The following is a 124654-nucleotide window of genomic DNA, read 5'->3' on the forward strand; positions in this document are numbered from 1 at the left end:
ATCGGTGCTAGCAGGGATTCGGACACTTTGAGGGTTGTAATCTATTGCTACAAGTTTGGCTGCTTGAACACTTCCAGAAGGAAGAGTACCGTTAAAAGCTTATGCGGAGGCCACAGAATGACTACATAGCCAACCATCACCCAAAGAAAATGATGTTTATTCCAGACATGTTTGCAAAGCTTGGAAATGTTGTAGGTTGGGTGTGTTTCTTCAGCAATCTGATAGACGAGCAGGTGCATTGGATGTTTGAATGGTTTCCTAGTAGTGGGTTCATCATCAGATAAAAAGGGACTACTCACTAGGTCCTGATCGGGCTGCGAGGCATCTTTCCTTTTGCTCCTATAAGGATAATGAGGCAAGCAGGAAGAAAACAAGTCATACCTCGGGTTTCCAATATGGTTCAGTACAAGGCAAATTTAAAGGGAAATGTCTTCCCATTTAAGTTCGAAGCACAACACATGTGGAACTAAAAGATTATCATGGAAGGCGAAACCATTGAGCTAGACAGGTATCACGCCGGCCATATGTACTACTATCTATCATGGTTAGAAGATGATGTAGCTGGGGACGTCAAATCAGAAGTCAATCTGAAGGATAAGATCATAGATGAAGTAGCTGAGGCACAGGTGAAGTAAAAAAGGCTACCCAAAAAGGTGTTCGAGTCCGAAGTTAAGAATCTGGAGCAACACAAAGTAAACATGGAGGCGATAAGGTAATGAAAAGAGATCGCCACTAAGTCAACAGAGAGGTTAGAATACTTGGAGCAAGGGCTAATAGAGCTAGAAGGGAAGATGAGAAAGAAACTTTGTATTGTCAAGGCATGAACGACGATGAAGGAGGAAAGCTGGCAAAAGCTTACTTATTGCTGGACATGCGCGACCTGGGGAACATGATTGATGGGGTCAAGAGAGCCAATCATGGAGAAGGTCCTTCAGGAACTAAGTATATTAGGAGATGATGTTCTTTACTGCTTTCTAGCTTAGATTAGATTTCAATATAATAAGGACTAATGCCATTAGTGACTTCATTACTATTGTCGATTTAGTGAAAGTTTGTTTTGGCTTATTTTCGCATTAATGAAATGAAGCAATGTTGGCATCAATTTTCTCCAAGTCTATGTGTCTCTTAGGCTTACCTAAAGCACAATGAGGTCCCCCATATTAGGACGCGAATTAATACATGACTTTGTGGAATGTGTTTAAATATTGTGAACACTTTTTTATTTCACCTTACTGACTAGGTTACCTTTTGCTTTCTCTTTCTTTTGATTATTCCCATTCCCAAAGGTTGGTTCATAAATACTGGCATCATCAGCATATCACACTAGATCTATAGGTCCTCCACCTCCTCTTCCACCTAGCAACCCGAAAAGCAAAAGCAAGGGCAAAGGGAAAATGGATGATTTAAGTATCCGGAAAGAAAATGATGTAGTGGAGAAAAATGTTGAAACTTCAGATGGTAGAAGCACTCCGAGGTAGAATAAGTTGGTCTTACGAGTAGAGCAGAAAATCCTGGAACTACAATCTTACGAGTAGAGCAGAAAATCCTGGAACTACAAGGCGAGCTTGAGCAGGTCCGAAATCTGGCAAACCTTTCCCTTACTCTCAATGTTCTCGACATCAAACAGCAAAACCTGACTACCCAGAACCGGACACCGCCACAAAACACACAAAACCAGGATCTACCACCCATAACTCCAAATCCCCCCGCACTACACCAGTATCATAATCCCGCACCTCCCCAGAACTTTAACCCACCACCAGTGCAAACCCCTCAACAACATCACCATCATCCAACTCAATACCCGCAAACCACTACTTATCACACTCCCCAAAATGCACCACAACCTACTCCCGATCCCCAAAACTCAACCAATGACCACCCATATACCCAAGTTCTAAGAACTCATCAAAGCAATCCGATCTATGTAGAAACCTTAACCCATACCCCGTAGCAAACCATATACATACCTGAACCGACTAAGAAGGACCTGCTCATTCAAAACATGGCATAAGAACTCAAGAAACTTACGGGAAGAGTCCAGAGTGTTGAAGGCGGGAAAGGTGTTGAAGGTCTGAATTATGAAGATCTGTGAATTCAGCCAGATTTAGATTTGCCGGAGGGTTACAAACCTCCTAAGTTTGAAATGTTCGATGGCACTGGTGATCCAAAGGTGTATCTGAGAACCTATTGCAAAAAACTTATGGGAGTATGTAAGAATGTGCATCTAAGAACATACTGCGACAAGCTTGTAGGAGTAGGTAAGAATGAACAAATACGCATGAAGTTGTTCATACAAAGCATCACAGGAGACGCCTTGTCTTGGTAGATTAGTCAAAACCCAAGGAAGTGGGCAAATTAGGTAAGTATGGCATCGGCCTTCGTGGACATATTTAGGTTCAACACAGAAAATGTGCCAGACATTTTCTATATTCAAAACCTCAAGAAGAAGCCGACAGAAACCTTCCGCGAGTATGCTACTTGTTGGAGATCAGAGGCCACAAAGGTAACGCATGCACTCGGAGAAGAACAAATGAACAAGTTCTTTGTTAGAGCTCAAGATCCGTAGTATTATGAAAGATTGATGGTCATCGAGAATCACAAATTCTCAGACATCAGCAAGTTGGGAGAGAGAATAGAAGAAGGAATCAAGAGAGGGATTGTGACTAATTTCGAGGAGTTGGAAGCCACAAATAAAGCCTTACAATCAGAAGGTATTTCAAGGAAGAAAGAACTGGGTACTCTGATGGTAGCCCAGGGCCCTAAGTCTCCATTCACGTACCAAACACCTCCACCCACATATCAACTCTCACCCCCAAAATAACAATACCCTGCCACCACATACCATACCTACAACACTCAACCTGCACATTACCATTCACCTCCACCCACCCGCCACAACTACCCAAAGTCACGTCCAAATTTAGACCGCAGAACTCCTAGACAATATACCCCAATTGCTGAACCCATACCCCAATGTCCGCAATAATCCTCTCCCGTATCACACTAGTGAGGGAGTGAACGTGATAAAAACTGACAAGGAATAGGATCATGAAGGGTCCATCGGACTCATTCGAGAGGGGGACACTCCTAAAACATCTCTGGTCACCCTGACGCTAGTTGTGGTACAAACCCAGACGCCATTTGAAGTTGAGGTAGCTACATACTTCACTGTAATGGTAGCACCCTCACCATTATACAAGCCTGATGCCATCACATGGGATTATGTTGCAGAAGCAAGAAGAAACGAAAAAGCTAAAATGGAAAAAACAGGTGTCGCGCAAGGTATGACTAGAACTGGCATAGTTTACATACCCGAGAATCTGGGAGGAACAAGCAAAGAAGCTGCACCTAAACTGCATGTTGTTGAGACTGGCATTGACGACCTTTGGATAAAGATACAAGGAAGGGAATACTACGTTGTTGACCACTTGAATAAGACTCCTGCTCAGATATCCATTTTATCATTGTTACAAAATTCATACGCACACAATAATACCTTGATAAAAGTGTTGAATGAAGCTTATGTAACCACCGATATCACTAGTGGAGAGATGGCTAACATGGTCGGGCAGGTACTGGAGAGTCACAAAATCACTTTCCACGAAGATGAATTACCGCTAGAAGGATTGAGTCACAATAAGGCATTGCATATCACAGTGCAATTCGAGGACAAGTTCATTGCCAGGGGACTGAAAGATGGAGGTTCGAGTCTGAACATATGTCCACTGACCACTCTGAAAAGATTAGGTAAGGGTCTGCACGAGATACGAATGGGAAGCATGAATGTGAAGGCATTTGACGGATCTCAGAGAGCCACTATCGGAGCAATCAACCTTGATCTACAGATGGGTCCGACTTGGAATGATGTTTAGTTCCAAGTGGTAGATATATCTGCTACTTACAACCTATTGTTGGGATGACCATGGATACATGTAGCTGGGGTAGTGGTTTCTACTTTGCACCAAGCCATGAAGTTCGAATGGAATCATCAGGAGGTGATCATTCATGGAGACGGTAGCAACCCTATCTACACCAACCAGAACGTTCCAGTCATAGAAAATAGGAGGAAGTTGGGTGGAGAAACATATCACCGCATTGAGCTGGTGAACACAATGGAAAAGGATCGATGGTGGAGCAAAAAGACAGAAAATATATTGCCGTGGACGGGATATGAACCAGGCAAGGGTCTTGGCAAAAAGCTTCAGTGGATCACTAAACCCGTATAACCACAGTATCATGGCACGACCTTTGGACTCGGATATGAATATACCGTGCAAGAGTATCAGAATTGGAAACAGCCATGGCGTGCCCCTTGTTATCCGTTGGACTAACCCATACCACCTCTGCACCAGACAGGCTGACATAATGTGGGGATTTGTGGAAGATGAGATTTTGGCTGGCATGAGAAAGTTGTTTCTGGATGAAGAAGACATGGACTGCAGTGCAATTGTTGAGGAAGAAGAAGATCTTACCATTTTGACAATGGAAGAGGGAGTTGTTCTCAAGAACTGGATCGTTGCACCATCTCGGGCAAGTTCCTGGGTAGACTGGAAAATTAGCATGATTTATTTTCAAATTGGTTTGAGCATTTAAGACATTTTCAGTATTTTGTTTTGAAATAATTACTTTAGTCATCGAGTCGTACTTGTTGACAATTTAAAGTTTTATTAATGCATTATTGCTTTTCATATTTATTATTATCTTTCTACATTCTTTTCGGCATAATTATTACATATCCTGATGAACCTACGACTGTGACATGTAATGAGACAATGCGACATAAGGACAGTGATTCGGAAGATCTAGAAGATGATGTAATACCTAAGGAAATTGTCAAAGAAGTAGAGAATTTTGAAAATAAACCGAAGTCTAATTTGGAGGAAACAGAGGGCCTTAACTTAGGGGATTCCGAAACAGTCAAGGAGACTCGTATAAGCATTCATCTATCACTGTAAGAGAAAAAAGAGTATATCAGGTTCCTAAAGAAATATGAGGACATCTTCGCATGGTCATACGACGATATGACTGGGTTAAGCACATTCATAGTAGGTCACAAGCTACCCACCAATCTCATGTGTCCACCGGTAAAGCAGAAGCTTAGAAAGTTCAAGCAACATATGAGCTTGAAGATAAAACAGGAGGTCATCGAGCAAATCAAAGCCAAGGTTTTCCGAGTGGTCGAATACCCGACCTGGTTAGCAAACGTAGTGCCGGTTCCCAAGAAAGATGGGAAAGTTAGAGTGTGTGTCGATTACCAAGATCAGAACAGAGCAAGTCCTAAGGATGATTTCCCATTGCCTAACATACACATACTGATTGACAAATGTGCTAAGTATGAACTCCAATCCTTTATGGATTGCTTCACAAGATACCATCAGATTTGGATGGATGAAGAGGATGCTTAAAAGACCGCCTTTATCACACCATGTGGAGTATATTATTACAAAATGATGTCGTTTGGTTTGAAGAATGCTGGGGGCACCTACATGAGAGCCATGACGACTATCTTCCATGACATGATACACAAGGAAATAAAAGTATACGTGGATGATGTTATCATCAAATCTAGAAGGAGGTCGAATCACATAGCAGACCTAAAGAAATTTTTTGATCGACTTCGAAAATACAACTTGAAGTTGAACCCTTCAAAATGTGCCTTCAGAGTCCCAGCTGGAAAATTGTTAGGTTTTATCATCAGCCGCCGAGGTATTGAGCTAGACCCATCAAAAATCAAAGTTATCCAATATTTACCACCGCCAAGGAATAAAAGAGATGTGATGAGTTTTCTAGGACGCCTCAATTATATCAGTCATTTCATTGCATAATTAATGGTGATATGTGAGCTAATCTTCAAGATGCTGAGGAAAAATGCTGCAACAAGCTGGACTAGAGAATGCTAGAAAGTCTTCGACAAAATAAAGGAGTATTTATCTAAACCACCCGTGTTGGTCCCGCCAGAACCAAGAAGACCTCTGATGCTTTATTTGTCTTTGATGGATGGGGCCTTTGGCTACATTCTAGGATAACATGATGAAACTGGAAGGAAGAAACAAGCGATATATTATCTGAGCAAGCAGTTCACGCCTTATGAAGCCCGATACTCTTTGTTGGAACGCACCTGCTGTGGTTTGACATGGATAGCCCAGAAGTTGAGACATTATTTATGTGCATACATTACATATCTCATAACAATGATGGATCCGGTAAAATATATATTTCAGAAATCCATGCCTACGGGTAAGTTAGCAAAGTGGCAGATATTGCTGAGTGAGTTTGACATCATCTATGTAACTCAGAAGCCAGTCAAAGGTCAAGCATTGGCTTATCACTTAGCAGAAAATCCCATAGACGGAGAATACAAATAACTGAAGACGTATTTTTCCGATGAAGAGGTATCATTTATAGGAGAAGATATTACCTGAACTATGCTTGACTTGATTCCCGTTTAAAAGGAGATACGTAGACAGCCCTGTGGGTTCGGTCGCATCATAATAAGATCTTTATTTCCCCCTATGATCAGAAACTGGGGCAAGATCTCGAGTTGGCCTGATTTCATCGTATTTAGAATTGTCACAGAATGTATCATCAGAAGTATGCATTTAAACTGGAGCAGAATTTTGAGGAGGATCCTCAAAATTCCGAGTTAAAGGAGGTTGCAATGTCTCAAAAGCATGTCACAGTCATCAATTCAACAAAATTATTTGCTCTCATACATTATCACATATTTCAAACAACTACATTTTTTATATAAACAATTTATCACAAATGCATGTTTTTCGAAAATTTCATTTTTCGTGGTAGCCAGACGTTACCCGAGGTGACTCAAACAGGACCTTGAAACATGAACAAAGGCAAAGCAAGGAATCGAGAGCACGAACTAAACTTTCCCCCTCCAAACTCATAATTTTCTTTGGATACAAGCACAGGGAATATAACAAGGACGTCCGCAAATATATGCACACAACAAGATCACTATCTTCATACCGACAAAAGTCACCAAGCACAAACGCGCCAAGCTAAGAAATACTATGTCCTCTCGCATTTAATCATTGCACTTCTTGCATAGGGCTAAGCACTTCCCTCATTTCTCGCATAAGGCTAAGTACTGCCTTTCTTTGCATGAGACCAAGCATTGTCTCCATTCTTCATATGAGGCTAAGCACTGCCTCCATACTGCATGAGGCTAAGCACTACCTTTCTTGCGTGAGACTAAGCATTGTATCCATTCTTTGCATGAAGCTAAGCAGTGCCTCCATTATTGCATAAGGCTAAGCACTGCCTTTTCTTACATGAGACTAAGCAGTGTCTCTATTCCTTGCATGAGGCTAAGCGCTGCCTCCATAACGCATAAGGCCAAGCACTACCTTTCCTTGCACGAGACTAAGCATTGTATACACTCTTTGCATGAGGCTAAGCTCTTCATCCAATATTGTATAAGGCTAAGCACTACCTTTCTTTGCATGACACTAAGCACCGTCTCCATTCTCCGCATGAGGCTAAGCACTGCCTCCATAATGCACAAGGCTAAACATTACCTTTCCTTACATGAGACTAAGCATTGTCTCCATTCCTTTCATGAGGCTAAACACTGCCTCCATACTGTATAAGGCCAAGCACTACCTTTCCTTGCATGAGAATAAGCATTGTCTCCACTCTTTGCACCAGGCTAAGTATTGCCCTCATTTCATACAAGACTAAGCCTTGTCTCGTCTCGTTCTCATATATGACTAAGCATTACTTGTTTCCTCTATCAAACGATCAATATCACTGCATCTTTGCATTTCATGGGCTGAAATATCGCCACGTTGTCCGAATGCCCATAGTATGAAGGCATCATCCTCATAGCCCAAAGACATCATGCCATGGCCAAAGGATCTCTCGAACTGCATATCATTATTCAAGGGCATCATAGTCCAGAGGCACTATCCTCATGGACCAAGAACACCATTTCATGGCCTGCGAATCCCTTACTATACGCTTCATGGCCCAGAACGTCATAGTCTAAGGACATCATCCTCATCGTCCAAAGACAACTCTCATGGTCCGAAGGGAATTTGCATCATGTTTAAAGTTTTCGCAATAACCCTTATATATTCATGTGCATCGTGTTTTTAAGTTTTGTAGGTAACTCGGGAGGTAACCGCTCAACAGACAAGAGTAATTCTTGTTCCGGTTTCTGTTTACAACGTTCACATCCTTCGATCACCTCAAACATAATCGATAATCAACAATTGATTACCCCTTGTTCTACAACCGTTCAAATCATCCAAGTTTGTTATTTGCATCCACATATATGTTGCATAATATTTTATTTTATTTTATATAATTATTTTTGCATTTTAAGCTATTTTACATAATTTTGCAGTAATAGCCTAAATTCTGCGCATAATTACATTTTATTATATTATTTGTGCCAAGTAGCATTTTATATTTGTATAATGTTAAACTGTTATTTTAAAGGCATATTAATACATAAATAATATTTTTATTATTTGTCAATTACCTTTTATAAATTATTATTTTCGTGTCTTTAATTTGTAGCCTAATTTGGAGCCAATTTCGGACTCAATCTATTAGACCACACGCCAAGCCAGCTCAATAACCCCAAAACCCAATCCAAAAGACCCTTGTGACTGCCCCGATCACGACCCACTTCAAACGACCCCTGTGACTGCCCCGGTCGCGACCCACTTCAAACGACCTGCCATGCCTATTCTTTAATCTAGACCGTTAATCTATCAAGATCAACAGTCCACGATAATCCCTCCTTTTTAATTATATCCACCCAAACCCTAGCCCTATTATTCAGAGACAGCTGCCTTTGAACCCTCTCTACTCTTCTCTTCTCTTCTGAAGAACACTAGCCACATCTTCCTTAATTCTCTCTCCTAATCCCGTTGATAATGGGATTCTACCATTATTTGCTTATCATATCTATGTTTCTCTGCTACTGGTCACACGTTTATGGTATTACTTAGGTATTTGCCCAATTTAGGCAAATACCATCTCTATATCGGACTGGAGTCAACCTCAATCTTGGATATTTGGACAATATTCCGTCCGTATACATGAAAAAGGGCCTGATTCTTCATAGTCGTTGGTCAATTTTCGAGTATTAAACCCTAACTAGGGTTTAGAGTTTGATTTCTTTCCTTTACAGATACTTACTAATTGCATGTGATATTTTACTCTTTTTGTTCATATTTACTTGATTTCTTTCCTTGTTTACTTGCCTGATTCAACACTATATAAACCTCATTCCCGTCTCTCATAAAAGGGGATTTTTTTTATAAATTAACTACTATTACTACCACTATTCTTACTCATTCTACACTATTCTAAGACTTCGATTTTGGCCAGCTTAAAGTCAAGGCCATCGGAATCTGTTCATTAGCCTCCTTCAGTGCAAGTACTGCTCGGAGCCCACTTCGAGGCTCTTGTGAACTCTAAAGCACTGAGATTTGAGGTTTCATTATTCTCCTACAATTGCTACTATTCCTGAGATTTTGAGTTTCTCATTATTTATTCGCTTTGTTTGAAACAGGTTAATACCTTATTCTCCCGCAATTCTACTTCTTTCTGTTTGTGTTTATGTTATGTGCACTAGTGGTACTTTGATTACCCTGAGTTAATTTTAATATTATGCCACTTATTCTGCTTATTTAGTACTATTCCGTAGTTCCACTAGCTTCAATTCTATTCAAGTCTTGATTTTAACTAATGTGTGGCTAGCTAAGTTGATTCATGATGCATACCTGATTCGTAATTAAAACCTGATTGATGCTTGTTGCATTGTGTTTTGATTTCCTGTCTAAAACCCTTAGGAAACTATGTCCTTACTCAAAATTACTCGAGGTAGATCTGTTGGCGTCCGCAGACCTTGAAGTCCCCTTCCTCTTTCCTTATTTACTGTTAATCTCATTCGAGACAGTTGTATTTATTTAAGACTCTGTATGTAGAACCTATAGAAGCTCGTGTACTTGTGACTACAGATCCGGGTTGTACCAGATATTGAATTATTATGCTATTTCATACTTCATTTTAGCTTCATTTATGTCTGATTGGTTAAATTGTTCCAAGTGTTTAAAATTGGTACAAGAATTACTCTGACGTTGGCTTGCCTAATAAGTGAAATGTTAGGCACCATCACGGTCCCGAAGGTGGAAATTCCGAGTCGTGACAATATTTTTATAATTCCCAGGCAGACTTGTTTCTTAGCTCTGATGTTGTGTTCTCACTGACTGCTTAAGACTCCTAAGGTGAATTCCAATATATGTCTAGCCTATCCCCCCTATGTCAACTAGAATAAGTCCTAGCCCTTTTCATGTGAAGTATATTTGCCTTACTAATCTAAAGATTAGATTATTCTCATTTGTCATGGATGCTTACCTGTTGATTTAGAACCTTTGTGTTATTTTCCTGAACATTTCACATGTTAAGTTTTACAAGTTAGTTGTGATCATTAGGCTTTCTTGTCAAAGTTTTTCTTGTGAGACTGTTTCCCCTTTGTTTAATCTGATTATGACTCTTGGACTCCATGTGAAGAATCATACGTCTAGAGTCCTACAGATATTAGTTTGGAATCATGCCTTCCTTGAATTTCTGCTTTTGTTGTCCTATGTTGTTAAAACCTGTTGTTGAGAGCTTGTTTCTATCTACGCCATATGTGCCTGTAAGGAATTTTGTGTAGCCTCATTTGTGTGTATTGGTATGGAAACCTCTACTCCCTATCATCTATAGTATTAAGGGATAAAGTCCCTAAGTCTTAAAGTTTGTTTACCTAGCCTGGTACTTAGCTTGTCACTTGTGTTGTTATGGCTATTTAAGTATTCCATGGGAAAACAAGGCATCAGTCTCATGATTTGGACCTAGTTGTTGGGCTAGTTGGATACTCAGAGCTGAAGCATGTTAATAACCATCTGGAGTGTGGGTTTGTTCATCACCTAAGGCTCTAGGCTTAGTTGAAGGCCCAGAAGCAGCCTCTGGGTATTCTGTATTTACGTTGGGCATGCGGTGCTTCTAGTTGGGCTTGTGATCATTCTTTTGAGCTTGTAATTATTTAATCTAGGATTGTAATAATTTGTAAACAAACAACTGGGGTGTTAATAAAATTGGAAGGAAATGGGTATATTCTAATGCTCGCATAAACGGGTAGAGAGCATGCCTATAGGATCTACCTACTTTGTTTGCTACCTTGTTCGACGTGCTTTATTTATGGACACACATAGAAACCATTCCTATAGAAAATAACACACTTCACTTAACTTGTCTAATACGTGTACACTATGCAGCGCATGCTAGTGTGAGTAAGTGTTGTACATGTTTCCATGCCTATTGTTGTGCACTATTAGACCGCATGTCTATAGGAACCAAACATCCATAACTACTTGTTTAGTTATTAGACAACATGCCTATAAGGTTCAATAATACACGCTTCGATTGCACTCATATGGATACCATGACTATAGGGTTAATTAATCAATCTGCTGCTTATGCTATTTTAATTGTAGCGCCCCACTTAGACGACATGCCTATAGGGATAAGAGTTATAAAATCAAGTCCAATTGTTAGATGTTAAAAGTACTACATATAGGATACTCTCACTCGCCTAGAAGTAACGTTTTATCAACACTTGGTTGTCGAGTTGTTTCACTGCCTTACATTTAGATTTCATGCCTATAAGGCTTATAATACATATGGTATGCGAATTTAGAAATAACAACGATGTTGCAAATGTTGGAAATCGTCATCACCTAGAAATTATGCATATAGGACTTAACAGCTATAATGTCTCTTAATTCTAAAATTGTCCAGTTCTGCCTGCGTGCATTCCTTGCTTATGCGTGGAGGTGAACTTGACTTGTTTATTGTCTTTATGTGAAGTCATATATGTTTTGAATGCGCGATTAGTTTTATCATTTTGAGCAACCTAGGTAAAGTCTAGAACCACCCAAATAGAGGTCCAAAGCCTCTTGAACCGCAGGTATGGGACGGGTAGTGCACGCATAGGGTACAGTTTAGAATTAAATTAGAGCGCCTTTAAGTAACAACTTAACATAGTAATTTGGTAGCATGAGATGATATTCTGTGCCCGCTGAATAATATGAGCAACACCCTACCTTAAGGGAGTTGCGAAGTATTATTTATGTTGCACGGGGTGATCCTTTAGGCTAAAAAATTTAGGATCCTCCCCCCTCCCTCTTTTCCTTATATACTTGTTATTGACGTCCAGTTACCTAGCATATATCAATGTAGTTGTATCCTTACAATTATTAAAGATTTATACTGATTCTCATGTGTTATGATAAGACTCTTCGACTTCTATATTTTCCTTTGTTTATTCGATCACCTAGTTTAATTACATAATCCGCATAGTTTGAAATTCGGCTGGGCCCCACAGTTGTGAACCTCGAAGAGTGCCTAACACCTTCTTTTTGAGGTAATTTGAGCTCTTACCCGATCTTTGGTGACACGAACTGTTCAAATAGAGTTATTTGCAAATAGGTGCCCTAACGCACCTTAAAAATCGTTAGGTGACGACTCTTCTCTTTTAATTCCTCCTTTAAAAGAGTTGTCACACGTCAAAGCCCGCTTTCGCAAGAAAACAGGGCGCGACTGTAATTAAAGTATTTTTTTAATTGCTTAACACCTTTAAATATATTGCAATATCTTTTATATTAATATTTAATCGATATTTTTACTATATTATTACTAAGGTTGATATATTTTTTATATTATTATTTTATATGTTAGTTTATTACATTATTTAATATGTTAGTTTATTATTTTATATGTTTGTTTCTTACTCAGCTATTTTTGGGTATACTTAGTTTGACAAATTTTCTATATTATTGTTTTTTATGTTAATTTCTTAAAATTGTTGACTAAAATTCGAGAGATTTTGTGTTTGAACTATCATTATTTTTTCATATATTTTTGGGGTTAACAAATAATTAAATAATTAATTTTAATAACTACTAAGATAATTTAGTAATTATTCAATAATTAATCATATCAAAAATACAACAAACTTAATAGTAAGTTCTATTGAATTTATTTCTTTCGTAACGATTTGTTTGTTAAGTTTCATATTTGCTCAAATTTTCCGGCAAATGATTATTTTATGATTCCTATGTAATATTTGATAATTATCTGCTGATACATTAAATCCATAATTGAGTTCTCTATCCGAGTTTGTTAAGGAGAGTACCTAATTTTTATTCTACACAACAGAATCTTAAAAAGCACTACAATAACACGACTATAACTGGCCATGAACAAAATCAACCACCATTAGCTAAAATTTATTATCAATTTTAATACGTTAAAGGACACTACATAACAATTAAGGGCACGATATAATATTAAAGGGCACTAAACAATAATAAAGTCATATATTAATATACGTACAACAATAAAATCACATATAACAATAATTATTCATAAAATAACAATATATCTTTTTTACTAATTTTTTAGCACATAAATAATCTAATCCCGATAAAAAATAATAAATTAATTAAATCACAAAACGATCACAAAAAAATATGGACCACAGTAAAAAATAACTAATAAGCATTTTATATACCAAAAAGTAAGTCGGAATACCTCGATTTAAAATTTTTTGAAATCATAAAATTTGATGATTTGGGGGCCGAAACGAGCAATCGACGGAATTCACTACACGACAACGCCTTGAATCTGGTGTTAACTTGCTACAATACGGAGAAAATATATTTTTTGTGGGACGAGTGGACTACAATAGAGTTTTTTGCCTTAAAAATTGGGGGGGGGGGGGTTTTTTAGGGTCTGGTAGTTCGCGTTCTGGTGGGGGAAGGAGATGACACGTTTTTTTATATAGGTATGGCGCATATATAGAAGGCGTTATAATATAGCACCTTCTATGTGTGCGTTATACCTCCCGCCAATTTTTAGTTCTAATATAGTGCAGTTATTCACTGCGTTATATCTTAACGAACAAACGTGTCGTTAAGGTATAGTGCGGTGAATAATTGCGCCATATATAAAATTGTATGCATTTATTTTTATTTTTTTTTTACGTATTTGTGTTGTTTGAATCCAAAAATACAAAAATTATGTTTTGGACTCGGCAGGGAGGAAGTGGCTAGATACAAGAAATTCTCAAGCCAATAGATTCACTTGCACAGAATCCTGAATCCCTGCAGTGGTTTACACTTCTACTAGTCTTTTCCCCTTCCATCCCCCCCACCCACAAAATCTTCCCCCTACCCCTCCCACCTCCTACCCCCACCCAACCTTAGACCCCAACAACTTCTTTTATAACCTTACCTATTCTCTACCTCAATTACTCCAAATCCCACTTCTCCCCACAAATCTCCCCTCTTCTCTTCTCTCAAATAATGGACTCACCATCAACAAGAAGAAGGCCATGTTTCATCGAAGAAGATGATGGCCTAGTCTCATTAGCTGAAACAGAAGCTGGATTTTCGGGAATCAACAATAATCAGATCAATCTCAATAATAAGAATTATAACCAATACCCTTTGATTTCAAGACCACTTTATTATACAGTTTCACCTAGAAGAAGAAACAGCTCAAGGAATATCTCTTCTTTTTCTTCTTCTTCTTCATCTTCTTCTTCTAATTCCATGTCCTCTCCAAGATCTGTTGTTACTTCTGCTGGAAAGTACTATGATGGTAGATTTGATGAACCCCAACAACAATATTTTTTGGATGCTTGTTTCCTTTGTAAGAAACGCCTTGCAGTTAACTGTGACATCTTCATGTACAGGTTTGTTTTTTTTTTTTCAAACTTTTAATACAAAATCTTGTTTATTCTTTATATTGGAAAATGGGCCACCTTAAATTTATGTTTTCTTTTATTTTTGCTTTAAAGATTCGATTTTTACTCTAGAAATGGTAATAATAGATGCTAAATTTTTGTGTTCTCTTTATATATGAATATGGGGTTCCTTTACAAATATGTTTTGTTTTATTCCAGCTTTAAAGGTTCGATTTTTACTCGAGAAATGATAGTAATATATGCTAAATTTTTGTTCTCTTTATATATGAATATGAGGTTCCTTTAAATTCATGTTTTCTTTTATTTCAGCTTTATCCCATTTTTACCCAAAAAAAAAGGTATTGTAATATATGCTAATCCTACTAAAACAACAGCTTTAATCATGCCTCTCAGTCCCTAACAAGTTGAGTCAGCTATATGAATCCTAACTAATCATGCTACTTCTACCTGTTTCCACTAAAAAGGAAGATTGTTTTTTTTGGGTTCCCTTTTTTGGGTGAAAAGGGGCTGCTTTAAATATAAATAATTTCTTCATATTCTAATATGCAAGATCTAACTATTTATTTAAGAAATAGGGCATTGACTGTTTTACCAGATTGATATATATGTGTGTATATGTATGTATGTATTGTATGTATTACTCTTAAGAGCAGAGTATTGGTTGCTGGGATTTGATTGCTATATATAAAAGTTGATGGGGTGTCAGAATTCTGATTGTGCTTGTGATTTGTGTATTGCAGAGGGGACACTCCATTTTGTAGTGAAGAGTGTAGACAACAACAGATAGAGATGGATGAAGCTAAAGAGAAAAAATGGAACATTTCTTCCATTAAAGCCATGAGAAAAAAGGACCAGAGTAAATCCACTTCCCCCAACAAAACTTCAGAAGATTACCCTTTCAGACCTGGAACTGTTGCTGCTGCTTGAGCTAATGAAAATGAATCTATAACAATTATCTATAAATAGCAAAGAAATATTAATATTAAAAAAAAAAAAAAAAAGGAGTCCATATGAGGAAGGAGATGGAGAAGAAAGAATATACAGAAGAGTTTTCTTTTTTATTTTATTTTATTAAGTTTTGGTTTATGAAAAGTAAATGTTGAAAGTGGAGAGGAGGCTTTGTTTTGGCTAGTAATGCTCTCTGAAAAAGTGGAAAAGTGTGATGACTCTTTTTTTGGGTTTTTTGGTGCCCCTTTTGGGGTTTCTCTTGGGTTTTTCATTGTGGAATGAGAAGCAATAACAAGGAAAGTTCTCCTTTCACTATTGGTTGTGTCTACTTCTCCATTTTTTCTTCAATCTTTTTTGGTTGATATATTATTTGTGTTTCTGTTTTGAAACTGATGTGTGCATCCTTTTGAACATGGGTAGAAATTTTGCAAAGGCAAAAAAAAGCCTTCCTGCTAAGCTTGCATTATATGATGCTTTTAGCTTTGAAGTTTAACCAAAAGAGAGGATCTATTCAATATGTTGAATGATTTGAACTAGTATCTAAAAAATAAATGGATCTTGTAAATATAGTGGGTAAATTGTTATAATAGATCAAACTTTATGTGCTGTTCATTGTCAAGAGTTCCAAGTATGTGCAAGTCAAATTTATACCATAGATCATTAGTCTTTGGTCTACCATGTGAATGTGAGCTGATTCAAATCCGGATAGAGGAAGTTGTTAATGGGTAGGAGAAATTATTGGAGAAAGTGAGGGAGTTTTGAATTTAGTTCTTATTTTCTTGTTTGATTACGTACCAGATATCTTTACTTTGGTGTAAGAATATATATGATAGAAGTTGCACACATGAAATTGATTGCATGTCTCATTCTACCCAATATCACCAAGCTCCGGATGTTACGACTCAAAATCTAGGCGAACCAATAGTCACAATCTCTACTTAAACCATAAGCATGGATATAACAAGTCTAAACAAGCAATATTATAGATTTATAGATAAATTTGGATCTAACAAAGAAGTACATAACTATACAACATCTCTGTAATTGGTGTCACTGAGTACATAATTTTTTAAAAGTAGCAAAATACAAGATACTATGAAATAAGTACAATAATATTTGAATTAAATAACAAGACGATGTGGTGCTCTCTGAAAAGTGAGAGAGTGATGGCTCTTTTTTTGGCGTTTGCCCAAGTATTTGGGTGCTCCTTTTTGGGTGTTATTTTTTACTGGGAAGTTCTCGTTCACAAATTGAACGCCTCCACTTTTTCTTTCTTTTCCATAGATGTAGAAATGCCTTCTGTTCTGAAACTGAAGTGTGTGTCATTTCTTGAATGAGAAGTGTGAAAAGTAATAACAATTTCGTAAGATGGACCATAGGAGACCAGCAAGTGTAAGAAAACAATATCATTTAATTAAATTGATTTCAACATAAAATTAATAAATTAGAGTTATTAATCCTTTTTACTTTGTGTTTATTGTGAGATGCTTTAACTAGATGAAACCCAAAATAACTTAATCATTTGTTTCATTATGTAGATTATGAGAAGATGCTTGGTCGACCTGAATAGAAATTAGAAGACCTTATTTGGTATGTTAATAATATCTACTTTATATTTTTCTGTTGCTTATTCTTTGTAAAATCACCGTCAACAGAAAAAGTTATAACCAAAGTCACCAAATAAAGGGGGACCGCAAATTGGCAAAAGTAAAAGTTATTGGGCTGAATTCAATTTTTGAGGACTTTTGAGAGTGAAGCGTAATAATAATTGCCTAATGGACCAGTGTAACACTGACCTGAACGATGATGACAGAATTGGGCAGCACTGACTTCTTCTGAAAATGATTTAGTAAAGTGGTAAATATTCTTTACTTTTAATCAAAACTCAAAAATTTTGGATTTGAGTTTTAGGTGTGAATATGTCTTTGTTAGATAGTACTAGTCTTTTACAACTTAATACGAGACTTTTCGGCATGAATTCCAAGTTAATTAACCCCGATGCCAGTATCGAATAACGAATGAGATATTCCAAAAAAGTGCACCAGTGGTGACTAGTGAGTACTTTTGAACACAAATAAAAATAAAAATAGTGGGATATTTGCAAGCCAACATAACTTAATAATTAAGGCATGCTCTTATTGTGTGTCACTTTCCTTTTCAGAAGGTATTTTGTGTGCTTTTGATTTGTCTGTTATGTGCTTATTTCCATGAGCTAGCTGTTCATCATATTTTCTCAGTTTACTCCAGTTGTTGCAGTTTTGCGTTATTATTTTTTATCACGACGTGAATTTGGAGTTTTCTTTGCCAACTTTACTATTTCTACTGCGTTTTTCTAACACTACCGAAGGACTTTATGAATAGAGTCAGTTTCGATATTTAAAAGTTCTCTTTGATATCTCTTTGTAATAATTAATGAGGGATACAAACTTAGCATTCTATGTGTTTTAAATTAACAAAATTATATGTATATATAACGATTCCGACGAAATAAGTCAAAATCCAAGACATGTTAATACCAGTATTTTAAAAGGCGTGGGCGTAAGGCGAGGCGTTTTACATATGCCTCAGCGAGGTGTAAGCCCCGAGACACGGGGCGTAAGCCCCATAGGTATTTAATTTTTAATATTTTATAAAATAATATAATTACAATAAATATTCATAAACACGTAAAATTGCATAAAAATTAAAGAAAACTATAAATATGTGAAAAATATATATATAGATGTGCTCCGTCCCCACAAAAAAACTAGTCAAAACAATCTATTATATGCTTCTTAGAAGCACAAGTAACTTGAGTCGAAAAGAATAAAGTTTTCTACGTGGAAGAACAGAAAGGATGACTAACCTACAATTTGAACTTTGAGCTAGCTGTTACGAAGGAGAATTGAATTCTTTTTGTATTTGTAAAAAAGAAATTGAATATTCGTTGCATTTGGGAGATATTAGCAGACTAGAGGACAAGATAAAAAATTAGAAAACATCATGAATTAGGGATTCAATCAATAAAAAATGGTCTTGACTTTTTAATTTAATATATTTCAGATCCTTTTTAAAACTTTTGAGTAATTACCAAGCTGAATTTTGAGAATTTGGGTACTATATGAACGACTTATTAAATAAATTTTGTTTTAATTTGAAAAAGTCTTTTGGGCTTACGCCTCACTAAAAAAACGCGCCTCAAACGCCCGGACGTACGCCTCGAATTGCTGGGCATTTTTGATACGCCTCGCCCCAGGGCTCGCCACGAAAACGCTTTTTAAAACACTTGTTAATACTAATTTCTTTCGGGTAATGTGATTTTTATTTTGGTTCGACGATCAAATTATTAAAGTTTGTTTCGAGTTATCATCACACTTGCAAAACCTCCTGCTAGAGTGATCTAAGTGACTCTCGTTAACCACTTTTAGGTACACAAATTTCAGTAGGCTATCAACTATTGAACATGGCTATAATAACATGAAAAGGAAGAGAAAATAAAAGAAATAACTTAACTTAACAAGAGACACCCATGACTAAATGGTTTGGGTTAAAATGGACCTTGTCATACAAAACACGCAATTTTGACTGGACATGTCATCCTCAATTAAATTTGCTCTGTGACAAATTTGGGCCTAAGCAAAAGCCCAATCTACAACTTGCTTTAATGGTAGAAATGACACCAAGTAAAAACTTTAAAGGGTTGCTATTTAAAAATTAGTCAGTTTATCTTTAATTTCAGTTTTTTAGTTTATTTTTTCGGACAAATTAAGTATTGGCTAATCACTAAATCGCATCCATGAGAATAGCTATATGTGCACTTGCCTCGCTTTAACATATGAAAAAAAAATGAAAAAAAAAAACATGCTTTAATGTTGTTGAAAAACTGGTTTTCTTATGCTACGTGAAAGCATCTTAGAGAGTTAAGAGTAATAACTATATTGAGTTGAATAACCTTGGGAATATTATACCTTGGTAATGGAAACGAATATTTAACAGTTAATAGTTTGATAAGATCATAATGCATAACAATTTTTAGTACTGAGTTTTATCATATTGTTAAATAACTATTTTCTAAAGCATATGACTGTTATCAAACTGTATTAACTACAAAATTATGAAACAGTAAATTTTATGTAACAAAAAACAGAAATAGAAAATCAGAGTAAAGCAGAATCTTGAAATAGTCAAAACAGAATCTAAAAAATAAATTTCGTAATGAAATCGAGTCCACTGAATGTTTCCTTAAGGAAATTATTTTCCTCAAGTATACGAGGTGTTAGAATATTATCATCCCAGGATAGTACGATTTAACTCACCAGAGTAGCGGTACCTAAAATGCTGGTGAACTGCGAACTACTAAATGATTGTAAATCACACTAGAATTTATTTGTGGAGAAGAAGAAAAAGTTCAGAAAATTTCGTAAGGAAAAAATCTAGGATCAAAGCGAATTTATAGCTATTTTCTGGTACTGTTTCTAAATATTTGCAACCTTTCGGAAACAGCCATGACTATTGGAACAGTCACGCGCGCGGGTCCTGGGTTATTCCGGGTTGACTTTTCGATAATTAATTAAATAATTGAAAGAAATTTTATTCAAAAAGATTAATAAGTCAATTAATCTTTGATCTTTGACCGAAGTCAAGCGACGACGACGGCGCGAGGCTTACCTTTTTTTCAACCCATTTACCACCAAAAAAAGTGCTTTCTTAATATAAGTACATTCCTTTTTCTTTTCACTACCAATGAGAGACACTTGCTCTATCCAAAGCATAAGGGAACAATTCACTTTCCCTTCACATTTCTTCCTTCCATTTCCTATTCACCAACTTCTAATCCCAACAATCCCCCACATGATGGGGAATGGCTATAAGACAAAGGAATGGGCGGACGAGTGTGTGATTTACAAGCAATGATTAATTGCATCTGGTTAAGTAGGGTTTTTTTTGAACTTTTCGAAGTGAACTTATATCGGATGTACTCGGTCAATCGGTAGATTCGATATCTTTGAATCGCCGAGCTTTGTTGTATACCTAGACAATATAGGTCACACAATCAACCCTTAACCATTTATGGTTCTCACTATTGTGTTCTTTTCAGCCATGAATACCGCTTGGTTTCATGAGTGCTTAGGGAATGGGCCTTTACTTTCATTCCCCTTGAAGCGGCTTACACTTCACACCCACATAGGTGATTTCTAAATGTGTAGTACTAAATACACACTGTCTGGTCATTTCATACTAGATTTAGCAAATCATTAAAAAGATTTAAGCTTTATTGACTCATCAAAAAGCCTTAACGCTTTACTTTGATTTATGAACATTGTCTTCATCATGAGAATTTGTTGAGGTATTTGACAATGTTGAATCGTCATACATAACTTTGTTTGATCTCTGTGATCCTAACTCTTGGCATCTCCAGTCTGCTAGGTAGAGTTACCGCCATGATGTTTTGTCCTGGGCCTCAACCCCATTCCCTTCGATGATCTTTCAACTGCCTCTCTAGATAGGCCTTTTGTAAGTGGATCTGACGTGTTATCTCTTGAATTCTTATAGTCAATTGTGATAACACCATGAGAAAGTAGTTGTCTAAAGGTATTGTGTCTCCGTCGTATGTGATGAGATTTTTCGTTATACATAACACTCCTTGCCCTACCTATTGCCATTTTGACTATCACAATGTATACATATAGGTGCCAAAATAGATTATCTTCCAAAAAATTTCAGAGCCATTCACCTTCTTCACCGGCCTTGTTTAAAGTTATGAATTCATATTCCATGGTAGAATGGGAGATGCACTTGTTTTTGGATAATTTCCAATACACTGCTCCACCCCCAATTGTGAAAATATATCCACTCGTGGATTTAACTTCAGATGATCTGGTGATCCAATTTGCATAACTATATCCCTCAATCACTGAGGGATATTTGTTATAATGCAGAGCATAGTATTGAGTATGTTTTAGATACCCCAAAACTCGTTTCATTGCCATCCAATGTATTTGATTGGGATTACTTGTAAACCGACTCAGTTTGCTAATAGCACATGCTATATATGGTCGCGTATAATTTATGATATACATCAAATTTTCCAATACTCTTGCATAGTCCGGTTATGAGTCACTTTCACCTTCATTCTTTTGAGGTGCACAACTCACGTCAATTGGAGTCTTGGCAATCTTGAAATCCAAATACTTGAACTTGTCAAGTACGTTTTCAATGTAGTAAGAGTGTAATAATGCTAGACCTTGTGGAGTCTTGTGAATTCTGATTCCTAAGATCAAATTAGCAATTCCTAAGTCTTTCATGTCGAATTTACTAGCCAGCATGCGCTTAGTAGCATTTATATCTGCCATATCTTTGCTCATTATCAACATGTCATCAACATATAAACAAACAATGACTTCATGACCTAGAGTGTTTTTAATATTAACACATTTGTCACACTCGTTGATTTTAAAACCATTTGCCAACATTATTTGGTAAAATTTAGCATGTCATTATTTGGGTGCTTGTTTAAGTCCATAAAGCGACTTAACTAGTTTGCACACTTTATTTTCTTTACCAAGAACCACAAAACCCTCAGGTTGTTCCATGTAAATTCCTTCCTCCAATTCTCTATTTAAGAAAGTTATTTTAACATTCATTTGATGGGTTTAAAAATCATACACGACCGTCTATGCCACTAACACCCTAATAGATGTTATCCTCATTATTGGCGAGTAATTATCAAAGTAATCAAGACCTTCCTTTTGCCTATAAATTTTGACAATAAGTCTTGCCTTATATTTGTCAATAGTGCCATCAGCCTTCATTTTCTTCTTAAAGATCAATTTCGAACCTAAAGGCTTATTTCCTGGAAGAAGATCAACCAATTCCCATGCATGGTTATCCAAAATTAATTAAATCTCACTATTGGATGTCACTTTCCAAAATGTTAAATCAGAAGATGACATAGTTGATTCGAAAGTTTGAGGTTCATTTTCAAGCAAGAATGTCACAAAGTCTGGTCCAAAGGAAGTAGACGTTCTTTGATGTTTGCTACGGCTTGGATCCTCTTCAATTGGAGTATTTTCCTTTGGTTCTTCCTATGGCCGTTTAGATATTTTACTTGACGACTCGCATTCCATTTTATACGGATAAATATTTTTAAAGAATTCAGTATTATCTAATTAAATTACCGTATTAACATGATTTTTGGGATTATCATATGTATGAATCAAAAACCGACATACTTTACTGTTTATAGCATATTCACTAAAAATACAATCCACAATCTTTGCTCCGATTTTTATCTTTTTGGGTAAAAGTACTTGTACCTTTGCTGAACACCCCCACACTTTGAAATATTTCAAGTTAGGTTTTTTTCCTTTCCATTTTTTCATATTGAATAGACTGCGTATTGTTGTGTGGTATTTTGTTGAGTATTCGGTTAGCTATAAGGATAATAGCTTTTTCCACTAGCTCTGCGGTAAGGCGCAACTTATTAATAAAGTATTCATCATTTTCTTTAATGTCTGATTTTTTCTTTCAACAATTCCATTAGATTGAGGTGTGTAAGGGCAGTAGTTTGAGGGATAATTCTATATTCCGAACATATCTCTGCAAAAGGAGATTCGTATTCTCCACCCCTATCACTTCTAATCATTTTAATCTTTTTATTTAATTGATTCTCCATTTTATTCTTGTATTGCTTAAATATTTCAATTGTTTCATCCTTGCTATTAAGCAAATAAATATAACAATATCGAGTACAATCGTCTATAAAAGTTATAAAATACTATTTTTCACCACGAGATGGTATTAACTTCATATCATAAATGTAAGTATGAATTAAGTCTAAAGAATTTGAATTTCTTTCAACAGACTTATAAGGATGTTTGATAAACTTAGATTCAACACATATTTGACATTTTGATTTATTACACTCGAATTTAGGCAATACATCTAAATTAATTAACTTCCGCAAGATTTTGTAATTGACATATCCTAACGAATATTCCATAAATCATTTGACTCCAATAAATAAGACGAAGATAAAATTTTATTAATACTCTCAACAACCATTACATTGAGTTTGAAAAGGCCCTCTATGAGGTAGCCCTTTCCAAAATACATATCATTTTTCTTACAACAACTTTGTGAGATACAAATACACATTTGAATCCATTCTTAACAAGTAGAGAAGTTGAGACTAAATTTTTCCTAATAGTAGGAACATGAAGAACGTTGTTGAGCAATTGACTTTACTTCTTTCCCAAGCATCTGGTAATTCTGGCTGCCTTTCCACTCCTCACTTTGGTTTCCACCAAGCCAATCAAATCTGCTACGAGAGGAGCTGATAGATGAGTAGGCTTCCCCTTTCGATTCACGGAATGGTTAACACCTTGCCGGAAGTCATATTCAGGAATATCTTCCCATAACCCTCAATCTTGGTTGTTGCAGTATTTCTCATGGAAAGCTCTTCTTCGGGACCATCAGTAGAGAAGTCGCAAATGCCTCTTTTCATAGCTCAAACATGTCGAGTGGCTCTAGGGTCAATCTATCACTTCTTCAGATTTCCAACTAAGTTATATTCCGAAAGCATTGCACACAGGTCATCAATGTCATCATTCTTCTCCACTATGTTGGCCTCTCCCTTTTTCTTTTCCTTTTTTGGGAGACGACGGTAAGGGGCTTTGTGACCAGATTTTTCACAATTATAGTAGTTGCCCTTTTCTCGTTCTACTCTTTAGTCTATCCAGAAGACTTCGTCCTCTTCTTACTTTTTGGAGCAACCTCTTCACCGATATTCGCTCCCATAATCGTTGAATTTTCACGCGACTTCTTCTCGGCTGTTTTGTTATCTTCCTTAATCTTGAGACGAATCACAAGATCTTCCAACTTCATTTCTTTGCACTTGTGCTTTAGATAGTTTTTGAAATCTCTCCACGAAGGAGGAAACTTTTCAATCATTGCAGCCACTTGAAATGCTTCATTCACTACCATACCTTAAGCAATAAGGTCATGAAAAATAAGTTGAATCTCTTGAACGTGGGTTCCAATAGTTTTGTTGCCTATCATTTTATAGTCCAGAAATTTGGCAACCACAAATTCTTTCAAGCACGCATCTTCAGTATTGTACTTTTTCTCAAGTGCATCCCACAATTCTTTCGAAGTATTCATAGCACCGTACACATTGTACAAATCATCCTCCAAAGCACTTAGGATGTAGCCTTTGCAAAGAAAATTTGCATGTTTCCATGCCTCAACAATCATAAACTTTTCATTGTCTGGCATGTCGGCAGCAGGCACTGGAGGGTCTTGACTGGTGAATTTCTGCATACCAAGCGTAGTAAGCCAAAAGAACACCCTTTGCTGCCATCCTTTGAAGTTGACTCCAAAAAATTTCCTCGATTGTTTGGCTGGTGGCACAGCAGTTCGGCTTGATGAGCCTATTGTCGTTGCCGCAAAAGTTGCAGAAGGATTTCCATTTTTCACTGTCAACAACAGAACAGTTCAATTAATGGTAGAAAATAAAATAGTAACAATATTGTAAATAATAATAAACAGTACGTTTAATAAACAAAAACCGGAGTTTTTATAAAATGTTTCACAAGAAAACGATGAAGTTTTTATTTTCTTCAAATCGTTTCAGAATTTTAATAATCTGACGAAGCTTTTATAACTTCAAATTAGAAATAGAAAAATTCAGAAGGAGTAGAAACCACAAATGTTTTAATCTCCAGAGAACAGAATACATATTAAAGCATAAATATAATTTTCTTAAGATTGTTATCAACCTGTATTAACTACAGAATTATGAAACATTAAATTTTCTGTAACAGAAAACAGAAACAGAAAATAAGAAGTAAAGCAGAATCTCGAAATGATCAAAACGGAATCTGAAAAATAAATTTCGGAATGAAATCGAGCCCATTGAATGCATAGTGAGTCATTAAGGAAATTATTTCCCTCAAGTACCCGAGGCATTGGAATATTATCCTCCATAGAACAATTTAACTCACCAGAGTATCAATAACTAAAATGTTGGTGAACGGCGAACCACTTAATGGATGTAAATCACATCAGAATTTATTTGTGCACAAGAAGAAGAAGTTCAGAAAATTTTATAAGGAAATATTCCGGGATCAAAGCGAATTTGTAGCCATTTTCTGGCACTATTTCTGAAAATTTGCAACCTTTTAGAAATAACCATGGTTGTTGGAATATGCGGGAACGTTTAAATATTCCGAAAAAAGGGATTTAAAATTAGCCGAAAAAGGACACGGACCGGGTAGCGTCACGCGCGCGGAGCCCGGGTTATTCCGAGTTGACTTTTCATCCGTAGCCGAACCCGAGCGAACGACGTCGACTACGACGATGTCGACGACGACGACACGATACTTACCTTCTTACCAACCCATTTAACTCCAAGAGAAGTGCTTTCTTAAAATAAGCACATTTCCTTTTCTTTCCACTATCAATGAGGGATAATTGCTCTTTCCAAAGCATAAGATAAGGGTGGCAAGTGGGTCGGGCCCTAAACGGGCCTAACAGACCAGTCTAGTGGGTCGTTGTTCTGGGCCATTCCTAGTCCTTAAATAAACGGGCTAAACGGTCCCGGGCTAAACGTGCTTTTTGGTGCAATCGGCCCGAGACGGGGAGCACGAACTCATGGTCCCTGGCTAAATGGGCCCAATGGCTAAGCAGTAATTTTTTTCAAAAATTAAATACAAATTAGAGACAAAAAAATATTTAAAAAATATCTAAGCAAATGCATTGTAAATTTATTATAGAATTGTGACCTAATTTTTTAGTTCAAATTTAAAGACAAAAATATTGTAAAATGATATTCAAAGCAATGCTTCATAATTTTATTATCTATACTATATTAAAAGCACGAAGGCTCTTAACGAAATACCGTTTGCCTTTTTTACCCTTTAAAACTAGAGTTCAGACTAAACAAAATAGTCTTTTAATTATTATCCTAATATTTATGAATATTTATTTAATTATCTCCCTAATACTTAGGAATAGACATTTAATTGTTTTCCTTATATTTAGGAATAATCATTTAATTATTTTTCTAATATTTAGGGCTTCGAAATTAATTAAAATTTTAAATATTAAATCATTCCTTATTCGAACTATATACAAACTTCTATATCGAAGAATTTAAAATAAAGAAAGATATTAGCCATATAAATTCTTTCCTTATAAAATTCATACTTCTAACACCAATGATTTAAGCAATAACTCTAAGCTAAATATTAAAAACGATTTGACTTAAATATTCTCTTACCAAATATTAGGAGGTTTGACCCTATATGTCGTATCAATCTAAAATCTAAGAACTAAAATAAATTTAAAATAAATTCAATTTAAGGAATTTACTTAATGACAACTAAAAGAAGGGTGGACAATACTTTTAATTAATTAAAATTCATGCATTATATCCTTCACTATTTGAATTATATATAATTTTTTAATATTATATATATCATACGAATTCTTTTCTTATTTAAATTATGTAAATTTTTATTTTATAACTCAAATATAATTTTAATATAATATTTATATAATTATTTTAAATATATTACTCATTGAGATAGGGTACACGTGCAAAGCACGTATCCTAAGACTAGTAGCAATAAAAAATATGACAATATCTTTCTTAGTATTCCTCCCCCCTATGAAATGAACACAACAAGGTGCTAATACTACCATTGAGAAGAAAAATGAACTAATCAATATGTACCAAAATACAAGTTACATAATACATACAAATTTTTGGTCATACAAGTTACATGCTATCTCTTACAAACTTCATAAATCCTTTGAGGTTCGGAGGAAGTTCCGTTGGTGGTGGCGAAGAAGTAGCTTCGTTATCGCCGCTTCCATTGTTGGGCGAAGCAACATCTCACCAAGTTCAGTTAGTATTTCTTCGCAAGTTTCGTCTACCTCTGGTTGTGATTCAGCAAGTCCAGAATTTCTTCTTTCCGAACTGATCCAATCGCTAAAAAGTACTGATTTTTCCAAGCTCTCCTTCATAGACGCTCTATAATCACCGATTTGAAGTCTTGCTTGACTGAAAGCGATATCTGATGCCACATTTGAAGCTTGAATAGTTAAAATGTCTCGGGCCATCCTTGAAAGAATCGAAAAGTATTATTTTTTGTCCTTCCATTATTGCAAAATATTAAATGTGCCGTCGGAATTCACTTCCTCAAGTTGCTGCGATAAATAAACTTCAAGCTCATTTAGTTGTGAAAATTCATTATTACTAGAACCAAAAGAACCCCTAAACCCCGCCCAAACACTAAGTCCTCTTACTCTCGTAGTTTTTTTAGAAGATTGATAATCAAAAAAAGAAGAAGAAGTTGGAACATTTGATCTAGCATGATTTAATGTAACTTGATAAGCATTATAAATAGTTTCAGCATTTGTTCTAATTGAGGCTATTACTTCCGGAAGTTTAGGCAACTCATCATCTTTAAGTGCTAAACTATTATAAATAGTTTCATACCAAGAATACCAGGTGTAGGACGGGTATGGGGTCTGGTTCGGGGAGCCGAGTCAGGGGGGAGGAACAACAGTACCACTAGATTTGACAGTCTTGGATTTTTTCATATTCTTATTTTTACCAAAAATATTTCTTATGAAAGATATCGTAATGAATCAAGTAATAGCAAATAAATAAAACAAACAAAACTATAATATTTAGACTTAAGAGTTGGAACGAGTTTACCGAATTGAGTTGAAAATTGATTATCGTCGAAGACTTCAATTCACCAACTTTATAATTTTTTCACAAATTGTAACAACCTTAATATTTTTTAACTATTTTTTTGGAATAAAGTAATAATAGCAATTTCATAATTTTTTCACTATTTTTTGATAAAGTAAATAATTGTAGCAAGTATAGAAGAAAATTAGAGAGAGATTTTGATAGATTGATATTGATTTTGTAAGAAAATGAAAGAATGAGTGGGTATTTATAGTAGCAAATAGAAAAAAGTATAATAATAAAATATTTGGGGTTAAAACTAAGTTGGAGGGGTTAAATGGCTGTTTTTAAAATAGCCAACAACTCTTTTTTTCAAAAGCCAAACGAATATATTTTTTTAAAAAATATTTGTTGGGCTCGTTTGGCCCGCCAAGTGACCGGTCTGGTCCTGGTCTCTTGGCGGGCCAAACGGGCCCGATCCTAACGGTTCCTAGCTAAGAACCGGCCCACGAGACCGGCACGAGCCCATCTCTAGCGGACCTAAAGGTCCCAACCCAGTTGCCACCCTTTGCATAAGGGAAAAATTTACATTTCTTCCCTACATTTTCCATTCACCAACTTCCAATCCCAACCATGGCTTGAACTCGAGTTTGAAGTCTTTAAATATGAGTTCATGTTTGAGCTATAAATGTATATTTAACATTCAAGTTGAGTTAGCTTACTAAACTCAATTGCATCTACATTGAACTTAAGAGAACGTCTCATTCATTAGAAAACTCAGGGGAAATATATTTTTATTAGTAGATATTTGGTTTACTAGAGTAATAACGAGTAAAATATAAAATATGTGTTTGTTCTCGTTAGAAAGTTGGGATAAACTTTTATTTTTAAATTTAACCTTTATTTTATTTTTTAAAGGATTTTGATAGAAGAGCCTTGGATAAGGGCATGTATGTCGTTTTAGTATTTTATCCCGAGATTAGTAATTTTCGAAATTGTTATCCCACCAGTGCCACCAATTTAATGACGAACCACATAACTAATTGTTGACGAACCATAAATAATCGAGTTCTTTGGCAATTTATTACAGATTGAATTTCTTGCGGTCAAAATGTCAATATCCCTATGACTTTTTGAAGATTTTTGTCGTAAAACTTCTTGTAATTTTGGTAGTTTTGTTGTTGGAATTTTTGTAATCTAAAGTAGCCATGTAAGGTGAAAGTGAACTAGTTTATGAAAAAAAGTATGATAATGATGTATAAAGAATAAGGTTTGAAAAACACGATTACTTAAACAATATGATATTAAGGTATAAGCTTTGTCTATAATTTTGGGGCTATGAGTTTGAAGCATAAACAAATGATGTTTTTAGTTGATCAATTTACTCAGCTTAGTTGTGTTAATTTACTTGCAATTATATACCTCTCATCAATAACCTTTTTGCCTTGCAACTGAATGTCCGCTATAAATTATTTGAAATGTAATTTAATAAATGTCCTAATATGATAAGCCATTTGGCACATTACATCTCACGCTTGCTTATAGAAAGTAGTAAGAGTTCAATTTTGATAAAGTTCTTTGAAATATTCATATAAAGTCTTTATATGTTAGAGAACTGGTCATGATGATGTCATATGCCATACTAACAAATACTCATTCGGTCCACTTAATTGACTTTTTGGTTATTTTCACAAATATTAAAAAATCAGCCTTTTAGCATTAATTAATAATAAATTTGACTATATTAACCTTAATTTATTAATTAAAAATATTAAAAATACTCCTATACTCTTTACTCCAAGGGCATCTTTGAAAAAAGAGACTAATTCTTTCTTGATATCTGAAAAAATTAACTATTGTGGACCACAAAAAAAAGACCAAAAAATTAATTAAAGTGTACGAGCGGGAGTAAGATAGTATTTATTGGTATAAATGCACACTCTAATTTTGAAGCCAAAATCTATGGTTGTCCAACGGGTCGGACCGGGCCGGGACGAAACGGGACGGTAGAACCATTCCGTCCCGCTAACAAACGGGATGGGACAGGACGGGTTCGCTGGCCTTAAATGCCGTTTTTTAAAAAAATAAAAAAATTATTTAAGCATTAAGTTTGGCAACGACTATTTTTTTGACAATGACTAAGTTTTTAAAGTTTGCAACGGATAGTTTTTTGACTTATTTAATAAACTTAAAAGTTAAACGGAAATTAGGAAACTAAGTAAAGAATTATAAAATATTAAAACAAATGACTTGTAATGAAATATTATAGAAATTATAAATTTATAATAGAGTTATAATTTATTTAATATAATTTTAAGCCATTAAGTAACTAAGTAAGAGTGTAAGACAATTCATTAAAAAAAAAAAACGCTTAGAGCCTTTTATTTTATTAATAGAACTTTCAAATCTCACATACAAATATATTTTTTTTGAAGAGCACCTAATCTACGCAGCCACCTTTTAGGAAGGGTTCTGTTTGAACTAGGCCTTTCAGTAGCCAATTACAAATTATCATACTAATATTTGTAAGCTCCTATATAACTTCGTTGTAACTTATCTATAATTTCTCTCGGACATTGTTCTAGTATTGGCAATGTTGATTGATGTTCCATGAGTTTCATGTCGTCATCGCTCCCAGTACTAGGTATCTCATTGTATTCTTCTTCTTACCTAGTGGTTAATTTTTCAAAACCAAGATTTCTTTTTCCTGAATTAATCTAATCTCTGAATAATACGGAAATCTCTAGGTTGTCCTTTGCTAATGAATGTCTATGATCTCCGATTTAAAATCTTGCCGCGTTAAAAGCACTCTCCGATGCTACTGATGATGCTTGAATAGCCAGGATATCTCGGACCATTATTGAAAGTGTTGGAAAAGCCTTGGCACGCTCCCTCCACCATGCCAAAAATTGTTCGTTGCTTTCTCCATCTTTAATACTTTCCAATCATTTATTAAGATAAGAATCAAGTTCATCATCAATAGAGGAATCAAAACCTGTTATATCATCCATATCTTCCCATAAAACTTCTACTCTAGACTTATAAGTAGAATGGGCAGTTTCATCACATGTTGTTTTCATAGATTTATATTTATCAAACATTGATCTAGCATAAGAATATATGTTAGCTTGGCAGTCTTCGAGAGATGGTTGTTAATTTTCTTGAATTGCTAAATTCTCATAAATTTTACGAACAAGTATCTTTGCACTTCTTAATTTTAAAGATGAGTTAAGTATAGTAGAAATTTTCGATGATGATATTCTAGGCAACCTACTTAGTCGTCAAAAGTAAATGTCAAGTCGCCATAATAAGTGATAATTTTAGTGGAAAACTATATATTGCTCTTTTGAGTAGCGACCTATCTTAAATTTATCTTCTAGCACATTTGCATACTTTTCTGGCGAATTTAGTAGCTATAAACTTTTAAAACATGCAAGCTTTTGTGGCGATGAAACTCGCCACAGAAAGTAAAAAAGCGCCACAATATCAGTAGGTCGCTTGACGTACATGTCGGTTCCTACCTTTAGTGGCGACCTTGGAAGGCGCCACAGAATCGTCACTGAAAACCTTCCTTAATACAAACAATTAATGCAAATACGTGAGTAGCACGTGATGATCCCCTCCCTTCATCGTTGGCTTTAAATTACTCGGCAAGATATTAGCTGCTCCACGTGTAGATATAAAAAAGACGAAAAATGTCAAAAATGGCCTTGAACTATTTAAAATAGCTAAAAAATACCCTCTATTGTTTTTTGGTACCAAAAATATCCCTACCGTCTATATTTTGGATCAGAAATACCCTTAATTCATTAGTCTTGCCATTGAAGGTGACATGACAGTTCAACTGGATTAGATTTGCTTACATGATCATCCACCTAAGCAATCCAGCATGACAAAATTATTTTTCCAGAAAATTATTTTTACGGAAATATTTTTAAAATACAAAATCAACACTTATTCCGAAAAAGAAAAAAAAATTCTGAAAAAATTATTTATTTCGAAAATTTTAATTAAAATACAAAATCAACACTTATTTCGAAAAAAGTAAAAATTTCAGGAAAAATTATTTTTTTCGAAATTTTTTATTAAAATGCAAAATCAACACTTATTCCGAAAAAAATAAAAATTTATGAGAAAATTATTTTTTTTGGATTTTTTTAATTAAAACAAAAAATCAACACTCCGAAAAAAATAAAAAAATTTTGGAAAAATTATTTATTTCGGAATTTTTTATTAAAATATAAAATCAACACTTATTCCGAAAAAAATAAAAAAAATCGAAAAATAATAATTTTTCGGGAATTTTTTTTACTTTTTTTGGAATAAGTGTTGAATTTGTATTTTAAAAAAATTTCTGGAAAAATAATTTTTTTGAAAAAATAATTTTGTCATGCTGGATTACTTAAGTGGATGGTCATGTAAGTAAATTTAACCCAGTTGGATTACCATATCACATTTAATAGCAAGACTAACGGATTAAAGATATTTGTGGTCTAAAATATAGACACACTCACGACAGAGATATTTTTGGTACAAAAAACAAAGAAAAGAATATTTTTGAGTTATTTCAAATAGTTCAAGGGCATTTTTGGTATTTTTCGTTAAAAGAAATATCTCCAACCCCTCCTCGTCATTCTGCATTTAGATTTTATTTTAGCTTACAAGAACTGGAAAACCCCTCCGTACTAAACTTTTTAGACATTTTTATATCTTTAAAATACAATCAGAAACAAAGAAAATTAGAATTAAAAGAAAATAGATCGTACGAGTCCAAATTTCCAATTCTAAAATTCTCTCTTTCTTCGTTTCTTCTTCGCCATGGGAAACTTGTGGAACACTTCACTTTTTGACATTCAAAGTTGTATATAGAAACTTGTAGACACAGTTACAGTGTTATTAGATATTTGAATTGAAGAATTGATCAGTAGAAAGTTCGCGAAGATGTTGGAAGATCAGGTAGCGTACTTGTTGCAGAGGTATTTGGGGAACTATGTTAGAGGACTCAACAAAGAAGCTCTCAAAATCAGTGTTTGGCAAGGTAAATTCCTAATTCTCTGAGTGTATAATTGATTTTCTATTTAGGCATTAGCTTTTATGGTAGTCGATTTCAAATTGTGATGAATTTGTGCAATAAAGTGCTTTCAACGGTATAATTTGGATTTGTAGTACTTTGTTATCCGGCGTTTCACATCATATATAGGTTTATTGAATGTTAAATAGTATAGGCTGAAGTAGGCATGTGTGTGAAGGAAGTGTTGAAGCAAAAGCGCATAAATGTTTGAGTGATTAGGACAAAAGTATCTTTAGTTAATTTGCTGTGTGTTCTATGCACAAATGGCTATCTATTTATAGCTGTAGGGTTGGTCATTCTTGTGGTGCATTGTTTAGAGCTACATCGGCTAACTGTCTTCTCCCACTTTCAGTCGACGTTCCTCTATTCCATATTTTCTGGAGAAGTGGTTATTTGACTGAGTCTTCTGGCTGTAAAATTTTTCCTTGACTCGGTTAAAAACTGTAATCCTTCTTGCACCATTGTAATTTAGGTGTTATCCAGCTCTTTGAAGGCGAATCATGGACTTACCCCATCTCCCTGGTTGTATACTGGTTCTACAACCTTGCTTAGCCCGTGTGCTTGAATCTTCTTTTGGGCTTAACCCATGTTCATTATTCTTTTGTTCTGCTAGGCGTGGTCCCTTTGACTCCTACTTGTCAAATTTTCTTGTTAGCTAGCTGTATTCCAGTTATACTGTCTGAGGGAAACAACATTGTTTCATAAATCTTGTACAACCTATTCCATGTATAGTTTCTTTGTTCAATTACAATGAAGTACATTAGTCTACTATTTGGAAGTGGATAACAAAACAGTCTGGTCCAACTTTCATGTTGCCAAGTGGTTGGTTTATTTTTTCCACAGCAGTTTTATAGTTCATCTGGATTAGTTTTTCCTCCATTCAGTAAACAAAATTTCTCGGAAACACATCCAAGGGGATGTGAATCTTCATAGAATCAAGATAACATGATGTAAGAAAGAGGAACCCGCAAAAAGCCCCAATGAAACCCCATCAGAAAGTAATAGATACTTCTAGTTCGTACAACATACAATTTAAGTGGTCCTACGGGAATCGTAAGTCATTATGTGATGATGACTTTGATCTTTACATCTGCACCAGTGTCAGATATCTGCACCGTGTTCGAGCAACTGAGGTTTTTATAAGGACCTAGCAACATGGATCCCAGTGATTAAGAGAGTTGAGAAAAGACTGGCAGCATGGTAAAAGAGGTACATATCGAGCATCTCTGTGTAGTTCATGTCATTGTTTCAGGCACCTGACGATGTCACAACTCACTGGTAAATTGGAAAGACTCCAAAGGAGCATCCTACGTGACTCGACAAATGGGGTTAGGAAGCTCTACTTAGTCAGCTGGGAGAATGTTGCGTGAGAGATCTTGGGGTGAAAGGTCTTCGAGTTTTCAACAAGGCCCTATTAAGAAAATGGTTATGGAGACTTTGGGTGAGCAACACGCTCTATCAGGGGAGGTGGAACTTCCTATGGGATTCGACAAATGGGGCTAGGAAGCTCAACTCAGTTAATTGGGAGGACGTTAAGTGAAGGCTCTTGGGATGAAAAGTCTTCCAGTTTTCAACAAGGCCCTACGAAGAAAATTGTTATGGAGACTTTGGATGAGCAACACACTCTATAGAGGAAGGTTATACTTCCAATGGGATTCGGAAATATAGGGTTTTGAAGCTTCACTTAATCAGCGGGCTCTTCAATGAAATCAGAGGTCTTGAGGTAAAAGGTTGAGTATTCAACAAGGCTCTATTAGGCTAATGGTTATGGAGATTCGTGATTGAGAAGTACGCTTTTTGTAGGGAGATGGTAGTGGAGAAGTATAGGAATGTGGAAGGGCAATGGAGGACTATATACATCATACTTGCATTTGTGTGCGGACTTTGAAAGAGTATTATGAAAGATTCACATTCCCGAGCATTTACAGGATCCCAAGTCAGATAGTGATTACAATACGACAAATTTGAATGATACAAGAGGAGGAAGTATTGGAACGTAAAGAAAATTAACAATTAACAGAATGGATCAACAAAGAATTAATTGAGTTACTCAAGATTATGTGAATGGAAGCGAATCTAAAGACATTTGACACTAAAGTGGGCAAGAAACACATGGAGAGGGAAGAAAATAAAAAAGAAACAACAAACAATAGATTTCACATTTGCCAAGCACATAAGCATATGATTAAGTCATATGAATTATATGAATCAGGACCAAGAAGTTGCATGTCCAATGAAAGAGCACCACAAGATCCTTGCCAAAAAGGGCCACTTTAGCTCCTACTTTTTACCCCGATAGATGATATCACTTCAGATATGGGGTTGGTTTTTTGAATGAGTGAATTCCACACAATATTTATATACAAATTTTGATGATTTATAATTAGTTATGTATATAGTCGGTTTTGTTCGATTTCTTTTTTGTATAATAACAAATCAAGTCACATAGTTTTTGTTTTTTCCAAATGTAATTCCAAACCAAACCTACCCAAAGTATATGTTGGTTTCTTTTGTAGATTTGTTAGATTTTTAGTTATTTTTCCTCGTTTTTTTCTTGAACACCCATAGCCGAGACTTTAAGGTGTGAAGGAATGAGACATCTCTTTTAGGAAGCCCCTACATGCTTCGGAGTTGAATCGTTCTTATATACGGCTTTACACAGTTTGGGTAGATAGTATTGATTTGGAAAGGTTCTCATCGAAACACTTAAGTCAGGTCCTATTATAGATGTTTGTTTATTGGTGGGGAGTGGGGCCTCATGTGGAAGGATATATTGAATTGTTGGAAACTTAAAACACTTAGTTTTTTATTTGTTTGTTTGCCGCTTGGGGAGCTATTCCGATTGTAGACAGTTTGATAAAAATAGGATATATCATGGTGAGCTGGTGTTGCATGTGCAAAAAGCATGCGAGGGGGTGGATTACATTCTATTGAATTGCGTGATGCTTAACTTTAGACCTCGATATTTACAACCTTCAAGATCTATTGGGTTTGTCCTAAATAGTAGCAGGGTGGAGCTCGAGTTTCATTGTAAGGAAGAAAAAGTAGCTATGGAGGACAACAACGCTTTTCATCTTTTGGGTTTTGGGGAGGATTAGAAATAAGAGAACTTTTGATGGACTAGAGGGTTCATTGTTGAAGGTTAAGAGTTCTCTTCTATTGCTTTTAACTTCCGCTGCAAGATGGAAATATCTATTTGTGTAGATGGTTAATGTTTTGGAAGACCTGACACATAAGGTTTATGTTGACTTAGTTGGTGAGCCACTTACCGTTGCTGTAAATAGTTTGACACCAGATTGGTATGATATCTATGAAATACCACCCAATTTATGGCCAAAAAGAAAAAAACTTGTTTGTTTGAATATCTCTGTTTTGCATGTACTGGTCATAGTAAAGAGTTCATTCGTAATGAAAATAGCATCTTTAAAGCTGATAATAGATGTTCAAACTCCAATAAGGGAAGCACCCAATAAGTAGCCCTTCTTCTTTAAAATCTTGTTCAAGTAACTTGCCCCTGCCTTTATTATTTTTCCCTTCTTGATAATTGTTTTTTAATGCCTTCAATGATGTCGAAAGACAGCATTTTAAGCGCAATTCAGTTCAAAATTTTTCTTTTTGACATATTGATTTGGCAAGTTAGATGTATATTCAGAATTTTAGGTGCGGAGTCACCGACTACTTCTTTGTGGCAACGGGTTCAGATTTATTTTAAAACTTTTTTGACTCTATATATATGGCTCGAGCAAAAGCAGTGATGCAGGTGCACTCGCTGCCTTGAACATACATCTATCCACGGAAGCGGAAGTTTTAGGTCTTCTTTTTTTTGGGGTGGGGTGAGTGTGGGGGTGGGGGATGCCACTGTATATAATACAGTTCTTAAGTGTTTTCCTTGACAATATCTGTTGCAGTCAAACAATGCAGGTATGGATTGAAAATTTGCTTGGTTACTAACACATTGTGGCATATGTGACAGGTGACGTAGAGCTAGTAAATATGCAATTAAAACCAGAGGCTCTCAATGCATTGAAGTTACCTGTAAAAGTCAAGGCAGGGTTTCTTGGATCTGTGAGACTCAAGGTTCTACCCCTAACATCTGACTTCTGAATGAGTTATTTTGAAGTTTTGAATACCTGAAAGTGAACTGAGTATATTGGTTGTTCTTGGCTGTGGATGCTTTTGCTTATGACTTTAGTATCTTGAACTTGAGGGCATATTTATAATATTTTGAATCCGTTTCAGTTGTAATTTTATGCCACTGTTGTGTGATTTTGGAAATTAAGTGCACACATCACAGTGATTAATATAATGATGAGTCACTATTGTTTCTACAAGGAGGATTGATTGATCACTGGGTACTGAAATTATCTCAACCCTTGAGTTAAATGAAATTTGAGTTGAATAAACCTAATAACATCAATAAAGCAAGCTAAATTTAGAATTAGGTCATCCTTGAAGGAACCTGGTTCATAACTTCGCATGCTATTTATTTAAAGTGCTTTATTATCTAAATTCATATTAAAAACATATATTCCTACGGATATTGAAGTAACTTTAGGAACTATCCCTAATAAGAGCACCCGTGGTTTTGTAAGTATATTTCCTATTTTACAAACAAATCAAATCAATCTTTTCAAGTAGTAGTTGATATTGAACATAACTAACTCTCAATTCAAAGTCTTTTTTCTGGGTTTCCTTAGAATTACTCAAATCAATCCAATTGATAGCTAAAACATTAGAAGTATTAAATGAAGTTGATCTTTCGGCCAAAGAAAAAAAGGTTATTACATCTTTTTGATCAACAAACCTGGAGGTTAAGCTTTGGTCCACATAAACCACAAACAAGTTTTTTTGCTTAGCATGTTAAGAGTTCCGATGCTCTCTAAGAAATAAGCACATACTTCCCACAGCCTAGATACTTCTCCTCCCTTGTCCGTGTCTGTTTGTCTGTGAGGTGGCTTGCTCTTCAATGGAATGTAACTTGCTGCAGGTTGTTTCAGTGTTGTTAAAAGCTCATTTGAAGTGCACTTAAACCCTAAAAAATAAGATAATGTCAGGCTGTGCGCATCATCTCGCTTAAGCAGCACTTTAGTGAAAGCTTTAAGGTGCTAATGCATGCACCTCATCACCTATCGGAGGGCACAATAAATATAGTTGGTAAATTGATAAATCATTTTTCGAAACTTCACTACACATGTTAGGTTCTCTTCTTTTGGTCTATCAGGGCTTTTGTTTTCGATGTAACCAGGCACATTGTGCCAATTTGTTTATAATAATACTTACCACCTATAGCGGACACTATTAGGTCCTTGTAACTATTACAAGACTAGGTTTTTGTTCTTTTTGGGGTCTTGTAACTATGTTTTACTCTTAGTACTATCTTTGTGCTAAGGGTTACTTTATCTTATTTATAAAATTTGTTACCTTCTCCCAAAAAAAAAAAAACCATTTCAGAAGAAAAAAGAGTGAGTTTTAGTGATTAGGAAATAAAATTACACCTTTTCACATAAATCAGATATTTATAAAATGTATTTTCACCTTGATTGATATGATTTTTACATCTTAAATTTCGCTTAATTATAGTTATGTCAATTCTTTTGTCAAAATAATTATTGTGCTTGTTTGTAGGTATTTTCTGTTGCCTTATATGTACACACACACATATAGTTGTGTAAATACATGATTTTTATATATATATATATATATATATATATATATATATATATATATATATAGTTGTTTTTTCTTCATTGGTGAGCTTTTCGTTAAAACCCACACTTCATTTCTGCTTTGTGCTTAAAGCCCCAACAGATTATGGTGCTTCGCTGTGCTTTTCGCTTTTGACTACTCTGGGTTGCTTGGTGTAGTTACAGTGTGTCCACCTGCCAGGGATTCTTAGTATCTCTAAATATTTCATTCCTTCTATCTGTTCTTATGACTTCTTATCATTTTCCATGTAACATTGTGACAACTGGTATCCCCTTTATGGGTAACTGTTTAATTAAGGAATTGTATTGTCATTTGCATGTCAGTAATTACTCCATAATTATAGGTACCGTGGAGCAGGCTTGGCCAAGATCCAGTTCAAGTTCACCTGGATGGTATTTTCTTATTAGCTGAGCCAGCAACCCAAGTTGAAGGATCTACCGAAGATGCTGTCCAAGAAGCTAAGAAGAGTAGAATACGAGTAAGGTTTTGAGTCTCAAGTAATTTTTTTTGCATGTCGACAGGAAATGTTTTTGATGTTACCTATTTTGATCGCAACTAGGACATGGAAACAAAGCTTCTGGAGAGTAGACGAATCCTACAGACAGAAATGGTATATTTCTTTGTCTTATGTCAAATACATAAAACTTTGAGGTATGTGTGCCAACTTGGATGCTCAGAATGATGGGTTCATTGGTTGCTTCTGTCAGTGGTAGACTGTTAATCTGATATCTAGCTTACTAACTTTGATTGCTGATGCTGCCTCTTGTTTTCGGACGTGAACTTATGGGTCTAGTGGAAAATGATTTGTTTTTTTCTTCTCTTGATGAAAGTGAAAAGTGAGAGATACGGATAAGAGGCTGTCAACTTGCGTCAATAACTGCAGCATAATATAGTTGTTTTTAGTATTCCTGTGCTTCTAGATAATGAGATGGAGAGGAGGCATTATAGTTTCTTAAGAATGTCAGTTGGTTCAGCATTATCCATGCTTGTGGTTCTAGATTAGGAGTAATTAAGAAATGGCATTACAGTTTCTATAGACAGTATAGTTCATGGATTCTAATGTTATAATCGTTAGATATTAGTACCCACATCTTTAAATGAATGAGATTTGACATCAATGTTATGATATTCCTGTTGCTTGTTGTGTGTGGCACTCATATATGTTAAGTTCGATTGAGTTTTACCATATAAGATTTTCAAAGGCTGCTTGGAATGTTCTGTTTTAGTTTTTTTATCTTTAAATATCTTAAGGCATCCTCCTTGGTTCGGTTTATGACATTGCCACGGATGGGAAACAAATGTAAATCTTAGTTCTTGTATGGAATGGCGGTTTCACAGAATACTGTCCATCAAGTATCATCACTGTAACCAATTTTCTTTTTTGCCTTTCTCAAGAATAAGTCCTGGTTGGGGTCTTTGATCAACACAGTAATTGGGAATTTAAAGCTTTCAATTTCAAATATCCACATCAGATATGAAGATCTTGAGAGGTAAGGAGGTTCAATTGTTGATTTCTTTGAATTTATGATGAATCTGACTAGCTTTCGTCGTGCAGCAATCCTGGCCACTCTTTTGCAGCTGGTATGACCTTAGAGAAACTATCAGCTATGACAGTAGATGAGAGCGGGAGTGAAACCTTTGTAACTGGAAATGCATTGGATTTTATACAGAAGGTCCGTCTCTTTTGCACTTTTAAGTTGATGAAAAGATAAAAGTTCTTAACCACATCCTACCCGATGACCTCTTTATGTTATGCGTTTATACATTAAGCAAACCTCTTATTTTCAGCTTCCCCAATTTTCTTGCGCCTTGTGTACTTTCGCCCTCGTTGTGTTCTGATTATAGCTGATTAGTTAGCAACTTTAGTCGTGCAAAACTAGTGGTTTTTCACTGAAGCAATTTTAGCATCTCTTTACTCTCTTCAACCAGATTCTAGGTCCTTGATCATATCATTCCTGCAGTCCATTACCTACCTCTCTACTGCATCTCTCTTGCCTCTGGTTGTAGCTCTTCTCTGAAATCATGTCAACAATGAAAAAAAGGGAACTGCCAAGTGCATATGTATTTTAATGCAGCCTTATTATCTTGTCTAGATTTTTATATGATGTGATAATTCTTTCTATGTTTTTCTTGATAAAATGTCCTGGTTTCTTATTTCACACTTTTTATTGATTTTTTTTTGACATGTTAGTCTGTAGAACTTGAACGGCTAGCTTTTTATTTCGATTCTGATATCAGTCCGTGGCATATTGACAAACCTTGGGCAGATTTGCTACCACTGGAGTGGGACAAGGTACTTCTAGAGTGTTCTGGTTGTCATTTAGTGGCTCCTCTTTCTGATCTGTCCCTATTCGTAAACCTAGTTCAATCCTCAGATTTTCAGATATGGAACGGATAATGGCAAACCAGCTGACGGCCACATTAAAGAGCATTCTTACATTTTGCAACCAGTGACTGGGAAAGCTAAGTTCTCGAAACAGCGCCCTAATCCTTCACTTGATAATACGGAACCTCTACAAAAGGCAGTTGTGGCTCTGGATGATGTGACTCTTTGTTTGTCAAAGGCTGGTCTTGCTAACTTTTCTTTTCTGTCTTTTATTTCTCGTCCATGTGGAATTGATTCTAGCTTGTTTTGGCTTTTTCACTTACTTTGGCATGTAACTTGTGCAGAATGGCTATAGGGATTTATTAAAGTTGGCCGAGAACTTTGCTGCCTTCAATCAACGGTTGAAATATGCTCATCTTCGTCCACATGTCCCGGTGAGATCTGATCCAAAATCATGGTGGAAGTATGCTTATCAAGCTTTGTCTGATCAGATAACGAAGGCCAGGTATGTAACTAGTTTCTTAAGGAATTAAGAGACTCACCAAACTTCCTCTTACATTTTGATATCCTCACAACACTCTGATGCGAAGGCTAAAGACCAATTTAATATGCATAAACAAATGCGATAAAAGAGGAGCTAACATGTTTCTACTTGTCCTCATAATCTCTCTCGGACCTGAAAAAGATGCTAATGCTTTCGTTTACACATTCACCATATTTGCTCTATTTTATTTCAATTGATCGAAAATGATAGGGCTTTTGAGGAAAAAATGTTACAGCTTTTAGAAGATGTAATATCATTCTCTCTTATTCTGTTAAGTCGTGTAGATATATATGTGTATACACGTGGAGAAGATTTGGTTCTTAGTCTTCAATTAATAATACCATTATTGTTTGTAGTGGAAAGTTGTCATGGGAGCAGGTCCTGCGATATACGAGGTTGCGGAAGAAATATATCTCTTTGTATGCTTCATTGCTGAAATCTGATCCTGATCGGATAGTAATAGATGATAATAAAGATTTAGAAGAACTGGATCACACGCTTGATGCTGAAATCATTCTTCAATGGAGGTAATTTGTGCTGCATGTTTTTCTATATTATTTCATGAATTGTTGGCTAATGGACTACATCAAATTCAAAGGCAATATGTTGGTGTTGCAACATTGTGGGATTAACTAGCTTTCTATTAGTCTCGACAGCGTTACTGGATACACTTTTGGTGAGCTGTATATTTTTAGTCAATTTGTCAGGTGACCTGAGCAATCTTCCCCCTTCCCCATTGCTGTTTCTCTCTCTCTCTCTCTCTCTCTCTCTCTCCCTCTGTGTGTGTGTGTGTATGTGACTGATTAAGTAAGCCCTCAAGGCCCCCCCCCCCCCCCAATAAAAAAGGAAAAGGACACAGAATACCAAGGTTCCTTGGATGTTGTAGATCGAGTTATCAATTCATCAACAGTTCTCAAATGTCCGTCTTAATGCCTTAGCTTGCTCCTTTTTGAATCATACCAGTACCACATCAGTTAAGGCTGTAGTCTCCATGTGTAATTTTGTACAAAGTCACCACTTGAGTCTCTTGTGGCTGAGTTAAGCTCAATGTTCGTTTTCTTAGTACGATACCAGAGCCACCTTTTGTAAGTCCATTCTCATGCCCGATTAATGTTTATATGTGAACCCCAAAAATCTTCAGTTACACTTCAGGGAGGGTGTTGACTTAGGAGTTTATAACGGTTTTAGGCCACTCCGCTCGTAGTTATAAAGGTTGGGTTGGATACTCAGATTTTCCAGATGGTATTTGTGAGAAGGCACGGGAGAAAATATATTATTGATATATTGAATGAATGAATAATGCTACACAAGAGGTCCTTATTTATAGCTATACTATACAAGGACATACTACTCCTCTACCAATGTGGGACAATACTACACTATATACATGCTGTAAATTAACACTCCCCCTCAAGCCGGTGCATACAAATCATATGTACCGAGCTTGTTACATATATAACTAATACGAGGACCAGTGAGAGACTTGGTGAAGATATCTGCAAGTTGATCATTTGACCTCACAAACTTTATAGCAATCTCTCCTGAAAGTATCTTTTCTCTGACGAAGTGACAATCAATCTCAATGTGTTTAGTTCTCTCATGGAACACCGGATTTGATGCAATATGAAGGGCAGTTTGATTATCGCACACAAGTTCCATCCGACTGATTTCACCAAATTTCAACTCCTTGAGCAATTGTTTGGTCCAGATTAGCTCACATGTTGCCATAGCCATTGCTCGATATTCTGCTTCTGCACTAGACCGAGCAACTACATTCTGTTTCTTGCTCTTCCAGGACACCAAATTTGCTCCTACTAAAACACAATATCCAGACGTAGAACGTCTATCAGAAGGTGATCCTGCCCAATCAGCATCTGAGTATCCAATGATCTGCTCATGACCTCGATCCTCAAAGAGTAACCCTTTGCCTGGAGCCGATTTTATATATCGAATAATGCGGACAACTGCATCCCAATGACTATCACAGGGAGAATTCATAAACTGACTTACCACACTCACATGATAGGAAATGTCGGGTCTAGTCACTGTGAGATAATTTAATTTTCCAACCAGTCGCCTATAGCTTGTAGGATCGCTAAGCGGCTCCTCCTGTCCTGGCATAAGTTTATAATTCGGATCCATCGGAGTGTCAGCAGGTCTGCAACCTATCATCCCCGTCTCCTCAAGAATGTCTAAAGCATATTTTCTTTGAGAAATAACAATACCTGAGCTAGACTGGGCAACCTCAATACCCAGAAAGTACTTCAATCTGCCTAGATACTTAGTTTGGAAGTGCTGGAAGAGATGCTGTTTCAGGTTGGTAATACCATCCTGATCATTGCCAGTAATAACAATATCATCAACATAGACTACCAGATAAATACAGAGACTTGAAGCAGAGTGCCGATAAAACACAGAGTGATCAGCTTCACTACGAATCATGCCAAACTCCTGGATAACCGTGCTGAACTTACCAAACCAGGCTCGAGGAGACTGCTTTAGACCATAAAGTGACCGACGCAAGCGACATACAAGGCCACGAGACTCCCCTGAGCAACAAAACCAGGTGGTTGCTCCGTATAAACCTCATCCTCAAGATCACCGTGAAGAAAGGCATTTTTAATGTCCAGCTGATAGAGGGGCCAATGACGAACCGCAGCCATGGATAGAAAAAGGCGGACTGAAGCCACTTTAGCCACGGGAGAGAAGGTATCACTGTAATCAAGCCCAAATATCTGAGTATATCCTTTGGCAACAAGACGGGCCTTAAGTCGATCAATCTGTCCATCGGGACCAACTTTGACTGCATAAACCCAACGACAACCAACAGTAGATTTACCTGAGGGAAGAGGAACAAGCTCCCAAGTACCACTTGTATGTAAAGCAGACATCTCGTCACTCATAGCCTGGCGCCATCCTGGATGAGACAACGCTTCACCTGTAGACTTAGGGATGGAAACTGAGGACAAAGAAGATATAAAAGCATAATGGGGAGATGACAGACGATGATAGCTCAAACCGACATAATGAGGATTAGGGTTAAGTGTGGTCCTTATACCTTTCCGAAGTGCAATCGGTGTACTAGGAGCAGGGTCCGCAGCAGGAGCAGGGTCAGGTGCAGGACGAGAACCAGTTGGGCCTGATGGAGGACGCAAACGACGATGATAAGTCAAGAGTGGTGTTCCTGTGGCCGGGGAACTAGGGGGAACAACACTAGACTCCTCAACGGTTGGTATGGATGAAAACTCTGTGGTCGAAGGTGGAGGAGGAGCTATAGTAAACTCCTCAAAGGTCGGTATAGGTAAGACCTCAGATATATCATGGTGGTCAGCAGAGGTAAAGAAAGGTTTAGACTCAAAAAATGTGACGTCAGCTGACATAAGGTACCTACGAAGATCTGGAGAATAACAACGATATCCCTTCTGAACACGAGAATAACCAAGGAAGACACACTTGAGAGCACGGGGAGCTAACTTATCTTTCCCAGGGGCTAAGTTATGAACAAAACACGTGCTCCAAAAAACACGAGGTGGAAGAGAGTATAAGGGTGACTGGGGAAACAATACTGAATGCGGAATCTGATTCTTGATGGGAGATGAAGGCATCCGATTAATCAAATAACAAGCTGTGAGAACTACATCGCCCCAAAAACGCAACGGAACACGAGATTCAATTAGAAGTGTGCGAGCAGTCTCAATAAGGTGCCTATTCTTTCTCTCAGCAACCCCATTTTGCTGAGGGGTATAAGGACAAGATGTCTGATGAATAATTCCCTGAGAAGTCATAAATTGCTGAAATTGAGAAGATAAATATTCTAAGGCATTATCACTGCAAAAAATGCGAATAGAAACACCAAATTGGTTTTTGATTTCAGCACAGAAACTCTGGAATATAGAAAATAACTCAGAACGATCTTTCATTAAGAAAAACCAAGTACATCTTGAATAATCATCAATGAAACTGACAAAGTAACGAAATCCCAAGGATGAACTGACTCTACTAGGACCCCATATATCAGAATGAACTAAGGAGAAGACAGACTCTGCATGACTCTCAACACTACGCGAAAAGGAGGCTCGGGTATGTTTCCCAAGTTGACACGACTCACAATCTAATGTAGACAAACTAGATAAACTAGGCACCATCTTCTGAAGTTTGGATAAACTCGGATGTCCTAAACGTCTGTGGATTAGATCTGGAGGATCTGTAACTAGACATGTTGTGGAAGGACTGAGTGAGTTAAGGTAGTAAAGGCCTTCTGATTCACGTCCTGTACCAATTGTCTGTCCCGTACTGCGGTCCTGCATAATAAAAGAATCGTCAATAAAGTATATACCACAATGGAGGGCACGAGTCAAACGACTAACAGATGCAAGACTAAAAGGACAGCCAGGGACATAAAGAACGGAATCTAGGGTGATAGAAGACAAAGGATTAGCTTGTCCAACTCCTTTTGCCTTAGTTTGACATCCATTGGCTAAAGTAACAGTGGGAAGAGACTGTGAATATACAATATTTGACAAAAGTGATATATTACCAGAGATGTGATCAGAAGCGCCGGAGTCCATGACCCATGGGCCAAGAGTGCTAGACTGGGAAACACAAGCAAAAGAATTACCAGAAACAGAAGTATCAGTCTGAGCAACTGAGGCTACTTGTCGAGATGTCTGCTTACTTGCTTGATACTGAAGGAGCTCATTATATTCTTCTTTAGATAAAGAAAATTCTTGGTTACCTGGAGTCTCGGTCTGAGCAATGTAAGCATTTTTGGGTGGACGACCATGTAGAGAATAACACATTTCACGAGTGTGTCCAAGTTTGTGACAATAAGAACACTTGGGTCTAGATCTTCCAAAACGACCTCCTCCTCGTCTATGCTCCATAGTTTGAGATGCCCGAACATCCATTGTTTGGGATGCAAGAACAGAGGAATCAAGTATCTGTGATGAGCTCACTGGTGGACTTGGTGCTGCAGCAAGGCGGAGTAATCGAGAGAATAATTCATCAACTGTCGGGACAGACGGACTAGCCAAAATCTGGTCGCGTACTGAATCAAGATCATTAGGAAGTCCAGCGAGGGTAACAACGAGAAACATCTTCTGTCGCTGCTCTTGTTGTTTTTCCACACTAGCTGAAACTGGCATCAACTTCTCAAATTCCTCCATGACTGCCTGTACTTGACCCAAGTAAGTAGACATATCCAATTCCTGCTTCTTTAAGTTTGTCATCCGTGATATCACATCATAGAAGCGAGATATGTCATTAGTGTATAAGGTGCGTGCCTTTGCCCAAACCAAATAACATGTCTGGAATGGACGAAACAAGGGCATCAACTTGGAATCAATAGATCGCCACAAGATGCTACATAACTGAGCATCGATTTTTGCCCAAAGTGCTATTGCCTTTTCATCTCCATCGCTAGACTGTTTGATTAGATGATCTTGAACACCTTGACCTCTACACCATAACTCAACAGATGAAGCCCAAGCTAAGTAGTTTGAACCTCCCATTAAAGGTTCCGAGGTAATAATAGCACTAGAGTTTCCAGAACTCATGTTTCTAGACCCAAAAGCATCAAATCCCAAAGACATTGTTGCAAATTATTATCAAATAGGAGAAAGAATCAACTATGAACCACTGAAACAGTGTACGGAAACACAGAAACAGAATACTGAAATACTGTAGCTGCTGGAATCTACTGTAGCTGTCGGAATAGTACTGTAGCTACCGGAAAAACTCAAAGTTGTCGGAATGAAATGAAAACAGTAGGGGTAGGATCGGAATTACCAGGCGACCCAACTGTTCTGAAGGAAGATTTTCAAAAAATGGCCGGAAGTGGTCGTACGCGCAGGCGCGTGAGCTCACGCGCGTGAGCTTCTGGTGGCGCGTGAGGCTGCTTCTGCCGGAGTTGTTCACTGGGGTTTGGTCGCCGGACAGTGACGACTCTTGTGGTAGTGTTGGATTTTGCACAACACTGACAGAAATGAAGCAGATAGAAAACAACCTTAAAAAAATACTGATTTCTCTTTCCCGGAATCGCTGGAATTTATGCACAGCGATAAGTCTCTCACAATTGCTCTGATACCATGTGAGAAGGCACGGGAGAAAATATATTATTGATATATTGAATGAATGAATAATGCTACACAAGAGGTCCTTATTTATAGCTATACTATACAAGGACATACTACTCCTCTACCAATGTGGGACAATACTACACTATATACATGCTGTAAATTAACAATTAAAGTTGCATCCATTCCTGATGTTGGGCCACCTATTTTATATTACTTCACTTTCCCGATGTTTAACCTGGGCATTGGGGAGGGGGGAATTAGGATCCCACATGTAGGCTCCAAACCTCACTACTTGAGCTAGCTCTGTGGTTGATTTGAGTCCAAAGTTTTTTTCCTTAAGAATACCTATCATTTTTCTTTCATGTATCTAAGCTAGATTTGTTCTTTTGATTGAACGGAAACTTATTGGTTGACTTATTTTATTCCTTCATGATATTTCAAGTGTTTTGTTAAGCAGCTCCTGGGTGTAAGAGTGTTCCAAATTTTTTTGCTTGTGTTTAATTGGACAAATAATCGTACATGCCATGAAGAACCATGACAACAATATTTTGATGTTTATTTACTGAAGCTCTCTTGCCGATGTTTTAGAATTTACACAGATTTTTGTATTAGAGAATGACCTTTATTTTTAACTTTTCAACAGGATGATGGCGCACAAGTTTGTGCAGCAGTCAGTAGAGTCAGATTCCTACCTAAAAAAGCAAAAGTCAAAGAAATCTTGGTGGTCTTTTGGCTGGTTAATACTGGATCTTTATACCCCCTTGATTTCTGTACTGTGAAATGCTTTTATATTCTTTGTTTTTTCTTCTATGGAGTCTTATGTGGTTGACCAACTTTCTCAGGACCAGCCAATCAGTTGAAGAAGGAAGTGAGCAAGCAGGGTTTACTGAGGAAGACTGGGAGAGGTTAAATAATATAATTGGGTATAAAGAAGGTGAAGAAGAACCACTGTTGGCAACTCATGACCGGAGAGATGTGCCACATACCACCTTGGAGGTTCACATGAAGCACAATGCCTCAAAGCTTAGTGATACTCACAACTGCCTTGCTGATTTGTCATGTGATAACCTTGATTGTTATATAAAGCTTTATTCAGAAGCAAAGGTTTTTGACGTAAAACTAGGATCATATCAATTATGGTCTCCAAATGGCCTTCTCGCTGAGGTGAGAATCTTTACATTCTAAGTTAGAAAGTTTTTGAAATTTGGGATATACTTTTTCTTTTTTATTTAAATATTCCTTTGTATAGGGTGAAAAGTCGACAGCTGAAAGCTTTCAATATTATGGAGAATATTTTCTATTCTCTTTTCTTTTTCATTTTTTTTGGTGTGTGTGTGAGAGAGAGAGAGAGAGAGAGAGAGAGAGAGAGATTAAGTTAGACAGCCTCATTTATGGTAATATTTTCTGTTTAGAGCGCTACTGTCAATGATTCCTTGGTTGCTGCATTCTGCTACAAGCCTTTCGATTCCAACATTGACTGGAGATTAGCAGCTAAAGCTTCTCCCTGCTATGTGACTGTAAGCTGAAGTTTTATTTTAGCTCACCATTTTGCAACAGTTTACCGTTTTAACTGATCAAAATTTTTTCCTTAGTATTTGAAGGATTCCATTGACCAAATTATCAACTTTTTTGAAAGTAATGCTGCTGTAAGTCAGACCATAGCTCTGGAAACAGCTGCTGCAGTACAGGTCAGCTTTAGCTCCTTATTTTCTTCACCAACGTAGTTTCAAAGCTCAATTTTGACATTACTTTTCCTTTTCCATCTGTTTTGTTCCGTGTGCATTGAATTGGTGTTTAGATCACAGCTTATTTCATGGTCATAAAACTTTTTCTTCTTAGAGAAGTGAGTTGATTGAGCATTAAAAAAAAACCTGACTAAATTTCCTTGTGCACTCCACTTCATTGCTTGATCTTGTTGTTCCTGGCAATGAATGGGGATGAACCAACAAGAAGTTTGTCCTTGATTGTTAGCCTTCTTCTTTCATCAAACATTATCAATGAAGGTGTGCTAGGGCATAACGGCATTTTGGAACTGATTCCAATGAGAAGCTCGAAAAGTTGACCATGACATTTTCTTGTTCTATTTTCCCCTGAAATTGAAAGACATGGTTGTTGTAACCAAAAATTAAATTTTAAGATAAAAGAGAAAAGGAAGAAATTTCGTGAATGAATTGCTTGGCAAGTTCCTCGAGCCCATGGAGTTCCTTGTTGTACATAAGATTGGGTGTCTTTTGTAGAGAACAATATATTTTTGTGGGTTTCTGCCTTTTTGGTATATTTCTAGCATATAGGCACTTTTGTTTTGGCCCAATAATTAATGAAATTTTAATTACTTGATCAGAAAAATAATCATATACCTTTAGATTAACTATAATTATTAAGAGAGAGATCGAAACTACCAAATTAATAATATCTTTAATCGTTTTTTTTGGACAATGGTAACATTTTATAAAAGAAAACGGCACAAAGTTTGTGCTGGTAGAAAAGTGACAAAATACATATCCCAAAAACAGTAAAGAATCCCCCTACTACAAAAACTTACAAGGATATCTTTAATCTGTTGATAACATGTTATAGTTTTATTGGTAGAATAAAGTATAATATTAGCACCCAAGGGTGTGGCCTAACAATTGAAGTGAGATGCAAACTATGCGAGACCAGGGTTCAAATCCCAGCAAAGACAACAACCTAGGTAATTCCTTCACATTTGCCGTTGCTAGGCAGAGTTAGCGATTACATGTGTCCTAGAAGATAGGAGGTACTCGGTTGAATAGTCAGGTGCGCACGAGCTAGTCTGGACACCACCATTATCAGAAAAAAGTTGAGGATAATATTGTATTGAGAAAGGTAAAAGAGAGGCTTAGAAACTTTGAGGTATTGAAAAGAATTGAAATTCCACGGGGGAATTGAACAACAATTTGAAACAACCCAGAAAGGAAGGGGAACATTTTGGGATAGGGCGACTATTGCCTTTAAGACGCTTATTTCACCTTTTAATATCAACTCTTGCTGTTACTACTAGTTTAATCGCTCTTTGCCACTCAACCTAGTAATATGGATATTAATGTCTCAAAAATGTTGAATTAATGAATTTATGCAAGAGATTCTTGGTTTATGTTTGTATTCGCAGTTTTCATTTGAAACGTGTTGGTATATGATGTGTATTTGTCCTGTTGTCAGATGACAATTGATGAAGTCAAACGAACTGCACAGCAACAAGTAAACAGAGCTCTGAAGGATCAGTCCAGGTTAGATACTTTTTTTTGTATGTCAAGCTGGTATCCTGATGTTGTTGAGATTACTGGTCCCTCACAGTGATTTGAGCAGTTTAAAAGAAAAATTGCTACATGTAATTGTCCAGTAAAAATTTCTGCAAATGTGATCCTGATGTAAAGAATAGGTGGTTTTGTGGAGGGATGGAGTGGCGGACAGGGATCAAGACTGATGGTTCAGTGGTCTAGGCATGTCTCCCTATAAGTTTGTCAGGTGTATCTATCTTTTGCTGTTTAATGTTGCAGCATTATCAACCTTCGAACCCAAACAAATCTAGTGGTAGATATCAACATGTTGCATTCTTTTGTACCATCCAGATAATTTTAATATTGATATCCGCTTTTTACCAGGTTCTTCCTGGATTTGAATATTGCGGCTCCAAAAATTACCATTCCTACAGATTTCTGTCCAGATAACACTCACTCAACTAAGCTGCTTCTTGACTTGGGAAATTTGGTGATTTCTACAAAGGTAAATCTAAGGATCGTCTGAATCTATAAGACCAGATATCCCTCAGTTGGCTAAAGTGCCGTGTTTCTGTAATATGGGCAGGATGATTCTGAATTTGTCGCACCTGAGGAGATGAATATGTACGTTCAGTTTGATATGGTCCTCAGTGATGTTTCTGCTTTCCTGGTTGATGGTGATTACTATTGGAGTCAAACCCCTACAAATGGAGTTGGTCCATCTAGGTCTAACTTTGTTGCTTGGTTGCCTGTTATTGACAAGTGTGCAGTGGTTCTAAAGCTTCAACAGGTGATTGCACATTTCTTCTGAACATGATCTTACATTCACATAATTTATCTTAGTATGTTTTCACAGTTTCAACTTTGGGTGCAACACCTCTCATATTCCAATTTTTCCAGATTCGGCTAGAGAATCCCGCCTTTCCTTCGACGAGACTTGCAGTGCGTCTTCCGTCTTTAGGATTCCATTTTTCTCCTGCTCGGTATCATCGGTTGATGCAAGTTGCAAAGATATTTGAAGGAGAGGAAAGAAATGATTCAGATGTTTATCGTCCTTGGACTCAATCTGATTTTGAAGGGTGGTTGTGTCTTCTTACCTGGAAGGTTACTTTTAGATTAACCTATCCAAGTTTTGTTGCATATTGATATGTGCTTTAGTAGTTGTACATATCTGATAATTATTATTTTTTCACTGTAGGGTGTTGGTGGTAGGGAGGCTGTATGGCAGCGGAGATACCTATGTATAGTTGGAACCTTTCTTTATATACTGGAAAATCCTGGCTCTAGATCTTACAAGCAGTATACCAGGTAAAAACTATGTTCCATGTCTTGTGGCATCACCTAAACAATCGAGCCCCGACAAAACACCGCAAAAGCAACTACATTAGGCTGGTTGACATCGTTAATTCTCTTTAGTTTTGGGAGATGGCCAACTGTATGGCCGAGTGGGAGATTCCATGGGTAGTAGGAAGACTTTAATACAATAAGGTTCTGGGAGGAAGGAGTGGAGAGTATAAGTGTCTAGGGAAATGGAGGAATTTTCGGAGTTTTATCAACAATAACTCTTATTGATTTACCCTAAATAGGAGCAAGTGTTACATGGATCAGAGCATGAGTCTATTTCAAAATAAGGGCTGGATAAGCTTTTGGTATCTAGTATCTACTGCATGGGATGAGATGATGCTGGATGCATTGCTAGTTCCAATGTTTAGATTTGTTTCTGACTATGTGCCTATCTTGCTAGATAGAGATTGTCATAGTTTGATTTGGCACAATCTTTAATAAAGAAGAGAAGACTTGTTAGATATGTGGTCTTAAATAAGCTATAACATTTGTGTGGTTGAAAAACTTTTGAAACTTGTGGTATGAAATTTGCCATAACATTTGTGTGTGCTTCTTATTAAGGAAATATTGAAAGGTGCCAACGTTTTGAAATGGACTAATAAGAAAATAGTGCCAATCTTCTTAAAACGGAGGGAGTTGTAGAAGAAAAAGTTGCATACTCTTTTCAGGTTTGAGAATCGAGGTGGATATAGAATTTAAATTCCAGGGGTTTAATTTTTAAGGTTCTTAATATTGAACCTAGTATATCTTTAAAGTTATGATTTCATATCTACTATTATTGCAATTTTAGTGAATTTTTACACTTATCGTCGAAAGTACTGGGTTCAGATGAACTCGGTATCCTAACACTAGATCCGCCCCTGTTCGAGAACATGTGACTCAAGGTGCCTGATTTCGGAGATAGAGTCAAGAAGTGGTGGAACAGGTGATGTCACCAGGTACACCATCCTTTTGGTATGCTATCGATTTTGGAGTAACAACATACCCAGTGTAGTCCTATAAGTAGGATCTGGGAAGTTAGTATGTACACATACCTTGCCCCTACCTTGTGAAGGTAGAAAGACTATTTCTGATAGGTCCTCGACTCAAGAGAAGTATGGAAATAGAAGAAAACACGTAATAAGATAACCGGATCAAAAGAAACACATGTAGTATTAGAAATCTAAGAATAGAAAATAAGAGAATACACTAGTACAACATGTATAGAAAGGCAATACAGATACAAGAAAGAAGCATGCTCAACTACTTACCAACTCACTACCCTTATCCTCGACCTCCATACCCTCCTGTCAAGAGTCAATGTCCTTGGCGAGCTGAAGATGTGCCATGTCCTGCCTGATCACCTTCCCCCAATACTTTTTCGGCCTACTCCTACCTCTCCTTGGCCCTACCATTACCAACCACTCACACCTCCTGACCGGGACATCTGCTTATCTCCTTTTCACATACCCGAACCATCTCAGCTTCGCTTCCCACATCTTGTCTACCCCGGGGGCTACTCCCACCTTGTCCAGAATATTTTGGAGTACGAATATTAATTGTATAAAAATGAGGTTAGATGGAGACCAAAGTTTCGGGGGATAATGTTCAACCAAATAAGAGTCGGGAGGAGGAGTGGTTAGAAAGGGTTATAGGAGAACAAGAGGTGAGGTAGTGGTGAGTTGTGCCCGAGATAAGATCCTGGGACCAAATGGGTTCACATTGGCCTTTGTCCAGCTGTGCTAAAGCAGATTTAAGGGGACTTGATGCAAACCGTTATGACATTTCTAGAAACGGGTGAGTTCAAAGAAGCCTCAACACATCATATTTTTTATGTTGAAAGATGAGGGTTATAAGCACAAGGATTACATGCATAGTAGTTTGGTGGGTATCATATATGAGATAATTCCTAAGGCGCTTTCTAACATACTTAAAAAGCACTAAATAAAGCAATACCCATTTTCTGGAATGCGTTTGATCAAGTAGACAGAGTTTGCATGCAACTTTGGTGGCGAATGAAGTGATTGATCCTAGAAGGAAGAAGGGAGAGCTAGGGATTAGGAATTTTTGGATGCAAATTGGACCTTGAAAAGGTCTATGTTGATATGCATTAGGAACTCCTGGACTACATCATAATGATGACATATTTGGGACAAGAGGAGGCGGATAAAATTTTGCATTTCTATTGTTAGATTCTAAGTCTTAGTGAATGAAAGACCTTCTGGTGATAGGGGGATCCGCTATCTGCGATGCTATTCTTTTTGGGGATGAAACCGCTGAAATAAATTGATGGAGGATTATTAAGAGACCTTTTTACCTCGTTGAGGAACAAAGTTTCATTAGGGTTATCCAGTTCATGTTTGTGGATGACAACTTTGTATTCAGCGATGCAGGTGTGCCCCAGCTAAATATTTAAGACAAACCCTTATTTAAGCTCTCGAAATTTGGGTGGATGAGTATGCTTTATGTAGAGATTTGTAGCAGAATTGGAAAGGGGGTATATGACTAGAAACGTTACATTGCCATATGATTGTGGATTGTGGAGGAACATTATGAAAGGGTGAGAAGACTTTAGCCTATTTATCGTTTAGGGCGAGGAATGGTAGTAGTATAAGTTTGACACAGGTGGTGTGGTGACATACATTAAGTATTGCTTTCCCTAATTTCTTTAGAGTGTCGTGCCAAAGATGATGGTACAACAGAGCCGAAAGATACATAACGGGGAAGTTTATCAGAATTTGAGGTTTAGGAAAAACTTTTAAGATTGGAAAATGAGCGAGTTTAACATCTATTGGAGCTGCTTCACAAGCACATTACACTGAATGATACACCACTTAATGGAGATGAGTGAGGTTTTAGGAGGAATGGCCTATATATAATCAAATCTTACTAATATAGATTGTTGGGGAGATCCTGCACCAAATGATTCGTTTATCGGGGTGTCGAAAAAGGTTTGTTTCTTCACGACATTGTTTTGTGTGCAAACATTTGAGTGAAAATGTAGATCATCTCGTGTTGCATTTAAACGACGCAGTTGTGGTGGGTGGTCCTACATTGGTAAAAAGTACAGTGGGTGATGCAGAGCACCGTCAAAGAAGCGCTTACATAGCTGCTCTTACATATGTGGGCATGTAGAAGAAGGAGAGAAGACCTAGGGCATGAGATGTTATGGGTTGTATGGATAGATAGAAATAAGGGACTGTTTGAAGGGTTAGAAAATGTCTTTGTAATTCTATAGCATAGCCTTTTATCTTTAGTTCTCATTTGGTGTACTTATGAGCTCCCAGCTTGTATAGATGATTGGGTATTTTTGTACATAGCCATATTTTTAGTGGGTTCTCTGCTGTTTGGTATACTGCTAGTATACGGGGTTTTCCCGTCATTAATGGGTTGTTTACCTTATTAAAAATAACATCAGGTCGTCAACTTGTCAAAATAAAAAGAAAACAAACAATTCTTTACCATTGTTTTATTATGGAAGATCAGACTTTACATTATCATATTTTAGTAGCCCTTTTGTGATATGAGTCATTTGTGAAGGATATAAAATTTATGAGATGAACGAAAAAATCATGGTTTACTTGGAAATCTATTTAAGAGTTCAATATAAAAATATTTTTGGAATAATAAGTAGAGGTAACAACTTGGTGGTTTGGTCAAATTTGGGCAGGTCAAAATGGGTCAAATCAATAAACTGGTGATGACTCGACCTGCCCAAAGTTTGCTTGGGTCAAATCAATTATTGCCCTTTTCTGTTGCACTCTTTTACCGAACATCAAGGGTTATCAGTTTGTGACAGGGGGGAGGGCTTTTCCTTGTATAACGTTGCAATTCTTATACGTGGCCTTGTCACTTACTAGATGAAGTCTATTTGACTATAGTTACAGCTACTCTTAAATGTTACCGGATGTGATTCCCTCTTTTAAAAGTGTGTTAGTTAAAATTTAAAAATAAATCACAAGGCAAACTCTAAAATAGTTTTCACTTCTTCATTTCTAGTACCATAACCATATCCCCATATGCTCGATTGAAATTTGTTTGTAGATCTACGCATATGTCTATTGAGATCTCCCCAATAACATTGTTGGTAATTTGGGACTCCTTGTACCGAGGTATCCGTATCCTCTCGGAATTTGGTTTTACCCTTTTTATGACATCAGAAGCTTATGTTTTTTGCATTCAGCCTCATAATTTTATCGAAATACTGTTTATTAACCCCAGAAAAGGATAAAAACATATTGAAGTTGCTGTTTTCCCCGCGAATTGTAGTCTAGTGGTTTGGTACGCTGTCATAGCATGGAGCAAAAATCAAAATTGAAGTAAGATTGACAGAGAGTTGGGATGTTGTATGTCCTATTAACCATGCTCGTGAATGGAGTTCCTCTTTTTACGTCGATATGGCGGGAGGGAGAATAACCCAAATGTATTATTGGATCATGAGCTCTCTTATCCTACTTCATGGCTTCATATTTTTTTTTTTTTTTGAGAAAGGTAACAGTTATATTAATCTTCAGCACAGAGGTTGTGTTGGACCGGTAGCTAAATACAGATCCCAAAAAATTAAAAATGTACAAAAATCTATCCTACTTCATGCCTTCATGACTTTGGAAAGGCAGATAGATATAGTGCTAGAACATATAATTAGCTAAATGCATGTGAATTTATGTTATGCCTCGAAGATGAGAGAAGTTAGATAAATGATATACTATTACAATGTGGTTTGGTTTATAGAATCAAGAATCTTATCTCAGCAACTAATTTGAACGTACAGCATGTTTTCATCTCCATTGGTACTTTATTTGAAAAAAAGGAAAAAAAGAGAGATAATGTCTAGATTTCTGGTGGTCCTCTGTGTGAAGCCGATCTAGGTTTTCTGACTGTAATTCCTATTGCTCACCTGGCTTATCCATCTTTTATCTGTGCTTTGTATCCTTAACTTCATTGTTGTACTGCCTTATTGCAGTTTACGAGGAAAACAACTATATCAAGTTCCTCCAAATGATGTTGGCGACGAACAACATGTGTTGGCTGTCTATAGTGCTGAAAGAGCCACCAACGTACTTTTCAAAATCTTTGGCTTCTTTTGGTTGTGCAGATTCTGTTTTCTGGCATTCCTTACCTTATCATTGCTTGTAGGTTGTGGAAGATGCAAATGCTCTAATATTACGTTGTGACTCTGAAGATTTAAAGAAGACATGGCAGAGCCACTTGCTCGGGGCCATCTATCGTGCATCGGTAGACCTTTGTGCTATTTCTCTTTATGCTGATTTGGAATCTTGCTTATTGACATGCCAATAGCTAGAGTCATAAGATTGTGGTTGGGTGGTCTTTGTCAGATAACATCCCTTTGTAGGTGCCTATGACAAAATATGAATTGATGAATAGAAACTGCTGTTAATAGTTTAAATTAAGGTGAAAATGTGGTGAGTGAAGCACCCGAGGGTGTGGCCCAGTGGTCAATGAAGTGAGTTGAGAGGTCTCAGGTTCAAATCCCAGCGGAGACAAATACACTAGGGGTGATTTCTTTCATCTGTCCAAGCCTTGGTGGATAGAGTTACCTGGTACTTGTTGCTGGTGGAAGGTAGCAGGTATCCCCACGGTTATTATAAAAAAGAATGTGGTGAGCGGTCAGCAGAATTTGATCTTGGAGACTACAGTGTGATAAACCTGTTGCCTTCAAGACAAAAAGATTTTTTCCTAAAAACTTGCAGGAGTATCTCTCTCTCTCTCTCTTTCTAATTCCTTTTCTCTGGACAATGTTAATGGATCGAGATCCTTACTATAAGTTTTTTTTTGATAAGGTAAATTGTATTAATCAAAAGGGAGAGAAACTCCCGTATACACGAAGTATACCAAAGACGTAGAGAATTTACATCAGAACATGATTTTCTACAAAAGACGCCCAATCTTCTATACAAGTAGGGGCTAAATGAGTGCACCAAAAAGCGATCAAAGATAAAAGACTATTCTTAAGATGTGAAAAAGGAGACTCAATCTCCTCAAAAGCTCTCCTATTTCTCTCCCCCCATACTACCCACACGAGAGCTAACGGGGCGAACTTCCACGCCTTTTGCTTTCTTCTTCTACGAAAACCGCCCCAGCTATGTAACATTTCCTTTACAGTGCTTGGTATCACCCATTGAACACCAAAAAGATTCAGGATTGCCCTCCACAAAGCAGAGGACACAGGGCAATGCAACATAAGGTGATCAACTTCTTCCCCTGTGATTTTACACATGTAGCACCAACTAACAAGTGTAATTCCCCTCTTTCGGAGATTTTCAGCAGTCAAGATCACTCCCTTTGCCACTAGCCATGCAAAAAAGCACACCTTCGTGGGCGCCCTAGGAATCCAGATCGAGGAGTATGGAAAAGTGGTCTCCTCTCTCACCAACATACTCTGGTAAAAGGACTTTACGGTGAACAAACCATCGCCACGCAAGCCCCATCTCCAAGAGTCGCAGGATGGTTGAAGCCTGTCTTGCCCGTATAGCAGTGCCAACAAAACTTGGAGCTTTGCAATCTCCCAATCTTGCATGTTCCTCCTGAATGAGAGGTCCCATACTACCCCCTTCATGTTCCTTGCGAATCTGTTGGACCATCAGTTTCTTCTGGTTTGAAACTCTGAAGACGTGGGGGAAGGAGACCCTCAGAGTATCCTCTCCACACCACCTATGATTTCAAAAGCTGATTCTCCTTCCATCTCCCACCCTGTAAGTGATGTAAGTGATGTTGCCACTGAATGCTTCCCAATTCTTCATGATGCTCCTCCACATGCCACACCCGAAAGGTGTTGTGATCGCCTTGGTCCTCCAATCCCCTCCAGTTGAATCGTACTTTTCTACTATGACCTCCCTCCATAGAGCATGCTCTTCTACCCCGAATCTCCACAACCACTTTCCCATTAAAGCTCTGTTAAATACCTTAAGATCTTTCACTCCAAGTCCACCCCACTTCTTTGGGGAAGTGACTGTCTGCCAATTCACCAGATGAAACTTTCTAGTTCCATCCGCCGCATCCCACAGAAAGTTCCTTTGAAGTCGCTCCAGTTTTTCTGTGATGCTCACCGGTGCTTGCAACAGTGATAAGTAATAGGTGGGCATACTCGATAACGTGCTTTTGATAAGCACTTCCTTACCTCTTTTTGACAAATACCGTTTCTGCCACCCTGCTAATCTTTTTTCAACCCGCTCGATCACTGGATTCCAAACCGTAGTATCCTTATATGAAGCGCCCAAAGGGAGGCCCAGGTAAGTAGTGGGAAGGGAGCCCACCTTGCATCTGAGAACACCAGACAAGGCATCAATATTAGTAACCTCACCTACCGGGAAAATCTCACACTTGCCGATGTTGATTTTGAGTCCTGATACTAACTGAAACCACTGCAGGACCTGCTTCAGGTAGGTCAACTGATCCATATCGGCATCACAGAAAACCAGTGTGTCATCCGCAAAAAGCAAATGTGAGACTCTTCGGGCACTGAGCACCCCAATCGGAGCTGAGAATCCTCTCAAGAAGCCTCCGCCCGCCGCACGATCCATCATTTTGCTCAGAGCATCCATCACTAGAATGAATAACATGACTTCACTTAGATTTGGCAGTTTAAGTCTTCGGATTTCAGGAGATCTTAAGGACTGTCTTTATTGGTTGCTTTCGGGATAGTACTTTTATCCCCTTTTTGAGGGGTGGGGTGTGGGTGTTTTGTACGGGGAAAACAGGAGTATATATTCATCAAGTCCTTGCATGTTGTTGCTTTCCAATGAGAAAGTTCTCAAAAGTGAGGTTTCATGCAGGGATCAGCTCCAATTACTGGTTTATCTGAATCATCATCTGAGTCTGAAGACTATGAAGCTGATCATGCAGACAATCATGATTTAATGGATCTGTCAAAAATGGAGAGTGTGTATTTGACCGGTATTCTTGATGAGTTAAAGATGTGCTTCAATTATAGTCATGAGGTGAGTATTGGTGAAAACTATCAAGGACACTTTTTCTTGAAAAGCAGTGACTCCACTGACATGTATAATATGCTTTCCACTTTGTCTAGCATGATCAAAGTTTTACTAAGGCACTTCTAGCTGAGGAGAGGGGCTTATTTGAATTTCGAGCAACGGGTGGTCGGGTAAGATTACTGCAGGTTTTGCTATGGGTCTTATTTTAGCTTGATCTCTAATCTTTTGCTTTAATGCTTTAAATTTATGTCTTACACAGGTTGAGTTTTCAATTAGAGGCAATGATATTTTTATAGGGACTCTCCTGAAAGCTCTGGAGGTAGAAGATTTGGTGTGCCAGACAGGGATATCTGGCTCTTGTTATCTAGCACGATCCTTCATCAGAAATGTTGGTGCACCCCCCCTTTTAAATGATGTCGAAAGCCAGAGCAATGAATTTAGTCAATATGATGGAGAAGAGAAGTTTTATGAGGCATCTGAAAATTTAAATGACCTGACTGATAGTCCGTATTCATCTGGAAATTTTTTGTCATCAGAAAAGACCATGTCAAAGGCTCCTAGTTTTAATCGTTTTGCTGGTCTTCTGCCTATTGATGTTCATGATAATGGAACTAATTCTGTAAAACTGACTGATACATTAGATAGTTTCGTGAAGGCTCAAGTGGTTATTTATGACCAGAAGTCACCTCGCTATACTAGCATTGATACAAAGGTCAGCTGGTGTTTCTTATCTGGCTAAATCTGTTTACTTAGTTCTGCACTTAGGATTTCTAACTTAATTGCTTATTGGTTATTACAGGTAGCTGTCACACTTGCTACCTTGTCTTTTTTCTGTCGTAGGCCAACAATACTGGCAGTGATGGAATTTGTAAATGCCATTAATGTGGGGGAGGAAAGCTGTGAATCTTTCAGTGACACTTCTTCATCAGCCATTACACAACATGATAGTTCCAAGGAAAATGTGGTTGATTCGCAGTTGTTTGAGACAGCTGATCTGCCTGCAGTGAAAGGTTTGCTTGGGAAGGGGAAGTCTAGAATTATTTTCGGTCTGACACTGAACATGGCTCGTGCCCAGATCTTGCTGATGAAAGAGGGTGGATCTAAGCTCGCTACCTTGTCTCAGGATAATTTTCTTACTGATATCAAGGTCTGTTGTTTCCATCAACTTTGATTTTTTCCGTTGTGATATTTATTATGTGAGTGCAACTTTTCAATCTTGTTTTCTCCTCGGATAGGTGTTTCCATCTTCTTTTACTATAAAGGCATCTCTTGGAAATCTGAGAATTAGTGATGACAGCCTCCCTAGCAGCCACCTTTATTTCTGGGCATGTGATATGAGGAATCCTGGTGGTAGTTCTTTCGTAGAGGTAATTCATTGTATAGCTAGTGTGGTCGTTGTTCTAGCTATTGCTGCTGTTAATATCATTGATTGTTGTTGTCCTGATTGTTGTCTTTTTGGCTATGGTTATAGTATTAGTGAAGTTCTAACATCTTATTTGCTAGTTACTCCTGTAGGTCTGATCAAAATGGCCACTGTGTATTTTTCTGCTTTGAAACTTTAGAAATTTTTATTTAAATAAAATTTTTAAAAATCTTTGTGTCCAACTGGGGGCCAATAGTCAATGAAACAGGTGCAATCCTTGGAGATTAGGGTTCAAATCTTAGCAGAAACAAAAAAACACTAGGTTATTTCTTCCCATGTGCCTAAGCCTTGGTGGCAGAGTTACATGATACTTGTTCTGGTGGAAGATAGCATGTACTGATGTACCCGATGGAATAGTCGAGGTGTATGCAAGCTGGCCCATACAACACCATTATAAAAAAATAGCAACAACAACAACAACAATCAGTGATGTCCCACAAGTGGGGTCTAGGAAGGGTAGTGTTTACGCAGACCTTACCCCTACCTTGGGAGGGTAGAGGGTTGTTTTCGAGAAACCTTCGGCTTAGGAAGGAAGAAAGAAATAGTAGAAACAAGCGTTACCAACACCAAGTGCCAGAAAGATAATCACAACAAACTAAGAGCCAGAAAATAGATGGAATGAAGCAGTAGCAACAAGCATCAATCACAACAAGAAACTAAGAAACCAATGCAGATGGTAATAGGAATACATGTAAAATTAGCAATCTAAGAGTAAGAAAACACTACCAAACCAACCCTAATCCCCCTGTACGGATCTTGAAACGTTCGACTACCTACTAACTTTCTACCCTAATTCTCGACCTTCACACCCTCCTATCAAGGGTCATGTCCTCGGTAAGCTGAAGCCGCATCATGTCCTGTCTGATCATCTCTCCCCAATATTTTTTGGCTTCACTCTACCTCTCCTCATACCCACCAATGCCAACCGCTCACACCTCCTCACTTCACTGGGGCATCTGGGCTTCTCCTCTTCACATGCCCGAACCATCTAAGCCTCGCTTCCTACATCTTGTCCTCTACTGGGGCCACACCCACCTTTACCCGGATATATTCATTCCTAATCCTGTCCAACCTGGTATGCCCGCACATCCATCTCATCTTCCTCATCTCCGTTATTTCATCTTCTAGGTATGTGAATTCTTGACTGCCCAACATTCTTCCCCATACAACATAGTCGGTCCAACCACCACTTTGTAGAACTTGTTTTTAAGTTTTGGTGGCACATTCTTATCACACAGAATACAAACGCTAGCCTCCATTTCATTCACCCCGCTCCGATACGATGTATGACATCCTCGTCAATTTTCCCATTCCCTTGAATAACTGACCCGAGATACTTGTAACTTTCTCTCTTAGGAATGACTTATGAATCGAGCATCACATCCATGCCCACTTCCTCCGTCACTAACTTGCACGCCAGGTATTCTGTCTTAGTCCTGATCAACTTGAACCCTTTAGACTCTAGGGTCTGTCTCCACACCTCCAGCTTGTCGTTAACACCGTTCCACGTCTCGTCGATTAGTACTATGTCATCTCCGATACACCATGGCACCTCTTCTTGAATGTGACACGTCAGTGCATCCATCGCCAAAACAAATAAAAACGGGCCAAGCATGGATCCCTGGTGTAACCCCATCACAACGGGAAAATGATTTGAGTCCCCTCCCACTGTCCTCACCTGAGTATTAGCTCCATCGTACATGTCCTTAATCGCTCTAGTGTACGCCACAAAGACACCCTTGGCCTCCAAACATCTCCATTGAACCTCCCTTGAGACTCTGTCATATGCTTTCTCTAGGTTGATAAACACCATATGCAAATTCTTCCTCCTCTCCCTGTAGTGTTCCACTAACCTCCTAACAAGGTGAATAACTTTCGTAGTTGAACGTCCCGACGTGAATCCGAACTGGTTCTCAGAGATAGACATTGTCCTCCTAACCCTTACCTCCACCATTCTCTCCCAAACTTGCATAGTGTGGCTGAGCAACTTAATACCCCAATAGTTGTTGCGATTTTGGGTGTTACTTTTGTTCTTGTACAACGGAATCATTGTACTTCACCTTCATTCTTTGGGCATCTTCTTCCTCCATTTCAATTTATGTGGCACTGTTTGACGGAGCATGGAGTTTAAGAATGAAAGACTTGACTTTTGGAATTTGTGGTCTTAAACATGCTTTTGTGACTATAGAAGCATGTCATTAAGAGTAAAATGAAAAATTTAAAATTAAATTATTTTCAATTATAGAAAGGTGCCATTTTTAAAAAATATACTAATAAGGAAACAATACCATATAAATTGGAACAAAAAGGGTGTTGTCAAAGGTGTGGCCAAGTTACGATTAATGGAAGTCAGGCGCAACACAAGTTGGGTGCTTCACAGAAAGCGCTAAGATCCGAGGCATGCGCTTCAACAAAAACTAGCCAATGAACTACTCCTATAAAAAAGTTAATTTAGAAGGTACCCGCGAAAGGCACTACATAAAAAATATAGTCAGCAAATTCTCTCTCACAAAATAAGTAAATAAATAAATAGACAAATGATTGGATTGGAAAATTGGTCCATGAATTGTTAAGGGACCATCATGGATGGCTATGAAGTATTTCGGATTTAAAGTGTAGTGCAGGAAAAACACTAGGCTTTAGATTTGAATTAAAAAATATTTTGCTTTGAAATTCGAAATCTAAGATGGTCCTAACTTGATTAATATAAGTTCTTTATATATTTAATTTAATTATAAAAGGGCAGCCCGGTGCACTGAGCTCCCGCTATGCTCGGGGTCCGGGGAAGGGCCGGACCACAAGGGTCTATTGTACGCAGCCTTACCCTGCATTTCTGCAAGAGGCTGTTTCCACAACTTGAACCCGTGACCTCCTGGTCACATGGTAACAACTTTACTAGTTACGCCAAGGCTCCCCTTCAATTTAATTATAGATTTTTAAAATTCCTGTACTCATAATTTTTGTAGTTATTTTTTTCTTGCATTTTGTATACCTTAATTTTTATCTTCATTATGTGTCTTTCTTTACTAAAGTTTGCGCTTTAAATCCCAACATACCTTGGCTCTTTATGTAGAATCTACTGATTCTTAGATTGATCTATTTTGGCAGAGATTATACTTACTGTTCGTCGCCTTATTTCATGCAAAATATAGTAAAACAGGCAAAACGTACAAACAGTTTGAGAGATATTGGCCGCTCTGGCATAAATTTGCTTTGTCCTTGATTTTGTATGTATTCTTTTGGTTTGTCATTTGATACACTTCTTTGGAGTTGTCATGTATTAATTTTCTCTGAACTCTAATCGGTCAGATTATTTGTGGATTGCAGCTAGAATTTTGTTCATTCAATGTTGATGATGAAGACTACATGGGTTATGATTACAGCATTATAGGCCAGCTGTCTGAAGTGCGGATTGTTTATTTGAATCGCTTTATCCAAGAGGTAGTGAAGCTTTAGCTTTTCTATTTGGCTATTCCTGTATTATATGATCTCATGATATATTATGATTTTCTTGTAGATTGTCAGTTACTTTATGGGTCTTGTTCCAAACAGTTCTAATGATGTTGTCAGAATAAACGATCAAGTTACAAACTCGGAGAAGTGGTTTACAAGAAGTGAGGTTGAAGGATCGCCTGCTTTAAAGCTGGATCTTTCTCTAAGAAAGCCTATAATTTTAATGCCTCGAAGGACTGATAGCCTTGAGTGAGTTAATAATTCTCTGGTGATGATGCTTTCCAGTCAGTTCTTCTGTTAAAATATGCACCCGTTAGCAATGCTCTAATCTAAAGTCTAATGTATTGCCTTGATTTTTCCTGTATCTTCATGTTTTCTGTGATCTGTTTTGTGGGGATATATGGATTATGGATTAGACATTTATACCCTTAATCACATCTGTGTAACAATAATCATAGCTGATCTCATAGTTTCCTCTTGCAGTTATTTGAAGCTCGATGTTGTTCACATCACTGTCCAAAACAGGTTTCAATGGTTTTGTGGTAGTAAAAGTGAAATGAATGCTGTACACATGGAAATATTAACAATCTCTGTAAGATCTTTATGTTTTATCTCCGTTGGTTATGTTTTTGATCTATATGCTAGTTGCTAATGGCCTAATATCACAATATTCTTATACTGATAAGGGAATTTAACAAAGAACGAGAATAAATAGTCTAACTCAATAAAAATCTCATTTTTGCGGTCAAAGTTGCATGCTTTTTGCATGAAGCAAAAATTTGCATATTGCCAATCAGGGAACCTGTTTGAAGCTCAATTTTTGTATGTAATAGCATTTGAAAAGGTTGTGCAAGTTTGTCAAAGAGAGTATCCTTTAAACAGGGAAGTTATAGATTACTGCAGATTGTTAAATTGGTGGGCTTGCGTTATACAATGTAAGCTCAATGGTATCATAGACAGACACCATAATAGTATTCTTTTTAGTTGTCCCTTTCTTTAAGTTACTCTCCATACATAGTTCATCTGAGAATTTGTCTCATATATACCTTCCTGTAGGTCAAGGACATCAATTTAAATGTGGGTGCTGGCTCAGAATTGGGTGAAAGTATAGTCCAAGATATCAATGGAGTTTCAATTGTTATACAGCGATCGCTGAGGGACCTATTGCATCAAATCCCTAGTATCGAAGTTGCTATCAAGGTACTTTAATACTAAAATTCTGACTGTAGTTTGGTTCTTTCTATCGTTCACTACCTAGAATTTTGTTGTTTTGGAGATCAAATTGTCCCAATCTCATGGTATTTGAATATTTCAGGTTGAAGAATTAAAAGCTGCTCTATCAAGCAGGGAGTATGAGATAATTGCAGAATGTGCGCAGGAAAATCTTTCAGAGACTCCTAATGTTGTGCCTCCTCTAATAGATGACGCCTCATCATCTTCAGCTGTCAAGACACAACATTTGTCAGTGAGAAATTCTGATGTTGTTAAATCTGAAGCTGAAGATAAAGATAAGTGGATTGTAACCAAGGTCTCTATTGCTATTGATCTGGTTGAGCTTGGTCTTCACTATGGATTGACAAGGGATGCATCGCTTGCCACGATGCAGGTAATTGAGACTCCATTATTTAAGTTTATTTTGTTATTATTGTTGTCCTTTCAAATTGTACTTTCATCTTGCTATTCCGGTTTGTTAATCTCATGTTTCTGTGAAAGGAAAGAACAATGTCTTTAGATGTTTCTTGGGTCAATAGATGTCACTAAGACAATATAATGGGCACATCTTCAAAACAGGTTGCTGATTTTTGCATGCATTTTCATTGAAGACATAGTGAGGAAATAGATCTTATTGCATGCTTGACACTAAATCCTCCATAAACCATAGGATAAGCAGAATCAAAATCACTAAATTACTAGAATCAACGTCTTATTCTTCTACTCTTCTAGTTCTTCAAGATTGTCAAAATCTTGAATTCCTCTATTATCTTCATATTGCTCGTCATCTTCTTTTTCCTCTTCCTCTTCCTCTTTCTGATCACTTTCATCTTCATCAATTAGGGATCGACTTGTAGTACCCACACTTTTTCCCTTCCTATTAGAGCTTGATCTTGAAGTATCCCCCCTTAAACCATAAGGGTTCTCCCCAACTCTACTAGCCTCCGCAACATCACCCCAAGTGAAATTAGAATCGCCTTCAAATACTTCTTCATCTTCACAATTTTCGGAGACTCTGGTTAGCCACTCACTAGCCTTATTAATATTGTCCAAAAGAATTGGATCAATTAGATAGCGTTGGTTGTAGCGACGCCTCAAAGCTCTATTGTATTTTATGAACACTAGATTATGGAGGCGCTTCAAGGTTAGTTGATTCCTCCTCTTTATATGAATCTGCAAACAAGATGTGCCAACTAATTAGGAGTAGTTAGGACAATTGAGATATAATTTACTTTATCTCTTTTTTTTTGAAAAGGAAAAAAGAAGAAGAGATAAAGTAAATTATATCTCAATTGTCCTAACTCCTCCTAATTAGTTGGCACATCTTATTGAGATAATTTACTTTATCTCAATACACGAAATCATTCTTTTTAGTTCTCACGTGTTAAAAAACGTTCCAGTTCTTTTCACACCCAGATGAGCTACAAGTTAAACTTAGAACTTTGATGGCGAAAGTCTGTAAATCCGGCGTCTCTGCATCATATTGGTCCCACCACTCAACTATAGAAGTGAAAAAATATTCAAGAGTTAATAAGTATAAAAAATATATTAAAAGTTAGAGCTATAAAATATAGAAGCACTCGGTCACCTGGCGACTTCGTCTCTCTTTGTTTAACAACCAGACACAGCTTAAAAAGTCCTTCAACTGCCTTGTAAATAGCAAGCTGATCTACTATCTTTTCTTCCCGCCCTTCATCTTGGGCCAACTAAATAAAAGACTCAAGGAATCCCTTTCACACTTCTTTAGCCGCTGAATTATTCTCATACTGATCAAAAAAGAGTGACGGGTTCAGAATAAGTCAAGCTGCATGCAAAGGTCGATAAAGTTGTTCCGTCCATCTTGAATTAATGATCTGAAAGACCTTTGCATATTTCTGCTCATCATTGAATGATGCTTAAATATCCTCCTTGGCCCTATTCATAGCTTCATAGAGATAGCCTATTAGTGGTTTTTGCTCCCCATCCACCAAACAGATTACTATAATCAAAGGGCCACCAATTTTAAGAGCACGAAGGCCATTATTCCAAAAAGAATAAGAAAGAATAATGCGTGCAGCTTCTTTCCCCCAGCTTCCTTTGCAAATTTACTCTTGTTCCATTCCTCTGAAATGAACAACTTTCTCAAGTTGACTTTTTGCAAGTGGATATTATGCAAAGTCAAGAAAGCAGTGGCGAACCTTGTCTTGCCCGGTTTCACCAAATATTTTTGTTTGGTGAATCTTTTCATCATCTTTTCATCATATTCAAAAACAAGGGCCGCTGAGCAATATAAGAATGTACCCTAACACCCTGGCCAAAAACTGTAAAGAAGGTTTTTCCTCGAAAATGTCCCCGAACATTAAGTTGATACAATTAGCCACACATGGAGTCCAATAGGTATTCGGGTACGCTCTTTGCACCATCCCACCCGCTTTAACATTTTCACTCGCATTATCAGTGACCACTTGAACAACATTGCTTGGGCCAATCTTTTCAATGGTGTTCTAAAGCAAGGCGAACATGTTGATGTGGTCAGTGGACGCGTCGCTAGCATCAATCGACTCAAGAAACAAAATTTCCTTGGGAGAATTCACGAACACATTAGTAATCATTTTCCCAGTTCTTGCCGCTCACTTATCCATCATAATGGAGCATCCATACTTGTTCCATACATGTCTCCTCCACTTCCTTAAATAGATAAGGATCTCTGATTTCATGATAACCGGGGGCTTTATTCCAGGTCCATATTGACCAACGAACTCAATAAAGTCTCCAAAAGTGTCGGTGTAGTTGACACAATTGAAGGGCAGCCCTGCATCATTAGACCCATCGTGCAAAAGCTTTAATTGCACGATCCCTTAAAATGTCCTTGGCAATTTTTGCAAATCTTTTCCACCGCTCTTTGCTTCTGGCTTCTTTGGGAAATAACAATCTATAGGACCTTTAGTCCTACTCGTTCCCGTCGATTCATGACTTGAAGAGATTGCATCCCTTCCCCGTTCTTTTGGAAGTGACAAATCAACAGCTTCATCTTCTTCCATACCATCATCAAGATTGGTCACAAATGGTTGATGACTAATTTATGTTTTTGCTCGTTCTCAACAAAATTCTTTATTTCCTCCCTCACCTCCGGCGGGCATTTCAGACATCTTGTGGCGTTTCCATCGCCACCAATAAGATGGAATTTAAAGCGATAAATTCCCCTGTTGTAATCGTGTTACAACGGGGAGATTGCCGAGGATATTACTCACTGCATTGGAGCGAGGTGGATGAGATGGAGGTTAATTTCGGGGGTTTTATGCGATAAGAATGTGCCGCCTAGACTTAAGGGCAAATTCTACAGGGTGGTGGTTAGAGCGGCTATGTTGTATGGAGCTGAGTGTTGACTCGTCAAGAAGTCCCATGTCCAGAAGATGAAAGTAGCTGAAATGAGGATGTTGAGATGGATGTGTGGACATACCAGGAAAGACAAGATTAGGAATGAAGTTATTAGGGATAAGGTGGGAGTGGCATCCGTGGAAGACAAGTTGCGGGAATTGAGGCTGCGATGGTTTGGGAATGTGAAGAGGAGAGACATAGATGCCCTGGTCAGGAGTTGTGAGAGGTTGACCATGGCGGGCTTGAGGAAGGGCAAGGGTAGGCCAAAGAAGTATTGGGGAGAGGTGATTAGGCAGGACATGTCGGTGCTTCACCTAACCGAGGACATGACTAGCGATAGAAAGATGTGGAGGTCGAGGATTAAGGTGGTGGGTTGACAGGTAGTTGTGAGTTCTTCCCAGGTTTACCAGTAGTACAAGTAATATTTTTTCATTCTTTTATTCATAGTTCTTTATTACTTGTTATGCCACTCGCTTTCATTACCTTATTATATTACTGTTGTTATTGCTTGCTGCTTTATTTTTACCGTTCCTTAAGCCGAGGGTCTATCGGAAACAACCTCTCTGCCTATATAGGGTAGGGGTAAGGCTGCGTACACATTACCCTCCCAAGACCCCACGTACGGGATTAAGGTGGGTTTGTTATTGTTTGTTGTAATCGTGTTACAAAACTTGCATATAACATTTGTACTATTCTTCTCATTAACTTTATCGCCATATCACCAAGACTGGTCTTTCTCTTTCGAAATTTGGGACATTTTTAATCCCTATTAAGATATAAGAAAAACAAACATAATGAAATAAACTAAAAATATAACATATATATATATATAACTAAAATTAGCAACACCTTAATTAAATTAAATTTAATAACTGAAATCAGTAACATTTCAAAGAAAAAGGAAAAAATCTGAAAAAAACAATAATAATTAAGTTTAATATACCGAAATCGGCAAAGCAGCAACATTTCAAAATATAATAATTAAGTTTATAAACTGAAATACACACAAAAATTAATAAATAAAGGCTAAATAAGAAGAATAAAAGGAAAAATAAAAGGACCGCTGCCTGCCCCAGCAGTGAGCAGCAGGCGACGCGTCGACGGGAAGAAGAAGAAAGAAGAGAGAAAAAGAGGAGAAGAAAAAAGGAGAAGAAGAAGAAAGAAGAAAGAAGAAAAAAAGAAGAAAATTACCTGGAGGCTGGACTTCTGGAACCCTAGCAGCAGCAGCGATGCTCGATGGAAGAAGAGAAGAAATGTCTTCACTTTGGGGTCTATGTTTTGTATAATAAAAAAGACCCAATTTTTTTTTTAATTTTAAAATTGACCCATTTAACTGAAGCGATCACTTTTTCGCTTCTCGCTTCTGCGTCGCTTCTCGCTTCAGGTAGTGAAGCGGTCACTTTTGAAAATCGAGTCGCCTCAGCTTCAGAAAAGCGATGAGCCGTCGCTTCGCGTCGCTTCTCGCTTACAGCGACGAAGCGATAGCTTTTTCAGACATTGCTTCTTATGGGGTCAGTGTATGGAAAACAATTAGGGGTCAGTGGAATTTAATTGCTAAGAATTCTAGGATTAAGGTTGGAAATGGGAGGAAAATACTTTTTTGGAGTGACATATGGATAGGGAACATTCCTTTGATGGAACAATTTCCTGATTTATATAGTATAGCTGTAAATAAAGGCATTTCAGTAGCAGAAGCAAATATCGCACAAGGGTGGAACATAGTTTATAGAAGGAATCTCCAAGACTGGGAGTTACAAAGTGTGGCAGATTTCTGGGAGACCTTAGAAGGCTTCCTAGGTCTCACAGATGAGGAAGATACATTATGGTGGAAGGGACTCAAGTCAGGAATCTTCTCAATAAATTCTGCTTATCATTTGTCCAACAATGCTCCAATCTCTAACCAGGGATGGCCATGGAAACAAATCAGGAGGGTCAAGGCACCGCAAAAGGTTTTATGTTTCACATGGTTAGTAGCAAGGGAAGCAGTCTTAACTCAGGATAATCTTATAAGGAGAGGAATGCAGGTGCATGCTAAGTGCTGTCTATGCGGAAAAGAAGGGGAATCTGTGTCTCACCTCTTCATTCAGTGCCCTATCACTGCTCAACTGTGGCATTTCTTTTTAAGCCTGGCTGGAATTTCCTGGACAATGCCAAACAATCCTGCTAACCTTCTTAGTAGCTGGAACAATGGAGGGGCAAACATTCAACATAAGAATTGGTGGAAAGTCATCCCTGCTTGCATATGGTGGGCTATATGGGAGGAAAGAAATGCCAGAATTTTTGAAGATAAGCAAAGCTCTTACCAGAAAATTAAGCTAAACTGTTTTTTGTTGTTTCATTTTTGGTGCAAGGAGAGCTATAGGGTGGATGTACATTCTTTGCTTGATCTGCTAGAAGAATTGTAAAGGATAGACTAGGGGTTGAGTTTTTTCTTTTGGTGACACATATCTTGTAATTATTTTTCTCATATATATAATCGTTACCTTTCTAAAAAAAAAATAAAAAAATACGAACATATCGGCATGAAGTATATTACCTTTGTTCTGGTTAGGCAGTTATGCATACACGTATTGTCTCACTTATAGATAAATTGATCTCAACTAAATATGCATGAAGTGCAATATTTTGGATAGTTGTATACATACTGTGATGTTCATGATCTTCTTGGAATTTGAATCATATCTATTTTTATTAATCATAAATTTTGCACATCGTCACTATCTTCCAAATATGTTTAATCTTTGTTTTCATTTAATCTATTAATTTTATGCCTGCCAAATTCTGAATCTGGATCTTATTTTTGCTTTTAAGGTAAGTGGTCTGTGGCTTCTCTACAAATCCAACACAGCAGGAGAAGGCTTTCTGTCTTCGACACTCGAAGATTTCACTGTGATGGATAATCGTGAAGGTATAGAACAGGAACTCAGGTTGGCAATTCGGAAGCCTGAAACAATTGGGTACAATCCTTCACAGTCAGTGACTGATGCTGGTGAATATGCTGGCATGTCCTTCCAGTACAAGTAGTGACAAGGACATGAAACTCGTACCTGCAATGGTTATTCTTGATGCAAGATTCTATGAAAATTTGACATCTTTTTCTCTCTTCATTCAAAGGCCACAACTGCTAGTTGCACTTGATTTTCTGCTTGCTGTTGTTGAGTTCTTTGTACCAAATGTTCGAAGTATGCTGGCAAACGATGACCATGGAAGTTCTGCTCATGCTGTAGATGCTGTTATTCTTAATGACTCAGTTTATAATCAGCCTTCTGCTGAACTCTCACTTTCTCCTCAGAGACCTTTGGTTGCCGATGATGAAAGTTATGACCTTTTCACATATGATGGCAGAGGTGGAACTTTGTTTTTGCAAGATAGGAGAGGACAAAATCTCTCTTCTCCGAGTGAAGAGGCTGTAATTTATGTTGGAAGTGGAAAGAAGTTGCAATTTAAGAATGTTAAGATCAAGGTGTGTCCTCTAAACGGATGTTTCGTTTATTACGCGAATCTTGATTATGAAGCTTTGTTGTTTTGACGGCGATGGAATGTCCATGTTGGTTTTCTTTTTCTTTGTGGTTCAGAATGGAAAATATTTGGATTCATGCGTTTTACTTGGATCCAATAGCAGCTATTCTGCTTCAGAGGATGATGGAGTCTTCTTTGATGAAGCTTCATGTGAAGGACCATCAGAAGATGATTCTGGAGTGACCGTAGATGCTGTGCCATCTCAGAATACTAATGTCAGCAGATCTGCAGAGTTTATATTTGAGCTGAAGGTCAAATATTCTCTTATTTTTGTTGTTCTTTCTGCAATACCAGTAAAAGATTTTCCTTCAAGCAATACACTAAATAGTTCATATATGGCTTTCTGCCATGTGCATAAGTCTCTTTAAGTATTCTAAAAAATATGACCTTCAGTATCTACAATCTAAGAGGCCTGTGCACATATCTGATAAGTTAAAGGCACTTATTATCTATGATATAACTTTGAATCACACCATGGTTTGATGGTAGTCATTTATGAGTGTTTGCTGCTCTTTGGTGTTCATGTATCCTTCCTCCAGCAGGTGCCATTTGTTTGTTTAGGGTTGTAACCCTTTTAAACAGCGGTTGTATGAAGGCCTTTCAGTAACTAAGAACAGCAGAATGACAGTCCATGAGTGGCCTTAGGTTCAGATCATGGGTCCTCTCAACATAGTCAGTTTGGATATACTTACCTCAAAATCTGTTGGGAAACAGTGATTGTAAATGACCTTGCATACAATAAGTATCATTGAAGCCTGCTAGACAAAAATGTTAATCTATATGAGGATTCTTAGTTAGCACCAAAAATACAAGGTCTTCCAAGTTCTGCTCTCTTTCTCTGCCCCCAAAATTTACATCTTTTAAGCAAACTTTTGTCACATGGAAGGCACACTTATTTCTTCTCTCAATTTTATCATTGCTGACATGATTCACAGTAGAAGAATTTCAGCCATTTTTATCAACGGAGGCTTTTCCTTTAATCTTTAGAATGTCTACAATCTGGATAGTAATTTGACTCTACTATACAACATATATATCTTGCTTTGTTTTTGTTGTTTTAGCATGTGAAGTTTGTTTGTACTACGTTTGATTCTATGATGGAGAAGAAGGATAAAAGGGAGAAAACCTCTTGGTTTTGCTTCTTTTAGTGTGAGTTACTCATTTAGATCCAGTTTTTTTGATACAACTTGAGGGCAAGTAAAGTGTTCCTCGTTTATGTCCAATTTCAAAGCGGTAGGAAATTGATTACTGAACCTGTCTGCTTTTAACTACCCCTCGTCCTTAACTTCCTTGCCAAGTGGTGGAAATCACCATAACGATCCTGTGTTATTTCCCTCTCTCCCACCTGTCCTCGTTTCTTCTCGACCAAACATAGTGTTGATGATCTGGTACATTGAATTAGGAAGAGTCATTTAATAGAAATTTGAACTTGCTATAATTTTAATTACATCTTATGGAGAACAAAATACAGGCTATTGGTCCAGAGCTTACCTTCTATAATACATCAAGAAGTGTGGGAGAGTCTGCTGCCCTTTCGAACAAATTATTGCACACGCAGTTGGACGCCTTCTGCAGGTTGGTTCTCTCTGCTGAGCATTACAGTGTTCCATTTTTGGTTTTAATTGTATTTGTTGGGGATTGCATGTTTTTCATATTTCTACCTGGTGTCATGGAATTTCCAATTTGTGCGTGGAAGTCCTCTATCAGCTTCCTTGGGACATGGTAGTTGGTTAGGTAGGCCTATCGAGGAGGAATAACATGTCCTTCCATTTCTCTCTAGAATAATACTTATATTAGTCTACTGATGATTTATCTGATATGTGTTGATTGGTTAGAGTCTTGATTCTTTGTTTGTTGAATTAGTTTCTAAAATGGTTCCCTCCATTAGTTTTGAGGAATTTTAGCAGTGTAAGCTTCTAGTGTCAATAAGATGGCGACAAATGGCGTGTTCAGCAAGCTCTCTTAATTTTTTGATTATGCAATTTCTTCAGATTAAGAATGCTTAATGAAGATACTTGACATTATTATACTTTCAAATGAGTTGGTGAATGATGCTAGCTACCGCAATAACCAATTGCTACTTTTTAAAGTGTTTTTTGGTATGACACGTGAAATTGGATTACTTCATCAGTTCTTCCTTCGTTTGTTACTGTGATGATCGAGATTACTCTTGGTAATGCATCTAGAAGATTGAATTAACTTATCATGTGTAGTTTACAGGAAAGAATCTATGTATCCAGTCAAAAGTTATAAGCCAACTGGTAGAGTAACTCAAGATCTTTTTAAAACTCTTTGAATTCCCTTGAAAAACAATAATGTATCTCCAAACACCCTCTTTCACGTGGGGTTCAACTTTAGAGTTCACAAGTTTATTAAATACAGATTTACGGTAGTAAGAACGGCCTACAAAAGGTTGATTCTGATACCTTTTGAAATATATTTATGCATCTAACCAAAAATCTTGAGGCAATTGATGGCTCACGACATTTGTAAACCCACCTTACAAATTCCTTTTGTTGCCTTTATATACTCTCTTGAGGCAATTATATATCTCAATCAGCTTCTTGTTTTTGTGTTGGACATTAAGTAAGGTATCCTGCATTTGAAGCTTTGAGGGGAACTTGTGTATTAGTATCCTTTGCTATTTACAACTCGCTAATCATAGTGGTCTTTTCTTTTCTATGTTTACCCCTTTTTGATGTTCCCTTTTTAGCGTCTTTTGGTGTTTCGGTTTTCTAGGTGAGAGTAGTTTAATATGATATTAAGATTTGACATTTTAGCTTCCATTGTCTGTTGTACCATTCTGTGTTGTCCTCTTACTTGGGGATGCTTTTGTTGGGAAGTCCTCTCTTGATTACCTATGACCCTATTGTGTTATCCTCTTTTTTGGATTGCTATGGAGATAAGCCAGAAGATTGAACTCGTGATGCCAATTTTTTCATGAAATTGGGTTGGCAATGTGCGCGGGACCGTTATAATTTTTGTCAAAATAATGATAATTTCAACTAGAAAGACAATTATTTTGTGTAAAGGATGATTGCTAGATAGTTATGGGTAAATAGTCCTAATCCCATATGTAGTAGGAGTAGAATATGTATTATATATAGAGCTCATTGTATCATTGTTAATAATTGGATTTTTCTCCAATGCATTCTCAAATGGTATCAGAGCTTCAGTGAGAAAATTATCGTTGTGCGTCATTCCAACGACATCTGGGAAGAAAGATCTCATCATCGTGCAATTTTCCGGCAACTTCATCTTGTTCCCAGGGTTCATCACTACTACAGTACCACTGTGCACCATCAGATCCGAAACCCTTGTGCGACCAAACCCCAGAAATTCTAGTCCCATCAGAACAGAAAAGTCAGTCGCCGTGTGTCTTTCCGGTTGACGACTCAAGATGGATTTGCATTATCTCCTCATCGGTAAGTGTTGTGCAAAAACCAACACTATCATCTTGTTCGGAAAAGCCAGGTGACAAAATTCGCTCCGGCAGAAAGTCACTCGCGCGCCTCCACGCGCCACCAGAACTCGGGTTCCGGCGAGCTACAATAACTTTTCCGGCGCGTGTGAGCCATGCTGGCCACTTTTTGACAAAACTTCTTCGGGACGACTTACTCGTCCAGTGATTCCGAGCCTACCCATATAAATTACATCAAATTCTGACAACTTTTTTCCGGCGTGAACAGTGCACCTTTCCCCAGTAAAGTTTTTGTTTTCTGGCGGTGTTTTAAACCTATTTTGAAGTGTGGAATTCGGCTTAATCTCACTATTTTCAAAATTTTCCGGCGACATTTCGACCAACTTCTGTTTATCAGTAACCACCTAGTTTTGTTGCTCAGGGGGAGTCTAGTGGCCTTGTATGTCGCATTTCACCAAGCCCCTCACTGGTCCTCGTATTAGTTACATTTGTAACAAGCTCGGTACATATGATTTGTATACACCGGCTTGAGGGTAAGTATTAGATAGTTGTGTAAATAGTCCTAGTCCCATATGTAGTAGGAGTTATGCATATTTCCTAGTCCCATATGTAGTAGGAGTAGAATATATATTATATCATTGTTAATAATTAGATTTTTCTCCCGTGCATTCTCACAATGATCTTACGAAAAACCCTGTATGTTGGACAGAAATCTATAATTAGTAGAATTTGGTTTTCAGAATAGGTTGATATATATAGTTATCAAAGACCGATGAGGTTAATATGTGATCATGAGTGTTCTGTCATCTGTTCTTTCTAGTGTCCAAGAGCTCTTGTGTTACCTTTCATTTGCATGTTGATTGGGGACTATGATGAGGTGTTTGGTTTTGACATTGAAGTATACATTATTCTTACATTATGTGTGTTTCCATCGGTCCTTGTGGCTTTCGCTATAATGACTGATGGATTTAGCTCGCGTAACTGCAATGTTGTTGAAATTAAAAAATATGCCTCCGGTGTATGTAGGGGATAAAGTGCAAGTCTTTGCTTCCACTTTTTCTTAATTTTACTTTTAATTTCAAGTTATTTTTAGTAGTAGTAGTAGTAGTAGTTGTTGTTATCATGGGGGAAACCAACACTCCCCCGGATGCTCAGGACTGGGATATCTGGAGCGTGGATAATATAATCGAGGCCCAACAGCAGGTATATGAAGAATTGGTATTGTCCCGGCTCTGATACCATGTGAGAAATATAGGCACGGGAAAATATTATTTTGATAAGCATCTCAACTATTTCCTTACACTCAACCTTATTTATACATATACTTTACACAATACATACTACCTATGTTCCAATGTGGGGCACTAAGCCTACTAATATATACATGCACTATCTAATAACTTGAAGCTCCAATACCATAGCTTCTGAAAGCTTAAATTATCAAGCAATCAATATATCTTGTCTTTCTATTGTTTTTTCACAGTGTAACTTGAGGACGCCTGGTCGTCCCTTGCTCTGCTTTCTCTTAAAAGTATTCTGTAACAAACTTGACCATGATGTTTCCAGGATTGTTCTAAAAGGTGATACCTTTGACATGAATGCAAATGTTCTTGGATTAACTATGGAGAGCAATGGAGTTAGAATAGTGGAACCTTTTGATACCTCTGTGAAGTTCTCTAATGCTTCCGGAAAGTCAAATATACAGTTGGCTGTCTCCGATATTTTTATGAACTTTTCATTCAGCATCTTAAGACTGTTTTTGGAAGTTGAAGATGATATTTTGGCATTTTTGAGGACCACATCAAAGAAAATGACGGTGGTGTGCTCCGAGTTTGACAAAATTGGGACAATCAAAAGTATGACACAGTGCATCCAAACAGAGTAATTTACTTTATCCATGCATTAAAGAGAGATCTAAACTGATGAAAATGACATTTGTTGATTGTTTCATCACAGGTCCGTCTAACCAGATATATGCTTTCTGGAGAGCTCGTGCTCCGCCTGGTTATGCAACAGTTGGTGACTATCTGACACCAACGTTAGTAAATCTCCGCAGATTCGTTTTCTCTATTGCCTTTGTAAATTTGCCTGTGACACTAACTGTTCTAGTTCAACAGCGACAAGCCACCCACAAAAGGAATCATTGCTGTGAATACCAGCTTTGTCAGAGTAAAGAGGCCAGAGTCTTTCATGCTTATTTGGCCCTCATCCTCATACAAGGATGGTGAATTGGGTACAACCACATGTTTATCTGAAGAAGATAGCACCTGTTCCATTTGGTTCCCTAAAGCACCTAAAGGTTATGTTGCAGTGGGCTGTGTAGTCTCTCCTGGAAGGATGCAACCTCCAATATCGTCAGCCTGGTGCATCTTAGCTTCTTTAGTTTCACCATGTGATCTGAGAGATTGTGTTAATATTGACATTATGAGTAGGTATGTGAAGTTATTTGATTTGTTTTCTTTCTAATTCATGGGATCATAGGTGGCAGTAGTATTTAACACCCGTGGTAAAACAAATCTGTTCTTGTCTTGTGCTTTTCTTCCAAGTTAAGTTTAAGTCTAATCATACGACTCATATTAGTTTTGCATGCTTGTAATTAATTTTACTGGTCTGTAATGCAGTTACAGATATCAACATATGATTTTCAATATAAAATGTATTCTAACCTGTAGTTAGTCTTGTCCCAGATCTTCCAACTTGGCATTCTGGCGTGTGGATAATTCCATTGGTACCTTCCTGCCTTCTGATCCAACTACTTTGGAGTTGTGTGGCAGAGCATATGATCTTCGGCATATTTTCTTTGGGCTTCCCAGAGATTTCTCTGAAACATCGAAGAGCTCAGAAACCGGGGCTTCCTCTAGTCGAAATCATGCAGTTCAATCAGAGAGGTCATCCACTGTAAACTCTGGTCGCAGGTCTGAAGCCATTGCAACATTTAGGTTAATTTGGTGGAATCAAGGTTCTGGATCTAGAAAGAAATTATCTATATGGCGCCCTATTATTCCTCAAGGGAAGGTATATTTTGGTGATATTGCAGTTCAGGGGTATGAGCCTCCAAATACTTGTATCGTACTTCATGATTGTGATGAGCTTTACAAAGCCCCTTCAGATTTTAAGCTTGTGGGACAGATGAAGAAACATAGATCAGTTGATAGTATATCTTTTTGGATGCCTCAGCCTCCTCCAGGATTTGTGTCCTTGGGTTGTATAGCTTGTAAAGGTGCACCAAAGCAATCTGATTTTGACTCCTTAAGATGCATCCGCAGTGATATTGTTGCCAGTGATCAATTTTCGGAACAAAGCATTTGGGATACATCTGATGCTAAATTTACGAAGGAGCCATTTAGTTTATGGGTTATTGGAGATGAGTTAGGAACCTTTATTGTTCGCAGTGGTTTCAAGAAGCCTCCAAAGAGGCTTGCTTTAAAGCTTGCTGATCGAGATATGGCTAGTGGTCCAGATGATATGGTGGTTGACGCAGAAATCAGAACATTCTCTGCAGCCCTCTTTGATGATTATGGTGGCTTGGTAATCTATTCTAAGCTTTCCAGTAGCTTTAATTTCTTCCGCAACTAGGTGTATTATTGATAGTATAAACAGCAATTGTGTTGACGATACTTCTGTTAGGTTATAGACACATGTAAACCGCAAAACATTTTCTGTTCAACTTGTATTACTAGAAGGTTCTCCTATGTGGCATCTCCTTGCTATAATATCAAGAATAATGTATGATCACCTTTTGATGTAGTAGCATGTAAATAAGTTTCCAAATTTCCTCGACTTAATGCTTCTACGTGCTACTTGTTATTCTGGATTACATTGACAGGGTCTATCTGTTGTCAACTGACATCTCTACTGTTCTACTCGATCTGCAGATGGTTCCTCTATGTAATGTGTCTTTCAGTGGCATAACTTTCAATCTACATCAAAGGTCTGACTATCTGAATTCCAGTGCGACCTTCTCCTTGGCCGCTAGATCATACAATGATAAGTATGACTCTTGGGAGCCTCTTTTGGAGCCAGTTGATGGATTATTGAGGTTTTTCTTCGTCGAAACTTTTGTGAACTTCCCAGTGCTTCTTACATTAATATTTTCCTTGCAATAGAAACTAGAATTTTGGGACCCTGGTACTCTACCGTGACACACCGTATAAAATGCTCTCTTCCTCTTCATGTGGAACGACTGTTTATATGCAAGTTATTTAACTCCATTCAAATTATCTACTTTGTGGACAAAGAGCAAGTTACTTTCTTGTCTTGCCAAATATTATCCCTTTTTTTGGTGGTAATTTGCCCAAATATTGTTTCATTTTCCAATAATTAACATATTATACATGTTCAGGTGCAATTGCAATGACCTTTTTTTCGGCCTTTGATAATTTGGATCATAACTGTGGTCTGGACCACTAACTTCTTTCAACCTTGCCATTATAGTACGAATTGTGTGTATACTGGAAGCAAGAATGATTTGTCAAATTATTCCTACTCTGAATTCTATGCCTGTGTTTGACTGGCAAACTTTGCTTTTGTGAGAGGTCTACTTATATTTCGGGTTCAACATTCTGCGTAGTCCTTATCAGAGAGATGTAGTTGCTGGGGCGATTTGGTTTCAGCCTAGCCTATAATCCTTCTTTTTGCAGAATGTTCAGCATGTATTAGAGGACCTCAGTTTTAGGATTTATTATTTAGACTGATTTTTTTTTAATATTCAGGTATCAGTACGACGTGAATGCTCCTGGTGCAGCTTCGCAGCTTCGTCTTGCATCTACTGGGGATTTGAACTTAAATATATCTGTGTGTAATGCCAACACAATATTTCAGGCTTATGCCAGCTGGAATAATCTGAGCAGTGTCAAGGAATCCTACCAGGCAAATCTTCTTACTTTAATAAATATTCTAGCCCGGTATCAATTTCTTCATCATGGAGCACACACATTCAAGGATATCATTACTTGACACTATAAATTTCACTCCGTCTACCTGCTGTTACTTGTACATATACATGAGATATTACCACTTTTTTATTTCATGCTACAGAATATCTGGGACACATTACTTGAGTAATTTAAGAAATTAGTCAAACCAAATATCCAATCAAATGTACTTCATAAGATAGTGTATGAGATATCTAGCATATCCTCCTCCTCCTGTTAGTGACAGACATATCCCCGTTTTTCGAATTTTATTTGGCAGGAAGCTGTCTCACCAATTGGAGGAAGCAGGTCCATCATTGATGTTCATCACAGAAGAAATTATTTCATTATCCCACAGAATAAACTTGGTCAGGACATTTTCATAAGAGCTACGGAAATCAGGGGCCTACCTAGCATAACTAAAATGCCGTCTGGAGATAGCAAACCAATTAAAGTACCTGTTGCAAAGAATATGTTGGATTCACACTTGAACGGAAGTCTTTTTGAAAAAGGCAAATCAATGTTGACAATAATAATAGCAGAGGCAGAGGTATGTTTCTTTGATAATGCTAATAGACAAGCTAAAGGTTGTGTAAAAGACATCAGCACCAAATGACTCAGAGAGTTGTGTTTAATAGAGGACGTGGAAATTAAGAAAATTACTAGCTGTTTCATAATTGATGTTTGTGGAGTTGCATATTGCTTCTTTTTTTCAAGGCATGAGATTGTCTATGTAAATTCTGCTCTATTTCATGTCTTTATTAAGAACTTTCTATAACAGAATAAAATTGTTGAAGACAAATAAATAAATCGTGTTTCCTCTTCAAAAGCTTTAGCGTATAACTAAGGTTTTTGCTCAATTCAATATTGTGTTATAACAAGCAGAGATCCTAGGTCGAGTTTCACTGTTACCCTTCATAAAAAAATAGTTCTATGGACTTGGACTAAGGAAAAAGTTCTGAACCATACACATGAGGGCGTGTATTGAACAATTCAACAAAACCGAGATACTTGTGCATGTGCTCTGGAGAGAGAGAGAGAAGAAAATCATCTTCTTGACTGGTAGTCCTGCGAAGTAGTTAGGGTCTAAGTGATTTGCTACCTAGAAACATTTACCAGGGAAGTGGTTGTTGAGATTCTATCCTCTATAACATCTAGCGATTAGAAGTATGTCTTCAGTATGGAGTGCGTACATAGCCTATGGTTGTGTCAATGGTTCTTTGAAAACCAATCTAACCGACCGAACCAATATTGTTTTTTAAATAAACTGTAGGTTCCATCATAAATCTATAACCATGCTGAATAATTAGGGTATGTTTTAATTTTTTTTAATAAAAAAAACGAATAAATTACCGAACCGAACCGGTTAATAAATAAAGAAAAGTGTCCTGTATCTGACTGAGAGTTGTTAAGGCATGAGCACCTTCACCCATAGGTTCTAGCTTTAAGGTCACATCAGCATACATAGAGCTTAATTATAGTTTTTCCATTCTTTTATCCAAATAACTTTTCTTCAATGCATTACATTTCTATTTTTTATTTTCTGCATTGGCGCTTACCGTCGCTAAAGCCAGCTTTAATTACGCTTTGCGCTTAAAGCTCCGACAGGGCTTTTGAATACTCTGCCCTGGGCATTTAAACTTTTAGTTGGAATCAGCTAGTTCTTACAAAATTGGCTCATCTATAACATGTTTTTTTAATTTTTGTCTGAAATCTTGGGAATCTTGTTGTATGAGTTATTGTGTTTTAGCTTACATTTACGGCTTTGAAATGCAGTTCCAACAGGTTGAAGGCTTGTCTTCTCATGAGTATGCAGTAGAAGTCCGTCTTGCTCCAGATGAGAGTCACCCTAATCAATCTCTGTCCACTCAACAAAATGCACGTACTCGTGGCAATAACTCATATGGTTCTATATCTTCTGATGTAATCTCAGTGAAATGGAATGAAGCATTTTTCTTCAAAGTTGATTCACCGGTCTGTACTCTCTGCCTCCACAAAAGTCTTGTAGGAATTGTACATCATGAAATCATATTACTATGATATTACATCTGCCCTATACATAAACAATTACGACATATCACCTCTGTTTGCTCATAGAATGCTTAGTGCCATAGAGGTCGCGTCTAGTTTAAAATTGAATCGATTGATCCTTTAATAAATAATCATCTAAAAGTTCAGATTCAATGAATTGTTGGCCGTAATGGGTAACTCAATTTCATCTCGCAAGATTCTTATGTTAAGTTGTTTAGTCATTCTTTCTATAGCTTGAATTTGGAAATGGTTGAAAGAAGCAAATACAAATGAAAGAATCATTACAATGTGAACTGTAGTGAGGCAGAAATGGAAGAGTTTTTGAAGGTGTTGAAAACAGAGTATTCTATACTCCATAATGCTCTTTTTATGTTTTGAGGGTGGTGGGGGTGGTTAATATTTGTAGTACCTCGTGACGTTCCAAGTTTTATAGACAATTACATGAACTTCTCGGATTGAACTCCATTGTATGGTGCTGATTTTGTGTACCTCTTGCTTATTCCATCTTTGATACAGAAATAAAGTCTTTTAAGGGTTTATTAATGAAAATTGTTTTCAATTGTATATAAACAAAAAACAATCTGCTCATATTATGCTTAACAACTGCAATCTTATATTCTGTGTTTCCTGCAAACACAACATTTTTATGTCTGCTTCTGGAGTCGCTGGAACATACATTATTAAGCAATTGGCTGGACTGCACTGAGTACAGCTGGTGATCACATAGCTCTTGTCAGATATAATAACAACACTGAACGGCTCTCTGAGTCAAGGTTCTTCAATGTGCTTTATCATGAGGATCTCCAATCACCAAAACAAGGAGAAAATTCATTTGACTTGCCTAGCACATTGCGTGCCCCTTTCTCGATGTGTGCTTGGTACCATTTAGGATCATATAGAGGTCACAAAAGAGAGATAAAGCATATCAAAGATACATTTTCCTTCCATTGCACCCTGTAGTTGAGAGCCAAACTGGTACCCTAAGGCCATATCATTATATTAGATCTCAAAAGAAATATAGTAAAGGACATTAAATGAAGGTAGCATCTGAATTATGAAGGATTAAGTAAATAGATAATTTTGTTTTTCAATATAGATAAGTAGGGGCACCCAGCTCCCTTTCACCCTCCCCAAGCCATCCTTCCCTCCAATAATTCTGAATATAAGTGTAACATTTTCCACCTACGTGCATGAATTGTAGTTGTCGATGGATATTGCCATATATTTTTTACTAGTTAAATTCTGCCATCTATGTCTAAAACACATATAAGACACAAGTCTTTTAAGGTTATGATGTCGCAACATTGGGATCTATTGTCTATAGTAAATTCTCCTCTCTAGAATTTCTGTATATACTACTTTTGTTTTTGGTTTCTAGATTGTTTGGTGTTTTTGTTATCTTGCAATTTATTTAAAGTTTGGCTTTTTTCTCATTGTTTTCTGAAAATTTTCGATCATGTGCTTCCATTTCCAAACAGGATTTTTGCATTCTGGAGCTTGTCGTGATGGATATGGGAAGAGGTATTCTTAGCTACTGATTTCTGGGGATTTTGTCCTTTTACCACTTTCCGATTTTCATGAATTCAAGCGATCAAGAGTTCCAATATATCCGAAAATCTTCTCTTTGTTGGTCACACTCAAGAACTGGCGAACTTATTTAGATTTGGTTAATCAGTAAAACAGTTGTATAATGAGTGGAATGATTGTGAAAAAATGATTATGATAGGGTCAAGAGCAGTAATTGGGAAGTCTAGTTACATTCTTGAATCTGCTTATCAGAAAGAATCAGAATCTGGTTAATTGCAGCCAGCTTATGTTTAGATAAAAGTTAAACTTAAGACGTGTTGTTGTGCGTGTTTGGATAAAGGCCTCATACGGATTCTTCATCACTGGAACCTGTGTCTTTACAAAACCATCTGCTACTTGTTTTCATAGTAGATTGAGTTTCCAATGCTTCCACTTCATTATACTGATTGTAATTTAGTAACATGATACATTTCCCAAGTGAATAGGTTGATGTCTTTTTATGGGGCTACTTTTTTCATCTCTTTTATGGGATATTCATGTCTTTATTTCATTGATTAGTTGTGTAAGTTATCACAAAGAAAAGTTCTCAAAGTTTCCCATTTGACTTGGAACTATTTAAAATAGAACATTTGGAAGCATGAAATGGGTTTAAAACCATACAGAAACTTGCAGGGCGTACATCCCATATTTTCTTGAATTGCAAGTAAAAGCATGGGTTTTTGTAGCAGAAACCTGATTTTTAACTGACCCTACTACATTCATTAGTTTCTCTTCATTGGCTTCTGAGGTGGCCCTTGCTATTGAGATATTCCTCTAATTGGATTTATTCGTCCACAAGCTTAAGCTTAGGGATCTTTTATCGAATCATAAAGATAGGTCTTCTCATTAACTACAAACTTTTTTGTTCGGAAAATGAGAGAATGTGTTATTAGAAATTAATGCTTAAAGCCTGATCAGAATTTCTACCGGTCCTGTTGTATTTGTATCTATAGCTTAACAGGCACCTGAGTTGGCCACTTGATACGGATTAGTTCAATATGTGGTGCTATATTTTTAATTTGAACTATTCTTTGCAGGTGATATTGTTGGTTATTCATCAGCTCCTCTAAACCATATATCTAGACCCCAGGAGAATCCAGTGTCTTACAATAGTTCACTTGAACTCAATTGGCTAGCATTGTCCTCTTCGCGGTCTATGGTGATTTTCTCGTGTTCCTTCTTCTTTGTCCCTGTGTTTTCCTTAGTTCAATAGTATTAGTGTAGTTTGGTATCCCTTTTATTCTTAGTTTGCTATTACCACATATTTTGCAATGTTGTTACTTGCCTTCCGTACGCCCTTAGTTTGTTATCATTTCATATCTTGTACTGTTATTACTGACTATTAGTGCTTCTTTCATACTCTCTTTTGCTATCTTGGGTTTTGTTTCTAAATACCTTGTATTGATATTACCTGCTATAAGTGCTGCTTCCATCCTTTCTTTAGCCGAGAGTTTATCGGAAACAGTCTCTCTGCCCTTCCAGGGTAGGGGTAAGGCTGCGTACATCCTACCCTCCCCAGACCCCACTTGTGGGATTACATTTGGTTGTTGTTGTTGTTGTTCCTTCTTCTTTGTATATTACTCTTGAAAAGAAAATGTGGAAAATATTACTGTTTCCCTTTTAGCTTCTTTTTTTATGGTGTCTTGCTTATCTCACCATGAAATGCAGATGATGACTAGTGAAGGAAAAGAAATGAATTCATCAGGAAGAATAAAATTGGCTGTTTACTTGTCTCCTCAACTTGAAGTTGAAAAGAGTGGGAAGTCCTTTAACACTCGGACAAAATCTGGGTTTATCCAGATTAGTCCTACCAGGGAGGGGCCTTGGACTGCTGTGAGGCTGAATTATGCTGCACCTGCTGCTTGTTGGCGACTGGGAAATACTGTTGTTGCCAGTGAAGTGAGCATAGTTGATGGAAATCGATATGTCAATATTAGATCTCTAGTTTCAGTTCGTAACGACACCGAATTTACGCTGGATTTACAGCTCATGCTCAGTGCTTTAAATGAGAAAAAAAGAACAGATGATGATGAGAGAAAAAAGGTTTATGGTGATGAAATTGTGACAGATGAGTTCTTTGAGACCCAGAAATATAATCGTGATATTGGGTGGTTTGACGTTAATGAGGTATGTCACCAGATTTTATTTTCTTTTGTGCCTGAATGTAGCAATTGGTTTCTCTTATTTCTGGTCTTAAGCCATCAACTTCTGTCATTTGGGCAGGGGAGAAATGAAGTTGAGGTTCCATCAGGCTGGGAATGGGTTGATGAATGGCATGTAGATAAGAGTTCTGTGAACACTGCTGATGGATGGGTTTATGCTCCAGATTTCAATAGTTTGAAATGGCCAGAGTCGTCCAATCCACTAAAATCTGTAAACTATGCAAGACAGAGGCGGTGGCTTAGGAATAGGAAAGGCAAGCCGAGAGATCCCCAGGCTCATATTTATGTTGGGCCTGTAAGGCCTGGTGAAGTTGTTCCCTTGCCTTTATCTGTCCTGACCCATTCTGGACTTTATGCACTGCAAGTGAGGCCTTCAAACCTGGAAAAAACTGAAGAATATTCGTGGAGTTCTGTAATGGACATGTCTGGAAACACTCAGGATCTTGGGATGCCAGCAGAAAGCTCTGGAATATCTGTGTCCATTCTCAGTGAGTCTGAGAAACTCCTATACTGCCCTGTAGTTAGTGGAACCTCATCCAATAGTAACCGGGGCATGTGGTTCTGCTTGAGCATACAAGCAACAGAGATTGCAAAGGACATGCACTCTGATCCTATTCAAGATTGGACCCTCGTGATCAGGCCACCACTTGCGATTACCAATTATCTTCCTCTTACTGCTGAATATTCTGTTCTTGAGATGCAAGCCGATGGTCATTTTCTCACTTGCGATAGAGGGGTAGTCTGTCCTGGTGAATCTGTCAAGTTTTATAATGCCAACATAAGGAATCCTCTGTACTTTTCGTTGCTTCCACAAAGAGGATGGTTGCCATTACATGTTAGTTGTTGTGATTACTTTGTATTCTGTCAACTCAGTTGATTCTGGTGTCTCTTGGAATGCATTAAAATGATGCTAACTTCTTAACATTCTTTACAGGAGGCTATACTCATATCCCATCCTAAGAAGGCACCTTCAAAGACAATAAATCTAAGAAGCTCAATTTCTGGAAGGTCTCAAAGAAAATAAGAGAGCTGATTAAGTTCTTTCCTTCAATTTTGTGAAATAGGTGAATTTAATTTTCATTCTTAATGCCTTAAGCTACTGGCTCTTGCAGGATTGTTCAAGTAATTGCTGAACATGTGCATACCCATGAAAGGCCTCTGCAAGCAAAGATCACCAAGGTCTATGCTCCTTTTTGGCTTTCAGTTGGACGATGTCCACCTATTACTTTCAGGCTTATCGATTTGAGTGGGCGGACAACAAAGAAGATTGCTTTCCCTTTTCTATCTAAAAGGAATAATGAACTTGTCCTAGAGGAGATCTCTGAGGAGGAAATATATGAAGGAAATACAATTGCGTCTGTTTTAAACTTCAAGTTACTAGGCCTTTCAGCATCAATTAACCTGTCTACTGAGGAGAGTTTTGGTCCTGTTAAAGATCTTTCTCCGTTGGGTGACATGGTAAAGAATCTTAATCTTGTGTGGTATACTATGTTTTATCCAAGTTTATAACTTATCCATCCGTCCTCGATATCAGGATGGCTCGCTGGATTTCTGCGCCTACAGCGCTGATGGAAATTGCATGCGGCTTTTTGTATCATCAAAACCTTGCCCTTATCAAACTGTTCCAACAAAGGTTCTGTTTCAACAACAGCAGCAGCTTCGCTCTCAAACTTCTATAAAATCGGATTCAAACATTTTTATTGATTATTTACCTGCTCTTTTGTCAGGTTATTACAATTCGACCATTTGTTACATTTACCAATAGACTTGGTCAAGACATATTTTTGAGATTGAGCAGCGAAGATGAGCCAAAGGTTTTGCGTGCATCTGATGCCAGAGTCTCATTTATATATCGTGACACAGGTGGACCTGATGAACTCCAGGTGAGTAGATTCTCTATACTGTGTTATCTGAACTGCTAATTAAATTAAAGAATGCTTTTTTTCTGGAGAATCCATCCCTATTATGGTCTTACACATAGTCCACTCTTCTTTCTTTCTTACCGTCTTCTGAAAACATGAATGATACGAACAGTCTTCTTTTGTCTTTTGATCTTCTATTTTTCTAAGAGGAATATGTATCTCTTAACCTTTTTATGATTATATAATTCTCATTTGGACATTTAGTGTATTTATGGTGCTATATAAGTATTATGTGCCATTTCTGATGCCTTAATCAAAGTAATTTTGTTCCATTATAGATGCTGCCATGCACTTTTAGACTATTTGTTTAAACAAGGTACTATTTGGATTACCTGTGTGACCATAGTTTATGGACCATGGCATAGAATTGTGGCCTTAGGCTTTGCTAGATTGAAAGTGTGGATATGTAGTAAATTTCCTGGTGAAGTTTCTTGCGTGTTCATTTTGGAAGGGAAATGTCAATAATGCCGCATAATTCCTCTTTTTTCTGCCTTCTTGATCGTTAGCCATTGAAGTTTTTGAGAGTTGACTGCATTATTTTAGCTGATAGCTTGCAAGTTCACTTACAATATCATATCAATTTTGAAGGTCCGACTGGATGATACAAATTGGTCATTTCCTATTCAAATTGTTAAGGAGGACACAGTTCCTCTTGTCTTGAGGAGAAACGATGGCACGCGAAGATTTTTGAAGATGGAAATTCGTGGCTTTGAGGAGGGGTCACGTTTCATAGTTGTTTTTCGCCTTGGATCAACAAGGGGTCCAATTAGGTACCTAATTAACCTTGCTTTAGTTACGGTCGCAGGTCTGCTACTTCAAGCTTCTGATTAACTCCAATTCTATCTGGTTATTCTGCTATATATGCTTGATAGGATTGAGAACAGGACGAGGAGGATGGTCATTAGACTTCGTCAATCTGGATTTGGCAATGATGCATGGATCCAGTTACTGCCGCTTTCAACCACAAACTTTTCATGGGAGAATCCCTATGGCCAAAAACTTATTGATGCTGAGATTTATAGTGGCGATAGCTCTATGGTCTGGAAATTTGATTTGGAGAAGTCAGGATTCTGTTCTGAATGTGATGGATCAGGCTTGCTTTTCCATGTTATAGATATGGCTGATGTCAGGGTTGCTAGGTTTATTGACGAGGGAGCAGCACTATTAATTTCAAAAGAAGGGAACATGTCTCTTGCAGAAGTTGGAAATCTTGGCAGTTCTCACATACAGAACCAGATGCAGGAGAGTGGATCTCCTTTAGAAATTACAGTTGAGTTGGGTGCTATTGGGGTTTCTTTTGTGGACCATAGACCCAGAGAGCTATCCTATTTGTATCTGGACAGAGTCTTCATATCCTATTCTACGGGATTTGACGGTGGAACCACAAGCAGGTTTAAGCTTATATTGGGGTACTTGCAGCTTGACAATCAACTGCCTCTCACATTGATGCCTGTACTGCTGGCACCTGAACAAAACATTGATGTGCATCATCCAGTCTTCAAGATGACCTTTACAGTGCGCAATGAGAACATTGATGGTGTCCAGGTATACCCTTATGTTTATGTAAGGGTAACAGATAAATGCTGGAGGCTTAACATTCATGAGCCAATAATTTGGGCTTTTGTAGATTTCTACAACAATCTTCAACTAGATCGCCTACCAAACAGTTCTAGTGTCAGCCAGGTTGATCCTGAAATACGTGTAGACTTGATTGATATATCTGAACTAAGGCTGAAGGTTTCATTGGAGAGTGCACCTGCTCAGCGACCAGATGGGGTTCTAGGCGTTTGGGGCCCAGTGCTGTCGGCTGTTGGAAATGCCTTTAAAATACAGATCCATTTAAGGAAAGTGATCCGGAGAGACAGATTTATGAGAAAAAGCTCTGTCATTTCTGCAGTGGGAAATCGTATTTGGAGAGATTTAATTCATAACCCTCTGCACTTAATATTTTCAGTGGATGTATTGGGTGTGACAAGTTCAACTTTAGCCTCTCTCAGCAAAGGCTTTGCTCAACTATCAACAGATGGACAGTTTTTGCAGCTGCGTTCAAAGCAGGTATGGTCAAGAAGAATAACCGGAGTTGGTGAAGGGATCAGGCAAGGGACTGAAGCCCTAGCACAAGGTGTTGCATTTTGGAGTTTCTGGGGTAGTGACAAGGCCTGTGGAGAGTGCTAGACAAGATGGCCTTCTTGGCTTTGCCCATGGGCTTGGACGAGCTGTTGTGGGATTCGTTGCTCAACCAGTGAGTGGAGCATTGGACTTCTTTTCATTGACTGTCGATGGGATTGGTGCAAGTTGTTCTCGTTGCATAGAAATTCTTAGTAACAAGACCACCTTCCATAGGATAAGAAATCCCCGTGCTATTCATGCAGACAATATACTTAGAGATTACAGCGAGCGAGAAGCACTAGGTCAAGTGATACTACATCTTGCTGAAGAAAGCCGACATTTTGGTTGCACTGAACTTTTTAAAGAGCCTTCTAAATTTGCCTTGTCTGATTATTATGAAAATCACTTTATGGTTCCCTATCAGCGGATTGTTTTAGTGACTAATAAACGTGTAATGCTCCTCCAGTGTGTGTCTGCTGATAAGATGGACATGAAGCCCTGTAAAATCATGTGGGATGTACCTTGGGAAGAACTCATGGCACTTGAATTAGCAAAAGCTGGCTACCCTAGACCTTCTCACTTGATCATCCATATCAAAAAATTCCGAAGGTCTCAGAAGTTTGTCCGTGTAATAAAGTGCAACACTGAAGAAGAAACTGAGGTGCCTCAAGCTGTAAGAATCTGTTCGGTTGTGCGTAAAATATGGAAAGCACACCAAGCTGACGTGGCATGTCTGCAGCTAAAGGTTCCTTCAAGCCAGAGACATGTATCCTTTGCTTCAAATGATAATGATGGAAGAGATTCGTTTAGCCAGAAAAAGGCCATAATTGAATCAAGGGAGCTGGCTTCCTGGGGTGCTGTCTCTGATAGAAGAAAATTTGTTCATCATGCTATCACATTTTCCAAGGTATGGAGCAGTGAACGAGAGTTGAAAGGTCGTTGTACATTGTGCCGGAAGAATGTTTCAGAAGATGGTGGAATCTGTAGTATTTGGCGCCCTTCCTGTTTACCCGATGGGTACATCTCAATTGGGGATATTACTCGTGTTGGTTGTCACCCTCCTAATGTTTCAGCTGTATACCGTTATTCTGACAAGTTGTTCGCCCTCCCAGTCGGTTATGACCTGGTGTGGAGGAACTGCTCAGATGACTACACCAATCCCGTATCAATTTGGCATCCTCGTGCTCCTGAGGGCTTTGTATCTCCTGGATGTGTGGCTGTACCTGATTTTGCTGAGCCGGAACCAAATGCTGCATACTGTGTTGCAGAAACATTGGTTGAGGAGACAGTATTTGAAGAACAAAAGATCTGGTCAGCACCAGATTCATATCCCTGGGCATGTCATATCTACCAGGTGCGCAGTGATGCACTTCATTTTGTTGCTCTCAGGCAGCCCAGAGAAGAATCGGATTGGAAGCCAATGAGGGTTATCGATGACCCACAGCTTCACATTGAGCTCTAGGAAGTTCGATTATATTCCAGGTACTAACCCAATAAACAAAGCAGCTTTCTTGATTTTGCTTTCCCTTTTGGAGAAACGCTGGTTTGTGGCACTGCTTCCATCATAATTGTATCCATCTTAATTGAAAAGTTGTCTTGAGTAGTTTGTAAAGTCAGAACTGTGTATTCATGTACATAATTGTACCCTTGGGATCACAAATCAATGATATGTTACGGATCTTCCTAAGAGGCTGCTTTCCTCAATTTTGGAATGATAATTTCGAGAATTCAAAAGCTCCTTAAAAGCGTATGGTTATCTATGTTGTGGTCCTCATTTTTCATTGTTTCGTATGTTTATTGAAATTTATGATGGCTAAAAGTAGTCTATATTCTATAAGTATTATAAATATATTATATTATGGATGTTCATTACTCCGTTGTAAATAAGCTTCCTGAAGAAGTTTATCCATATGAGACTCCGCCGTAAATATGTTTATCTATTTAGTACTCTATTGGAAATAAGCCTCCTGAAGAAGCTTATCATTTTGGTACTCCGTTATGGATAAACATTACCCCCGGTAGAAGATTATCTATATCTAGTACAATAGCAGCTTGCAAACAGCTTACACAGCAGCTTACAGTAGCAGCTTACACATCTACTTCTTTTCTTCTATAAATAGAGGAGTTTTCAGTTCATTATGTACAGAAGTTTGAAGTTTGAATAATATATCAGTTTCTCTCTATACTTGTCTTTACTTTACAGTCTTTATTTTATAACACGTTATCAGCACGAGACTCTGCCATCTCGAGCAAATACTTTGAAAGTATCAGAGGTACGAACTTTCTTTTTCTAAATAATGTCAAATCTTTCTAAACTTGAATTTGTAGCCCTGAATATATCGGGAAAAAGCTACATATCTTGGGTGCTTGATGCCGAAATTCATCTTGATGCGATGGGTCTGGCAGACACCATTAAGGACAAAAATCAGGCATCAAATTAAGACCGTGCCAAAGCAATGATATATCTACGTCATCACCTTGATAAGGGCCTGAAAATCGAATATCTTACTATTAAAGATCCAGTCATACTGTGGAATAATTTGAAAGATAGATATGACCACCTGAAGATGGTCGTTCTTCCACAGACACGTTATGATTGGACTCATCTAAGGCTACAAGATTTCAAATCTATCAGTGAGTATAATTCTGCTATATTCAAAATTATTTCCCAATTGAAACTGTGGTGATAATATTACTGATCATGATATGTTGGAGAAAACTGTCACCACTTTTCATGCCTCGAATATGCTCCTGCAGCAGCAATATCGAGAGATGAGATTCAAAAAATATTCTGAACTTATCTCACATCTTCTTGTAGCTGAGCAACATAATGGGCTATTAATGAAAAATAATCAAAGCTGACCTACTGGTTCTTGTCTATTCCCTGAAGTGAATGAGACAAACTTCCATCAACCTAAGCGTGGAAGAGGGCGTGGCCCCAGTCATGGTCATGGCCGTGGTCGGGGAAGAAACTCTAATCATGGTAATAATAATGTACCAAAGAACCCTCCTCACCACCAACAGTGGAAAATGAAGGAACAAAAGCATGAAGCGGTGCAAACAGCAAAGCCAGAAAATGCATGCTATAGATGTGGTGGAAAAAGGCACTGGTCACGTACCTGTCGTACGCCAAAGCACCTGGTTGAGCTTTATCAAGCCTCCCTGAAGAAGACAGAGAAAAATGCTGAAGCAAATTTTATTTCTGAAGATAATTTAGACTTCATGCATTTGGATGTAGCTGATTACTTTGCACTCCCGGAAGGAGAAACAAGTCATGTGATCAGTGATGAATATGTAGAGATGTAAATATTTTAATTTTTGTTGTTTGTAGTAGATAGTATGGTTATGTAATTATTGTAAATAAAAGTTATGCTTTGATAATGATGTTTACTATCATACTTATTTTGTTTATGTCATTTTGAAAAATATGGATAATCCTCAAATTATGTTTGGATCAAAGACCAATCATGAAGATATTTGTGTAATTGATAGTGGAACAACTCATGCCATATTCAAAGATCAGAAATACTTTTCTTATTTGCATAAGGAAAAAGTAAATGTTTCAACAATTTCTGGTAATATAAGTTTAATTGAAGGCTCCGGAAGAACCACTATATTTCTGTCTAAGGGAACAAAATTTATTATAGACAATGCATTATTCTCCTCCAAGTCCCGAAGAAACTTGTTGAGTTTTATAGATTTTCGCCGAAATGGGTATCATGTTGAGATGACTGATGAAATGAATATGGAATATCTTTGTATTACAAAGAATGTTTCTGGCCAAAAGTGCATTGTAGAAAAGTTACCAACTTTATCTTCTGGCTTATACTATTCAAATATTAGTACAGTTGAAGCACACTATATCGTAAACCAGAAGTTTACTGATTCAAATATTTTCGTGCTTTGGCATGGCCGTTTGGGCTATCCTGGATCAATAATGATGAGACGAATTATTGAAAATTCGAGTGGGCATCCATTAAAAAACCTGAAGATTCTTACAAATAATGAATTTTCTTGTGATGCTTGTTATCAAGGCAAAATGATCACTAGACAATTACCAATGAAGGTTAGCATTGAATCCTCTGCCTTTTTAGAACGCATACATGAGGATATATGTGGACCTATTCACCCACCAAGTAGGCTGTTTAGATATTTTATGGCCCTAATAGATGCATCTTCAAGATGATCTCATGTCTACCTACTATCATCTCGCAACCTGGCGTTTGCAAATCTATTAGCCCAAATAATTCGATTAAGGGCACAATTCCCAGTTTATCCCATAAAGGCTATTCGCATTGATAATGCTGGAGAATTCTCATCTCAAGCTTTTGATGATTATTGTCTATCAGTTGGGATAACAATTGAACATCTTGTAGTTTATGTTCATACTCAAAATGGCCTTGCAGAGTCATTTATTAAACGCCTGCAATTGATAGCAAGACCACTACTTATGAAAATAAAATTGTCCACTATTGTTTGGGGCCATGCTATATTGCATGCAACATCACTTATCCGTCTTAGACCGACACATTATAATAAATATTCTCCGTCACAATTAGGTTTTGGTCATGAACCAGATATTGCCCATCTACAAATTTTTGGATGTGTTGTATATGTGACAGTAGCACCACCACAACGCAGTAAGATGGGCCCACAGAGAAGGTTATGAATATATGTTGAGTTTGAATCACCCTCTATTATTCACTATCTTGAACCATTGACGTGAGATTTATTTACTGCTCGATTTGCAGATTGTCGGTTTGATGAAATAAATTTTCCACAATTAGGGGGAGAGATAAAGGAAATTAAAAGAGAAATTGTGTTGAAAGTTTCATCGTTATCTTATTTTGATCCACGTACCCCTATATGTAATCAGGGGGTCCAGAAGATCATCAATTTACAAAATATAGCAAATCAAATGCTAGACGCATTTACTGATTTGAATAGGATAACTAAGTCACATATCCCTACAGAGAATGTGCCTATCTGAATTGATGTCCTAGCAGGACCATCTACTAGCTTGAGAGCTAGTGAACCTAAAGCACGCCTGAAGCGTGGTAGGCCTTTGGGTTCTAAGGATCGAAATCCTCGAAAAAGAAAATCGACAAATGATAACGATACTATGAAAGGATCTCCTGAAGAGACCCAAGATCTGATTAGTTCTGAGATTCCTGAAAAAATCACCGAACCCAAGACTCAAGTGAGCAAGGAACTTTTAATAAGTTCTACTGGTGATGGGATTAATTTAAATCGATCTGAAATAGTGGTGGATAATATTTTTGCTTATAATGTTGCACTTAACATTATGCAAGATAGTGAGGATTTTGAACCCCGATCTGTCGAAGAATGTCGACAAAGATCTGATTGGCCAAAATGGCAAGGGAAAATTCAATCAGAATGAACGCAATTGCTAAAAGAGAGGTTTTTGGACCAGTAGTCCAAACACCTGCTGGTATAAAACAAGTTGGTCATAAATGAGTTTTTGTGCGAAAAAGGAATGACAAAAATGAAGTTGAAAGGTACAAGGCTCGCCTTGTCGCACAAGGATTCTCACAACGACCTGGAGTCGATTATGAAGAAACATATTCACCCGTTATGGATGCCATAACATTTCGATATCTCATCAGTTTAGCCTTACGTGAAAGGCTTGAAATACATCTAATGGATATGGTTACAACTTATCTATACGGGTCACTTGATAATGAGATTTACATGAAAATCCCTGAAGGATTTAAAATGCCTGAAGCATATTCAAAATCTCGGGAAATGTACTCAATCAGATTACAAAGATCTTTATACGGTTTAAAGCAATCTGGGAGCATGTGGTATAATCGCCTCAGTGAATATTTGCTGAAAGAGGGTTACATAAATGATGTTATTTGTCCATGTATTTTTATAAAGAAAATGGCATCCGAATTTGTTATACTTGTTGTTTATGTTGATGACATAAATCTTGTTGGAACTCTAGAAGAGCTCCAAAAGGCAATTGAATATCTTAAGAAATAATTTGAGATGAAAGATCTTGGAAAGACAAAACTTTGTCTTGGTCTGCAAATTGAACATTTAGCAGACGGGATCTTTATCCATCAATCTGCCTATACAGAAAGGGTCTTAAAATGCTTTTACATGGACAAAGCGCACCCATTGAGTACACCAATGGTTGTTCGATCACTTGAAGTGAATAAGGACCCGTTCCGACCTCCAAAAAAGGAAAAAGGAACTCCTTGGTCATGAAATACCATATCTAAGTGCAATTGGTGCACTTATGTATCTTGCTAATGCTACAAGACCTGACATAGCATTTTTTGTTAATTTACTAGCAAAATATAGCTCTTCTCCTACAAAGAGACATTGGAATGAGATTAAGCATATTTTGCGATATTTAAAGGGAACTTTTGATATGTGTTTGTTTTATTTTAACAAAGATAGTGCAGATCTTATTGGTTATGCAGATGCAGGTTATTTATCTGATCCCCATAAAGCTCGATCTCAAACCGGGTACGTGTTTACATGTGGAGGTATTGTCATATCATGGCGCTCCACAAAATAATCTGTTGTTACTACTTCTTCAAATCATGCTGAGATAATAATTATTTATGAAGCAAGTAGGGAATGCGTATGGTTGAGATCAGTGATTCATTTTATTCAAGAAAAATATGGTTTTGAATGTGATAAAAGATCCACAATTTTATATGAAGACAATGTTGCATGTATAGCCCAATTGAAGAGAGGATTTATAAAATGAGATAGAACGAAGTACATTTCACCAAAATTATTCAACACACACGATCTTCAGAAAAATAGTGACATTGATGTGCAACAAATCCGTTTAAGTGACAATCCGACAGATTTATTCACTAAATCTTTGCCAACTTCAACTTTTGAGAAGATGGTATACAAGATTGGAATGCGAAGACTCAAATATTTGAAACAAGGTTTTCATGAGGGGGAGTAAAATACGCGATGTACTCTTTTTTCCTTACTAAGGTTTTTTCCCACAGGATTTTCCTTATAAGGTTTTTTTGATGAGGCAGCTAGCAATGCGTTTTACTAAATATGTGTACTTTTTTTCCTTTATTAGAAATTTTTTTCACGGAGTTTTTCCTAGTAAGGTTTTAATAAGGCACATTATCTTTTAATGAACATCCAAGGGGGAGTGTCATAAATATATTATATTATGGATGTTCATTTACTCCGTTGTAAATAAGCTTGCTGAAGACGTTTATCCATATGATACTTCGTCGAAAATATGTTTATCTATTTAATACTCTATTGGAAATAAGCCTCCTGAAGAAGCTTATCATTTTGGTACTCCGTTATGGATAAACATTACCCTCGGTAGAAGATTATCTATATCTGGTACAATAGTAGCTTATACAACAACTTGCAGTAGCAGCTTACACAGCAGCTTGTAGTAGCAGCTTACAAGCAGCTTACACAGCAGCTTGCAATAGCAGCTTGCAGTAGCAGCTTACACAACAGATTCCTTTCTTCTATAAATAGAGGAGTTTTCAATTCATTATGTAAAGAAATTTGAAATTTGAATAATATATCAGTTTCTCTCTATACTTGTCTTTACTTTACTGACTTTATTTTATAACAATAAGGTATTTATTTTGCCATATCTGTACCTTTTTAAAAGAAAATAGAATTTCCCAGGCTTCCTGGGGTGTTGTATTTATTTTCAAAAGATAGGAGGGGGATGTGAGCCTTACCTCCAAGGATTACAACACACTAATATATATCCAACATAGATTGTTACATTAGTTTGCGCATCTGTTAAAGTACAAGACATTTACTACTTTGCTAACAAAAAAATTTGCTTTGTCATACTTAAGCCTAACACTAGGCTTCTGGTGTTTGTCAAGCACAAAAGAACCTTTAGTTTCTTTTGGGAGTTGTTAGAAAGAAAGGTATACTTTTGCTTCAGAGTTAGTAGTCGCCAATTTTGCTAGAGAATCTGCTACTTCATTTGCCTCCCTGAAGCAATGCACATGGCTAATATTGGCTTGGTTCATTATATGTGAAGTATCCTTTATGATCTTCTTCAACCTATAGTTGTTGGTATCACCCTCCTTTGAGCATATTCATCACCAGCATTGACTCCAATTCAATTGTGAAGTCTGAGAACCTATTTTGTACACACCAATTAATGCCAAACATAGCAGCTTGAGCCTCTGCCATGTTATTGCTGCTGCATTTTGAAGGAATTGAGAAGGCCATAATGAGATCTCCTTGGTCGTTTCTCACTACTTCTCCTAATCTCGCTTTTCCATTACTATGAATAAAGCTTCCATCGGTGTTTACTTTAATGGCTCCCTGTTTAGGTTTATTCCGGCATACTGAGATAGCCTTAGGAATAAGTTGAAGTTTCATCATGTTGTCACAAAAGTTGACCCAAGGCAATGTTAGCTTGCATTTTGGGAAAGCTCTATTGATTGCAACTTGAGTATTCCATTAAATCTGTTGCTTCATCTTGTAGTAGTTGAACCTCTTTTTATCACCATATTTGCAAGAACATCTACTCTTCCACATCTCCCAACATATTATAATAGGGATGATTTGGAGAGCAAGTTTGTGAAGAGCATTCTTGGATTTCTGTAGCCACCAATGATTTATTAATCCTCTAATTGGCAATTGCATAGGAATGATTCCCAGAGGGGATCCTATAGCTTTATCTAACTGCATCACTCTCAACAAAAACATGTTGCATAGTCTCTTTTTCTGGGTTAGTGCAGTAGTTACAATTAGAAATAATGTTCTTCCAAAATTAAGGATAATATCATCAAAAGGAAGTTTAGATAAGCACAATCTCCATGTTAGGAAAGAAATTTTAAAAGGAATGCTAGAGTACCATACCTTTGTAAGGAATTGATCTTTCTTCTTTGTGTCTCTGAACAGATGTAAAGTTGTCTGGTTAGAATACTTATCATTATCAGTAAGATCCCAAAAAGTTTGGTCAGGCAGATCATGCCTACCAATGTTGATATTTTCTATATGGTGAATGAGCTCCTGTGGAAACAAATCTTTGAGCCTTTAGATATTCCAGTTGCCATCTTGAATAAAATTTTTAATAAGGATTTTGGAGCTTTTGTTGGCATTTGGAAATAAGGAAGCTAAAGGTCCCTTTCCAGTCCAATTATCCCACCGTATACTTGAGTTTCCAGAGTTGATATGCCAAATAATGTGAGGTTCAGCCTTGTCTCTGACTTGAATCATCTTCTGCCATGAGTGAGAATTACCAGATACATTGTGTTTAATCAATGGATGGACTCTAGCACAATATTTCTGGTTCATGAAAGTAGCCCACAGAGAAGGGATAGTTCTAAACCTCCACCGTCTTTTGGTGGCTAAAGTATTGACAATATCTTGCATTCTTCTAATCCCAATCCCACCTATAAGGTAGTGTAAAAGTATATGGCTAAAAGTAGTCTATATTCTATAAGGTATTTATTTTGCCGTATGTGTACCTCGTTTATATTCTATAAGGTATTTATTTTGCCGTATGTGTACCTCGTTTATATTCTATAAGGTATTTATTATGCCGTATGTGTACCTCGTTTATACATGCGTTAGCATTATTAAATGTAGAAATTTTCTTATTTTATGAATAGATAGACTGAAATTTTCTTAACGCTTTGGAATGGAGATATTCAGCTTTCGTAACAAATAGACTGAAAGCATGAGAGATGTTTACGCTAATAAGGCAGCAAATCTCTGAGCAACAGATCTTTCAAGTCTTCTGATTTATCGAATAGGCTTCAGACTAGGAAAGGTACTCAATAACCCAAAAAGAAGTCTGCATTCTAATAATCTTTATTCTCAAAGACATGAAAGAATTACACAAATGTCAAGAGCTAAACACAGTGGAGGGTCTGGTCTATATGTTCATCTTAATGTATTAACTTTCCTCGTCAATTATTTGACACCTCTGTCGAGAATATTTTCACATCGTAATATATTCACTTATATCCTTAACGAACGATGTCGAGAGTATTGGCGTTGAGAAGATATACTTCTAAAAAATGGGAAGCTTCTTTCTTTATATTGAAAACAAAAGGAGAAAATCCTTAGTATACGTGCTAGAATATGCTCATGACGCCTTATATTTTGTAGTTTGACAAAGTCAGCATCACTTATTTGCATATCCTAATCTACATCTTCAATCTCGGTAATTATTACCTTTAAATTTTTTACCTTCGCTTTAGTTGACAAGTTGATTTTATGACTTGGAATGGTCCCGACGGAGAGCCTGAGAATCAATAAAAGTTATAATTCGGATTATAATAATGAGTTGAAATTTATTGTACAAGTTTATTTGGTGCTCTCTGTTTCTTCGTTAATTTGTAAATAAAAATGGATATAGTTTTGCTATGCTTGCATTCAGATGTCTTAATTCTTGTCAAGAGAATTCTGAACATGCCCTAATTTTCTTTAAGCTTATGATTCTTGATTGTCCACATCACCGGATTGTAAAGGAATATCATTTCTCAAGTAACATCTTTTAGTTTGCAAATTAGTAAATTTTTTTTTTAGTTGTCTTCAATGAACCTTTGGTTTTTCCTTTTTGGGACGTGTCTATGACTTGTCACGCATTTTCTTTTTCCAAACCTACCAGATGGTTTTTTTTTTTTTTTTTTTTTTTGATCAGAACGATATGTTTCACAATATATTACAATTTTTTCAAAACTTTATGGTAACTTTCTTAACCTTAGTAAATTGGGAACAAATCTGCATACTCACTTTACAACTTTTGCAAGAATTTTCTTCTATTGATGATTTTTCATATGATTCTTTACATTCAAACACTGCACTTGCATAATGAACATAACTCTCATTTGGAAAGATCCAAACCTGAAGCTTCTCGCTATTTTGAGACTCAGACTATAATCATATGTCACCACAAATTGACGCTTGTATGAAATTTGGATACATCGAAATGGGTTGAGTTAACTCCTGACATTTTTGAGATGCCGCTAATAACCAACGAACAACTGTTTTTCCTTTGTGTGAATGCAATCGGTAAAGTATAACTTGGCTATTAGAACATATATGAATAGAACTTATGACGGGCAACATATCACGACCTATTTTTTTTTTCAAAATTTATACTAAACAATGTATTATAACCCAATCTGCTAAACTCAAACTCATTTTTTTATTTGTTAACTATTTTCATAATTAAATAATTATCTATTCATATAAATACCTTTTTTAGAAGGGGAGCCTTGGCGTAACTGGTAAAGTTATTGTCATGTGATCAGGAAGTCATGGATTCAAGCTGTGAAAACAGCCTCTTGCAGAAATGCAAGGTAAGACTGCGTATAATAGACCTGCGCATAGCGGGAGCTAGGGGTGTACATAGGTCGGGTTGGTTCGGATTTTTCAATTATCAAACCAAACCAACAAAGTCGGATTTTTCAATCTCGGTTTTTCTCGAATTTTTTGGGTTTTCGGGTTTTTTTCCGGTAAAGTCTTCATAGCATAAAATATGTAACTTGTGCTCCAAATATTTCTTAAGTCCTAGTAAAATACAACTATATAATGTGTTTTCCAAGAAACTAACATAATAATATGAGATAATTAAGTCATAGCATTATACTAAAATATTCAATAACAAAGATAAAATAATAAAATTACATAAAACAAATATTGCTAATTAATAAGCTATAATAAAAATTAACATTATCTAAAAATACTATATAGGTCATGCTAAAATAAGTATAGCTAATACGTACTAATATTAATTACATAACTAAACACTAAAGAAAAAGATAAACTAAGTTATGCATTTTCATTATAAACCAATATAAAACTAAAATAATTATCCAACATTATCGTCATCCCTAGTATTGAATTGAATTTCTTTTGTTAGCATTAGTATTGATTTGAACTTTGTTTGAGTTACTACATTTATGGGCTATAAAATTTATTTACCATTCAAGAATGTTAAGTTTAAATTTGAAATAATATGCTAAAAGATAAAACTGTGAAAAATTTTAAGAAATATTTATAAATTACATTACAATAAATATTTGTATGTATAAAATATTTTTAAAAATTATATAAATGTACTATCGGGTTGGTTTGGTTTCGATTTGACTTTTTTAGTTAAAACCAAATCAAACCAATTATGGTCGGATTTTATTTTCCAATACCAAACCAAATCAAACCAAACCACATCGGGTTTTTTTTTTCCGGTTTGACTCGGATTATCGATTTGGTGCGATTTATTGGTTTTCTTTGTACACCCCTAGCGGGAGCTTAGTGCACCAGACTGTCTTTTTTTTGTTTGTTTTATAAATACCTTTTTTCTCACAGAGAGAGTGAACGAACACGAACCGGACCAACATTTGTATTTTTTAACAAAGTTATCTTATGAGTCGCAATTTAGATAGTCCAAATTAACTTTTAACTTCTAAATGATTTAATTTATTTTGTGCCAAACTGCTATCAATGAATTTGTTTTTACGCGTAAGTTTAATTCACTTTCCTTTTCCGCTTCCATGATTCTCTATGTAATATAATAACCTAAAATAAATCTTGAGATATTGCTAAATATATTTCTTATATTATCAACCAAATGAAACATGACAAATGGCTGGCCGTTATTCGTGTGTTGAGATATTGTTGGTTGACTTTCTTACGTTTAAGTCAAACAACTTGCTCCATTTAGTCATTTAAGTCCCTACTGTCGGCAAAACATTATCAAAAGAACCTCAAACTTCAAAATATTCACATAATGCCATTACCCGCCTATCCCAACTTCATTCAACTGCTATTATTAAACACAATTTCAACACAATCAGATCACACTACCAGTCTCTCTCAAAAAACTCTCCCAAAAAAGGAGGAAAAAAACAGTTGTTGATTTGATCAGCAATGGAAGGATTAGTAAAAGGGTTGTTGAACGTGGCTTTGGGCAATGATGAAAATGATGATAGGAACAATCAATCTCGTGATCGTGATGAACGGTCAAGATCTACTTGGGCACAAGTTAGCACTCATCATTCCCACTTTAAAAAGCTTCCTTTTTCCTATATGTGCTAATGGGGTATGCTAATATGTGCAGGTGGTGTCAGGGGATCAAGAAGATGATGGGATTAGCAGTGATCGTAGACATGGATATAATAGAGAGGTTTTTAATTAATTAAATAAATAAGTGTTGACTTTGAGTTTAAAGTTTTGGTCTTTTTTAACTCTTTTATTATTATTCGAATTTTTAAATTTTTGGTAGGAAGAGAGAAATGAGGGCTGGAAATCAAGTGAATCGAGGCCTCACAAGACGCCCCAAAAGGTGCATACGATTATTCTTTTTGATTGATGGGTTCTTATAAGTTTTATCAGTGTCTTTTGAGATTCTATGGTGTAATTGTAATGAACACGAGACCCAATTATGGAATTTTATGCTTTTTCTTTACTTCTTTTTCTGTTTTAGAGTAGCTTTTGTGGTCAAATTATAGTTCATTATTAAAGTTTGAATCCTTACAGCAATGATGTGTCAATAGTGTCTGATCTGTTTTATGATTGGAGTTTCTTGCTTTATGAATTAACCCAAATGTAGTGGAACGAGAAGGACCAAATAGAGTGAATTAGATATAGAGGACTCGTATAGTTTTTTCCAACTAGTTTGAGATCTAGACAAGGTTGCTGTTGTTGTTGCTGCTGTTGTTTTAGTTGTATCACAAGAATTCATTTGGTGGAGTGGGAGAGGATGTGGAGGAAAAGAGGGGTTGTTTTCCTAACTTGTTTGTGTAAAGAAGGTGCAGTGCTGCTTGTACAATTGATTTATCCAATTTGAGAGGACAAGAATGTAAACACCAATTGATAAGAAAAAACTGTTGGAGTGGTACTGCATCAGCATGTGGTGCAAGTTTTTAACCAATTAATTTTAACTTGGTTGGAGGGCAACAAAATTTGACCTTAATTATTTCATATGGAAATTATTTTTAAAATAAAAGGACATGTCTTGTATAGGATCTCAAGTGGATTGAAGAGATAAGTATAATCATATCACAGGTGTGAAATACTTATGTAGTCAGTGTGAAGTAGCATGTTGTTTTCTGTTTGAATGGTCACTGTTCTCAGCCATCTCAAAAAATGCAGGCTTCACCTCAGGGGTACGAAAGAAATGACGATGAGAGGCAAGATAATTTCAATCAAAAGGTTGGCCTTGCTCAAGTATCATATCTATTTTGATCTTCCTCATGAAGTTATCCTCATGTTTTACTGGTATTCCTGCAGGCGGATGAGAGCAACAATGACGGCTGGGAGACAGTCCGGAAAAAGCCTACTAAACGGCATCAAAAGGTTATTATTTCCCAACTTAGTGAACTAGTTTTACTGTCTAAACAACAGACAAGGAGTAGATGTCTTTCCACAATACAAGCTTTGGTTTCTTGTTACTGACTAAAAGATGCGGAGGAAAATTGTATTAGTATATATAGACCTAAAAGACCAAGGGAACTGAAATTTATACTTCTCTCGGATGAGTTAAATCAGATGAAAGAAACAGATAGAGCAACTTGTCATTTCTTCAAGCTTTTCGGTTGTGCATTTTTTGGGAGTTTTCTGTTTCTCAAGATCATCTCATCTTAAAATTTGTCATCATATGGAAATTGTAAACATGCTGTAACAGGTTAAAATGGATAACCGGGACAATTACAAAAAGCCCGTTGATGAGCAAGAATATTCCAATGAGGTTGAATATGGAGTTGACATGGAACCCTCCGACGAAGAGCTTTCAGATTTATCGAGAGCATGCAACAAGCTCTGGGAACTTGATCTTAACCGCTTAGTTCCAGGAAAAGATTACCAGATCGATTGTGGTGAAGGAAAGAAGGTTTACCAAAAGGAAGATATGGCCGAAGGATGTTTATTTTCCTGGTTGAGTGACGATGTATTTAACAAGCCTACTTATTCTCGTTTCTGTTCCCTTTTAGATAATTATAATCCGCACCAGGGTTGTAAGGAGAATGTAACACCTCAAGAGAAGCAAGAACAAACAGCATTTATAGAAGAGATCAGTAGAACTGCGCCAATTAAATATCTGCACAAGTATCTATCATTGAAACGCGTAGTTTCTGGTGATTATGAAGAGTTTAAGAGAATGATGACTCATCTCTGGTTCGACCTTTATAGTCGAGGTGGTACATCTGCTAGCTCTTCAGCTTTTGAACATGTCTTTGTCGGAGAGATAAAGGAGCGTGGGGAAAAATCAGTTTCTGGATTTCACAACTGGCTTCAGGTGCACTTCCTTCTTTTCTACTACTTGGTTCCTTTACATTTATTCTCTATTGTATACAAGATTTTCAGATGCAAAGGGACAAATAATTTGAATTGATAGATTATGCATATCTCATTAACTCCAACTAGTAGTAGTTGAAATTAGCAAGCAACTTTATCTGTTTGCTGACTTATATTGGCAAGTTCTAGTTCTTGAGTAAGGTTAGAATTAGTTTTTGGAAATCATCTTTAACTTTCAGAGTGAAAGAGAGCTATTAAGATACTCAAGAATATAGCTCTGTTATCTGGGAGTTAGACCAAATAGATTAAAACTGCTGAATCTGAATACAAAATGGAGAATTGAAGAGCCATACTCAAATGAGTTACCTTTTGCACTCTTCAGTAGCTGGATTTTATTTTGTGTATATACGACATTACTCTTCCCTTATACTTAAAATTAATTTTGAAATTGCAAAAGTTAATGTGCATTTTCAAATTTATTCAGGACAACAACTCGCCTAATCACCAATAGCAACAACAACAACAACAACAAACCCAGTGTGGCTCCATAGGTAGGGTATGGGGAGGGTAGTGTGTACGCAGACCTTACCCCTACCTTGTGAAGGTAGAAAGGCTGTTTCCGATAGACCCTCGGCTCAAGAAAAGCATATAAATACTCGCCAGTCACCGTTCAATAGATTTCATAACTTCTACCAATTTTCCTTAGTATATGTGCTTTTTACCATAAACTGCATTGTGAGTGCAGAATTTCTGACTTATAGAAGGGAAATTAACGAGCTTTTATATTCTTCTTATACATTTTGTTGTTTGCAGTTCTATTTAGAGGAAGCTAAGGGCAGTGTTGACTATCAAGGATATATCTTCCCCCGAAGGCGCGGAGAGATTGTAAGTCATACTACTATTAATTTGGGTCCTAGAGGCTGATGTTTAGGGGTTCTAAATATAGTATGTCTACTTTAGTTTTTCCTATATCTATTTGTATTCATTCAGCATGTTAACTCTTTTGCCTTACTTCCAAATGCAGCCTGACTCAGAGACTCAACTACTGACCATACAGTTTGAATGGAACGGCGTCCTAAAATCTGTGTCAAGCAGTTTGATTGGAGTTAGCCCTGAATTTGAAGTTGCCATCTACACTCTATGCTTCTTTGTTGGAGGGGAAGAGAACCATGTTGAGATTGGTCCATATCCTGTTAATATTAAATGCTATCGTTTGGGAGATAACATTGGATCTGCTTTTCCTGTGGCTGAGTGTTGAATGCCACACATCATTTCTGTGATTTCTCATGTGAAAAAGGATTACTCTCCTAGCTGCAGAAACCTCCACTATAAGCAGCAAAAACGATTGACTACAATTGTGGTATTACTGGACCATATATGTTTGTGAAGTATTAACTTTTATTTAAGAAATACTCTTGTCTGGTATCACCCGTGTGTATTTATTGCTGTTATATTCCCACTGCTGCTCAGTGCACTAAATTCCCGCTATGTGCGGGTGAAATGAAAATGCTGAATATTTTTCTCTTAGTTAAAGCTAATATAAAGATTGTTGCTGCTCGGCAATGACCACTCGGTTTGTTATATGCTTCTTTCAATTGAGCTAAAACTTCTTGGATCTCCCACAAGAGTGTTCTATCCAAAATCAACCCTTAACCCGGCACCTTCTTCACCCAAAACATCCCCCCCCCCCCCCCACAAAACCAACCTTCCACCACATTCCTATCCTTCTCCAATGGAGACTAGAGAGACTAAAGGGAATAGTTATGCGCAGCCTCAAATATGTAAAAAGTTTGATTCTGCTCTTTTGTGGCATATTTAATAGGGAATGATCCGAACAACCAACCTTATAAATACCAGGTTGAATAAATGAGATTCCTCCCCTATTAACTATAGGACTCAAGTTTGAGCTCTGAATAATGGAGAAACTCTTAGAGAACGCTTCCTATTTACTAGGCCCTATGTGAAGCATTAGGAAGAAGAAAAAAGGATGAATACATTCGTGGACCCTTAAACTTGCCCCTTTTTCTCAATTAGACACTTAAACTAAAGCTTGTTCCTATTGAACACTTCAACTATGTTGAACGTGTGTCAACTGAACACATATTTTACATTTCTAAACTAGGTTCAGTGCGTGAGTTTCACTCGCTACGAAATAGCAAATTCGACCAATGAGTAAAAGCCACGTCAAAATGAAACAAAGAAAAAAAAAATCAAATACCTTCACTGGCAAAAAAAGAACATTGACGAAAAGAGAAACACGACCGGCCTAAATAATGTTTTCTTCGTTACCAAATCCAAAATTGATGAAAAATGTTTTCTTCATTACAAATCTGCTGGACAAATGCTACTAGAGCCGTCAATATGGGCTTGGCCCAGTCCAGGCCGTGATTTAGCAGGATTGGGCTAGAATTTTTGGAGCCCATTTAAAAATGAGGCTGTTAAGCTCCGCCCGAGTAAGCCCGTGAGGCATGATTGAGGCTGGGCTGGGCTGGGCCGGGCCGGGCCGGGCCGTGAGTCTAATAAAAATATTTATTTAAAATATAAAAAGTATATTGCCTCTAGCGATGTAAAGATAGAATTTGATCTTTACTTAGAGGAACCAAAGCTTGATCTTGAGAAGTTTCAAGAGATGAATATTTTCATGTATTGGAACGACCATTCTAGAAAATATCCCGATCTTTCAGTGATGACGCGTGATATACTTAGTATTCCTATTACCACTGTAGCATCGGAATCAACATTTAGCATTAGTGTGCGTGTTCTTACAAAGTACAAAAGTTGCATCCGTCATGAAAATGTAAACACTTGTTACTACTCGAAATTGGCTGCACGACTTTTCCCAAACTCAAACTGGTAATATTTTTTATTGTGAATGTGAATATTATTAGTTTTTAAAATTTAATTATTCCTAATATTTAACTAATTAATATTGCATATGAATTGTAGATATAAATGAAAGTGAAGATGTTAAGACAATCTTGTCACAAGCGGATTCAAATGTGTTTGATGAAGATGTTGTGTTGGATATCCCATAAGCGTCATGGACGTTCTCTTGAATAGTTTATTTTGAGTTTTTGACTTTTAGTAAATGAAATACAGTCTTGTCTTTTACTTTTTTAGTGCTTATTGTGATATATTAGAATAATATAAAAAGTTATTAAGTTTTGCAAAAATTTTCCAATAAAATATTCTTTAACTTTTAAATATTTATCTTTTTTTAGGTTAGAACTAAAAGAAAAAATATAAAATTATATTTTAAAAAATGAGTAAAAATAGCGGGTGGTAGCCACTAAATAAGGTGGTGTTTATTTTTTATCCACCAATTCTAATGTTGAGCAAAAATAGCCACTACTCTATTAAAATTAATATGAAAAGACATTTTTACCCTTTCTTCTATTTTTTTTATTCCCAAACCCTTCCTTCATACGATTCTCTCATTTAAGTTCAGAGCCAAAATTTCATAGGCAAAATTTCGCTCCCTCAATATCGTTCAGGCATGCAACTCTCTTCTCTCGATTGAAGTTCAGAGCCAAAATTTCATAAGCAAAATTTCGCTCCCCCAATATCGCTCCTGCCCAGCCCACAATATTTTCTGCGTATACTTTGTCCAACTTAATCTCTTCTCATTTGTCATCTTCTCTGCAGCGAACCAGCGTACCGGTATGTTTTCGATTTTGCTTTTATGCATTTTTCTTTTTATATATCTCTAATCGTGATCAATGATGTATTTGTCATCAAGTATGTGTGAAATGTCCAAAATAATGATTATAACTTGATTCGCTGAGGAATAAGGTGCAGGTTTTTGTGAGAAAGTTATTGAGAACCTTTTGGTATTGAAATGTGTTTGTGGTTCAATCAATATTTTGATTATGTAAGGACATTTCAGAAAAATAGTCCTAAGAATTTGTAAGCTAACTGTGTTTAGGAATTTTAGTTAATTGTGCTTCTATTAAAGATGCATCTAATTAGGTCCTGGATTTTAGTTTTTTAGTTTAAATATTAAGGACATTTCAGAAAAATAGTCCTACGAATTTGTAAGCTAATTTTAGTTAATTGTGCTTCTATTAAAGATGCATCTAATTAGGTCCTGAATTTTAGTTTTTTAGTTTAAATATTAAGGACATTTTAGAAAAATAGTCCTAAGAATTTGTAAGCTAATTTTAGTTAATTGTGCTTCTATTAAAGATGCATCTAATTAGGTCCTGGATTTTAGTTTTTTAGTTTAAATATTAAGGACATTTCAGAAAAATAGTCCTAAGTATTTGTAAGCTAAGTTTAGTTAATTGTGCTTCTATTAAAGATGCATCTAATTAGGTCCTGGATTTTAGTTTTTTAGTTTAAATATTAAGGACATTTCAGAAAAATAGTCCTACGAATTTGTAAGCTAATTTTAGTTAATTGTGCTTCTATTAAAGATGCATCTAATTAGGTCCTGAATTTTAGTTTTTTAGTTTAAATATTAAGGACATTTTAGAAAAATAGTCCTAAGAATTTGTAAGCTAATTTTAGTTAATTGTGCTTCTATTAAAGATGCATCTAATTAGGTCCTGGATTTTAGTTTTTTAGTTTAAATATTAAGGACATTTCAGAAAAATAGTCCTAAGTATTTGTAAGCTAAGTTTAGTTAATTGTGCTTCTATTAAAGATGCATCTAATTAGGTCCTGGATTTTAGTTTTTTAGTTTAAATATTAAGGCCATTTTAGAAAAATAGTCCTAAGAATTTGTAAGCTAATTTTAGTTAATTGTTCTTCTATTAAATATGCATCTAATTAGGTCCTGGATTTTAGTTTTTTAGTTTAAATATTAAGGACATTTCAGAAAAATACTCCTAAGAATTTGTAAGCTAATTTCAGTTTATTGTTCTTCTATTAAAGATGCATCTACTTAGGTCCTGGATTTTAGTTTTGTAGTTTAATTATTAAGGACATTTCAGAAAAATAGTCCTAAGAATTTGTAAGCTAATTTTAGTTTATTGTTCTTCTATTAAAGATGCATCTACTTAGGTCCTGGATTTTAGTTTTGTAGTTTAAATATTAAGGACATTTCAAAAAAATAGTCCTAATGTTTACGTTCTATTTCCTTCTTTGTAGTATGCTAATGGAAGGAGATCGTGTTTTCGAGTTTGATGATTGGCGTAATTCGATGAGCTATTGGAAAGGAGATTTTCAGTATAAGGAAACAATAAAAAGTTTCTTGTCGAACACGCAATGGAAGAAGTTGAGGGATGGTGTGTTCGAAAACTTTTTTCGATTACAAGGTGTGAAATTCTGTGGTAGACTTATTCATTGTGTGTTGCTTTAAGAAATTATAAGCAATGATTCGCATTCAATAACATTCAAGGTTTTTGATTATGAAGTGAAGTTTACACGTGAAGCGTTTCAGATAATTACTGGGTTGAAATTTTCTTCTTCAGTGGACTTCAAAGTTTTACGTGAAAGAGAGAATAGGCTTTCGAAAGTCTACTTCCCTGGAAAGGATAGAATCGAGTTAGGCGATTTGTGGCGTTTTATTACTAGTCACCCATATGGTACAACTGCATCATTTGTAGGCAGCCATGACGATGCGGTGAAGTTGGCAACAATTTATTTTGTTGAATCTGTGTTGATGGGGAAGCGCAAGAATCGGAATGTGTCTGAGCGGGTAATGAAAATTGTAGATGACGATGAACTCTGCTCTTCTTTCAATTGGGGCTCTCTTTGTTATGAAAAGTTACTAAAATCATTGAAGAGCTGCTTGAAGCCCAAATAAAATACTTCAGACAATGAGAATGAGAATGAGAAAGAGAAAGAGAAAGAGAAAGAGAAAGATAAAGAGAAAGACAGTTATACTATACTTGGCTTCCCTTTCGCCTTCTGTGTTTGGATTATGAAAATATTCCCAATTTTTCAGGAAAAATAATTTGTGAACTTCAGAGAATGTGGGTTCCCCCGGATGCTATGTTATTCAGATATGAAATCTCCACATTATGACACCCTATGTAAAAAGTACTTCCATAATGAAAAAGTAAGTTAACAGGATTACTAGCTATTTTTTTGTTTATGTGTTTTAGTTCTGAATACTTACGGGTTTTTTTTCTTATATAATAGTTGTATCAGTTGCTCGAGATGGTACCATTTCTTTCTTTTGAAGTAGATGCGGAGCCCACTAGTGTGCATGTGCCATTGTCTCAAGATCAAAGTTCAATGCCTTCAACACAATTTGATGAAGTCTTGCTTAAGGAAATTGTTAAAGTAGGTTTTCTGTCTTTGAATACCATTAGTTTTTTATTTGCTTATTTTTGCTTAAGATACTTTTTTGTTTTTATGGTTTTTGATTCAGAAATTATCGGAGAAGTTCAAAAAGGATATGGAGGTAGAATGTACTAGAATACATCAAAAAATAGCTTTATCAGAAAAAAGGATTCAAAATGACATCAAGGTAATATCCTTAATTTCCGTGCTTGTAACTCTAAGTTAAGGATACCATGTCCTTAATATTTGAGCTTGTAACTCTCAGTTTAGGACTTCCTATTCTTAACTTTTGAACTTGTAACTCTAAGTTCAGGACTACATGTCCTTAACTTTTTAACTTGTAACTCTAAGTTCAGGACTACATGTCCTTATTTTTTGAACTTGGAACTCTAAGTTAAGGATTACATGTCCTTAATTTCTGTGCTTATAACTCTAAGTTAAGGACCAAGTGTCCTTAATTTGTGAGCTTGTAACTTGAAGTTCAGGACTACCTGTCCTTAACTTTTTAACTTGTAACTCTAAGTTCAGGACTACATGTCCTTAACTTTTTAACTTGTAACTCTAAGTTCAGGACTACATGTCCTTAATTTCTGTGCTTGTAACTCTAAGTTAAGGACCAAGTGTCCTTAATTTGTGAGCTTGTAACTTGAAGTTTAGGACTACCTGTCCTTAACTTCTTAACTTGTAACTCTAAGTTCAGGACTACATGTCCTTAACTTTTTAACTTGTAGCTCTAAGTTTAGGATTACATGTCCTTAACTTTTTAGCTTGTAACTCTAAGTTCAGGACTACCTGTCCTTAACTTTTTAACTTGTAACTCTAAGTTCAGGACTACGTGTCCTTAACTTTATAACTTGTAACTCTAAATTCAGGACTACATGTCCTTATTTTTTTAAAGTTGGAACTCTAAGTTCAGGACTACCTGTCCTTAATTTTTGTGCTTGTAACTTGAAGTTTAGGACTATTTGTCCTTAACTTTTTAACTTGTAACTCTAAGTTCAGGACTACATGTCCTTATTTTTTGAACTTGGAACTCTAAGTTCAGGACTAATTGTCCTTAATTTCTGTGCTTGTAACTCTAAGTTAAAGACCAAGTGTCCTTAATTTGTGAGCTTGTAGCTCTAAGTTCAGGACTACATGTCCTTAACTTTTTAGCTTGTAACTCTAAGTTCAGGACTACCTGTCCTTAACTTTTTAACTTGTAACTCTAAGTTCAGGACTACGTGTCCTTAACTTTATAACTTGTAACTCTAAATTCAGGACTACATGTCCTCATTTTTTTAAAGTTGGAACTCTAAGTTCACGACTACCTGTCCTTAATTTTTGTGCTTGTAACTTGAAGCTTAGGACTATTTGTCCTTAACTTTTTAACTTGTAACTCTAAGTTCAGGACTACATGTCCTTATTTTTTGAACTTGGAACTCTAAGTTTAGGACTAATTATCCTTAATTTCTGTGCTTGTAACTCTAAGTTAAAGACCAAGTGTCCTTAATTTGTGAGCTTGTAACTTGAAGTTTAGGACTACCTGTCCTTAACTTTTTAACTTGTAACTCTAAGTTCAGGACTAGATGTCCTTAATTTCTGTTCTTGTAACTCTAAGTTAAGGAACACTTGTCCTTAATTTGTGAGCTTGTACCTCTATGTTAAGGACCAATGTCCGTAACTTATAAGTAGCTAACATTCTGATTCTTATTTTAAATACTATCTCACAAGCTTTAAAGAAAAACCTAGGATCGAAGATTGATACTTTATTGAAACTTCTTGACAAACCTTATGAAAGGACCATAGAGAGAGAACCTAGTGTTCCAATTAGCAAAGATGCAGTTGATGATCAATGTGATGATATAGATGTGCATGTAGAAGATCATTATGAAAGCGGTTATAGAGATGCGCATCTAGAAGATGAAACTGATATTGGTATCGAAATTGGGAAAGGTTAGATACAGTTTTTAAATTTGTTATCATTGAAATTTATATTCAATAGCATAATACATATAAACTTTTTTGTGATTACAAATGTGTGTAGAATCTTTTGATGGAATGGAATGTCAAGACCAGGAAAATCCAAAAGAGACAAGTGTAACAGACATAATTTATAAATCTGGAGTGCAATCTCAGGATTTAGAAAATCTATTGGGAACAAGTATAAGTGAGATTGTATGCAAATGTGTTGAAAAAATACATGATCTATCTACACCTCTCTCACTTAAAGAGAAATTTGGAAATCAAAATGATGCCAATCAAGGTTAGATGGAATTTTCATGACATGTTGAATGTTAGTTTTAGTAAACTATTAGTAACCAGTATTAATTGTAAATGTTACAGAATCTTTTGAAACTGCAAGGAAAGAAGATGGAGTGGACTATCAAGATGATGAAATTTCAAAAGAGAGAAGTGGAGGACAATCTCAAGACATAGAAAATACCCAAGGAACAAGCATAAGTGAGATTGTTTGCAAATGTATAGAAGGAACGTATGATATTTCTACACCTCTCTCTCTTACAGACAATATTGGAAGCCAAAAAAATGCTAGTCAAGATAATGATTTAACTGGCATGATCTTGACAGTTGCAAAAGGTTAGACGAAGTTTTTTTTAATCTTATACATGTTTGTTTTAATCAAAGATTAGTAACAAGTACTAATTGTGTTAGCTCCTGTAAATATTTTGCAGAATCTAGTGAACTTGCAATCGAAGAACATGGAGAACAGTTGCAAGATAAAGAAAATGCAAGCAATATGTCAGCACTATTGTCTGTTAAATAAATACAAGAAGGCAGCGTGGCCAACACAAGTATTGATTGTGTCCTTAATATTGTATTCATAATTCAAATTGTCAGGACATTTCAAAAATTATGTCCTTAGTTTTTGTCTCTTCATTTGACAATTCATATAATTGACGACTTGCAGCAAACTAATGTATATGTAGTGTTGCTTGCAGAGCAAAACAAAAACAAAGTCGTTAGCCAATATACTAGGAAAAGGAAGAGAGATAGTATTGGTTTTGATGGTCCATCATTTGTTATTCTTACTCCTACTCTTCCGACTACACAAATGAACATTGATGAGGGTTTGTCTATGGAGGTTGAAGGAAATGTTGAAGAAGAGCTTGGTCGAGGGAAAAGGAATAAGAAGCTTAGTTGGCAATTGAAATCTCCTTTTGAACAGAAAAGAAAAAGAGGAACATCGATGGCGCACAATGAAAATACTCCTAAGTATACAGGCTGGATAAAATCAAAATATACTCGTACATGTATTTTTCATTATGCCAAAGATGATGAAAACTTATTGAAGAAATTCATTGGGTGGTTGGGCAAGGAGAAATGGAAAGGTCGCAAAAAAGTGTAAGTCCCTAAATGTATTCATTATTTCTTAATTGCTTACATTTGTGTCTTGAACTTGTAATTTTAAATTCAGGACTAAGTGTATTGAGCTTCCAACTCTAACTTCATGACTAAATGTCCTAAATTTTTGAGCTTGTAACTCTAAGTTAAGGATTAAGTGTCCTTAACTTTTGAGATTGTAAGTCTAAGTTCAGGACTAACTGTCCTTAACGTTTTAACTTGTAACTGTAAGTTAAGGACTACCTATCCTTAATTTTTGAATTTGCAACTCTAACTTCAGGACCAAGTGTGCTTAATTTTTGAACTTCCACTCTAAGTTCAAGACCAATTGTCCTTAACTTATGAGCTTGTTACTCTAAGTTCAGGACTTTAATTTATGAGCTTGTAAGTCTAAGTTCAGGACCAAGTGTCCTTAACTTTTGAACTTGTAACTGTAAGTTAAGGACTACCTGTCCTTAATTTTTGAATTTGCAACTCTAACTTCAGGACCAAGTGTCCTTAATTTTTGAACTTCCACTCTAAGTTTAGGACCAATTGTCCTTAACTTATGAGCTTGTTACTCTAAGTTCATGACTATATCCTTTAATTTATGAGCTAGTAACTCTAAGTTCAGGACCAAGTGTCCTTAACTTTTGAACTTGTAACTGTAAGTTAAGGACTACATGTCCTTAACTTTTGAATTTGCAACTCTAACTTTAGGACCAAGTGTCCTTAATTTTTGAACTTCCACTCTAAGTTCAGGACCAATTGTTCTTAACTTATACGCTTGTTACTTTAAGTTCATGACTAATTATCCTTTAATTTATGAGCTAGTAAGTCTAAGTTCAGGACCAAGTGTCCTTAACTTTTGAACTTGTAACTATAAGTTAAGGACATCCTGTCCTTAACTTTTGAATTTGCAATTCTAACTTCAGGACCAAGTGTCCTTAATTTTTAAACTTCAACTCTAAGTTCAGGACCAATTGTCCTTAGCTTATGCGCTTGTTACTCTAAGTTCATGACTAATTGTCCTTTAATTTATGACCTAGTAAGTCTAAGTTCAGGACCAAGTGTCCTTAACTTTTGAACTTGTAACTGTAAGTTAAGGACATCCTGTCCTTAAATTTAAAATTTGCAACTCTAACTTCAGGACCAAGTGTCCTAAACTTATGACCTTGTTACTGTAAGTTCAGGACCAAGTGTCCTTAATTAGGAATTGAGAACTAACTTATAAACTTTCTAACTTTGATATTTTTAAAATTTTCAGGGGACAAACTGATATATATGCTGACGATAATGGTGTGAAAAAGAATCCATATAAATTGTACCATCAAAAAATCAGTAGAAAAATGTTCTTCCTTGAGCTTGCAGATAGTAGCTTTGTACTTGAGGATAAGGTTTGATAATTCACAAGGCATTTGTTTTCTTTCTTCTTAATTTATTATTTTTTATTTATTTATGATTGATGGATTTTTTTATTTTTTTTTTATCTTTTTATGAAGCATATTGACATTGCCATGTATTATTTGAGAAAGAAGGAATACTACCACCCTTGCACCCATCATTTTCATTGCACAACTACAGATATACTTTTTGATAACTATATGATAATTGTGTATAAGGATTTCAATGAAGATGCTTCAGATTTATTTTGGTGTGATGATAATCAGTTGGTTCTCACACCATATGTGTGGGATGACAATCGTAGATGTGGAATTGCTTGGACAGAGGTTGACAAAATCTTTTTTCCATGTCGGCTTCCTTCAGAAGATAATGATGTTGTGACACATTTTCTTTTGGGGGTATTGGACTTGAATGAGAGAAAGATTGATGTGTACGATTCCATATATAGTGAGCCATATGAGCAAGGAATGAAACACATTGAAATGTATGCACGCATGATCCCCCACTTGCTAAAGTTCTCACAGTTTGAGAAAAATCACAAGTCTTTTGGAAATGCATTCAACAAATTTGATATTCAGTGGCAAAGATCACCACACCAAACTGGATCGTACGTGTTGTCATTTGCTATATAATTTATATGTACTTTAAATTTACTTTATTAAAGATATTGTTTAATTGACTCCATATTTTTCTTAGGACTGATTGTGGTGCATTCCTAATCAAGTATGTGGAGTTATTGATGATGGGAAAGGATGTGGAGAAATTCCAACCTGAGGACATATCAAACTTCAGAAAAGAACTTGCAGCAAATCTTTGGGCACATGGAGAGTGAAAAAGAAATTCTGGTTATGATACACCACCAGAAAATGCCGGCGATGACTATGATAGTAAAAATGAAACTTCCTGCCCAAAAGAGCTGTAGTGTAGTTGTAAAGAAAGTCAGCTGTAGTGAAATTGGTATAAAATTATTGTAAAGAATCCATATGAATTCTGAAATATCCTGTAAATTGTCACAAGGCACTTTATTTTGTTTGCATAGCATAATTTTTTGGTCACAGCTATGCTAAATTACAGTTTCAACAGTAATATGAAGGCATCGTGTTATTAATTTCTTTCTTTCTGTTAACTATTGATTTGTCCATTTTTTCACAGTTTTAAAGGGCCAATATTTGATTAAATTGTCTTGAAGTTTTTAGAAATTCAAAGCAACACACATTGATTATTGTAGAACTTCAGAATCTGTTAACTACATCCTTATTTGTTGAAGGATGAAAATAATATTCAAGACATATTTTTTTATATGTGCTAAACTTCTGGAATATAGATAATAAACTAAAATTTCCAGAAGTTAAGGACATTTTAGAAATTTATGTCCTATATATTAGATTCATACTTCAAATATTTCGGACGTTTCAAAAAATTATGTCCTGAAGTCTAGTTGTACCAATCTCATTTTAAAAATAAGATGTAGCAAGCTGTGTTTAGCAAGCTGCAGATATCAATTTTATAACTACTGATTTGTCCATTTTAAATTGCCAGTTTTTATTAAATCTGTAGAGATATAGCAAAAGATACATTGATTGTTGTAGAACTTCAGGACATTATGTTCATAAACGTCCTGATTTGTTGAAGGATGAAAATAATATTCAGGACATATTTTTCTGAAATGTCCTGAACTTCTGGAAATCTAGATAATAATCTGAGATTTTCAGAAGTTAAGGACATTTTAGAAATTTATGTCCTTAATATTAGATTCATACTTGAAATTTTCAGGACTTGGAAAAGATTATGTCCTTAAGTTTTACTTGTACCAATCTCATTTTAAAAATAAAGATGTAGCAAGTTGTAGGCATCAAATTATATAAAGAAAAGGACTTTCTTGTTTACTTACGGCAAGAATAAAATCCCATAAATAATAATTAGTCCGACAAAGATAAATTAAACTCCCAGAAAAAGAAAAAGAAACAAAGAGCAAGTAAGTGCAAAGAAACTTTAAAAATTCAGGACATCTTTTATATAACCATCTGCTAATGTTTACTTGCTCAAATAAAAACAATCTAAATGAATCCAATTTATAGCAAAAACTTAAAAGAGTAGATAAACATAAGTGGATATATCTATTATTCTCTATGCTTCCTTGAAAATGGATGGACTGCCGGAGAATATATACAAGATGTTCTATTATGACCAATTCTTCTGCAACGACCATATTTGAATGTTATTTTTGATGATTCGGTAGCTGGAATATGCCTTTTCTTCTGCCTTCTACCTGGCGGGACTTTGAAATCTGGAGGTTTAATAATTTGTGACTTAACACTCTCTGGTACAATCCAAGAATCTGTATGTCCTACAGGATGTATTTGTCTTTCATATATTTTCAGCCAAGATTCCTTTAAGTACCAGTCCGAGCAGAAATTGGACTTCTTGATGTTTCTCTTCTCGATAGCTGCAATTGCATGTATACATGATAATTCATCAAATTGAAACTGAAAACAATCACATATTCTTTTGTTTAAGTCCACCAAGAAAGTAATTCCTTCTTCCTCAACTCTAGAACGCCATAAATCAACAGGGAAGACCTTCAAAGTTGAAAAACTCTAAGTTAGTACATTAAGTTAAATTATCATTAAAATAATAAGCTAAAGTAAGAACATAATACTTATATTTAAAGTAAAAGCTAAATCTATCTTTTTCTTCAATTCCTCTTCTACCCAACAAGAAACGTCATAAAAAGTTCCTTCTGCTTCATTTCTTCTTTCATAAAACCAACGTTGTAGCTTCACTTGGATGAAATCCATCATTCTTAATATAGGCAACTCCCTTGCTTCTAATAGCACAGAATTCATTGACTCAACTATGTTTGTTGTGAGCATGTCATATCTTCGTCGTGGACTACAAGAACGTGCCCACCTTTCCGGTGGTTCTTTCATCAAGTAGTCAAAAGTCTTCTTATCAACTTTTACTATATCTGACATGTATAGATCAAATTCTTTGCGCCTGTATACTCTTGCAGCACTTTGAAAAAGTTTTATGACCTCACTTTTCACTTTCCTTCGCTTTAGGTTCTGCTCCAAATGATAGATACAAATCACATGGTGGCTTTCAGGATATACCTTTGCAATGCCATGTGCAATAGATTGATGCATGTCCGATTAAAAAATTAAATTGTCACGGCTCCCAATTGCATTGCGAAGCTTACTAAAGTACCACTCATAGGAATTGTTATTTTCAGATTCTGCAATTCCAAAGGCTAGTGGGAATATTTGTTTATTTTCATCCTTTGAAACTGAAATCATTAAAACACCATGATATTTTGACTTCAAAAAAGTTGCATCAACAGCAATCACTGGTCTACAATGATTCCAACCAGCTATTGATGATCCATATGCATAAAACATATAAAGAAACTTGAAAATACAGTTTAACAGAAGGTTAAAAATACAGGACACCAAATCCTTAATATTTTCACTGCACACATCAAAGTTAAGGACACAATGTCCTTAACATTTTCAGTGCACACATCAAAGTTAAGGAGAACTTGTCCTTAACTTTTAGAATGCACACATCATAGTTAAGGACACCATGTCCTTAAATTTTACAATGCACACATCAAAGTTAAGGACACCATGTCCTTAACATTTTCACTCCACACATCAAAGTTAAGGACACCATCTCGTTAACTTTTTCACTGCACACATCAAAGTTAAGGACACCATGTCCTTAAAATTTTTACTACACACATCAAAGTTAAGGACACCATCTCGTTAACTTTTTCACTGCACACATCAAAGTTAAGGACACCATGTCCTTAATATTTTCACTGCACACAGCAAAGTTAAGGACACAATGTCCTTAACTTTTTCACTGCACACATCAAAGTTAAGGACACCATGTCCTTAAGTTTTTCACTACACACATCCAAGTTAAGGACACCATATCCTTAACTTTTTCACTGCACACATCAAAGTTAAGGACACCATGTCCTTAATATTTTTACTGCACACATCAAAGTTAAGGACACCATGTCCTTAACTTTTTCATTGCACACATCCAAGTTAAGGACACCATGTCCTTAGCTTTTTCACTGCACACATCAAAGTTAAGGACACCATATCCTTAACATTTTTATTGCACATATCCAAGTTAAGGACACCATGTCCTAAAGTTTATAAAACAGACTAATAAAAATCTTTTTGATTGTTTACCTGTTGTTGTCGTCTATCTTTATGTTAGTGTATGTTCTCGGATTTTTACTTTTCATCATATACAAGTATGAAGACAATAATTCATAATTCTCTTCAAGAGTTCCTCTTATTAAAGCTAAAGCACGTTGAATAGCACACTACGCCTTGTGATAACCAATGTCTAGTCCATGCAATTTTTGCATTTCTGCCATGACAAAGACTGGTGTAACTTCAAACCTTGGGTCTCGAAGTTTGTCGATAATGTAACCACTAATCAACTTTGAAGTTGCATGCCTTTGATCAGCTTTTATAGTGTTAAATGAGCAGTCATGATTTTTCTCAATCTTTACTATCTTGAATAGTGTTGAATCTTTAATTCTGAAAGCACGCACATACCACCCATACCTATCATCATTGCATTTCAACGAATATCTTGTTGAGCTTGATCTAACAACCTTGAATTCAAAATATCCTTTAATTGCTATATTGGAAAAACAGTTAATTATACTATTCTTTTTGTCAAATATTGATCCCACTTTTATTTCATCCAACGAAGCATTTTCTCTTAATATCGTAGTTGGGGATTCTTTTTGTTTCGAATTTGAGCTTTGTCTAGTTAGTTGAGTAAAGGTTTTTTCAGCAACTTTTTCTATTACTGGTGCACTCTCTAAGACTTGAATACCCAAAGCTTGTTCGTTGTCAATCTCTATAACGCTTTGTCCTTCTACTTGAATAGAATCAAATGTTTGAAATACCTCTTCAGTTATTGGTTGAGCTTCAACCACATCTATTTTCATTATCTGTTGGCATTTGTCTTGATTGTCCTGTTGAGTTTCTGTATTGACATGTTCAAAGGTGCTTGTAGAATCAAAAACTCTTTCCGAAATATCAACAATGAAACGACAGCCCTTGAAGAGTGAATGACTTTTTAGTAACTCTATACATGTGTGAAGATCTAAATCTTTGGATACAAGCATTCCCTTACTTGTTCCCAGATTGATATCAAACCATATCATTGCTTCAAACTTGTCTCTATCCATTCAATAACTTCAAAGACCTGGTTAATGAAATCTTCAAATCGAATTGCCTCAGGTACTAGAACAAGCTTTATTTGATGATCAAGATACTTATAGTCTGCAGTCCATCTACCATTAAAAGCAACTATAATACATATTGTATCCATCCTGCAAGTCAAGAAAATGGGAAATTCAGGACATATTTATACAACAATCATGAAGTTAAGGACAAGATGTCCTAAATTTTATCAATACAAGTTGCAAAACACAGGACACTATGTCCTTAATATTTAGAACAACAGTCATGAAATTAAGGATATCATGTCCTAAACTTTATCAATACAAGTTACAAATACAGGACATTATGTCCTTACACAGTAGTCATGAAGTTAAGGATATCATGTCCTAAACTTTATTAGTATAGGTTGCAAAAACAGGACACTATGTCCTTAATTTTTACACAATAGTCATGAAGTTAAGGACATCATGTCCTAAACCTTATCAGTACAAGTTGCAAAAACAAGACACTATGTCCTTAACTTTGATGTGTGCAGTCAAAATGTTAAGGACATGGTGTCTTTAACTTTGGATGTGTGCATTGTAAAAGTTAAGGATAAGCTGTCCTTAACTTTGATGTGTGCAGTGAAAAAGTTAAGGACATCATGTCCTAAACTTTATCAATACAATTTGCAAATACATGACACTATGTCCTTTATATTTAGAACAACAGGCAGAAAGTTAAGGACATTGTGTCCTTAACTTTATCAATACAATTTGCAAATACAAGACACTATGTCCTTAATATTTAGAACAACAGTCATGAAGTTAAGGACATCGTGTCCTTAACTTTATTAATACAAGTTGCAAAACACAGGACACTTTATCCTTAATATTTTTTAGAACAACAATCATGTTAAGGACACCAAATCCTTAACATTATGTCCTCAATATTTACAGAACAATCACAGAGTTAAGGACATCGATGCGATGTCCTTAACGTTATCAATACAGAAAAGAAAAAAAAATCAAATTCCTAGCATCTTATTCTTCAGTAACGAAATAAAAATCCACACAAACACACAAAAGCACATATAGATATCTGAAACTTTAGAACTTACTGTAATTTTATGGTGAATTTTGGACGAGAAAGTTGAATTCTGAACTTAGACAAAAAGTTTGAAATTGGAAGAGAAGCTTCTGCAATTTTGGACGATCACAATAATTTTCTGCACGTAAGTTTGAGCTACTGTTGATCGTGAATAAGGAGCGTATGTATCAGCGAAATCCTATATAGCAGAAGGGTATTTTCGTCCGGGCGGGTAAAAATTTATTAAAGCAGTAGCTAAAGACTTAATACATTTAAAACAGTGGCTTAAAAGTAAATACCTGTGTTATTACTGGCTATCTGTTCACATCTGTCAAAAAATGATGGGTCGACTCATGGGGGTCCACGGCCCACATAGGGTTGGGTAGGCTGACGATTATAAGACACATCAAAATGGTGG

At 36.6% G+C, this 124654-nt stretch overlaps 4 protein-coding genes across 4 annotated transcripts; 3 read left to right on the forward strand and 1 right to left on the reverse strand.

The window, feature by feature from the left end:
• The first annotated feature begins 14316 nt into the window (after positions 1–14316).
• Positions 14317–16051, forward strand: LOC107761377 (FCS-Like Zinc finger 1-like). Its single transcript, XM_016579605.2, has 2 exons — positions 14317–14776; positions 15529–16051. Exons 1-2 carry the CDS (start codon positions 14385–14387, stop codon positions 15713–15715), a joined length of 579 nt encoding a protein of 192 aa, XP_016435091.1. The 5' UTR covers positions 14317–14384; the 3' UTR covers positions 15716–16051.
• Positions 16052–33162: 17111 nt separating this feature from the next.
• LOC107795012 (uncharacterized) lies at positions 33163–93431 on the forward strand. Its single transcript, XM_075246298.1, is given in 54 exon segments — positions 33163–33459; positions 37466–37569; positions 39542–39676; positions 39758–39808; positions 40594–40688; positions 40754–40871; positions 41390–41491; positions 41574–41762; positions 41869–42029; positions 42425–42595; positions 48789–48881; positions 48988–49309; positions 49558–49662; positions 49738–49833; positions 51326–51393; positions 51769–51889; positions 51971–52174; positions 52285–52488; positions 52583–52692; positions 57671–57764; positions 57844–57942; positions 60501–60665; positions 60755–60829; positions 60919–61371; positions 61459–61806; positions 61895–62026; positions 65410–65523; positions 65600–65784; positions 66019–66127; positions 66592–66735; positions 66851–67141; positions 72916–73112; positions 73114–73567; positions 73680–73874; positions 75095–75198; positions 78611–78900; positions 79001–79082; positions 79162–79476; positions 79732–80572; positions 80920–81083; positions 81757–81913; positions 82238–82507; positions 83734–83931; positions 85467–85509; positions 86592–86713; positions 87223–87681; positions 87778–88551; positions 88651–88724; positions 88829–89174; positions 89251–89349; positions 89444–89599; positions 90227–90408; positions 90511–91768; positions 91770–93431. Coding segments are annotated over 54 exon segments (12975 nt in total). The 5' UTR covers positions 33163–33362; the 3' UTR covers positions 93210–93431.
• An 11106-nt stretch (positions 93432–104537) lies between these two features.
• On the forward strand, positions 104538–108574 carry LOC107795011 (uncharacterized). The gene is made up of 8 exons (XM_016617568.2): positions 104538–104743; positions 104820–104885; positions 104985–105044; positions 105854–105913; positions 105992–106057; positions 106386–106994; positions 107807–107878; positions 108018–108574. Exons 1-8 carry the CDS (start codon positions 104630–104632, stop codon positions 108249–108251), a joined length of 1281 nt encoding a protein of 426 aa, XP_016473054.1. The 5' UTR covers positions 104538–104629; the 3' UTR covers positions 108252–108574.
• An 11495-nt stretch (positions 108575–120069) lies between these two features.
• Positions 120070–121095, reverse strand: LOC142177348 (uncharacterized). The gene is made up of 2 exons (XM_075245823.1): positions 120661–121095; positions 120070–120546 (listed from the first exon to the last, which is right to left on the reverse strand). The coding sequence occupies exons 1-2, from the start codon at positions 121093–121095 to the stop codon at positions 120070–120072; spliced, it is 912 nt and encodes a 303-aa protein (XP_075101924.1).
• Between the last annotated feature and the right edge of the window lie 3559 nt (positions 121096–124654).

Source organism: Nicotiana tabacum, chromosome 23 (assembly GCF_000715075.1).
Source record: "Nicotiana tabacum cultivar K326 chromosome 23, ASM71507v2, whole genome shotgun sequence".
In the NCBI taxonomy this organism is placed as follows: domain Eukaryota; kingdom Viridiplantae; phylum Streptophyta; class Magnoliopsida; order Solanales; family Solanaceae; genus Nicotiana; species Nicotiana tabacum.

Excerpts from the sequence above, each read along its gene's own strand:
- LOC107761377 (XM_016579605.2), top strand. The coding sequence starts at position 14,385 with ATGGACTCACCATCAACAAGAAGAAGGCCATGTTTCATCGAAGAAGAT. Across the intron at positions 14,777-15,528 it reads TGTGACATCTTCATGTACAG|AGGGGACACTCCATTTTGTA; the intron begins GTTTGTTTTTTT and ends TGTGTATTGCAG.
- LOC142177348 (XM_075245823.1), bottom strand. The coding sequence starts at position 121,095 with ATGCATCAATCTATTGCACATGGCATTGCAAAGGTATATCCTGAAAGC. Across the intron at positions 120,547-120,660 it reads TTTATGACGTTTCTTGTTGG|AGTTTTTCAACTTTGAAGGT; the intron begins GTAGAAGAGGAA and ends GTACTAACTTAG.
- LOC107795011 (XM_016617568.2), top strand. The coding sequence starts at position 104,630 with ATGGAAGGATTAGTAAAAGGGTTGTTGAACGTGGCTTTGGGCAATGAT. Across the intron at positions 104,744-104,819 it reads CAAGATCTACTTGGGCACAA|GTGGTGTCAGGGGATCAAGA; the intron begins GTTAGCACTCAT and ends TAATATGTGCAG. Across the intron at positions 105,045-105,853 it reads CTCACAAGACGCCCCAAAAG|GCTTCACCTCAGGGGTACGA; the intron begins GTGCATACGATT and ends CAAAAAATGCAG.